The sequence below is a fragment of the Haemorhous mexicanus genome, chromosome 3 (genome assembly GCF_027477595.1).
Source record: "Haemorhous mexicanus isolate bHaeMex1 chromosome 3, bHaeMex1.pri, whole genome shotgun sequence".
Classification (NCBI taxonomy): Eukaryota; Metazoa; Chordata; class Aves; order Passeriformes; family Fringillidae; genus Haemorhous; species Haemorhous mexicanus.
In genome coordinates, this window is record NC_082343.1 from 27,178,384 (window position 1) to 27,321,999 (window position 143,616).

A 143,616-nucleotide genomic window follows, 5' to 3' on the forward strand; every position below is an offset into this window, starting at 1 on the left:
AAAACACTCTGCCATTGAAAAGAAAAGTTGTGAGATCTCTTCACCAACAATAACTGGCCTGTGCCTCATATTCTGCAAGTGAGATAGTGAGTTTTTCATTCTCACTGTGCTCTCCAAAGGGGGAACTTGATGCTGTGTACACAGCAGTATCTTCCAAAGTCAGGTAATTCAAACTGCTAGGGCAGGTGTTTTGACTAATCTTCAAGGAAAGCACAGCAAATGGCAGTGCAGAGTGGAATAATAGCTCAAAGGCTGAGCCACTCCCTGGAAACTGATACTAAGAAAGGTCTAGGAGGAGAACACTGTTTCCTGGCTTATGAGTAGGGGAGAATGAAGTTCAATAGAAAAAATATTGTGAGGAAATGCACTCAAATTAAAAGAATGTGTCTGGTCTCTTGCTCTCATCTTTAGTTAATTGCAATTGTTCTTAAAGGGTAAATGTATCATAAAGGATTTTTTTGTCTCATTTCTACCTTGCTTTGCAGGAATTCCAACTTTATGCCCTCTTAACTTTGGGCTGCTGCCAGCAGAGCAGCTTAATTAGAGTAATATGCCTGTCTCCAATCATCAGCAGTGCAATTCTCTGCCTTCTACTGCCGGCTTTGTAAAGGTCACCAAACAACACCTACAGCAGTCCCTCCAGTTCCTGCTCAGCAGGAATCCTTCTCACCTCTGAAACAAGGATTTTCAGGTCATTCTTTGGACTCCTTTGGCTGTCTCTGTGGCATAAAGATGAAGGGTATTAAAATTAGAATTGAATGCCCCCTGACACTGACTGAATAAAGGCTAATTTCAACAGTGACTTTGGCTGATACAGATAATCTCAAACCATACTATAAGGATATTTATGGTACTGAAAGAGGTGGACTTTACAGGAAGAACAAAAAATTACTGTGCTTCAGCAAGCATTCAGATTGCAACATTACCTAAGAGTGTTTTTTTTCCCCTTGGTCGACAAAACTAGAGGTAATCAACTTCAATCTGAGACAGAATCTCATGGTAAAAAGTAACCATGAATGACATTGACCAATGTGATGGTTTTGCTGGTGAAATTACTATTAAAGCTGACAATTTAGTTCTGGCATGTGGAAAATATTTTGCTGTAATCTTGGGCACAGGCCACATGGGGAAATGAAAGTCTCCATCTCTCTGAAAGTGTAATTGTGTGGTGTATACATGGGCTATGGGTTCACATCAGCTTTGGTTTTAAATTCAGATGCACAGGTAAATATTCCCAATTGTGAAGGACTTTCTTCCAGATAAATATTTTTAAATGCTAAAGTGATCAGAAGTAAAATTGAGATCCAAGCTGAAATTAACATTTTTTGGTAAAATATGTTTTCAAAATTAGGTGCAAGTTCACATTCAACTAGAGCTAAAGGCCGTCCCTTCCTGAAAGGAGGAAAAGAGTGAATTATGTAATTAAAGAATTAATAGAGTTTAACAGAGTCAGCCACTGACTGTAACTCCCTTAGAAGTTCTGGCTGTTTTCACACAAGGTGCCTGAATGCTCTGGTCACTGTCAAACTCAGTGCTTTATCCTGAGCTGCCCATTTCACCTCCCTTTCCCTGAACGTGCCCGTCACTGAGACCTGGTCAGTACCCAGAAAGCCCAGGCATTGCACTGATAGACATCAGCAGACTTAAGACATCAGTTTCTCAGACAACTCTGGGCTTAGTTTTGTCCTTTTGGACTCAGCAATTCCTTGCTTCTCTAGCTGCATCTTCCACTGGATGCCTTTCATTGCAAACTTTCTGTGTCTTCTGGCTATGAGTGAACACTTCAGTCTTCTGGTGCAAATTCAGTCCTTCTCAACCCCAAGGCACTCACTTGGGAGTGCTGCCCTGTGGAGTGCTGCACACTCTCAGCTGGGGCCTGATGCAGGGGAGATGCTGTGCATGGGAGCTACCAATGGGAACCCCGGTTTTGTAGCATCTTGTCAAAATTCCCCTTCCTTCTGCTGCTGTGGAGTGAGTTCAGCACCAGACAATTGCTATGCTTTTCCTTAGGGATCTCATGCAGTATTTCAGACAGTGTTTCCTGTAGATCTATATTTATGTACACATTGATAAATATATATTTATATACGTAGTTATGGATTTATAGACATCTGTATGTATATGTAGAATTATATGATCCAGCTTGTTAAAGTTCTTTTGGAGTGGATGCTGCTAGCATACTGTTTTCTAAGCTTCAAATGTGGCTATTTGCCATATGCAAGGAAAATGTTATGACTTTGTTTAATAAAACAAGGAAGAATTTCCAAGCTGGTCCAAAATAATCTAGGATCTGACCCTGGCCAATATCAGATGCTTCAGAGAAAAATTTAAAGGATGCTACAGTATGTATTTCTGGAACAAACTCGTTAATTATATAGAATAAACCAAACTTAGCTGCCACAGTTACTGAGTGAATATTAACCATCCATTGTAAGAAGACAAAACATGAGTGGAGTCAGCTGTTACCACCCCGAGTGATGTATGGAGTGTGAGGAGGTCAACACAGTCTCCAGCTCACTCCAAACTTTCTGCTTCTCACACAAACACATAATTTTCTTCAGTATGGCAGCAGGGACTGCACATCCCTGACACTAATTAAACTGTGGGCTTGTTTGTCTCAGCTGTTTACAACTGAATTGTTCATAAATATTCTCATAAATCTTGTTCAACTGGTTGCTTACCCAATTCTTCTCTGCGGTGTTTCTCAAACACACCAGTTATAGCCTTTGCTTTCAGTTTCTGAAGCTCTGCAGTAGGGGAGTTTCTAAACACTGACAATCAGGTTCCAATATTTACCCTGTAAAATGATCTTCAAAACATCCATGAGCTTACCCTCTGTTGGACAACTTTCTTTCAATGTCTTTTAAAGACAAATCACTGGTGTGGGATTCAGCTAAGAAAATGGGATTTCCTTCCTAGAGGCTCAGAAATGCCTTGGAGTCATATCCTTTCCCTGGTGTTCCTTGTGAGTCTTTTGGACTTTCTGTGAGCCTACAGTTTCCCATCAGTGAGTGGGTTGTGCCAATCAAGTTTCAACCTCTGCTTGTCAGATGTGTCACTGGACCTGATTGCCACCTAAAAGGGAATTGGCACATTTCTGCCAGGGATCCACTCCTCAGGGCTGACTTGCCCACAGTTATAGCTCAGCACATAACACAAAACACAACCATAACACAAAACACAACCATAACACAGCCATACCATCAACTACTCAGAAAGGCAGCTCAAACATCCAGTGTGGAGTCACTGAAAAGGATGGTGAGACCTGACTGCAAGCCTGCTTTGCTGGGCTCTTCCTACTTCCCACACATCCTTCACCTTGAGGGAGGGAAGGATAGAGAGAAGATCACCCAGATGGGTGCCTTTGATTTCCCTCTGGTCTGAAGTCCCTTTCCTAATGAGCAGCTCTGGATGTGTGCCCTGAAGAGACAATACCTGCACAGCCATTGTGTTTGGGGTTATAGAATGCTGAGCTGCACACTTTTTGCTGTGCATGTTTCTGCTGGGGGCTGCCAGAACCAGTGGCTCTGCATGTTGTTCCTGCACCCAGGCACTGAAACATCTACATTGCTGAATGCACACCATGCTAGGAAAGTATTATTTAGAATTATTTGTTTTGCATGAGTAACTATGAATATTAATTCAATTTTACTGAAGGACTTTAAAAAGCCAAATTAAACCATGCGCCTGATTTAAAAGACAAAACCCCACAAAACCTGAAAAGCATCTTTGTGAGGTCTATTTAAATGTTTGGAGACAATTCTGAGACAAGCATCTAAATATAGTCGAGTGATTCAGGAGTTACATTAGCCTACATGATACCAGCACTAACTTGTTTGGCAGACAGCCAAAGCTGCAGGGCCAGACTGAGAGCTGCTGGAAAGAGGACTTGCTTGTCTTAAGGAAAGCAATGCCAGTTAATTTTATTCTTTTACATGTATATTACATGACTAAAATACATAGAGAAAGAACCCAGGATATAACTAACATCAAATGGTCTTCACTTCTGACTCACTGACATCCAAGTGTTTTAAATGCTCTGCAAAACCAAATGTGTTTAGCTGAAAATTTTGCATAAAGCAAGTAGGATGCTTGTACAAATAAGTACTCTATAGCACAGCAAAATTTCTCAATATAGGAGGGCCTCTCCTATGAAGGCAGGCTGAGAGAGCTGGGGTTGTACAGCCTGGAGAAGAGAAGACCTTGTAGCACCTTCCAGTACCTAAGGGAGGCTACAAGAGATGTGGAGAGGAGCTTATTACATGGGCAGGTAGTGATAGGACAATACAAAATGGCTTTAAACTGACAGAGGGAAGGTTTAGATAAGATATTCCATATTTAGGGAGAAATGTTTTACTGTGAGGATGGTAAGGCACTGGAACAACCTGTACAGAGAAGCTGTGGATGCCCTGTCCCTGGAAGTGTTTAAGGTTAGAGGGGACTTTGAACAGCCTGGTGTAATAGGTGTCCCTCCCATGGCAGAGGCATGGGAAAAGGTGATCTTTAAGGTCCCTTCCAACCCAAACCATTCTGTGCTTCTCTTACACAATAAATAAGTAAATGCACATTTCATGAAATAGTGCAAGGGTATTCCAAGAGCTTCAGTTTATCAGAAGCAAAGATCTCTCCAGAAATGTTTATTGACAAAAGAAACTTCCTGAGTGACAATTTGTTTATGCCTTCCTTATAACCTGTTTTTCCTTCTTATAAGTTACTATCCTTTATGGAATTGTGGATGGCTGAAGTAGCTCTTTCTGATCAACAAAACATTCCTGATATCTGCAAGGCTATTCAAAATCTTTTCCCATTTCACCTCAGCTGTAATCAGATTTTTCAGCCTGAGACACTGGGAGTCTCAGCTCAAATGTTAGATCTAGTCTTGAATCACTAAATCCTGCCAACAGCAGCAGATTTCCCTCATTGCAACCCTACTCTTCTTGGTGAGCTACATCACTGGGAAATGGCTGCAGCAGTCCTACTTCTGGCACTTCTGTAAAAGTGTTGGCAGTGCTGGGAAGACCTGGGCACGAGCTAGAGCTGGCTCCCAGGCTCTGGAGTGACTCAAGTGAGGGTGGGCTTTGTGGCAGGCTACTGTACCCACTGGTATACCCAGCCAGTTATATGTAAGAGAAGCCCTTAACATTTCTAATCCTGGGACCTTTGGATTATATCCAAACCCTAGGTACCTTGCCTTGTTATGTTCTTAACTCCTGTCCCAGCTTTGGATACTTTCACACACCAGAGACTACATTGTCTTGTAGTTGCTTTAATAAAAGTGCAGGTGAAAATCAGTTAGGGCTGCACTACTGGCAGTAAATGAATTTCTCTTAGAAGCTATTACAGCTACCAATCCCAAATTATCCTCATCCCTGCTGGAGTGGTGCCCCAGTCAGCAATTCACCTTTTAAGATGTTTTTTGTGTGAATAAGAGAAGAAAGAACTTAATTGTCCTTCGCTGTAATTTTTATTGGTGCATTTCCAGTGGATCTTTTTGCTTAACATTGCAACAGAGCAACTCAGCAGCTTTGTGTGAATCCAAGTAACCATCTGGATTAACATCTTTGCCACGGAAAATAGAGGCAAATCCTCATGGTGGAGATTCAGATTGGCTCATGCAGAATCTGACACAAGCACCAAGAAAAGGTGATGTCTTTGCTAAATTTTTGACAGGTTTTCAGCCTGAACTAGGTCAGTTGAGGCCACATCTCTGGTGTGGGATTCTGGATGCTGTGGTCCAGAAAAGCCCTGGCAAGTACTGTGAGATCCCCCAAGCAGGTGAACAGCAATCCCAGAAGCATTTCATGTTCCTCACTGACTGAACATTTTCCCCACTGCTGCACAATCCCCGTTCTGAGCTGGTCATGGAAGCTTTTGGTACAGGGAAAGCAATTTGGGTCTGAGGAAGCTCAGCAATGCCTTCCCCAGCCACCAGCAATGCAGAAGGCAGTTCCATTCCTCCCTCTTCCCCATGGGCACAGTGAGGCATGGATCCTGGTTCCCTATGGTGCTCACAGGTGCTGGCTGTAGAAATGCAGAGGGGCTTCCATTTCCAGTGAGTGCTCAGGATATTCAGCACCTGAGGAGCTGTTAGAAACTTGAAGATTTGTTTGCTAACACAGGACTTTTCAGGCACGTGTCCTTCTTCTGCTTGTAAGGGTGAGAATCATTTGAAGAGCAAGAAGTGCAAGAGGGAGGAGGTTGGAGGTTGAGACTCAGGGGCACCAACACCAGACTGAAAGGCTTCAGAGGTGCCTGGGGGCTGCAGGGTCTGTGTCTCACTGTGGCAGGGAATAGGAACAGGAAACAAGACTTTGCTTTTTGGTAGCTGCATGACTTCAGTGCAAAACACCTCATTCACAGAACAGGACAGTTGTTTGAGGATGGGTAAAAATGGGGGTGAAAAGGCCCGCTAGGTTGCACTTAACTAAGGAACCAACGAATAAGTTTGCTTTCTTTGGAATGAACTGTGTAATCCATTCCTGCAAGTCTTTCCACACTCAGGGTGAATGAAGCAGGCCATCAGCAGCTCTGCCCTGTGTAGCAGAGACAGAAGAAGGGCTAGCAATGTGGAAGTTCAACTATCTTAAATGTCCAGGAAAAATCAGGGAGATTTAGTTTATGAGAGTGAACAAAGAGAGTCTGGGAGCAGATTTTAATTTCCACGGAATGTGGTCATTTCAATATAATTTTATTTCTTAAATCTGTTATGCTCTATTCAGCAGTTCCTTGGTTTTTTTAGTTCAGATCAGCTCTTTCAATGAGGTTATTCTCAAAATGATGGTGTTATGTGACCCATGGCTACTAATTTCCATATCTAATTATTCAGTTTGCAATTAAATAAATAGGCTTTCTGTTACCCTGCCTAAATATGGATATTAGGAGAAAGATTGATGATATTAGGAAAAATAATTAAGGAAGTGCATCCTACCTGCACTGACTCAGTCCATCTCTTGTGACTAACCCTGTGCAGACTTCAGGGTTACTGCTTACCCTTCTGATCAATTCAGATATTTGCCTACATCCAGGTGAGATGAATTGAGACCTAAGACATTATTCAGTTATGAAACATCCAAATTCAGCCCAGATTTCAAACTCAAGATCTTTTCAACCCTCGTCCTGACAGTGACAACAGGAACTCTGTCAATTGGCTGTGCCTGTGTAAGGGTGGTTATGGTCTTGGTGAGATTCCACAGAGTCTAGTGGCTAATTTAGTTTTTAGAAGCATAACTCACTCTGTCTATCTATCTATCTATCTATCTATCTATCTATCTATCTATCTATCTATCTATCTATCTAATGTAATGCATAATATAGGTAATAGGTACATAATAGTAATCCCCTTAGTGATATTTGAGACAAAGCAGAACCCAATTAATTTCTCTTCTATTCATGGCAGTTTTGCAGTGGTGCTTTAAAAAGCAACAAGTGGTATTTTCTGCAATGAAGTTACATGTTTGTGATACAGAATACACAAATGAGTAGGTCTGTTTCCAATAGTGATCTCAGTCTTAAAAACAGTTTCATAAAAGGGTTGCTCTTTGTTAGTCCGGTAGAAAAGTTGTTTTTCAACTCACTCTTCGTCTTAGGTTTCTGAGGCCAGCTGAGTTGCATGGTCCTTGCCATTACCTAAAAGAAGATGCACACAATTAAATGGCATGGAATGAAAATAAAATTTGTTGTGTTTCCTTCTGATGTGCTAATATTTGTTTGAAAGTCTCCTAGTTCAGTGCTTAGTATATTTCCACAATCTGTACATCTGTATTTGCAAGAATAACCAGAATGATGACATCCTGTTGTACCTAAAATAGACAAGACTAGCAAGAGGAGGGACCATGAAATGACATTTGGTAAAAATTATTCACTCTCCCACAATCCTGTTTCCTGCTGTGTCCTTCATGTCCGTTATTGATCAGGTCTCCAGGCGCTGCAGAAAGTCTCTCTTTGAGCCCCTGCAATGGTAAAGTAGGTCATTGATTAACTGGAGTATGACAGGCAGCTCCTCCAGTCAGGTCGTGACGTACTGTAAGCCTTGAGGGAGGAGAGCAAGCGATGAATCAGTAATGTGAAAAGAAAGAAAGCCCACAGGTTTTAGTCTTTTGGGAGGACTCCTCTCGGCAGCATAGTTAGTAGCATTGCCCTCAGCAAGTTGACGGCTATGCAAATTCACCAGAGAAGCTTTTCAGGTTTCCAAAAAAAGAAAAAGAAGAAACAAACAACTAAGATGAAATTCTCTTACCCAACTACAGTACCTAGGGAATTTTTTACTTTGCAGGCAACCAACTCATATGGGCTACTCCTACTCATTGTTCTCTACTTTTAGGTATAATATATATAATTAAGCACTGTATAATTAAGCAGTTTTACATGCATTGGTTTCCACTGCACTGTCTTTTGGCAGCAATTCCATAAGAGTCCTTGTCCCCAGCTCTGCCCCATGGCTGCCCACCCTTTCCTGGCTTCCAAGCCCTCAGTGGGAGATCCTCTGCATTGGCACACTCGGGGGAAGTCTCAGGGCTGCTCAACTCCAGCAGCACAGTGCAGCACAGTCCTAATTGCAAGCAATTCTGCCACCCTATGCACCTCATTGTCACAAGCCCCACAGACACCTTCTTCCTCTTCTTTCCTGTGCCCTTGCACTTTCCAAGCAAAAATTGCAGCACACACTGGTCTTTCATTAGCTGGCTTGCACCATTAGTAACATCTAAGGAAGGATGGTGCTTGCACCACAGAGAAATTCCCTGTCAGACTCTCCTTGTAGAGGAACAGAATTGAGTCTTTGAGCCAGAGCCTTATCCTGACCATGCTGAGTAGCCAGTATTCCCTCTTCCCCTGCCCCCTCTGGATTTTTTTTGTTCCACAGTTGCTCACTATGTTCCATGGCTGGCATTGCTAGATCAAATCTGCTCATCAATCACTTCAGAAACAGAACAGTGTTGCCTCAGCACTATGCACTGTGTCACCCAGCAGCTTTCACACACACATTTGATGTGATTTTTCCCAAAGCGTGGAAAATCCACAATTTCTACTGTTGCCTCCTCGCTGCCTCCCACTTTCCTGCCCAATAAAAGCTAGCTCAGCCACTTGCAAGCACTTTTTTTTTTCAGATAGTAGCACTGCCCACAGTCAGTCTATATATTGTGTGCAGAAAGAGAAAATGAAACAACTGGCATTTATCTAGCTATTTTTGGCTTGCAGAGCTGTGGGACTCATCATCTCCCACGCACTTCTGTCTCACGTCCAAATGAATCTCTGGACAGCTCCAGCCCTCCACACTCTCTGCCTGTAGCTGCAGCAGCCTGAGTTAAGCAGTGGTTCCTTCCATGGGTTCAAGGGGGAATAGTATACATACAAATGAACTCAAGTAGCATTGACTAGTTTGAATTCAAATCTATTTTATTTGTTTTCCTCACAATTACATAAATAAGTAAGAGATGAATAGAAATAAACATTACATAAACATGCCTATAGTTAACAAATTATATAGAGAGCTATGGGAGAGTCAGATTCTCAATATATTTGTGCAAAGAACTGGAAGCAGCATTGAGCATTGCCAGAGTATGTGGGTCACTGTCAATGAACAAACATAATTTGATTCTGTCATACTTCAGCTTTATTTTTAGAAATTTTATTTGATTTTTCATCAACAAAGTAGGAAAATTAAAGAATGCTGAAAAATATTTTCATATATTTCTGTGTTTGTTAAAAGCCATTATACGTAACAAATTGATGAATGAAACATTTTAGTCCAATCATTTTCCCTGGTGCTCGCTTTCTTCTTTCCTTTCTTTCCTTCTTCCATTTGTTCCCTCTTTCCTTCTTTTTTATTTGAAATACCAGCATTTGTGCCTGATCTTGACATCCAATTTATCAAACGTATCAGTAGGTCTGCACGGCACAGCTCACAGTGTTTGATGCTATTAGTAACTCTCAGCTAATGATTACCTAAATGCTACAGCCATGAAAAAGATGTCCTAAATTATATTAAAAGAAGCAGCATGTACTGGGAAATTACCAAGATTACTCAGCAGTTTCCTTTTAGGAAGTCTGCCTGTTGCTGCCTTTACTAGTCCCTTTCCAGCAAGAACACAGAATACAAGAATACAGAACAAGCACTCATTTCCTTCACTGAATTCATCCACTGTCTATTTAGACAAAGAGTGACATCAGAAGTGCATTTAGGAGTTAATCAGAAAAACACTACACAGGCTATAAAGAATTTTAAGAAAACGCATCCCAGCCGCTTGGATTAGGCCTTCTTGAACACTTCCACTGTCATGCTGCTAGTCAGTCTTGGCAGCTGGAGTTTCCCTGTTCAGACTCCTGCGTGTGGTCTCAAGGGGACTGAGATGCTTTTCCAGGCCAGATACGTTCCATGGCAGTGGAGCTGAAGTGAGGAGCAGCTCTTAGCCCAAGACATACCAAAAACCTGGACATGAAGCCATCCCACCCTTCCAGGCAGGCACTCAATGGGAGTGAGCAGAGACTGTCAGAGCACTTGGGGGTCTCCTCTGCCCAGGCAGGTGAGATGCTGAGCTGGGACAGTGGCTGTTCCACGTGGCCCAGGGATTGGCTCTTAAATGCACCAGAAGGGCAGAAAGGAGACAAATAAACTTGTGGTTTTCCCTCTTGTAGGCCTACTCACTGGATTACTCACTCACAAGGGCTCTATCTCTGGAGGTGTGACTGGAAGCTTTTAGGTGTGAGTCTGTGAACTCCAGTTCTGATGTTTCTCCTGGATAGCTTGTGGTCAAAGAAAAGGAAATTCCATGAGCCTCCTCTAGGTTCTGGTGTCCTGTGCTGGCAGAGAGATCCTTTTTCAAAGGTAACTCAAGAATTATTGTTTGTTATGTCATCTCCTCCAGTTAAATATTAAATAATCTTTGAAAAATCCTTTGTTCTGAATCTGTTGTATGGGCACCAAAGTGGATTTCTCCTACTCGTAGCAAGTGTGGAAATAAACTCCCCCAAAATTACAGAATATGTTAATTGTAATTGCTGATATAAAGCATAATGAAATGAGGATTTTTACCTCATTTTTGATAATTTAATCTAGTGTTCATCAACCCACTTTAACTGTAAGGAAAACTGAAGAAAGAGCAATCTATCAGAAGACTGAGTGTTGCTTCCAGCAACATTTGATAATGAGTTTACTAAAATAGACACTACTTTACACTCTTGTATAAAACACAGCTTGAAATATATGAAGCATATTGAATGTTTATTCTCTGTGGAAAGACTACATGCTGAGAACATATTCCAAAAAAGATACATATATGCATGTGCATAAAGGCATATTGCATATATATATATATATATATATATATATATATATATATACACACATCTGTGTATATGTACAATAATGAGTTTTATGGGAGAAAATGTTTTCCACTCTCCCCTGTTTACAGTCAAAAAGCAAAAAGCAGCAATGTCCTGCAAGATCAGATTTTGAGTAAATTGTTTGTAGTAAATCTATTACGAAATAGTCTTATTGACTGACCATGCTTGAAGAAAAGTATTTCTGATATTCTTTGTGAGCTTTTTTTGTGACATGCTAGACATTAACAGATATGTTGCTAACTGATCTCATTTACAGCCTGGGTTAAGTGCTGAAATCTCTGGGCTGTGCGTGGGGATTTGACAACCCTGCCTGCCAAGTGAGTAAACAGCAGTGATGTTTGGTAAATGGGACTCTGAGTTTGTCCTTGTGGCTGTACTGACAGCCTGGAAGGCCAAGTCCAACATTATGGTGCCTTTGACACTCAAAAGCCACTCTGCCCTCAGAGCTTCTTGCAAAACCTTCAAGGGGGCTGTGCTCTTTTGCAAGGTGTGCCTAAAGCTTACCTGTTCCAATGACACTAATGTTCATTCCTCCGTTCAGCAGGGCCCAAGGCCCTAGCAGAAAAGTTCCAGCTGTGGCTGAAGCCTTATAAAAACAGGCAGAGTCAGCAGCACTGCCAAAGGTACCCTCCTTTATGCAGAGTATGGAGTTAATATGTAATTCACAGAATTAAAAAAAAGCCCAAACAAACTCAAGTTTTCACTAAGCCTACTAGAACACAGCAATGGCAAATGAAGAGCAGCGCTAATTGCCTGAAATAGTAAGTACATGATGGAGAGAAAGGAGTTAGTTGGTGAACCAAAACATAACAGGAATAAATCCAGGAAATGTCCTTCACTTCAGAATAATGAAAGAACAAATTCAGAATGCATTTGCCACGCTGTTAGGAGAGCAAGAAACAAGGGTCTGCAGCCTAAACTAAGAAGTTAAGCCATTTCTACTTACACAGATTTTAACATATCTGGTAGAACCAGGGCCTCTGTTTTGTAACTAGATTAGCTGATGTGAATCTGGCTGCATCTGTGTGGCGTCACTGCAGTAAGTGGGATCCAAGTGGATGACTAATCGTGGCAGGGAATTGGGTTTCCAGCCTGGGCTGTGAGGTGGTCAGGCAGTCAAATAGCTGTGTAGAGATATGCCCATGAGCAATTCTAGTCCACTACATCCTAAGTGCAGACATAGGACTGGTGAAATTTCCCTAATCTTTGGCAAAATTAAAGACAATCTATATATTAAAGCTCCAAAAATTCCTATGAGAAGGAGTGAAATGTGCTTTTCCTGTATCGCTGTACAAGTTGGGGTATTTTGGGTAATTAGGTATCTTATATGAAATGACAGGCTGGAAGAAAATAAAATCTGTTTCAGAGGAAAATGAAATATAGACTGTACAATTTAACTTTCCCCTGGAAAATAAGAAAAGTAGAAGACAAGAAAACAGCAATAGCTTCAGCTTTACAAATGCTTATCTAGTTTGTATTCAGAGTCTTTCAGTAAATGCCACAATTAAAAACTCCAGAACAAAATTGACACTATTTTGCTTATTACACAGATGGTGATGTCAGCTACATAACTTATTTGTTATAGCATCTTATTACCCACTTGAAATTCTGAGTGATGGGAACAAGTACGATTGGAAGAGCAAAAAAACCTCCTCATGTTTCAATCAAGTGATGAGAAATCCACCTGATAAGCAGATGTTGCTCAGTTGTTTGTCAGTGTAATGCAACTACCTAAATGATTTTATTTACAACCTGAGGCTTTCCTACCAGCTTATCATATCTGTGTTAGCTTTGCTTAATGAAAATAGCAAAACAGAGGGACTTTTTTTTCTAACCCCACATGTTGAGCTGAGAACTCCTACAATATTTTAGGAAAGTCGGGGCTGTCATTGTTGTCATCTAGACAAAAAGCAGGAGGATGGTGTTATTTTGTTACTGTGACATGTTTCTAAATGTACCTTGTGGATTCATATAACCATAGGATGGTATGTCTGCTGATGACTCATGCTGACTCACCCACTGAGCCAGAATTTACTGAGCCTTCTTCTGTGCCCACACACAGTGATATGATTTTCAGTCTGAGTGAATTCTTTAAAATTTAATTTAGTAGGCTTTAACTACAGAGACAGATACGCTTCTTCAATAGTTGCCTTAATTTGTTTTTATGTCTTATTAAATGTGTGTTCAGATTATGTTTTGCAGAATCCTTTGAAATCAATTTTGAAAATAATGTGGATAAGTGCAACTGTGCTTTCCAGAGATGAAGGTTTGTCTGAAAGCACTGGAGGTAGAAGCATTGATAATCTACTGATGCCATGGACCTAAAGGCCTAGTACATAATCACTGTCTCTCTGCTGTGCTTTAGCAGCAGTGCTTTAGCAGCTATGGTAAGTTCCTAGGCAAAGGCAGTGAATAATTCATTTTAAAAAGACAAATTGGCCTGATTCTGTTTTTATTTCTAAGACTGAACAACGTATATTGCTCCACTGCAATCAACAAAATTAAATGGTATAGAACTAGGTGTGAAAGCAATTCTTTAAATGCTACTACAGATGTCTTCAGAGTGATTTTACTTTTTCTGAAATAGTAGAAATTATATGGAAGATTTTAATGGGAACGTGATCAGTCCCATTATTTGTCTCTCTCCAAATTCTGGTCAAAATCTGCTATGGTGTAGCAGCCTGAAAAGTAATTCCTGTTGTTACAGTATAGGCTGTAGTGACTGAGGAGACAACTACCCCAGTGAGATTCTTTTTTGGAACCAAATAAAAGCTTCTCTTCAATCTCATACCCTTTGATGAAGGCTCCTCTGTTTTGTTAAATCAGGATTTATGATAGTCTCATTCTGACTCTAGGATTCTTTACCCACCACACAAGATAAGGGAGATGAAAAAAATATTTTTGCCTGGACCACTTCTGCATAATTTGCTTTTTAAACTCTTCTGAAAAATGACAAATGAATGTTCAAGCAACAGAAAACAAGATGCACATATCCTCCCCCAAAATAAAAGTTATCAAATGCTTCAGTAAGTTGATCGAGGTCTCTAGACTTTTCTCCACCTTTCCAGTATTCTGAAAGATCAGTTGATTCCCCCAAGCCACATGCCCTTCCCTCTTTCTCTGGGATTTTATGTCACTTCTCAAAAGTATGTCAGCTTTGACAGTGTTTTGGGGCGTTGTGTTTTACTTCTCTTTCTCCTGCAGTCAGTCAGGCATGATTCCTAATCTGCAAGAATTCATCTAGGATTCTGTCTTCTCATCTCTGGGGTTTACTAAATTGCCCTGTCCTCTAAATCTGAAAATGCTGGGTGAGTGGACACTTCATCCCCAGTGGTGTTAGCTTTGCTGTCTTCCTTGTACTTTGAATGTGCAGTCCTTTGTTCTGCTTTTGGAGAACAAAACCCCCAGACTTTATCTTTAGTCATACCTTCTTCCTGCCTGCATCATTGTTCACACAGGGCTTTCTTGTAATTCTGTCACTAGCATTCAGAAGCAGTTGGGTTTGCCCTTTGAGATAAATGTGTTTGAAAATAGAATATAACTTTTTCTTAATTCAAACTTCAGTGATTAAGATTCCGTATGTAATGGAGCATGATACAAGGAGAAGCACACAGCTGTATGACAAGGTTTGAATAGAAGTTGAAATATGTGTTTCTCCCTGAGTCCCCACATGTTCTGGTCATTAGCATTCCTTCTCTTGCTGTTGCACTGCCACTCACAGTCTCATCTGGTCTGAGACACTCCACAATTTCTACCAAACAAGCACAAAGGACTCAGCTCTGCTGTACCCCTGTGAGAGGGATGCTCTGTAGTAGAGCTGCCCATTTTTGACATACTACAATGTTCTCAAAAGAAGGGAGAGGCCCACATACTGCACTCCATCCTTCCTGAAAGTGCCATAATTACTGAATATATCCAACAGGTTGCTTGCAGCAAGTTCCCCATGTTGAAGAGATGAGTGCCTAAGAAATATAGAGCTGAAAGTAGATTAGCGTCTCCAAGTAATTCAGACATCTCACTGCTGGTCTCCTGCTTTCCAAGCAGTGCTACAGACCTGTGAGGAAAAAAGAGTGACTACTGGATTAATTGTTCTGACAGTAGCTCATTTCTAAAAGCCCTCTTTCTCAAGGGGCTCTGGTCCTTCCTGTATTTTATTACTGGGAGGGAGAGGGCTTCTAGAAAGAGTGGTGTAAGAAATAAGCTACTGCCAGTACCAGAGCAAGTCATCCTGCCTACAGCCTGTTCCAGAGAGCCACAGACTGAATAAATAAACCTAGAGGTCATAGCCACTGGATGCTCCAGCTCTATTTGATGTCTCTGCAAATACTCCTGATTTGTGAAAAATGTAATGACAATGTGAAAGTGATGTGCTGATAATTGAAAAAAACCGACATTTCTTTCAAGGAATGAAAATTCCCAAGCCCCCTCTAGAAATGCAAATAAGCAGTTTATGGTGTTTACTAATACTGGCCTGTCTTAGGTAAACATACATGATTGCAAAGCCTGGATCCAAAGGTCCCTCTCTAGCTGAATAAATGAGCGCTGAGATTTAGTGTACCTCTGTAGCTTATTCAGTGCTAGCATCCAGTTCTCAGTGCCATACTGTGATATGGAAGTGCCAGCAGTGTGTTTGGCAGTGTCCACTATGTACTTACCTCTGTGCTTATTTCGACTCAGCTGTGGAGCCTCTCTTAATTATTTTTATTTCAAACACTTTATGAAAAAGCTGACCTTATTAACATGTCAGAGCTTTGTGAAGTAGTGCTCTCTGGTTATTATATTGTTATTCTTTCTTTTCCAGCTTTCAGAATTTTGCTGTTATTAGACCCTTTTGGAAAGGACTGTAATGTTTACATTTCTTGAATCTATTTAGACATGTAAGATTCTCACTTGGCTTCTCCTGGCAGTTGTACACTCTGTGGTTCCCTGTGGCACTCTCATTTGACTGTCTTGGAGTTCCACCTGTTCTTCTGCCTCGCCCCTCCTTCCCTGGGATTTGTTGCATCCATGTCAGAGCTACAGCACTGTGTAACTTCCAAAAGATTTAATCTCAGTTGAGCACCTGCAATTGTGCAATCTCATGTGTTCAATAAATGCCCCACTGGAAAGACTTCTCCCATAGTGTAACACTGACTTGCTACTTGTTAAGAAACACCTTGATTTTTCAAATGTCTCCCAGGTTTTGGGTATCCTAAAGGTTTGTGAGCCAAGTCATTTATTTGGACATGATGCTTCTTTAGAAATAACATTCCTTGTGCTTGCCACTCTTACTTGAAATCACTGTTATAACAAAGTAAAGCTAAATAAGGGGGGGAAAGCTATACTAGTAAAGCAAGGGTTAATGTTCTGATTAAAACATGGAAACAAACACACAAACAAAAAGCATAGAAACAAGAAAATCCAATTTCAATACCTACATTGTTCTGGCAGTCACTCACAGCTTGCCTCTGGGAATCAAGGAGCCAGTACAGGATCGGGATCAGGATCTACTTCTCTGCTGGGTTTTTCCTGCCCCCGCCCAAAGCATGAGGGAATTCCCAACTGCAAGAGAGGCTAAACCTCAGAGCTCTTTTTTGGACCATTGCCCTTCACTTGCTTCCTTCAATTTAGAGGCAATTCCAATATATAGTATTGCAGTTTTCACCAACCAGAATTTTTGAGGTGAATGCAAATGAAATCTGTTTTCTGTTGCCTCAAATGGAATAATCTCTGAGATGCAGTGATCCTCTGACACGTGATTTCCAAATGTAGATTTACCTTCCTGCTTGGAAAGTTAGCTGAATTATAAATTATTTGGGTCTCCATTTCCCAGGCAGTGCAACTTCTTTCATGAACTTTTTTTTTCATGCCTTTTTAAGATCTCCTAAATTACATAGAATAAACCTATCAACTGTACCTCAGACCCTAACCTCATAGCTTGTGAATAATGGATTGCTTTACTCATAGGGTTCAGACATGAGATGCCACTAATAATGATAATCAGTTAGAGTCTGGAGCATTTTCTCAAATAATTTCATTCCTCTTCCTTCTTCACTTTATTATATCAGAAACTTTGCAACTATCACAGTAACTTCTAACTCTAATTCCCTTAGCCGTAGATAATTATAGATACCCTGGCAGTTGCAGAGTTATTTATTCCAGAGCTTCTTGATCATGAGCTGGCTAATCAGAGGTCTTCTGGGGGCCCTTTCACTTTCAGAAATACTGCTTTTAAAATGTCAAGTCCTATCATCAAGGCTTTGTTGGTTCTGTTTCATTTTTGTACTGCAGAGTATAAAATTAATGAAACTGCTCATTTCTGCAAAGTGGAACATTCACATTTAAATTCTGATGTCCCCTTGTCACTAGCTTTTGATAATCTTCAAAATTAGAAAATATTAGAAAATAGTCCAATAATTTGAAATACGCTTATTTAGTTGGAGGATCAGTAGCCTGTTAAAAAGGTGTGCTTTACACATTTCTCTGACTCAGTAGCTCTCTAGCTGGCAAAAAGGGCTTTCCCAACATGCTTATAGTAATAACAGTCCTTCGGTGGAGTGTGGGAACAGAGTTTGTAACCTCCATTGTGCAGAGAGTCAGCAAGACTGTTTTTATTTTAAATTTTCTCTCATATAACTGTAACTACTATTTTATTTTTGTGTTTCAAAAACATAATGAGTTTTGTTTGTTTGTTTTTTTTTTCCTTTGAGAGGAACCAGTCCTCTACTTCTTACCTGGCTGGTATTCCTGCCAAGACTGGTGGCCCTCTGGCCTGAGCAGAGCTGACCCCCAAGGCTGTGATCATGATGCTGGTTTGTCTCTGCTGTAACAGGAGGGACTCAGAGTGCTCGGTACCTCAAAGGAAAAATAAACAGCACACTTCATGTTGACACTGTTATTATGGCTGGCATATTTTGATCATCTCATTTTCTCTTTGATACTGATGTACAGTAAAGTGTGAACATTATCTTTGAGCTGCAATCTGATCTTACTGAGCTTTAAGTGCAGCGAAGGGCAGTGGATTTTCTCTCCGGCAGCAACACGAACAGCAGGAGCTCTGGAAATTGTAGTGGCAACAGCAGCTTCTGTTGTGACAGTTCTCTCGTGGGTCACCATGGTGAGAATGCATCTGAGTGTTGGGTTTTTTTCCCTGTCCAGACACTAATATAATTTCTAGAATCCAGAATAGCTTCTATAAATTATTACCCTTGTCATGAATTATATTCATGCAGATATGCTAGCAAGAAATACACACATTTTCTTTTTTAGGAGGGATTTAATACCTAGACAAAGGATTTGATGATACATTTAAAATCTTAAAACAGTTGTTTTGTTGGTGTATAGTTGGAAAAAAAACCAAACACCGTTAACTGAAAAAAAAAAGGATAATAAGCAACAACATGGAACCTGGCCTACATTGTTTTGCTTTTCTTTTTGAAGATTCATTATATGCTTACATGTTTTAAAATTAGAACTGTTAAAGAACTGTGCAAGACAACATGGGACATACATGGATTTTGCATGTGGAAAGCAAAGCTTTTTGCTCAGAGCTTAAAATTGAAATAGCTGTAACGTGACAGCATCTGACATAGTCAGCTTTGATGCTCAGGGACAGCGCCCATCAAACTACCCTACAAAAATGCAGAAAAGGAACAATTAACTCTTTTTTTCCTTGAATGAGGGGCTCCATTTGGGGCCAGTGTTATCCTTCTTGTCAATCCCACTGATTACCTTTACCTCCCAAGCTGGTGTGCAGCCTGTTGATCTCACTGGAAGAGGTAGCTGTTGGCAGTTCTTTAACTGAGTCACCCCCGAGCGTTTCCATTAGCAAGTTCACAACAATCCCATCTGCAGCTCTGGCCTGCTGGGCCACTTCTTCTGGGGTCGTGCACCACTGGCATGGATACCAACAGCACTGCTTAGCTGTTACGAGATTTAAGAGAAAAGGGCCCTTCCCTTGCCACAAGCTGAATTTCCTTAGTTTGATTGATTTCTGGCCACTTTTCCTTTCTACTTAAACTGGTATTCATCAGTTGCATGCATGTATAAATTACTCAACAGCCCCTGCTGTAGGAAAAGGTTCAGTGCCCTACTGGAGATGCATGAAGTTTCTGTCAGAAGACCTTTTCCCCCCTATGTCTTGGAAAAAAAAAACCTCCTCAGGACCTGCTTTGTTCATTGCTAATGTTTCAAATGTGTATTAGGGCTGCCCTTCACACTGCACAGTTGGTTGCTGGTGTTTTTCCCCTCAGAAGGATGGTGAGTCACATCTATTCCAGTTTAACAGCTCCTCTGATCTTAACAGAATGCCCTCAGCAGAAACATCCTTGAATAATACAGACCACTCACATAGATCAGATTGCTCCTGCCTGATGTGCTGCCCCATTCCAGGCAGCTTCTCTTACCCATGAGAACAGTGTGTGCTACAAGCCCCCGCTCTCACTGGGGTCCTCAAGCTGTTATTCTCCCTCAGCAATGGGGATAAAGGGAGATGACAGTGAATGGAAATGTGGGAAGGTATTTTTAAAGTGCCACTGATTTTATGTGGGAAGGTATTTTTAAAATGTCAGTGATTTTATGAAGCAACCTTTGCCACTCTCCCAGGTAATTACTATCATAGTCACTCTAAGGAAAGGTAAAATATAAACAGTAATGAATTAATTGAATTAACAGTAATGATAATTCCAAATGAATTAGGAAATATCACAAAGATTAAATGGGAAGCTGTTAACTTGTCATTAGATTACTATTAGAGATTATGGTTAGGAAAGAAGTGTAAGTGGGGAGCAAAAATAGCAATGGAATTGCATTGACAGTAAGAGATCTCAGTTAATATCTACATATTTCAATGATAAACTCTTCAGGCTTATTTTTATTTTTACTCTTATGCCTACTTTTAAATTTTCATTAGAATGGTCTGAGCTATAAAACTATGCATCTATGCAGCATTTGAAAGATGTTTGAAAATTGAGAGGATATTGTTACCAGAATTCATCTATTTTATGGAGCTTAAAAGCAAGCTTGTTAGGGAAACTCGACTGACTTCTTCAATAACATAAGCTGAAAAGATGATAAGAACATAAATATTTTACAATTGACATGCTTAAGCTTTTGGACTATCTTAAAACATACTAAGTTCTCTTAAAAGACTTCAGTCAAAGGTAGAAAAGATTAATCTAAAGTCCAGATAGTGAAGAGCAAACTAAGGCAGTACTAAAGATGAAGACACATTAGGGATGGTGGATGAGAGTAGTCTAAGCAAAAGGTGGTATTCTAACACTAAAGCAAAATGTTTAGCAATATTTTAGACTGGGACAGGAGACGTCCCAGCAAGAAGTTAACAAAACTTACACTTCTGGTCTGTGTCCTGCACTACCTACAGTACTGCACTGAGTTCTGAGCTTCTCAGTGGCAGAGAGGAAGTGTGAACCCAAGTTACTGAGTTAGCCAGGCAAATTATTCCTTATCAGCTAGGATGCTATGGCAGCCTGTCATAGCTGAAATGAACACGTTTTCCTTTGGCAGCTGGGTGAGCTGGGAGCACACATAGAGGCAGCTATTACAGCTTGTCTGTGGTGTAGTAACTTATTAAGCCATGCTAAGTCATGGCTTAATTACAAACTGGCTTGACAGCTTGTGGCTGTCTGTCCCTACCCAATTTAACAACATGAACAAAGCTGAGATGAAGACAACAGAAATAATCATGGCACAACAACCCCTTCAGTTTGTTACATCTCAAAGCCAGCTCATGGCTGCTTGTGTGCATCTCTGAATAAGTACTTCCACACTGCCAATTAAGTGCCTGTGTGAAGGCACTTAACCTGTTGCCCAGCCACGCTTAAGACTGCATTTGTCATTCTAATGCTGAAGCCGAATGACATTTCATATCATGCTGTGATAAACTACCATATTCTGTCCTTCTTTGTCATCATTTTGAACTGATGAGCTCCCAGCAGCAAGCAAAATTTCTTCTACTAAGGTCTTGCTTTTATACTCTTCATACGGTGAAGATTATAAAAGTTAACTGCATTCAAGTTAACTGCATTTCTATTTCTCCATCAGTTTAAATGTATGTGGTTTCCTAGTTTTCATTATTGCTGGTACCCCTAAGCACTGGGTCATTTACAAATTTATCCCCCACCACTTTCTTGTATTAAAGAAAATATCTAATAGGTTTAAGTCCAAAACTTATCCTGGGCACTGGGGGAGTGTGGGAGGTTGTGATGGTAGGAAGAAAAGAGAACCACGTTTACTCAGATGCTTAATTTCTGATCATTAGATTTTGCTTTATCCTCTATGGATACTCCATCACCTCCATTATTCTCTGGTACTGCTCTGCTAATTCCTGTCATCTCCTCCTTTATCTAGAAGTTGAAAGAGATTATTAAAGGAAGACCTTAGGTTAACCTGGTAAGGCCCACCTATAGTAAACAAACATTACACTTTCTCATTTCCTGATATACTTACTTTAAAAAGCTTACTACCAGACAAGTGATTTCATCTGACAGGATTTTTGATTTCTGGAATGGGCATTATCTGTTCTTTCTGCCCAGAAGCTGTAGACTGTGTTTTACTTTCATCTTATATACAATACTAGCAATTTCCTTTTCCTCCTAGCTATTAGCCATCCTGCACTCCAACCCCATGTTCAAGATCACCACCTTTACTGAAAATTTAGGCAAAAATACACATTTAGTTTTAGAATCAGATGTAGACTATTTCTAAACCCTACTTCTTCCTCAACAGAAAGCAACATCACTTCCTTCTTACACTATTATGTCACAGCTGGATAACATCTTACTGTTTTTTCAGATGCTGTTTTTTTTTCATAAATCAACCTGATTTACCAGTTAAATTCTCCCACTTATTGATGTTTGAGATCCTTCCTGAACAAGACCTTTTTTCTGCTTAATGCTCTCTGCTTATAATTCTTACCCCTCTCTTGATGCATCTTCTTTTCTACTTATGCCTTGAGGCTTCTACCTCAAAACCATTTTGCCTTCTGTGAGATACAGGATCATAGTCATTTGGTTTCAAGGTACCTAAGGTTTCTTCCACGTTCAAGTTTTCATTATACAAGATGATTTTGTTGCTGGGTCCCTTCACTTATCACAGTTTCCCTTTCTGAAGCTGAGAATGTTCTATTTTCTTTCAGCCCTACCTTTCATCACACAAGTTGTAATCACTGACTCCAGGGTTATTACTTACCATCAGGCCTTTGAACCACCCAAAAGCAATACTATTTACAGGCTCAGTGACAGAGAATTTAATTTACTACCACAGTCCAGAATGTATGGCCCCAACTATGAGTAGCATGTATTCCCCAAATTATTAAATGGGAATTTGAAATCTCACTGGCTATTTCTTTGAACCAAGCAGTACCATCTCTTCAACAATATGGAGTTTTCTAACTACCTCCAAACTTTCCACCTGGAGTCTGGAATGATCCTAGGGCCCTCTTCTCTCAGTAAAATCTGCAACCATCTTTTCCAAAAATATATCAGAACTGAATTTTGAGTTGCTTTATTATTTACCTTTTATTTGCAAAACATTGCTTCTTTGACATAGAATTATTACTACGCACTTTTATTTTTACTTCTGCGTTTGCTCAACCACAAATTCCCTCTAATCCAAACATGTTCTCGTTAGGAACTGAGTGTTCTTTTATCACAAGGAGGGTGTCCTGAACTGTTTTCTAAAATACCTCAATGTTTGTTTTTTTTTTCCAAAGTACTGGAAATATCACATCCACTTTTAAATTATTTCATTTTGACACAGTAACATTACTTTTTTGCCTTTGTCTGTATGTCCTTTTTCATTTGCTACCCATCCCACATTCTTTCTATTCCCCATTGTTGTATTAATATTTGGTCTTCCTCTTGTTGAGCAAAGCCAAGGCAAAATATTACATGAAACTTTCAAAATTTTCCCTGTTCATTTCTTAATGTGAAGATGACCTTATTATCTGTGGTGATTTCCTTCCTTTCTTCACAGATGGTGTAATCTAGAAGGGGTACCCAGGCAAGTGGTGAAGAACTAACTACTGTTGTTTAGTGAATTAGTTTCCATGGGAAGTTTACTCAGCTGAAAATGAAAGAGTTTGTTTGCTTTGCAGATAAAAAAGTAACCATGTACCATAAATATTGTCAGTGTCTGAGAATGCCCTTCTTGTGAAACCAGAGCAGCCACCATTTGTCAAACTAGTATGAAGGCCAGCTAAAACTAGATGTATACTAGATGTATACACGCTTCAGACAAGCAGCTAACTTTTAAAAAACAGAGGTAAAAGGTGAGAAAATTACATGAGAACACTGTCAGATCAAGTAGCTTCCCAAAGGTACTGATTTTTGCCAGGACCTGATTTACAGCTCATTAATTTGAGCATTAAACAAATGTAAGTATTGAGATTTGTCAACAGCTACTGCTTAAAGGACAAATCGCCTCACCAATATTAATAGAACATTCCAAAATGGGAATTTTAAAAATCCAGTAGAAGAACTCACCTTCATTCCTCTTTAGTGCAGTATCAAAGCTGTTTGCAAATTACCTTCATCCCATACTACCTATTTCCCATTTATTTCCATTTCTGTAGTGCATAGTTATTTTCATCACCCCTAAGAATAAAATGGGCATTGCATGTATTAAAAAATGCCAACTCTTTCAGGCATGCACACACCACCGTTGATCCAACACACAAGTATTCCCACAAATATCCTGCCTTGGTAATCTTAAACAAAGCTTAACTGGAGCCAGCCATGAAATGGCACAAAATCCCTGGATTAGCCATTAACTCCACATTGCCACATAGAAACCATTATTTCACCTACTTATTACTTCACTGCCCGCCCCTGCTGCCTGCACTGCTGCTTGCTTCTTGCCACACACACCTCTTGAGCAATGCCAGCGTTGAGTTTTAGCCCACAGAAACCAGCCAGATATGCACATTTTCTACTGATTAGGAATGTGCTGTTTACACTGGGCTATGGACTCGTGTGCACACTGTAGGTTTTCAGTTAATCTCTAACATTTAAGCAGGTCATGTTTGAAAAGCAGTAGGGGATATCACTTATTACTTTAGAGAAAATGTGGGGTAATATTTATTATTTTAGGAAGTCCATTCTTCCCAAAGAATTGTAAAGGTTGTACAGCTAGTGAGATGATATGGAAAGCAAGTATTTTACTTTTTCTTAATTTGTTATAAAACCATAAATGAAATTAGAGCTGTGGGTAAAAGGAAGGGGATCAGAACCCCTGTAAAACCTAGAAGCAAGGAGAAAGGCAGGGTCAGAAGGTTTGAATGATAACTAAAAGCCTAAATTGTGGTTTCTTGCAGTATTTCTGTAGATTTTTGTTTTAGCTGTCACTGGGGGAAGAGTGCTACAGTAAATTAGAGGGAAGAGTCAGTAGTAGCTGAGTATACAATGTACATACTGAGCAAAATTATCTAATGCTACCCGGGGTATCTTTCTGGCAGATACCCAAGAAGAAAAGTAGAGGATGCAAACAGGGACCTGATGAAATTACAGCCCAGTTCCATACCTGCTGAAATCTGTGCAGGTTATACCATTACTGTAAAAAGCGTCAAGATCTCGAAAAATTCCTGGTGAATCTCTTGAAATAAAAACAGTTTCAAAAATTCAAGAAATATCTAGGCTAAATAAATTTTGCATTAATCAGCCCTGAGATATAGCAATTTTTAGGCAGATTTGTCATTGCTTTAATAATACATGAATTATATTTAAATGACTATGAGATATAAGCCTGAGGAAAGGAAAAAAAAAAAAGAAGAAAGATCCCTAGCTATATAAAAGTATCTTGAGTCCCAGATCATGTGGACACTGCAAAGTTAACTAGGTTGATTGGCAGCTGGGTCTGGGCACTCAAATTAGCTTGTCTGTGAGCAAGTTTTCTATGACAGAAGGGGAACCGCAGTCTCAGCATTCTGGCTCTTTCTGAACTCGCTCACGAGTGCCTGCGCTGAGGCAATCCAGGTTTCATTCTCATTCAGCTCTATCAACTGGTAGGGAGCTCGGGAAGCAGCACTGGCACACAGGGGTGGACTATCCTATCTTCTCGCTGTGGAGTAGATGCATTTGAATCCACAGAGAGCAAAGCATCGGCTCTCAGAGCCGCGGCTGCATCAGTCACCTGAGCGAAAGAGCACTTTCAGAGCTCTGGGCAAGGATTTTCTACCTTGAGTGGTGGTGCCCATGACTTTGGGGGAAAAGCTGCATAGTTTTTCTGCACTGTGGACATAACTCCGGAGGCCCTGGGAAAATAATCCCATCATGTGCCTATGGGGAAAACTGAATTTCAACTCTAGATAGAAAAGCCCTCATCTTTTTCAGGGTCAGTTCCTTTTGTAAACACTCCAGAGAATGAATAGAAGAATAAATAAAAATGCTTTACAAACAGTGTTTTGAGCCGTGGTCTCAAGTCCTGCGTGTGACGGGTGCTCACTCACGCCGGTGCATCCAGTGTGTGGGGATGAAACACCTCAGAGTAAGGAAAGGGACAAAGGCTTCAGGGAATTAGGGTGTGGGAATTATTATGCCGTTTCTGCAGACAGCACATTAAAGTTTGGGTTCTCGGGAGCGCAAGGCAAGGATATCCCTTCCAGCTTTCCAGGAAAGCCTATAGAGTATGACTGCAGCGGCTGAACCGCCACACAGAGCTGTAGGGGCAAGAGTGGGTCCCTCTCCAGCGAGGTGAACCGCAGCTGGCTTTAGGCAGCCATTGACTGAGAAAGGTGGGAATAGCACGGGATTACGAGGGATCAGACAGATTTTCATGTTCTTTCCCGAATAAACAGTTTTGCTTTGGGGCAAGAGAGAAGCCGAAGGGCAGGCGAGCCCACGCAGGGTGTTCATTACGGCCTCCCGCGGCGCGGCTCTCGCTGCAGCCGGAGCGGCCGGCGGCGGGGGCGGCTGCCCATTCCTGCACTGCCCACCTGCCGTGACTCAGGGCGACGAGGAGATTTAGGGGTGACCTTATCACCTTCTACAAGCACCGAAAGGAGGTCGTGGGGGTCGGCCTCCTCTCCCAGGCAAGTAGTGAGTGACAGGACGAGAGGAATTAGCCGCAAGCTTTGCCAGGGGAGGTTTAGGCTGGGTACCAGGAAGAAGGGAGATTAGACATTGGAATGGGCTACCCAGGGAGGTGGTGGAGTCACCATGCCTGGAGGTGTTAAAGGAAACACTGGATGTGGCACTCGACGCCACGGTCTAGTTGCATGGTGGTGATCGGTCACGGGTTGGACTCGATGATCTCAGGAGTCTTTTCCAACCCGATCGATTCTGTGATTCAGTGAGTCTACTCTTCAGGCGGCCACGGTGTTAGAAGGGCTCGGTACCAAGGGCGACCCCGAGATGCCTCATTCGGGTACCCGAGCGGGCCCGCGGCCCCTCTGTCCCCTGAGCCGGGACACGGCACTCGATCCCCGCGGGCAGATGAAAATGCAGAGGACCGAGACACCTCCAGCCTCGCTCTTTGGTGCAGTAACACCAGCAGCCCCAACACTTCCGACCGCCGCCGGCAGCCCCAGCCCCAGCCCCAGCCCCTGCCCCTGCCCCTGCCCCTGCCCCTGCCCCTGCCCCTGCCCCTGCCCCTGCCCCTGCCCCTGCCCCTGCCCCCGCCCCCCCAGCTGTGCGAGGTGCAGCGGGTCCCACCTGGGGCACCAGACCCCGCCCCCCTCGGACGGGACACCTGCCCCCGCGCGCCCTGATTGGCTGGTGGTGATGTAATCGCGCGCACATACGGGTACTCCCCACTGCCCCCCGTGGGGCACGGGGGAGGTCGCGCGCCTCTCGCCTGCCCCGCGACCAATCGCCGTGCGGAGCGGCTCGGCGCGCGGGCCGGACTGCGCTCCGCTGCCCCGCCGGCCGCGCTTGATTGGCAGGAGCAGCGGCCAATCAGAAAAAGGCACCCGCGGGGCGGTTCACGCCCCCTTGGCGAAGCGGCGGCCGGGGCGAGAGAGGCTGCGGGAGTGGCGGCGCTGGGAGCCAATGGCCTGCAGGCAAACCTCGCCGCCGGGAGGGAGGGGATGTGGCGGCGGGAGGGAGGCTGGGAGGGGCGAGGGCTCTCGCTGACAGCCGCTTCTGTCAGTCCTGCCCGAGGCTGCGAGGCCGGAAAAAAAAAAGTGCGGAGAAAGACGGAGTCCGTGCGCTGTCGTCTTGACTGACGAGAGCCGCAGCCAATAGTTACCAAAGCAGGCGGGGGAGACCCAATCAGAGAAAAGCTTTTGGGCGGGGCCTGGGTGTGAGCGGCGAACGCATCTACGAATGACAGAGATGAAGGGCTGTGCCGACGGAGCCGATGGCCAATGGGCGGCGAGAGGGGGCGGGCGGGGTGAGTCTGGCCCCGCCCAGCTCTCCCGAGCGCGGTGACGCGGGCGGGGGGACGGCGGCTCCAACATGTCCGCGCTGCTGGCGGCGCTCCGAGTGCGCGACCGGGCGGCGGCGGCGGCCGGCGGCGGCCAGCGCGGGGCGGCGCGCACCTGAGCCCGAGCCAGCACCGCCCGCACCCGCGCCGGGCCCCGCAGCGCCGCCGGGCGCCGGGGGACGCGGGGCACACAGGTAGAGAGGGCGGCCGGGGCTGAGCGGGCGGGCCGGGGCCGGGGCTGCGGCGCCGGGGGAGGCAGCGAACACGGCATGCGGCGGGTGCGCCCCTGGGGAGCGAGCGGGCGCCGCGAGGCCCGGCCGCCGCCTTCCTCCCGCCGCGGGAGGAGAGGGCCGGGGCCGCGCTGACACGGCCCAGGCCCCGCACGGCCCTGGGGCCGGGAAGCCGGCAGGCCCGGCCTCGCGTGGGTGGCACCGGGGAAGGCGCCGGAGGGGTCCGGCGTGTGCCGGCGGCTGCGGCCGGAGCCGGGCCGGTGGGCGGCTGGTGGGCCGGGCCCGCGCACGTGCATGGGCCGGGCCCTGGGGAGTGCCGGGCCGGGCCCGTGTTACCGACGGGCCAGGCGGGGGTGGGGGGGGGAAGGGGGCGAGCGGCGGGCACGGCCCCGGTGTCGGGGGAAAAACTGCCGTGAGGCCTGGGTGCTCGTGATGAGCTGGGGATGAAATCACAGGCAGATGGGCAGTGCCTGGGAGCCTTTAGGCGAAAGGAGTTGAAGGCAGTTCTTCTCGTAGTTTGGAGCTTGCTGGCTCTGCGAACCCAGTGGATATACTTTTACTATGATTTACAATAATACTTCTCTCGGAAGGAGGGCTTCATTTTGATGAATTTAGTTGGAGGCAGCTAGTAAAATCTGTACCTTTCTCGTTTTTTGTGCTGCGGTAGGTTGAGGGATGTGTTTATACCGTGGGGATGCAGGTGGTGGGTGAAACCACACGTGTTTGGGAGTAGTGGTACAGGAAGGCCTGTGAATTTAGCAGTAATAGGTAAACAGCCTTCTGTGTGTTGTGAGAAATAAGGTGGTAAGTTGGCAAGCGTCTAAAGGCTATGGAGGAGGGAGGCTTTGGCTGGTAGGAAAGCCTGTATACAAGTTACAGGCACAGTGGTAACAGGTTGCTACAAGGTTCTGGACTTGTTTTGTTTCGTGGTTAGACTTAATGTGAGAGACCTTCGTGTGTAATATGAGCTGGTATGTGGACAGCAAGTCATGCGTGTTCCTGCTGCTGTGCTTTGGTTTGTCTGCTGCTCACACTGGGAGCTGAGGGAGATGCCCGGCTGTCACCAGCTCGGGGAGTTCTCTGTCTGGTGTGTGGAAATGGACTAGAGCAGAAAGCAACGTGGTCTCTGTCCCGGAAACTTGAGAGGAAGTGTGAGTTGATGTTTTACCTGTAACCAAATGGAAAGGCTAGATATTTGTTGTTTGGTTCATGGAATACAAATGGGAAAACATGTAGCAAATGCCCGGTGTTGGGATCGTGATAGTACTTTTTGGAGAAAAGTCTGTGCGTGTGCTGGGGAGCTGTAGAACTGTAGTTATGTATGTTTTTGACAGGCATCAGGCACTCTAAATTTCTGTCTATTAGGTCGTCAATGCTGTCTTCTTCTAGGTAAATTTTCAAGGATGACTGTGGACTATAGGAAAGTAAGGGGGCTTGATTGGATGTTTGGGTATGGTTGAAAACGGGGGGAAGGATGAATTTGTACACAGGGTGAAGATTATGTTAGGATATGTATACATGTGTGTATCAGGGGAATGGTATTTGTGCAAAAGGGAAACTGGAGTTTTCGTATTGCTGAGTTAGTTAGTCTGTGTATAGAGAGAGGAGGCAGGCGTTTTTGGCTGAGGCTGTGAAAAGTTGAAATGGTGTGGGGGAGGGATGATGAACTGGCTCCAGGGTCCTGTACAGGTTGGAGGCTGTGGGGATTCTTTGCTGCTCATATATGGAGAGATGTATTTTATAGTTATGACACCTGCTGAAAATGAAAAAAGTGAATAAAGATGATGAGGCAGTTTAGTACTGTTATGAATATTACTGGATTAAAGGAGCTTACAGGACAGTCAAGGGGTTTCTGGTAAAGTGCTTTTTTGTTGGTTTATTTTGTTCTGTTTGTTTCACTGGATAAATTGACCATTAACTTTAAAGGTAAACTTTTGCTGAAACTAGCTCTCATCATGATGTTGACAAGTCAGCAGCTAACTAAAAGCACTTAATGTGGTGTAGACAAGCTCCCGTGTGTATGTGTGGGCTCGGGCTCCAGTACATCCATTATATGTATTTATTACATGCATTTTCTATAACTTAACACTTAACTATGAGTTTGCATATCTAGAGTATATAAAATCTTCTATACTGGACTTGTGTTTGAGAGAGTGCATCAACACTTGAGGGTCAGAGATTTGTGAAGAGACGATCCATTTAGAATGGAATGGATCAGTTGGAAATGAGGACTAATTACATGTATATCCCCATGTTCTGAAGTTTGGGATAGCATGTTCTATTTATTTGCATAGGCCCTCATCTGTTGTTCTGCAGATCTTTAGAGGAGGCTCTTACATAGGGCAGTGATTTAATTAAGGCACACAACAGCAGGATGAGGGAAATGTAATTAATGTAGTATGGAGAGGGCTGCGTAGAGGGTGCTGAGAACCCATTTTTCTTTTATAGTGGTAGCCATGAGGTGATCAGTTAGTGATGTAAGGAACAAGAGAAAGAAATGAGTAGTCTTGTAGTTATCCTGGACAATCCAGTTCTCCTCTTGTCTATGGTGTGCATTGCTCTCTTAAACTTTTCCAATGATCATCACTTATGTGTGCTTCTGACTTAGTAAACTTGTCTCAAGAAATAAAAACATATTACAATTGAAATTCAAGCCTGTGAAATGTGTGTGTTAAACAATCGTTTCATGTGCTCACTGTCAAAAACTACTGCTCTCAGGGGTCCAATGGAGAGTAGAGAGTATTTCCTACATTAATGTGTTGCTTCCATATTACAAAAGGGAAAGACACTAAAATCTGCTCTTAGTAGTGGATGTAAAAATCTGTGTTTATGAAGTATTTGTATTGCTCTTTGGAGCAGGGCTTATTTAGACTGCCGCAAGGGATGGGGATGTGCACAGAACAGTGTTCAGTGAGTATTGAATGTCCTCCTTAAATGAAGCAGGCTGCAGCACACCTTGCTGAATGCTGCCACAGTCTTCAGCAGGGCAGGAGTGGGCTTGGCTTGTCAGTGTGCTTTCTGTTGCTTGGTTTGATCTTGGGTTGTTTCTTTTCAAAAAAACCACTGAAAGTGAAAATTGATCATTTGGTAATGCTTTGCATCATCACCCAGTAGGAATGCTTAAATCTGCCATGTAGGTTTACTGCTGTAGCTTAGGAAGCAGGAAATGGCTGTTTTTTTCCAGTCAGCACTGGAAGATAATTAGCTAACCATTGGTTTTTACAAACACGGTCTCTTCCAAGGGAATGGGAAAGCCTTGGTGAAAGAATCCAAGCTCCAGACTCTGTTTCAACTGTGGAGAGTGTTTACTGTGACAGGCCATGCATATCTTTGTGTCCATGGATGTTTGTTTTTCTTCCTGGTATTGATTCTTTCTGCCCACTACCTTAATCAAATATGCTCTATTTTGTTTGGGGTTTGTTTTCTTAGTTCTTGTCACTTCCCCACTGATCTCTCTGAATTCAGTGCTGCACTTCCCTGCCCTGTAAAAAAGAAGTGCTCTTCAGATCTTGGGCCTTTTAGCAACTGAAGTGATTCTATCTGAGTATTGTTCTTCTCAGTAAATTGGAGGAGAGCAGTGGTAATTTCTTTGAAAAACAGTTGAAATCAAAACTTCTTCTGTCTTGGTTCCTTCCCTATGTATTTTTTAATTCTGTGCTTCAGTTTATGCTTGATGGTCTTCATGGTTTGACTTACACCTGTACAGGGTGTGAATTGTAACTTCTTTCTCACTGTATGTTAGCAGTGTGAATGCAGCATAAATGTTTTATGTGTCTTACAGGAGTCAGGTTTAGCCCCAACCTCCAGCATATCAGGTATACATAAAATGTTCAGGGAATTTAATGTCAAAATCTGAACCAGTAATTGCAGCTTCTTAATAAAAAACAAGCTACCCAAATAGAATGACCTCTGACTAGAGAAGCTGAGAAAGGAGAAATTGAAAGATGATCCCTGACGCAAGGATGCAGAGTTTCCAGAAAGATTATCAGTACTGCTTTTACTTAACAGACAACTTTGCAAACTCCTTAGCTGTTTGGATGTTTTTCAGCCTTAGACAGATGTCTAGTGTGGGAAACTTTGTTCAAACTGCTTATAATTTGCTCAAGCCTTGTACAAATTTATATTTGTATCATATGATTAAGTCAGATAAATATTTGGAAGAATTTGAGTATCACTTCAGAAGAAAACTGGTCTGAAAATCTTCATGAGATGGTAAGAAATTACTGAGCTGGGGTAGCTCATCTCTAGTTTCTAGAGATGAGCAGTTCAGCTCATCTCAGTTTCTTGAGTCATAATTGGCATGTTGAAACATAAGGGTTGCCAGTGAGTGTAGGTTAAATTAGTCCTCTGGCTCTTGGAAAACCCTATGTTGGGAGGGAAAGCACGAAGATGTTTTAATGTAGAGAATGATGGCAGAAGCGAAAATTCAGTGTCTCAGCAGACAGCAGCCTTTCTTATAATTTTGAAGGAAATTATTCCAGTTATTCCAGGCCCAGGTATTTTTGTTCTGCTATGAAAATGTTATCCACAATTCTTTTTTTCCCTGTGCGCCGTTAGTTTCCCTGTGCACCGGTAGTTAACATTACTTCAGTGTGTCATTTTATGATGTCACTATGTTACTATCTCCTGGCATACCGTCTATTCACCTTTGATGGGAAATAACTTTATTCATTGAGGTTTCTTTCAAACAAATAGTACAACTAGGTGCTTAAGTCTCTGTTTTCACAAGAGTTAACATGAAACAGATCAGAAAAACATAGCTTAAGGATGTTTCACTCTGGGCTGCTGGAGAATTTAAAATGGCTTTTTAGTGAGTATGGTAATGACATGTCAAGAACTACAAACTTCCAGTTAAATCACAAAGGAAAGTGTCATTAGTTCTTTCAGTTTTCATGGGATTAGTGTGTTAACAGAAAATGTCATCTTCAATAATCCTACTTTTGTGTCTGCACCCCAGTATAGGAACTTGACCTTTACTGAATGTAGAGCAAACATGGCTCTGCATTGTTAGCATATGAATTAATTGTTTTTATCAAGGAGGTAATGAAGTAAGATGATAAGGATTTGTTGAGCAGAGGAGGTAGCATGTTATTGGAAGTTTTTCCTGCAGTACTGCTTCAGTCTGTTCTCACCAGCTTGTTGGTCCTGCTAAAGGCAGGTATATGTTTGAAACTCATGATCTTCTATTTAAAATTTTATAGAAAAAGAAAAATTGGTAACAGGAGAGAACATCTCAGTGATGGAACTATTTGTAAAGAACTGATGTTTTGATTCAAGTGGAATAATGAATACTATGTTGGTCAGCTTATTCAAAAAGAAAAAAATAAACCTCTGTTCTGGGTGGCTTTGTTGGTTAAGCTGATATGCAAGTCATAAAAAGCATTATTGAGTACATGCTGCTCTTCGTGTCCTATCACCACCTCCAATGGAACCATTGATTGAGTTGTTTTTTCAATGTTACTTAAAGTTTTGTAAAACAGTAATTGTAGCTGATGCATGAAGTATGTAGATCTTTGGTGGGCTATTTTTTTCTTTATTCAGAAAACTTTTCTAGAGTATCCCACTAGCTTTTGAAACTCCTGACCTGTAAAGGGGTGGTAACAAAAGTGGATGAGTGATGGTACTCTGCTGCTATCATTACTCTAGAAAAAGGAGCACCCTGTGCAGGCCTCCTTTCTAGGGCTTTTAAGGTGCATGTTGGCAGCTTAAGTCTGTGGGTTTACTTCCTGCTGCTTGAGGCTCTCATAAATGAATGGACAGTACCTGCCACATTAGTTATATTTACATTAGCAAGCAGTATGCTGCAGCTGAAGAAGCTTGTGAAGCTGTAAGTTAGGTAGACTCAATGTCCCCAGTGTGTGTTTAAACCCCCACTTCTTGGGGTTTATTTCAGACTAATTGTAGTCTGGTTCTGTGGACTGAGTATGTTCCGAGCTTTCCCAGAGTTTTGACGTAGATCAGTCTTGGAGATGTTCAAATCATTTGTTCAGAAACTTATATGAGATGTGAACTAAAATACAGGAAATGGGTGACAGATTTGCTTCAAAAGTGTGCTCCTAATTCAAACCGACATGTCAGTACAGCTGTGCCCACTAGAAAGCACGTTAGAGCACTCAGAGGGTGCTGAGCTATGCAGGGGGAGTGGGTTCTACTCTCTGCTGCTTCCTAAGTGTTGCCAGGCCTGCAGAAATTGTCCTGCTGCTCTCTAAGGATTGCTTGTTTATTGTGACTGGTAACTAAATATCTATTCCCAAATTATTGTCCCTAATTTTAAAATTTTGTGTGAAAAAGACTGGTGTTAAAACTACAACAAATTCTGGAGAGTAGTTGTTTAATGGTTTTACTTCATTTAATCAAGAATGAAACTGTCTGTGTGAGCAGCAAGTTATGAAGCCTGACTTCCTGTGGCTTTGTGTCTTGTGGCTGGGTGTAGGGTACTGTGAGTTCTGTAAGTGTTCTCGTTTGCTTGGGGCACATTTGTTTGTCCTGTATGGGATGATGGTTTTGGTTACACAGCTGAGCTTCTGCTGCACTGTCCTCAAGGGGCACTAGTTTGGATGTCTCTCCTTGATGTGACTGTTTATTTCCACAAGACTCACAGGACCTGATTATTTGTGAAATATTTACCCTTGTGTAAACTTTTGAGTTGTGTTTCAATGAAACTGTGGGGACACAGACAACACACACTGTAGCTGGGCTTGCTGGGGTTTTACTTTATTTTCCACTAATGTTATGTGTGTGGTTGGTTGTATTTTTTTTTTTATTTTTAATAATTACCACTGTTTGAAGCTTCTTTGGAAAGAGTTAAAAGTACATTCCCCTCAACATTTTGGGGAACATATCTAGAAGTAAGAAATTGTGTTCTTCATGGCAGCTTCTTAAGGGCTGCTGAAAATCTTTTCTTCATGAGTTAGATAAAATTCTTCAGAGTATTCAACATGCTTGTTAAACCACATCCAAATAAATATCAACAAGTGTAAAGTTGCCTTTGTATGTTGCAGCTGTATGTATGGTGCCACATACAATAGTTTTGGACCGTGATTCTAGGAGAGAAGTGAATGAGGGTTTTCACATTGCATAAGTCTCTGGAGTACAGCTAGACTGGATTTAGACAGTGGTGGATTAGCAGTTGGAGGGGGCAGGGACTGGTGTTTGTGATTGCCCTTGTGACCTTGAAAAACTGCTGAAACTGTCATGTGCTTTGAAACTTTTCAGATGAGAAGTACTGTACTGAAACATGTGGTACTGCGGGCTGTTTTGAGAGTTCTGTCTTAGTGTATAAAGCTGAAGAAATTGTTCCTTTTCCTTCTGTTGAAGTGGGTCTATACTCAAATCACTGTCTTTAGAGAGCTGTAAAGGTATGAAAGGTGAATGTAGCAAGGATATTACTCAGGGTTTTTTCTGTGTCCTTTCTTCTCCTGCTCTCTTTACCTAGTATAGTAGTAAAATATGTCTGTACTACTTGTTCTGGTTCCCAGCAGGAAGATCTTATCCTGGTCAAAAGGTACTCTGCATACCAGCTTGTGCATAAGACCTCTCTTCAGATATGGTACTAGTTGCAGGCACTGGTTTCTCCTGTCTGACATGAAACTTGGTTCTCTTGAACATTTGATAAAAATTGCTCATAGCTGGCTTTTTAAAAGGGTTGGGGGGTTTTTTTGAGTGTTCGTGTTCAAAGGAAACATGAAGTTCTTTTTTTATTTCAGCTGTTGTAGAACTTGAATTCAGACCTAGCAGAGGTAGTCCATTGACTCCCCCAGCTAGTGTTCAGTCCCTCATCTTGCAAAGTAAAGCAGCTCCATCTAGCTCAAGAGAGCCCCAGTGCACAGTACAGGCTGTTGAGGCTCACAAATGCCTCACTTTGGGTGTTGTCAGTAAGAGCTGGAGTGACGCCTCTAAGGAGGTTATTAACAATGTCTAATTACAGGTGGGATTTACGCTCCATGAGTGTTATTCAGTAATTGTGGGACTACTGCCTATCCGTGTATCAAATGGACTCCTCAGATGGGATGTTTATCCATTTGCTGGCTTGTCGTGTTTTCTGGGCCTTTTTCACTTTTCCAGGAGACATATTACAGCAAGAGCTTTTTGTTTCACTTTTGCTTTTCTCTGAGATAATGTCTTTCCTGCTCTTTTCTTTGCTGATTGCTTACACTGATGGATGAACTTATTGGACTCAGCCGAAGTCTAGGTTGTGTCTGATTATGTTACTTGGAGGAGTAGTTATCTAAACAAGTAGAAGGTTGTGCACAAGACTACAAATAATAGATGTTTTATACATAAACAAGGTGAAAACAATGTTGTGAAAACAATAGCTAGAGCTGGGAGGAAGAGGAGAGTGTGAAACCTGTTCTGTAAATCCTCCGTAAGTGCACTGCAATTCAAACTGCTGTTCAAAAGATAACCTCCAGTTCATAAACATTCAGTCATTTTAAAAAATGCATTAATAATAGGAGTTGTTTGCTTTGTGTGAGGTTTTCCAACCAGCCTTCTTTTAGATTCTGTGCATTTCTTGCAGTGTGAAGAAACTGGAAGCAGTTCAGTGTGTCTCTCTCTTACAAGCAATTTGTGTGATCAGGGAAAAGACAAACATACCACTTTTGTGGATGATTACATTGGAAAGAGATGTTTCACAGTGTTTGTTAGAGTCAAATAACTGCTAGAGTCAAATAGTCTCCTCTGCAGTCAGGCCTTAAGAGGTCAACTGTTTTTCCATAAGTGGTAGAAGTGATAGTTTAGCATTTTCCTGTTTTAAAATTGAAAAATTAATTAGGCTTGTGATGTGGAAGGAAAAGATAGATAGGACTCTGCTGTAGTGTCGACAGTGTTTCATATCCTGCTTTTATATCATAGTAAACAATAAACTTATTTTGCTGTTGTTTGGCCTTTGGTTTGTCTTATGCTGAACCATGTCTGCACTATTATGTCTTCTTACAGTATTTGAATGTGAAAATAATGGAGGCTAAGAGTTGAAGATCGATAACTAGTTTGTAACATTAACTCAAATTGGATGACATCTCAATTTCTTAACTAGAGCATACCAAACACAAGGATTTCTAGGCCAGAGACGTTCTCTAAAATATTTAATGAACTCAAGTAGTTGCAGCTGTTGTTAAACAAAACAGCTTATTTTGTGATTTTGTCTACTGTTACAGTGTTATTTTAATTTAAAGAAAAAAGGGAATGCTGTCAACTTAGCATATCTGACTTATGGAGGGAAGGGGATAAGGTTACAAACAGTTGAAACAGTTTCTCATGATTTTTAAGGTGAAGTGAAACATGAAGTGCTGTCCTTCTGGAGTCAGAGGGGAAGAAATAGAATTCCAGTATAGTTCAGGATTCTTGAAATTAGCTTATGTGCTGCTGTTGCCAATGGCAGAAAACAGAATTTAACATGGTTAGAAAAATGTCACTATGGAAGGTACTCTGCAATTGTACTTTATTAATTCATCCTTGGAGAAAACAATTCCTTGAAAAATACCATTTATTCACAGATGTATTTAACAACCACACTATTTTCAGTCTGAAGTTTTCTTAATTTCTGCATATGTAGAGAGGAAATGTAGGGCTCAGTTACTGCTGTAATTCATCTTTTTTCGCTGTTCTGTTTTGTTCAGGTTTATAGCAAATTCAGATGTGTTTTGTATAAAAAAGAACTTGGGGTAGTAATGTCATTAACTGAAGTAACTAATTTTTTGGAAAGGTGTCTTAAGGTTTGTTAACACTTGAAGCGTGATTGTGTTGTCAAGTTTGACAAAGAACAGGAAGCTAATGTGGAAAACTTGTTAGTTGTCCTATTGTCCCTTCTTCCAAAGGTCTTGTTTATTTGCTTATGGAAGCACTGATTAAAACAAGCTCTTGCATACAGACCACATGTGACAGCTTAGATCGGTCATGAGTTTTCAGATTTGTGCTTAAAGCCTTTTCCAAAAGTCAAGTAATGGTCCTAGAACACTGTATTGGAAACTCCATCATTCCTTTTCTTTCTATTTAATTTGTTTTTAGTAGTTGGCATCTTAAGCTACTATTAGTACAATAAGTGGTGAACCAGGTCTACCTGAGTTCAGCCTTTCTTCTGCACAGTTCATTTGTTCAAGTTGTTTTTTTTCCAGTCAGTGTTTATCCTCTCCTTTCCCTGAGTTGAAGACTGATGCTGTTACTGCAAGGGAGAAACTGAAGTAAGTGAGGAGAAGAAATGAAAAGTAGTGTTCTTAGTATGGAAGAAAACTGCAGTGCTTTCTGAAGAACTTATTGCATAAATTCACTGATACCTTCAGCTAATCCAGAGAATACTTGAGTAGGCAGAACACAATTCATCGAGGACTATTCCTTCTTGCTCTCATCATGGGGATCTGTTTTTTGTTCATTTGTCTGTATCTCATTTTAAAGATTTTTATCAGCACATACACTGCACTGCCTTTTATTACCAAGTTCTGCTGCCTGCCACTACCTCTGCTTGCCTTTCAGCGGTATCCTGACTCTTTTTGATACTGGCATGAGTGAAACCCAACGAGTAAAAATTCACCACTGGCATTGTTGGGTGAGATGGGGATTTGCTATTAGTCTTCTTTCTCTGATCTTATTTTTGTTTGTGTTTGGTTTCTTTGGGCTCATTTTCTTCTGTTGAATCCACTCTTGAGAAGGACTGGGTGTAATGAGAGAAGATTTAGTCTCTAGTGCTTTTTCCTGAACTGTGCAAGTTACTTGGTTTATTGGCTCTGAGTTATTGGAAAACTTAGTGCTTGAGGGATTTAAGGTGTCATGGAATTGGTAGACTTGTGTCACTGTTGCTGAAGAAGCAAAAATTCTTTTAAGGTCTTTGGATGACTGAGAAGATGTATTTTGAACTGCTTTGTTCAGAGAAGGAAAGTGGGAGTGAGCTGATATGACCCCAGATTAATTTTTACATTAAGAGGGGAAAAAAGCAATAAAGTTTATTATGTCCAAAAGCTAGTGTCTTCAAAATTCTATAGACAGGAGAGTTCTTGTAGCTAGCATGTAATTCAGTTGAAGCTTAGCTTCTTCTGTGTTGGTGTCTAGTTGTTAAATTTTATGTTACCTTGGTGAGAGTGCTGGGCACTAGATGCATCAACTTCTTTGTCAGCCAGGCACTGCTGTTACATTTTTGTAGCTGTTTAAAAACAATGGGTATAGCACCTTCTTGGAAGCTGAGTCACTTACTGTACATAATGTAGCTTTGGTTTTGTCTCCCAATATGGGAAGTTTGTACCCTCTACCCAAACAGATTTTTGCTGCATGCTGCCCAGTTCGTGAGTATCTGGTATTCTTCTTTTTAAAGGTGAAAGGTCCTTAGAACAGTTTGGTTTTTTCACCACTTTTCAGTGTTTATACAGTACAGAAAAGAGTTTTTGCTAGGTCTTTGCACACACTCAGGCACTTGCTTCTGGAACCGACTCATAATCCTGACTTTCATTAAGGAAGAAGTTCTTGTATAGTTACCTAAGTATGTTAGTGCAGTTTTCTGCTTCTGACCATGTGCAGGATCCTCTTCCTTCTCATGTTGATACTTGGCTGTGTCTCATCTCGGGGTAAGAGTTGGGTAGCGTGCGTGTGTTGGGTACATATTGCTGAGATGAATTTTTTTCTAGTTTATCTTCTTGAATGAGCTTGTTGCATGAGGATGTGAGAGCAACTGCTGGTGCTAAAGCTGGGTTTGAAACTACCCATGACAGGAGGTGGGCTTACAGCAGTTACCAGTTCAGCATAGCCTCACTTACTGCAAGACTCCATGCTGAAGTGTTTCAAATGAGGTTCTTGTGTTACGAACACTGGTTCTTGACACTGGTGGTTTTGATGCCTGATGACCTATCTTGTGAATGGAAGTTCTGTATTGGAATGTTACTGCTGATGAAGACCATAGAGAAGTCACCGTGACAGTGTTAGCAGTGTCACCAGTTGTGTTGCAGTCCTAAAGAAAAAGAGCATGGAATTAAATGTTGACATTAAAGCATCTATTATAACTAAATTAAAAAGTTCCATCCCCTCTTTTGGATTTTCCCCAAATGCATAGCCTGCAACAGATGTTTATATGACTCCCTTCATAGTAGTCATTCCAGTTTAATTAAATACCAGCACTTGCTGACAAGAATATCTGTAGGTACATGAGAAAGCAGCAGAAACCAAAACTTTGCATAGCAAAGGTCATGGTAAGGAGTTTGTCAGAAAGTTTCTGAGCAAGTCAAGCTGTTTTTCTGTGCTTTTTGTCACATCTGCAGATTTCCTTAGGGGTAGGAGGACTGCCTCAGCTCATCCACTGTGGTGTTTGTCATCACTTAATGTGTGGTTAGAGTATCTTACCCACTGCCTGTTTCAAGCCTAGGTTTTGATGAACTGCAGAGGGACTGAACTATTTTGGGTGAAACATGAGTAATGTCATCACTAGTAAAGAATAGAGTTTGCAGTTGTTTGTCAGGCACTGACTGATTCTGTGTCCAGGAGTTTGTGTATTCGTTCTGTTTTGGAGGTCTCTTGCAATAAGGTTGGGAAGAAGTTCAAGCTGTCTGAAAAGATGGAAGCAATCTGAATTCTAGAAATTCTTTACAATGTTCATAATGAAACATGTTTGAATTTTCTTGGTCATTTGCTGTTCTCTTCCACTTCTTTCTCTTCTCATTCTCAGCCATCTGTTTCTATAATAAACTTTACATACTGTTACAAGGACCAAGTTTTCCCTTTTATAACCTCTGCTGTTTACTGTCTTGCAGCCAGACACCTTGAAAACTAGCCAGAAACTGAATTGTTTGATGTCTGTGTTTCATGTGTTGAGACCTGGGTTGGGGTTTCTTTGGGTGTTTTTTTTGGTTTTTTTTTTTTTTTTTTTTTTTTTTTTTAGTGCACAGAGTTCTTGTATCTAGGCTTTGGAACATTTGAATTCTGCAAATTGTTGAAGCATAGAGATGGTTCCTGTTCACTGTTTCAGGCATCCTTGCTATGTTATATAATAAAGAAAGCTTTCCATTTCGCTTAATAAAAATGTTAAATACTGCTTTATTTGGATAGCACGATCAATAAGTAATTTATATAAGTATGTAGAAAAACATTTTTGAAAAAGGTGACTCTTTTCAGTCTGCTTGATTTTACCAGGGTCAAGCTTGACCCCTGACTGACTTGACTGACCTGACTGCCTTCTGTTATATTAACAGGTCTTCAGCTGAGGATAGAACTTTAGAGATTTATTTTTTTTTACCGTAGCAAGATGTTTTGGTGTCACTCAGCATACTCCTATTTACAGTCCCAATGGGAGGATGACTAGACAAATGAAAACTGGTTGAGGAGTAATTGTAAATGGTGGCTAGTCAATGATTCATGCTCTTTCTGAACAGCAGTTTCAAGTAGAGCTCCTCAAGGGTCTACTGGCTAAAATAAAATAGTTTAAACATAATCACTCTTGTTGACTGTTTTTGGTATTAAGCAGTAGTTAATTAAAATCTGCCTATTGAGTGGCCTTGGAATAAGCAAGGTATGTTCACTGAATAAACATTTAATCTAAGAAAGGAAAAACACTCTTTTTTAGTGCTAAAAATGAAGGTTTAGAACATTATAGTTATCAATATGTCTTGTCTCTCATTTGCCTTTGGTATCGAGATATTGAGCCTTGAGGTAAAACAAAGCGATTTGTAGAGCATTTGAAGTTACTGGGAAGGGAGGGGTAAGCAGGATGCTGGGTAGTGAAAATAAATCTCAGCTTTTCTGAGACTGCTTTCTTTTCACAAGCCTGGATAAAGAGGGAAGTGAGCTGTCATCTTAGACGCTAGATGTAGACATCTCCAGAACAGGCAATGCTTGAGGCAGATTCTTTCTGCAGAAACAGTATTCTGGTCTGTGAAGGTGTGGTGGGTTTGGGGGAAATGCAACTTTGTTTCTTGTAACCAAGACCGCTCAGGTGCGTTTCTGCTTGTGTTTTTAAAGAAATCTGTAGTGGCCAGTAACAGACTTCTTTGTCATGGTTTCTCTACTTTAAGATTAGTCAGAATCTCAGCTTTTAGTATTTCTTTTCCTTTGCATCCAGGATGTGGATGTATGACTGTGAACAATTGCATTGGTATGCCAGACTTCTCCCTTCTCTCCGCACTGAAACGTGCGTACACACACATGATTGTATGCAGCTTCTCCTGTCATAGGGTTTACATATTCCTGGCTTGGAAATGGATTGGCTTACATGACATCTGTAAAGGTGGTACATAATGAAAGTGGTAGTTTTTTGGGAAGTAATGGCCATCAAATGGTTGGTATCTTAGATCACTTCATACGTTCATCTTTAACAAGTAAAAAGCAGTCACTTGGTGTTTGACAGTATTACCATGGATGAGTAGGAACTTCTTGTCTAGCTTGGCCTCTTCCAGTGGTTCACAGAGTTTATTAGTTTCAGTTTAGCTGTTACAGCTGTTATTAAGTGTTTGAGTTAGAGATTTTATTGAATATTGTGGTGAACTAGGTAAGAAGTTGGTAAATTCTTCCATCTTACTACTTTCAGACTCACAGACTCTTTTGCTTTATTCACCCCAATATATGAGGAAGGGTCTCTAAAGTGAATCTTAATCAGAAAGACAAAGATCTGGAAGAAGTTTTATTTTTGTGCTGCGTTGAAGGTAAGACTTTGAAAATTGTCCATGATCAGATGACACAAAGCATGAATACTGAGGCTTGGCAAAATGGTACTGTTTCTTGGCTTGCATACTATACTATTCCTACTTCTGCATATTTCTGTTGAAATGCACTAATGATCAGAGGTATATAAGCTGGCTCTCTGTGTTCCTTAACTAAAATAGTTTAGTTGCTACTTGTAGCATTAGCAAGTTTATTGCACCTCTGTCTTCTGAGCAGTATAGGTGTAGCTAATTATCAAACTGATAGACTTAAGTTGCATGATATGGAATGTTGTACTAAATTGGTAGTGTCTTAGTAACTCTTTTGTTTACTTTGTAGTCCTGTGCTGAGCTTATTGTTGTAATTATTTGTGAATGCAGAGTGAACACGCTTTTGAGTAATATTTCAGTCGCTTTCAAAATATCAGGAAATAGGGCATGTTTGCTGCATTTTGGTGGAAATGGCAGATGCATTTCTTTTAGTAAAGCCATAGCTTTGAGCGCCTGCACCGTTGTCACCTTTCTGCCAGTTAGAGCACAATCAAGTAGTAGGAGCCATTAGCACTGTTGAGCAGTGATGCCATTGCTTTCAGCTTACATGCATGGTTTAACAAAATGTTAGTAATGTTTGTTGTTTCATTCCCACACCACTCCCAGGGAAAAGTGGAGTATATATATAAACATTTATATATATATATGGGGCTGTGAAGCTGATTAGAGGGCTGGAGCACCTGTCCTGTATGGAAAAGCTGATAGAGTTGAGGTTGTTCAGGCTGAGAAAGAGAAGGTTCTGTTGAGACCTTAGAGCAACCTTCCAGTACCTACAGGGTGCCTACAACAAAACTGGAGTGGGACTTCTGACAAGGGTGTTCTTTAATGGGACAAGGGGTAATGGCTTTAAACTGCAGGAGGGTAGGTTTAGATTGAATATTAGGAAGAAATTCTTACTGTGGGGATAGTGAGGCACTGGAATCAGTTGCCCAGAGAAATTGTCCATGTCCTGTCCCTTGCAGTGTCCAAGGCCAGGCTGGATGGAGCTTTGAGCAACCTGGTCCAGTAAGAGGTGTCCCTGCTTGTGGCAGGTGGGTTGGAACATGGTTTTCTTTAATGTCATTTTCAGCCCAAACCACTCTTTGAAGATTTGAGAAGCACATAGCTATTGCTTTACAGAGCAGATATTTGCATAGAAGAGAGAATACAAGGCCATGGTCTCAAGTCATAGAAGTGATGTTGGAGGCACTGAGAAGGATGTGGGAGATGTTTTGGGGACTAATGGGTAAGTAGCACTTTATATAGGCAGCTGGCTGCCTAATGCCAGCTCTTCAGTTTCAGAGGCGTGGAAACCTACTGAAATTGGCACTTGTTGTGCTGCGTTCAGCATCTGTTTGAAAGCTCAGATCAGCAGTCTTCTATTCACATACCTATTTCTGATTTTTTTGTGGCTGGGGGTCTGCTTTTTATGTAGTAGGTTTTACTGAATTATTTGTGTAATCCCCAAGCTAATTGTCTGCTTTTCTTTTAAACTGCTAAATTCATCTGATTCTTTCAGTTGTCATTCTGCAAATGCCAGAATATTTAAGAGTATTCCTTTGTGTGCCATGATTATTTTATGGATTCCTAGTTTGATCCAGATAGTTTGTTATTAGTATAGAATACATGCAGGTTACGCTTTATGGTACTAAAGTGGTAAGGCTGATATGTGAGCTTTGGAATATAGAAATAATTTTAAAATATCTTGGCAAGTTGTCATATAAATGGGATGCCAGAATATGTCATTTGCCCCCTTGCTACAATTAATGTGTATTTTTAAGCGTGTCTTTGTGCTAAGATGTTTCCATCACTATTCAGTCCAGCAAGGGCATATCTTGCAGCCAGCAGTGCATAGGAGCAGTAGTAACCTTTGGTGGAGCTGGAGATGGTGTCTTAATCTGTGTTATCCAAATTTACCTGCAGCTGATGTCTGAAATGATGAGTAGCATAAAGTCAATGTTGAATTATTAACATGCTAACTTTCCTGGAATAATTTGGCTGTCCTGTCAGTCATTATGGCACTGACTGCCTGGCCTGCCCTTAAGCACCTTCTCTAATAATTGATTTCTTGAAAATTGACATGATCTGCTTATATGTTAGTTTTAACATTCTTACTGACAGAATTCCCTTTGAATTTTTGCAGTATTGTGATACTGGTACAGTGAAAAAATTAAAACAGTTTTTACTCAGTAGAGATATCTTAAACTTCAGCATTGAAATATATATTGCAAATTGAGAACTTAAACTATTGATTAAAAGTGAGTCTAAGTGATTTATTGTGGAATTGAAGTTGCAGAATGAGTTGGACATACCAACTTTGAGCTTTTATGCTTACAAGTTGCCGAGTGGCTGCTTCTTGCCAAGTAGTCTTGTGTAGATGACAAGTGAAACAGTTCAGATAGCCCCAATGCAGACACCTGAAAAAGATTCCATGTGTCCAGGCAACGATATTGGAGCCTGCTGAAAAAAGAGGTAATGGAAGTTTGCTTCACTCTACACTTCCTAGAGATAGCAATTCTTTTAACTAGACTTCTTCTTAAAAAGTTTCTCTAGCCTGATGGAGAGCATCCTGTAAAAGGAGAGTAGTGTGTTTTCTGAAATAGTCTAGACAAGTCATCTGTGTTCTGAAACATGACTTTCCATACCATAATATGGATTGAATATCATTTGACTGCAGGTATATTGATTCTGTTACAGTATGGGAGTACATAATTATATATTGTGTAGGATCAGCTGCTTCTCTTCCACGTTGGTTATAACTGCCTTAAAAATGCTTTGAGATATGCCTTATCTGAAATGAATCAAATCAGGCTGATTTAGGAAGGTGATAAATCTCTGTTAGCAATAAGGAAATGACTTTCTAAACAAATGGACCCTCTTAAAAATTTTAATAGCCTTTACATTTCTACCTGCTGATTGTGTTAATAGTAATACAGTGTTGTTACTGAAGTAACTTTGCTAGTAATTAGGAGAAGCATCTTAATCTGGAAGAGACAAAAGGAAAGAATGTCTAAAACTGTAATTGAGATATAATAATAACTGTGTGTTTTAACAATTCCTATTTGGAGCCTTCAGTTCCTGTATTACTTAAATTACTTCTTTTGAAAGACTGTGTGTGTAGGCTGTGAGTTGACATAACAGATGCCTGAATTCTCTCTTTCCAAGCTGCATGCTTTGCAGTAAACATTAAGCTGCCTATAGCATCGTAACTCTTAATATTTGGCAGCTCATACTACTGGTTTTCTTATGCTACCAATTTAAACTTGCTGGTGATTTTATTGTGGTGTTGAATGACCTTTTTTGCATTTAATTTAACTCCTGATGTATATAAATTTAGCAAGTGATAACATGGCTAAAAAAAGCTACAAATAGATCCAAGTGTCTAAGTAGTGTGGCAGAGAATTTATGCCTTCTGTAACTGTCTGCACATCAGTAGTGGCCAAGTTGGTTTTTTTTTTTTAATCTGCTGTGATGGCTCAGTTTTACTGCATTTATATCTGAAGACTTACATTAGAAATTGGAGAGGAGCCTTATTCAAAAGAGGGGAAGTCCTTCCTCTGGTCATTGGTTTCATATATAAAGCAATAAAACCCCATTCTTACTTTGACTTTTAAATTTGATACGTCTTGATTTCTGTCCTTGTCAAACATACCAGCATTAGTGAATTCTTGCTGTATTTTTTGTAACTGGTCCTAACTGAAGTACTGTTATTTTGATACTTTTTGTTTTTCACCCCACTTTGTGGAGTTTAAGTTCCTTCTAAGTTTTGGATATACTCGTGGTCACGCTTAGGATTGTGTTGTACTTGTAGGGAAAAACGTGATTAGTTGGCATGCGTGTATTGCAATGGCTTCATTCCCCTAATAGACAAAATGTGATGCTGTTGTGCCTTTGAGAATCCTTCGTGGGATATTAGTCCTAAATATAGGATCTGTGCAGAAATACATGTGTAAACTAGGTTTAAGGTTTTTTTCTGGGTTTTTTTTGGTTTTTCTTTTTGGTTTTTTTCTTTTTAGTGTCAGAAACAGCAGAAATTTAAGATACAGTATTGAGGATAAAAAATTCCTAATTGGCTTCAGTGATAGTAGCAAGACTTGATTCAAAAGCTGACCTGTTCTAAATGCTTTGATAGCCAGTAGGAGCTAGGGTAAAGTTACCCTAAAGCTACCCAGATAAATATTAATTTTTGAGGACTCTGGCTTAAAAATCACTGAATACGGTCACAGAGGAATTTGTCAAGGTAGCCATCTATAAATAATCTGTTCTTTCTTCTGAACATTTTATATGAGACACTCAGAAGAATATTAATCTTTTGAAAAGTATCAGACTTGGACTGTAACCTACAGCTAAAGCATCTTAAAATTTTGTAGCTCAGTCACCTTTTCTTAGTAATGAAATTATACAATTCTGTCCATTTTCTTAACTCTGTATCCTGCAGTGCAGTGAAGATTATAACAATGGACTTTATTATTCAAAAGCATGTACTTGTTACTGAATTAACTGATCTGAACTGTGTTGCTTTCTCTGATTTTGCTGACAGTATTGCTGCAGGAGTTTTTTATGGTTTTATGCTTAAGATGCTTTCTTTGAACGGCTTAACTAGAAAGGGCTAAGCTTTTTGTATTGCATAATCAACAGAGGGTTTTTATTTTCAAGATTTCTTCTGAGCTTGAATAATATTATAGTTTACTAATACTTTTTCTAGGCCAAGGAGTGACAGACTCTGGATGCTCATTAATAGTGCTGTGGTAGATAGAATGGATGAGGCTGTCAAGTGATGTGTGGTTGAGGGACATGCTGTTTTCTCCCAGAGAACTTAAGAAAAATTAGTATTAATTATAATATTATTAGGTGACAGGTGTGGTGGATGCTTTCTCAGAACATCTGACCAGTACTCAGGCTGGTTTTGTGGACATTTACAAAATCTAAGTAATCTACCAGCAGTCTTTCAAACATCACTTTGAAGGCCAGATGTTAACAAAGACAACAAAGGACAGATACTTTCAAACTGACACATTTGGTACTGCTGCCCAGGTACACCAGCTAGTTATGTGATATTAAATTTGCCTAATGGAGAAGCAGTGTGAGAACGTGCTCAGATGATAGGCACTGCAGTAATAGTAAATATGATCTTAGGTTGCCCATGGATATCACTTCTGTGTGTCTGAGCTGGAATTTTGAGTTTCCATCAGGGAGATGAATGACTGTAGACTCTGCCCTTTGCATCAAGGAAAACCACAAACCCACACAGAATACAAACACACCTTTCTCAATTTGTGACTCCTGGATTCCTGTGGAAGGTGTAACTTCCACTACAGCTGTTGTCTAAAAGCTAGTTAGAAACTTTTGCAAGCTTTTCTCTAGAAAGTCCTAGCAGCCCCAATAAACGTGTTTGTTCAGAGTAAAAGTTTTGTTTTCAATGCTTTGTTGTATCAGTTGAGGTTTTTTTTTTTAAAGAAAATTAACATATACGTGGAATATATTTTAACTGATGAAGGTACTTCCTTTTCCTTAGTTCAGCTAAAGATCAAATAACTGAAAAGAGTTTTGTACTTAGGTGTTTTTATTAAATCATGTTAGATGGCTGTGCTCTTCAGTCTCCTCTCTTCCTAAAGCTGGCTGTTTGCAAAGCTGCCCAGCATAACTGATGGAGAGATGATTCCACATTTCTCTGCTTGACTTGTGCTGAGCATAACTCTGATCTGTTAAGGAAGAATAGAGAAGTAAGTGCTTGCCAGGGATCTCCCAGTAGGCAAATGCAGATTGCATACGCACATTCTGAATTCCAGTAAGGCTGGCTTTTGGTCTTCCTTCATCTTCTGCTTGTATAATTCAACAAAGTTTGATTTCCTCATCAGCCAGATGAGCAGTCTCTGCTTCAGGCATTTGCTTGTACCAGTGTAGCTGTCTGTATGTCTGCTCAGCCACAGAGCATGAAACAGGAGCAGGCTGCTGAGAGCAAATAGCACTTAGGCTACCATTGCTGCCAAGATACCCACACAGCCATAATGTGAATTTACTGATCTAAAGCTTACCTGAAGGTGAGTCACAGAGAATTTAGGAATTACAAAAGTGCAAATATGTATTAAAGACAGGTCTACAGGATGAAGGTTTAGAATATCTTTTGTAAGATGTATCAAAAAGCAGCTTTCTGATGCTGTAACTTATTTCCATCATTTGTGAGGTGATTTTTAAAAGTATGGACCTAATTAGAATGCTAAACCCATGGTATTTTCAAGCCTTTAGGTGAGAGGGAAATACTGGTCTAATAGCATACTCCTGTTGGAAATTCATCATTTAATAGTTTAAATTTCTAATTGGCTATAGAGCTTTTAGCTGCAAACTTCAGCTTGCTTAACTCAACTTCGACTGGAACCCCAAGCAAATTTATTTCAAGGCATTTAGCTTGTCAGGGAGTTCTGGGTTTTACTTCTAAAACACAGTGGAAGGATACTTTCGCAGATTTTTCAAAACCATCATATAATATTAAGTGCTTCAAAAAGGACAAGGCGCTATATTGCTTCATAGAGTTCTTAGTTTTGAACTTTAGTTAGTTCTCCTTACTTTCACTGATTAATGTAAATGTGTTAGTGCAACTTCTATGTTTGAAAAGGGGGAAGAAGAATTCACCAAAAACCCCCACACCTGCAAATCCACAAATCAAGACTTTGTTCAGTCTTGGTTGATTCACAATAGAATCACAAATCAAGACTTTGTTCAGTCTTGGTTCTGTATAGAATGAAGAGCCACTTAGCAAATGTAGAGAGAATCTTTTGTTACAATGAATGAACAGCTCTCTCTGTAGAATGGAAGTTGTGCATTGTATCAAGTAAGAAGCAGAAAATAACTCCTTGTTTAGTTTTGGCTTTGTCATATAGGTACAATAAGAAGGAGCTACTGCAGGAATTTGTAGCCCTAGTGCATTTCCCTGTGCTCTCAGTTTCCCCAAAAAGTCAAGTATCCCAGTGAATGCCTCTTTCAAGAAAGGGATGTTACCTTAGGTTTACTGTATGTTGGAAACCTGTCCTTGGTAGGTTGCAGTTTACTAGCTAACCTGTGGCATACACTGCTGCTCTTTTCTTTCCCCCTCCTGCTGTCTCTTACTTCTGCAAAATTTTCCTGTGTGTGGGACCCAGTTTACAGTCCTGGGGGACAATATTGGCAGTTGGTGGTATTGTGCTCTCATAGGGTGGACCAGGGCACATCAGATTATAGCTCTTTCTGTTGATGCTCAGTCAATGAGTTGATTTGTTTGTTTGCTTATTTTAAAGCAGCTATGATTTGATTATCAGTGAAAGGTCAGAGTCCAGGTCTAGCTGGTTGTGAGGCAGAATAAAGACCATTTTTTTCTGGTACTTCTCGGGCCAGAGTTTGGAAACTTGTAAAGGACTGGGTGTTGTAGTGGCTTTGTTTGTTTCAAACATTAGGATTCAGCTTGAGGAACATTAGCACTTTATGACCAGCATTATTAAGTATGTATTTAATCATCAGGAAAACCAGCATTTGGTCCCTTCACTCTGTAAAATAACATGATAGGGTGCTTCAAATTTCTCTGCACTGCATAATTTCTTTTTCTTAATGATCTTATTTTCAAGTAGTGAGTTTAGTTCTTTAGCAGTGAATTACTTAGGATGGCTTTGTTTGTTTGGTCTTACCCTCTGAAGAAAATCCTGTAAACATGGTCAAATTCAAATGCTTTATTAGCCCAGGAATATTTAAGTTTTTCTCAGTAAAAAACTATACTACTGTAGGGTGCAGGTGTCTTAGTAGCAAAAAGTTTACTGAATTAACTTAGTCCTACTAAAATATTACACATTTACATAGTACGAAGCATTAAGTAGCTCATATAAAATGTTTAATACATCTTGTAATTTTGTCAAGCCTTTAATAGGAAGGATTCAGCTTTATTCTTGTGGTGTAATTTATGATGAGCAATCTGGACAAGACATTTACATCTGTGTGTTGTGAGCATTTTTGGCATTCAAATTATTAGGAGCTGGATATAATGGTTTGTTATCCCCAAGCTGTATCATGAATCTAAATGTCTTCATACTGAGAGGAAACAACCCATGCAGCTTACTTGGAGAGACAAGAGTCACTACTGTGCAAATTAGGTAGTAGTGGTGTCCCTTCTTTGTTGTGCATTATTCAGTGGTGGAGGCTATATCTTAAGGTGCTTTTGTGTTTTGGGACACTGAATACTGTATTCCTCACTTCTGAGAAGTGAGATAGTGTACATAGAATTTGTGTAAATGCAGTCATACTCTGAGGTAAAATGCTCTTAGCCCAAAATACCTAGTTTGGAATCTGCTGGTATTGTAAGCAGCCTTCTGGCTTAAAGTGATCCTGGTCTAAGGAATGCTCTCACATCCTCTGTAGAGTTGAACCTGGGAGGGCTCAAGGCTCTTGTTTCTGAAAAGCAGAATGCTCATCTTCAAGGGCTGCTTTTGTGAGTTTGCCACTTTTAAAGGCCACTGGCCCCAGAAGCACTGAGGCTCCTGAGCACTTGGTGCAAGCACCTTATAATGCTCCTGGCTGGGGTGGTGTTCTGAAGGTGGGAGACAGTGCATGGAGGGAGCTGTGTCCTGGCCATCTGTTTTGTGTCTGTGCCCTAAAACCTTGTGTGTTGAAGAAGAGCTGTTTGACACAAATTTATGAATTTCCACCAGGTGTGTTTCATTTTACTTCCTGAAGTTCCTTGATGTGGAACCGACTTTTTTACTGAAGCTTTTTTACCTTCTTGGGAGGACTTTTGACTTGTAGTTCAATACAGTGATTTAGGATACTTTTTCAGAGTTCATTAATGATTTGGTGGATGCTGCTTAAGGTGTAGTTACGCAATACTTGGAACAAATATGAATTGGCAGCAGCTCCCAGTTCCGCATTTCTGTTGCTGGCACTTGTCTGATCTGGCATTTCCTAAGCTGGTTTGGAGACCTCAAGTGACAGGAAATAATTGACTTTTTCTGGATTAGTTTGGTTCCTTGAACATTCTATCCTACTGTGGTGCATAAGAAGAGAGAATTCTGGGGAAAACTCAGGGCTTGCAACTCAGGGCTTGTAGAGCTACGGGCATGGAACTTGCTGAACTTCGGCAATTCTTCAAAAGGTGGTAAAGTAGTCCTTTTGAGCAATTTTGTGCCTATGACACTTTTTAGTAGTTGAAAAGCACTGCTGAGTGTTTGGAAGAGGTGAGCCATAATGAAATGTTGTCGTAGCTCCATTCCTCCATCAGTGGGCTTAAAGTCAAGGTCAGCAGTAAGTCTCCGTTATCACTTAGCTCATCCAGAGTGCTGTTATCAGTTTAAAATCTTAACTGTCACAATACAACTTCTATTTCCCTCCTGTCCCAGAGAAAGCTGGCTGTTATCCAGAATTTTTTCCTGTGATAGTTCCTTCTACCAGTGTATTCTTAAAACAAGTTCTGTAAGATGCAGTGATTTATAAGATTAAACATGTAGTTCCTGATCCATGAAGGGTTTTGGGTGTTTGCATCCGTTCAAAATAATGGGTAGATGCTGTTGTTGATCCACATATCTGAATTGTTGGTTATTCACTAGTTTTACATTTTAAGGTGAATTTCTAGTTAATTTTATAGAAATTATTTTTAAAGAAATGTAATGATTCGTATTACAGAGGATCTGAAATACTTTTGCAGTTCAAGCTTATTGCTTTAAACTCTTGTGCATTTTTATATCTAAGGGAGCAGAATAAAGAGCTCATAAATTACACATGCTGCACATGGTGGGTTTAAGTCATGTCAAACATTCAAGGAGTATACTCTGTCTTCTGAGTAGGTGAATAAAATTAAGACAGCACAGTGATGCTAGCAGGCATGCAAAAGCTATCCCTTCTGTTACTCAATTTAGGGACTAGACTGGCAGGTAATAGGCTGATGACTTTTTAAGTGCTTGTCAGTGTTGGCAAGGGAAATAGAGAAAAATATTTATCTGATTCTTTGTTAGCATAAATCTTGAATATGGTGTTTAGAGAGTTTACTGAAAGGTCTTTGCACATTCAGGCACAGCATTAGTTGGAACACTTCTATTTAGGAAAAAGTTGTATTCATGAAAAAATTAATGTACAAATCTGTTGTACGCCATCTGGAGTAGCTAACTACTTCCTTTGTTTCTTTCTAGGAAATACCAAAATAAAGCAGATGTTGTGTCCTGTACTGTTATCTCAAGGTTTTGCAAGTCATTCTGTTATGTGCTTCTTGGCAGCAGGAATGTAAACTAATTCTTTCAGCACTGAACTAGAACCTTGACAAGGTTAAAATTACAGGTAAGAACAAATTCTGCCACTTGGAAATTTATGGGAATATGGTATTCCTTTGACTGTGTTTTTAATTTGCAATTTGTAATTGACCATGGATTCAATGGAAGTTTTCTGAGATTGGGTAAAATGATGTTTTTTCTTCTTTAAATGTATTTGAATTTTGCTTATTGTTATTTTTTAATAGGGAGGAAATATAATTTCAAGTACAGCTTCTTTCTGTTACAATGCATAGCACTGTTAATAATACAGGGAAATGTAATTTTTTACCACCTAAAATGTCTGCTGGCCAGATTTTGGAGAAATGATGCTCTCACACTGAAGACTGTACAGTGTCAGTAAAAGTCATGAAGTGTTTTGCCCACTATATGTTGAGATCAGTTTACTGTCTGCATGTGGCTTTTTTCCCTACAAGGTCTGTATTTCCTTAAATGCACTAACAGCAGCAGTGCTGCTACTTAAAATACCTGTTTTAATCAGTTACAGAAAATCTCTAAATTTCCCTTACAAGGTTCCCTGAAACTTCAGCTTTTGAACCACCTTTTCAAGGGTAAAGGTTGATGGCTTTTTCCAGGTCAATGAAAATGCTTTGGCTGCTGGTTTTCTGTCATTAACTTTATCTAACAATGACTGAGAACTCTTGTCACACTCTGTCACCTTCTTCTGAACTCATGTATAGGGAACTAAGAGTCAATGTTCTTTGAATCCTTTTGAAGAAGAGGAAAAATGCAATGCTGTAAGACCACTGTAATGGAAAAGAATCCCATATCACCACAAATACCTGTGATAGAGATTGTGTATTTTGGGTTGTATGTTTTTGAAAGGTTTAAACTGGGACTGTTTGTTTTGAAGACTGTCCTTGAAATGGGTTTATTGCATGCATCTGTCTTCAGAATTATGATCAAATGAAGGGTTTTGAGGTTCTTGATTAGACACTAAAATGTCTTTGACAGGAAGAGTTGCCTCTTTTCAGTAGTGGCAGGCAGGAGTCTGGTGTGTTGGTCTGAAGCAGTCCTGTCTGTCTTATTCTGAAGTTCAGTAATGGATAGATTGTAAATCAGCAACAGGTTTGTGCCAAGGAGGTGGTCTTGGTTTTTCTGCTGCTTAAATGAAAGAAGGGTTCCAATGTGGTTTGTTTTGAGGGTTTTTGTTAGTGTTGTGTTGACTGAATGTTTGTACTTATTTTGCAGTGATGCAACATGTTGAAAAAAGGCACAACCTTTTATACTGACTGTGCAGGTCACACTTTATTTGAATGGACCTTTAGCACTCACCCAGCCCAACCCTTGTGTCTGGCTTCGTCAGTTTTTTGTGTGAATTAAGAAAGCAGCCCTCAATTATGTAAATAAAGGTGTATTGCTTTACTGTGGTTTTGCAGACCTGCTGCAGAACACTTATTCTGGTGTTTCAGACCTGTTTAGGAATAATTCACAGATGATATGAATAAGTGATTCATTGCTCCCCTGTTCTCACAAAAGCGTATCTGAAACTTTTTGTAAACAGACTTTGCAAAAGGTAAGAAAAGTTGTCTTAAATGCCTAAATTTAGAGCAGAGGAGGGAGAACTCACTCTCAGTGACATAATGGGTCATGCTAATGATGCATTTACACATGTAAAATTCTTCAGTTTTAATACCAGTAGTGTAGTAGATAAATTTTGGGTTTTTTTTTTCAAAATCTGAGGTGCTGTTTCTGTAGTAAAAACCTGGCTGCTGTTTGTTAGATTGATGATTGATTGAAAAGAAGCAAACTAAATATAACTCAAAGTGCTTGGTTCTTTATTGAATTTAGAGAACCAAAACAGCAGTTCTGCATAGAAATAATTAAGAACTTTATTTGTGAAGGATCACTATTATGCTAATTTAATGCTTTGTAGTATCCAAGTGCCACCTGTGCATCTGTTTTGAACAGCCCAGTAAAGAAGTGAGAACCTGCTTATTGGCTACAGGAAATATGAGCAGATACGGACAAGGAATTTCACCAAATATCATAGGATATGAGTCTTGTCATAGTATGGTCAGTAGGGATGGGCAGCAGTACAGTGCACACTTCCGCGTGGTATAATAAAGGCACACTGAGTTGCAGGGGTTGAGTTAAGGACAAAATGTGATTTCAAGGAAAATAAACCTGCACAGGCAATGTTGGAATTAACCAGGTAGGCCTATTTCACTGCAGTGCCAGTGCACCAAATTTCTGTTCCAAGAAAATGGTACAAGAGCATGAGTGCTGACTTAGGCTGAGCTGTCTTTACTTCTAAAGACTTTAGCTTCCATTCTGTTCCTGGGCAGGTGCTGGCAGCAGTGTCTGCTTTGCACTGTCTGGGCCCAGCCTTGTTGTGTTTGCTGAACCAGCCTGGCTATTTGCCTATTGTTATGTATTACTTTTTGTGTAGTTACTCTGTACCTCAGATAAACCATTTGCAGGTAACAAACGGGATTGAATTTCCCAGTCTTTGTAGTGTTTGGAGGAAGTCTTGGTAAAGAAAAGCTGAATATGTAATCTGAAAACCTAAGATGAGTGACATTAAGACATTGACAAGAGTAGTCTCTTTCTTACTGAGAATGACACTGCATACTTCTTCAGTTAAGTCCCTAGCAGTGGTGCTAATCTGAGCTAAGGGCTGTTGATAATCAGAAGTCACACTGGCTAACATGGAATTCTGTGTAGCTAAGAAAAGCACTGCATGTTTTTTAAAGTTTTCATTTGGCCACAGAACTGCATGAAATTGACTTCTGCAACTTGAATAAAAAGGAAGCTGCAATATAAAGGTTCTGTGACTGAAAAATACAGCAACCTGGGCACTGATGACCTTGTACTAAGTGCAGTAATTAGAAAGCTAGATGCAGAGTCCAGTTTCAAGGTTTCTGTGAAGTTCATCTTGAATATCTGAGGTATGATCTCTAACTTTGTAGCTGTTGAGCTGCATTCCAGAGAAATAAGAAGCCTCAGCATACAGTATGCAATTTGCCCATGGGAGACAGATGGTTGCCACATAAGCTGAGCTGAAAAATCTGTAGTTAAGTAGCATCATCCATATTTTAGCAAAGTGCAAGAAAACAGACTATAAAACTAGTCTCTGAAAGGACCACAAGCATGTTTTTCTTGGGTTAACGTAGCCAGAAAGGTTATAGCCCTTAACCTAGCTCGTGGTGCTCCTTCCTATTTCTTTGTCTTTTCTGTTGAAGGTTACAGCCCCCTTGGATCTGCTGTCTAAGCTGCTGGCTTCCAAACCCACTGCAGTCAAAGTCGCAAAGTTTCAAAATACTAAAGCTAACTTTGCACTTCTTCAGTGAAATAGTTCAAAGAGTAAGGGCAAAAACATCTCAGCCAGCAGTTCTGAAAGAAAAGAAATTGCTGGCACAATGTAGTGATGAGTAGCTGAGGCAGAGCAGGAGCATTTGTGTTTTCAGGTACTGCTACCGACATTGAAAATAGGTGTGAATATAGAGCATTAAATTATGCCTGTGATTGTTTTGTGCCTCCAGACCAATTTGAAATAGCTGAAGTTCATTCTGAGATCTTCATCTCCTTTGTAACTTGCTGGTTTAAAAGTAGTGTGGTGGGGGAACCTTGTGTTTTGTTTATCTTTGTTATTTGTTCTTTTCCCTAACTGTTGTAACAATGTTGTGCTGAATTTAATTAAGAAATTACAGTTGTAGCTCCTAGGCCTGTATGCTACCTGGTAGTAGGGATGGCTTGCAAAATTTTTTTGAATTCCTGATTTAGAAGTCTCTGGCTTCTTTCTCAACATCCTGGCAGGAAAAGTTTTTGGTAGGAGGCTCTCTGTATTTGTATTTCGTGTTGATACTTATTTTCTTGTCAGTATCTTTGGTCAGCTGACATCCTTCCTAAAGCTAACACCCATGGCCACAGATCACTTAAAACCAAACCCAAATCCTCCAAATAAAACCCAGGAATGGTAGTAACTGTTCTTCTGTGTAGCTGATTTTTAAGTGAAAATAAAATATTCAGATCTTATTCTTGCAGTAATTTGCTTGGCAGTATTTGTGGCTACATGGTTAGAGTAGCTGTTACAGCCAGTCTCCAATAACTATTGGTCTAATGTAAATTCATGTAGTGCCAGTATTTTTAAGGTCAGTAAGTTAGAAGCAAGACCAAGTCTATATGTGCACATAACACATACTAGAGATAGACTGCAGGGTGGATACAGAGGAGCTTTCTACCAAGACTTAACTTTGATTTTTTAATTTATTTTTTTTTTTGCTTAAATCGGAGAAGTTATTTCCTGCACTTTGCATAAGTTTTGAAATTGTTTGTCATGGATACTTTGATTATTTGTTTGTCGGTTACATCTTTAATATCTAGTGCAGCATTTTTTCTTTTGAAATGTCATTCTTTTTTTATAGTGGAGCACATGTGCTTTGTAACAGGAAACTCTGGCACTGTTTCTTTTCCACAGCACTGACTTATTAGAAATGACTAGCCTGTTGAGTGAATCCTTCTGAGGAAGAGACACTTTACAGTACACTTTTATGACCTAAGCCCAAAAGATTTATGTTGGACCATTCTCATATTATGAAAAGATATAGTATTGCCTTTGGGACTGTTAGCCATCAAGGTGGTATTAGTTTAGTTCTGATGTTTTTTATGAAACTGACATGTGATGTGAAAATTATTTTATAGTATCTACAAAACCTTTGATTATGGCTTTTAGACCTTTGTAATCTAATTATGTGTTGGTTGCTGTCATGGTTTAACCCTAGCCAGCAACTAAGCACTGCACAGCTGCTTGTTCACTCCACCTCCTCCCTCCCCAGTGGAGATGGGAAAGAGAATCATAAAAATCAGCAAATTTGTGGTTGAGACACAGGCTTTTTAATGGGACAGGGAAGGAAGAAAAAGAATTAAAATATGCAAAACAAGTGATTCACAATGCAGTTGCTTACCACTTGCCAAGCAATGTGAGCAGTAGCCCCTGGCCAGCTTTCTCCCCAGTTTATACATTGAGCATGATGTCATAGATTTTGGAGTGTCTCTGGCCCGTTTGGGCCAGCTGTCCTGGCTGTGTCTCCTCCCAACTGCTTGTGCCACTCCGGCCTTCTCCATTGGCAGGATATAAGAAGCAAGAAAGTCCTCAGCTTAGTAAACACTACATAACACAGTAATATTTTTAATAGTTGCTATCAGCTTTATTCTCATACTGTATCCAAACCACAACTCTATACCAGCTATGAGGAAGACAATTAATTAACTCTGTCCCACCTGAAAGCAGGGCTATATCCATTTGCATCATACCAGGTCCCACACTTTCCAGTACACCCAAGTAATCACTGTCACCTTTCCTGATTTTGATATGTACACAGAGATACCACTCCCATACTATGTGGGCCATCCCTTCAAAATGTTTGAGTTTTAGTCCATGACTTTTGGCTTCATCTGTTGTAGTAGTCCTTCAGGGCAGGAGAGAATGTGTGTAGTGTTGGATTGTTCTATGCTGAAGCCAGCACTAGTTCCATCACTGCTGTGCATGTCTGGTTCTGTCATCAAAATTCCATTCTTCATTAGGCTGGGTAATGCTATTACAATACCCTTGATATGGCATTCAACAACTGTGGAAGTGATGACCTGCAATATTTTATAGCAAACAGCATAATACAGTTCAAATCATTCGCTGTTCTTACCCAGAATCAAATCCCCTTGAGGTATACATCAGACTTTCCCATCCTTCTGTGTTACCCACCAAGTGTACCCAGTTCCTTGAGCAAATGCAATCCTGTGGATGATTGCTTGGTCTCCTGTTCAGGTTCTTTACCTTTTTTATTCTACAGCAAAAACAGTTTTCAGAAGACTTTGAACTACTTTTCTCTATCTCAAAACTTCTGTTATTGTATTGCCTCACACAATATTGCCATCAAAGTGTTCTAGAGCTTTGCTTTGTTTCAGTACTGTTAATATCAGTCCATGGCTAATAGTAGGACTGTGTTTCTACCCCTGGAATTCCACGTGTCCTGGATGGGCCTGCACTCTATTGCCAGTGGCTTGAGAGAACTGCACTAGCAGTATCAATTGTGGCATACTGCTTGGCAGCCTCTGACTCAGTTCAAACTGAAATTCCAGCAGGTCTGGCACAGCTGGACTCAGAAGTGGCATGGCTTTGTTCAGACCATGACAGTGTACTGTTAGTGTGCACTGGCCATAGGGGATTGTTAGAGGGTGACTGGTTCTTGCTGATCGCTCCTTGGCTCCCCATATGGCAAATCAGCTTATGGGTGATGTCAGGGTATCTTGGTTGGTGTGATTCCATGGCCAGTGCACCGTTGTGATGGCACCTGTTGTTCTTGGACCACACCAGAAGTGTCCTCCAGGAGATGGGGTGAGGTATACAGCTGTTTTGTTTCTACTGTCTCCAAGGCAGCTGTAGCCAAAGCCCAGCAGTACTTTTTTGAGTCCTTGGAAGCACACCTTCGGGAGGCAGTCCAGGCAAAGGATGCACTGGAGTCTCAGGGCCAGTCACAATGGAGTGCTTTTGCCACTCATTTCCTGTCAGGCTCACTTTTGCCTCCAACAGAGTTAGCTGTTGGGATTGCCCTGCCATTCCAGAAACAGAGATGGTGCCTGCCCCTGTTCAGCAGTGTTTGCTGGAGCCTTTGACTCCTATGCCTCTTCTGTGCAAAGTCATCCAATCCACACAGTCCACTAAATGCAGCTGTTTCTTTTCTCCACCTGGCTGGAGGCAGGGCCCCTCTAGTCCTGGCTGTAGAATTCAGTTCTGGGCCCCTCAGTTTGGGAAGGACGTTGAGATGCTTGAGCGTGTCCAGAGGAGGGCAACAGGTCTGGTGAGGGCCTTGGAACACAAGCCCTGTGAGTAACAGCTGAGGGAGCTGGGCTTGTTTAACCTGGAGAAAAGGAGACTCAGAGCTGACCTTATCACTCCCTACAACTTCCTGAAAGGTGGTTGTAGCCAGGTGGGGGTTGGTCTCTTTCACCAGGCAGCAACTCAGAATGAGAAGACACAACCTTAAGCTGCACCAAGTAAAATATAGATTGGATATAAGGAAAAAGTTTTTCACAGAAAGGATGATTAAGTACTGGAATGGTCTGCCTGGGAAGGTGGTAGGGTCACCATCCCTGGATGTGTTTAAAAAAAGACTGGATGTGGCACTTGGTGCCGTGGTCTAGTTGAGGTGTTAGGGTCTGGGGTAGACTTGATGATCTGTAAAGTCTCTTCCAACCTAGTGATTCGGTGTGCACTATTTATTCACTTCTTGTAAATGTGAATCAGAGTCCCTTGAAGATCAGGAGTAAGAGTAGCCCCTCTACCCTGTCTGGAGAACTGCCCGCTAGAGACTGGAGCGGCAATGTGCTGCAGTAACCCTCTCTTGTGATTTTCCTTGCTGTTTCCCTACTCATGCCTCTAAGGTCAAGGTAGATTTTTCCATCCCACTTCCTCATGTCCTCTCTGTGGTCACACAGGGTGGCCTGTGCTGTTTATGCTTACTTCTAATAGTTGGGACACTGGTCCATACTGGTGGGGAATAGGATGCATAAGCCCTCCTTGTCCACAGCCAAGATACGGGCCTGTAGTGAGGAAGAGGCATTTTGTTTGAATAGGGGAGTTGGCCAATTTGTCCACCATTTGTCCCTCTCAATTTTTTCAGGACATTACTGCCAATGAGTTGGTGTATGACAGTGGTGCATCCCATCCCACCACATGGGTTGTGTACACTTGTCTTCATCTGGATCTTTGGATAACTGCTTGTTGTTATCATCCACATCACCATAAATCTCCTCCAGTGTGGCTAACTGCCTCAGATACTGGATGCCTCTATCCATGACAGTCCACTTGCCTGGGTGGCATAACATGTTCCTTGAAGGAGTAGCTTTCCTTCATACCTGGAGTCACTTCCATAGGCTGAGGGCTTGTGCTCCTTTTCCAGTTCCTTGGTTAATGCCCACCTCTGTAGAATGGGATACCAGCTGTTTGACTTCTCTGTCTTCTAATTCCAGGTTACTGGGCCTGTTTATTCCAGCATTGGAGCAACCAGGTGATGCCCTTGCCTGGATGATGACTGGAATTTTTTTGCATATGTCACAGCTCACTCAAGGATAGGGATCAGATGATTAACTGTTTATTTTTTTTTGTTCTGCCTCTTCCCCCACCTCTTCTCATTATAGCTCTGCCACTTCATCCTTCACTAAATGACTTCACCTCTGCATATCTCTCTCCTTATGTATAGCAGGGGCTGATACAGGCATGAATTGGTGCTTTGGTTCAACCACAGTGCCTGTCACTGGGATTGGAGTAACCCCTGTGCCCATCATTTTCCCATCACATCCAGAGGCCTTTTTTTTCCACTCAAGGGTACTGTACAGTCCTGAGCATGGCTCAGTAGGCCTGGGCCAGGCTGCAGCACATTGCCGTGGGTTTTGCCTCTCTGGAATTTCCAGAGTGGCAGCGTAGTTTCTCCAAAAATTTAACTAGTCTTTCCAGATTTTGCACTTGTTCAGGGCTGAAGATCCAAAGCAGTGGAGGTGCCTACTGTCCTAGGCACTTCCCAAACTATCTCCCGTACCCTTCCACTTATCACTATCTAGCCTCAGGGCAGATCCCTGTGGGTGGAATTCTGGAATAATTGTTGATCCTAAAACAAGACCTTGAACACATTCAGAAGACACAGCAGTAGGAATGCTGGTTTGAACATCCCAAGGATATTAAAAATTCCCAAGTGCTGTTTTAGTTGGCCAAGGAGGAGAAAGATATCAGTATCCCTCATGGATTTGGTCTCTGAGTAGAGGTAAAAGTTGTAGTTATTAGTAGTTTCCTATAGATGGCTCCCAAAGTATGGAGATGTGGGCAGTGCTGAGTACAAATACCAGATCAGTTTCACGAGCAGCAGTTCTGTCATATTATGAGACAGTGTTACAGAGTACAACAACATAACCTTAGCCCCCTTCCTGTAGGTGACAAATACATAATATATTGCTCAGAGGTCAATATATACAAATAAATTATTTAATAATGCAACTTTATGAACAGGGACACTACACCAACTTGGGGAACAAATATATCACCACTGTGACCAGTGACTAATATAATGAGTATTTATAAGAAATTTCTTCTGATATGTTCTAGTCAGATTTGTCATTATCTCAACCTGTCATGTCCTGTAATGGGCAGCAAAAATGTCTCTCATGGTTTAACCCTATCCAGCAACTGTGTGCCATACAGCTGCTCCCTCACTACACTGACCCAGTCAGGTGGAGGAATCAGAAGAATAAAAGTGAGAAAACTTGTGGGTTGTGATAAAGACAGTTTAAAGGGACAGAAAAGGAAGAAAATCATAATAACGGAAGAATTAAAAACAAATGAGACGCAATGCAGTTGCTCATCATGACCAGTGCCCAGCCAGCTCCCAAGTGATAGCCCTGGCCAGCTTTCCTCCCAGTTTATATATTAAGCATGATGTCATGTAGTATGGAATATCCCTTTGGCTAGTTTGGGCCAGCTGTCCTGGCCGTGTCCCTCACGACTTCTTGTGCCACTCTCACCTCCTGGCAGGGTATGAGAGCTGTCAAATCCTTGACTTAGTATAGCTAACAGTACTTAGCAACAGCTAAAAACCGCAGTGAGTTATCAACATTACTCTCATACTGTATCCAAACCACAACTCTGAACCAGCTACTAGGGAGACAATTAACTCTGTCCCATCTCAAGTCAGGACAGCTCTGGCCTTTATGACAGTCATTAAGTAAATATTTCTGCCTGTTAAATATTAATCTGAATTGAGAGGAGCATGCTTTTCACTTAAAGTAGCTGCCTATTTCCTCTTTATAATATAGTACAAAAGAATGAATATCTCTATCTAGAACTATTTGTCAGTTTTTAAGTAGATCTTTGGAGAAAATCCACAGTTGGGGTTGTTTGTCTTTGAAATGCAAACAGAAGCTTGTGCACAGCTAATTTTAATGCTCTTTCCTATATGGCTGATCTAATACTGGAGAGTCTTCACTGCATAGCTGGGGCAGAAAGGATATTAATCATGAATTTTTCTTGCATGCCAGAGGACATGACTTTTGCCTTCACTTCTCTATACCTCAAAAGGCGAGATGTTTTTGGTTTCCTGAGTCGGAATTGTTGCCTGTGTTGCCTGTATATGAGATAAAGACCTCAGGTAGGATTTCACTCTGGTCAAAAACATTAGAAAAAATATAGGTTGTTGGAACTTCAGAGAAATAAGCTTTGGGTTAGATTTTTGCTCTGGGATGTCAGATTTTTTTGGAGACTTGTTGCCCTGAACTCTTTTGGAAATGACTCAGCTATTGATATAAGACTAGAGATTAACAATGTGCACTAGAAGGATAGTTGGAGTCTCTGCTTTGGTACTGTATTGCTCAGATTCAACTTCTTCATTGTCAGAGAGGGGCAAAGGCCAGTAATTTCTTCCTATAAAGTAATTTCTCCTCTGTCAAGGTATTCCAAAAGCCTTTGAGCCTTGGTGATTATTGATCCTGTCAGGCAGTAGATTTAAAAAATAAAAAATACTATTATTGTTTTCTTTTTTTTCCAACCTTTTCCAGGGTTGGAAAGACTTCCAGGGTTGGTCTGAGTAATAGATGTTGTTTTAAAGAATGGTCTGTGGAGCATGGGCAAGAACTAAGGCTTTCTCCATTTTCAAGAAAATTTTGGGAATTACAATAGAAATTTGGGAAATACAATACAATTAATAATTTTATGTGGGGTAAATATTTTCACCGCAAGGAAATTATTGTTTTCTCAAATTAATCTGTTATTCAATTAAATTTCATACAAGAATGAGATCTTTGGAAAAGAAATCTCAAGACTGAAGGGTAGTGAACTTCTGAGTTTATGCTGATTAAAGCCATGAGTGAATTACTGGTTTGCAGGTGGATGCTTCAACTCTTCTTCTGCTCACTGTGTTTTATCTTGAGACTAAACCTTTCTCTACAGAGATGTTTGGGGCTTAATGCCTTAACTCCCTCAAGAAATGTTGAGATGGTTTGACTAAGGAAGTACAATGAAATCTTAGTTAAAAACTTGAACAGTGGAAGGATGTACATGCTTAAAATATGTGATAGGAGTGAGTGTTCAGGCCTCAGCAGTAGCTAGATCCTGGTAGGCTGGACCAGTGTTCTGATGGTAACCACAGGAGGTATAATCCAGTGCCCAGAATAAAGTCACCTTGTCCCTCTATACAGCCCAGCCAATGACTGTTGAGGAATGAGCTTTGCCAAAGAGACCCCTGGGGTGGGTCCTGGTGGAGAACCAGGACAAATGTGTTGAACATTAGAGAGCAGTGTGTCTGAAGGGGGGAAAGTTTGACATCTATCTGAAAAGGTGTATCCAGCATTTTGGGAGAAGTGGTGGTTCTCTATTTGGAGCTCATGAGGCTGCATCAGGAATGTAGTGTGGACTGCTCACCTTGCAGTACAAGAAAGGCACAGACATGGAGAAGCACACTGTTACTGAGGGGCCAGAGCCTGTGATGTGTGAGGAGGGGGAGACAGGAGTTTCTTCAATGTGGAGGAGGAAGGGCCAAGCTGCCATCCAGCACTGTCATGGGAGGGACAGAGAAGGTAACGCTGTGTTCCTCCAGATGTGTGGTGAAAGCCTGTGAGGCAAAGGACACAAGTTGATTCTCAGACTTAGTGGCAGCAAGTCAGTCTCTGCATCCTTTATTTGCAGTGGGATATTTAGAATATTAAGATCATAGTCTTGAGTAGTGTGGTTTTTTTATTTTCTGGTTTATTTTAATTTGTAAAAAAGTGAACCTGCTTATGAAGCAAGTAAAACTAAGGTGTGACACATGCTTTTGGTGTTTTTTTTTTTTTTAATCGGGTTTTGGTTTTTTTAATTGTGTTTTGTTTTATGGATATAAAACACAACACAATACTGAGCTCACAGGCCTTTGCAATTACATAGGTTTTGATCTTTTTCCTCACTCAGTCTCACATTGTCTTCCACATTTTTGATTTTAAGAATGTAATGACATACTTAACACAATTAAAGGAATTTCATAGAAAGTGTGAAGTATTGGAGAGTATCTGGCATTTTGGCAGCATTTCAGTCCTGTATGACAGTTTTATGGGTAAGAATGTTTTGTGTGCTTTTAAAATAGTTTTATATTGTGTGTAATTTGTGAATAAGTGGTTGTGAGATACAAGAATCCTTTCACAAGTCTCTTTTACTGTTGTTAGTTGCACTATTAAACTATGTGGAACTTGTTCAGCTCTTAACTGAGAACATTGCTTGCTGAGAACTCTGTTTTGTTATGGTATGTTGCACTGTCTTCCTTACCCTCTGACACAGATTGATTTGTTTTCAAAGCAAAATCAGATGTTTTGAGAGAAGGGGTTGTGCAAAGTTTTAACTAGGTGTTGCAGTGATGGATACACTTTGTGTGTCCTTTCCATGGATTCAGTGTTTAAAAAACTGCTGAGCAAGCTGTTGGGATCTTCAACACAGAATGGCAGAGAGGTAGTGTGAAGTTTGGTTTATCTGTGTGTAGTCTGCTGTATACTTGTTTAGGTGAGGGGAATGGCGGGAGTAAGGATTAATTATTCTCTTCTTGGCCTGGCAACAAATTCTTAAACTAGAATTAGATTATCATGACACTGTAGATTCTGTAGGTGGGTACTACTGTGTCAGAGACAAGTGATTGCTCAGGATCAGTCATGACAGAGTTCTTGCCAATTCTTTTTAGATGAAATTAGCTGTAATTTTCACCTTTAAGGATTTTATAGGGTGTTGACTTCTAGCATGGGCTGAAGTTGTGATATGTGAGTTTCTGAGATTTGTGGATTAAAGAATGTATTCTCTTCCGACTTTGTAAAGGGCAAGGTAATTTTTCAGGTCTGTGTAGGACACTTGAGTCTGGTACAGGAGAGGAAATCAGAAGTCTTCTAAAACTTCAATGTAGATTATTCACATTTTACCTGTGAGCTTGCATTCTGGAGATAGTCTCCAAATACTGAAGAACTTCTAACTTTCTGCAGGTTATTTACTTCCCTTAACTCATATCTCTCGTAATTGAATAAATTTTGTCGTTTATAAAATTTGCGAGTAGAAGTTTATTGGAATAATTTCTGAATTTAAAATCCCATGTAAGCACATGAAAGTCCTTCAGGGATGGCTGAGAGTTGAGGTTGTTCAGCCTGGAGAAGGCTGGGGAGATCTTATAAAGGCCTTTAAGTACCTAAAGATAGCATGCAAGAAGGGTGGAGAGGGACTGTTGGCCAAGTACAGTGATAGGACAAGGGAAAGGGCTTCAAACAGTAAGAGGGTAGGTTTGGATTTGAGAGAAGAAATAAATCCTTTACTGTGAGGGTGAGACATTGGAAGATGTTGCCCAGAGAAGCTGTGGATGCCCCATCCCCAGAAGTGTTCAGGGCCAGGTTGGAGGGAGCTTTGTGCAGTCTGGTCTAGTGGAAGGTGCCCCTGCCCATGGCGAGAGGGGTTGGAACAAGATGATCTTTAAAGTTTTTTCCAGTCCAAACCATTCTATGATTCTGTAGTAAGTATTGAAATGTTGTTTGTTGTTAATTTGTTAAAAGATTCCTGTGAAGTTTTCTTGTATTTAAGTGGGAATTACTGCCTTGGTTCCTTTGGCAGATGATCACTTTTGCCGTGCCTTACAAGAATACAGAAGTAGCATAGTAGATGCACAGCTAGTGAGACCAGTCCGTTCTGATTTATGAACATGAATTGATTTTTTTAAGCCACAGTAAAACTGGAAAGAAAGTAGGAGTGATATAGTTGTTGTTTTTTCATCATAAATTTTGTCTCTGCAGAGGATGACAAAATCAGCAGGGCTGCAAAGGTATGTGAACTACTCTGCCCTCATATAGAGATAGTTTAATTTTTATGAAGTAGCTCTTCAAAAAAGACAGCACCTCAACAAAAAAATACTAAAAAATGAGTACAGAGGTTTGTAAATTCACACTTCATTCGTGTCATTACTGATTTTTTTTTTTCCTCCAGTATAGTTGTTGACTTTTGCATGCATGCATGCTTTATCACTTTTTATGAAGAAGAAACACAGGAAGCAGACAACAAAGCTCATGTGGAATGGTGGTTTTATAAATAAGACTTGTTCTCTCTGTTTTCCAGATTCAATATTGCATAAACATGGGTGCATTTTTGGATAAACCAAAAACTGAAAAACATAATGCTCATGGTGCAGGGAATGGCTTGCGTTACGGCCTCAGCAGTATGCAGGGATGGAGAGTGGAAATGGAAGATGCTCACACAGCTGTTGTAGGTATTCCCCATGGCTTAGAGGACTGGTCCTTTTTTGCTGTCTACGATGGTCACGCAGGATCTCGTGTTGCAAATTACTGCTCCACGCACTTACTAGAACACATCACTAACAATGAAGACTTTAGGGCGACAGAAAAACCTGGATCTGCTCTTGAACCTTCAGTGGAAAATGTCAAGAGTGGAATCAGAACTGGCTTTTTGAAAATTGATGAGTATATGCGCAATTTCGCAGACCTTAGAAACGGCATGGACAGAAGTGGCTCAACAGCAGTGGGAGTTATGATTTCACCTGAGCATGTATACTTTATCAACTGTGGTGATTCACGTGCTGTTCTCTATAGGAATGGACAAGTCTGTTTTTCAACACAGGATCACAAACCTTGCAACCCGAGGGAGAAAGAGCGAATCCAGAATGCAGGCGGCAGTGTAATGATTCAGCGTGTTAATGGTTCATTGGCAGTTTCTCGAGCTCTGGGGGACTATGACTACAAATGTGTTGATGGTAAAGGCCCTACAGAACAACTTGTTTCTCCAGAGCCTGAGGTGTGTGAAATTTTAAGGGCAGAAGAAGATGAGTTTATCATCCTGGCTTGTGATGGCATCTGGGATGTAATGAGCAATGAAGAGCTCTGTGAATATGTAAAGTCTAGACTTGAAGTATCAGATGACCTGGAAACAGTGTGCAATTGGGTAGTGGACACTTGTTTACATAAGGTATGTAAGTGTTTTCTCCAAACAGCTGTCTAAAATTATCTTCTGGTTAGATGGATACAGTGTTAACAGCTGTTCCTAGCCTTCTGTTCCCCTTCTTCAACTTCTTTTCCTCAAAGTTCTGTACCCATTTGACTGTATAGAAGAATATACAGCCTCACCCTATGTGCTTAGAAAGGCGATAGCAATTGCCAAAATAAAGGCTGGTTTTTTTCCCCAGGTAATGCTTGCATATAGTTCTAGCTCTAAAAGTTGATTCTAAATACAAAATTTGTAAAATTAATCTATTCTGAGCAAGATACTTTGTGGGTTTTTTGTTCTTTGAAGATGGGTAGTGTTTGTATCCTTTGCATAAAACCAGTGTTGGCACCATCTCCTTCTTCACGGTGTTGTCTGTCACCTGTGCCCTCAGCTCATTGTAGCTTAGATGAAGTAACACCACCTTTGCATCTGAGCTTGCTTCCACTCTTCAAATTTAGTTTGTTTGGAGCAATTACTGGTTGGTCTACATATGTTAAATAGGTACTCCATTGCCAACATTCCGTGAAAAGTGCAACTCCTGCTAGTACAAACAGAGTTCCTTTGTTAGGCCACAGACTAAACATGCAATTTTGAGGAATATACTGAAATTCACAATTGTAACTCTAAAGGATAAGTTGTGTGTTTTTTCCAGAAATAGGGTTGTATTCCAGCATATACCATACATGAATGATTGGTTTAAATGCCGTTTAAATTGGTTTAAATTGCTTTTCTGACCAAGAACTCAACTAGCCTTGTTAAAGGATGGTCACTCTCAGATTCTTTTAGTAAAACTGAGTGCTCTCCACATGCCACTGATGGCACTCAGTATTCTACACAAAAAAAAGTGAAGATTTGATTTTGAGACCAGTGGCTTAAATTATGATTCTGCTGGATCCCCTTGTAAGAGACTTAGAATTGTGTTTTTAAATTTGGCTGTGAAATACAATTTTGAAAATTAAATATGAGCAGGAAAATGGTATCAGTGTGATAGTAAAGAACTGGCATTAAAATTAGTATCTAAAAAAGCCATCGGGTGGCATTTCTGAGCAAATAATAGTCTGTGAGGCCAGCTTGGCCATATGAAACATTTATGTTTTATACTTACCTCAAGGTGCTGTGTGACACAGGTGCATTCTAATAAACAGACTTGTAATGCATGTAATGGCTTAGATGAATACCCTGCAACTAAAAATTAGTTGCTTGAGCTAAGCTATTCTAATAGTATAGGAGAGTATTCTGCATTTCATTTTGCAGCAGGAGTTGTTTTACAATTTGGCTTAAGGTAACATTACACAAGTATTTAATTTCAGACCTGTTTTATTAATACTATTTTTAAATGGTTGACATGTGGATAAGTCCATTAATTATTTAGACTTCAATACTAAGAATAAACCGTCAAAATCAGTCAAATTAATTCTAGTGAGAGGTGTAGTTGGGACGCTGAGAAGTTCTTATTGATGAAAATACAGGATTTTTCAGGGTTTCTTTTTTTTTTTTTCCAGGTTTGTCTGTAGCACTGTATTTGCAAAAAGTACAAATGTGATTAGAGTAGAAAGATGAAGAATTAGACTAAAGATACTAACTTCTCTTTCTTTTTTGTCACATAGGGGAGTCGTGATAACATGAGTATTGTATTAGTTTGTTTTTCAAATGCTCCTAAGGTCTCAGAGGAGGCAGTGAAAAAAGATGCCGAGTTGGATAAGTACTTGGAATCACGGGTTGAAGGTAAGAAATCTGCTTAGCTCACTAGATAGTGAACAAATCACAGTTTGATTGTGATAGTGAGCATAGTAGTGTCATAACTATCTTGAGCATGGAAACAAAAGCTATGAAAGACAATATGCCACTTTTATGTTAGGTTAAATTCAGGCCTGGTTATAACTTTGATCTTTTGTATGTCAGGAAGAATGTTTTAGGCCATGTGCTTATTTTATCCTGATATTCTGCAAACATTTTCTTAATGTGAACTCTTAAGTTTTTAGTGCTGTCTTCATAGGCTAAAATGCAACTACTGACCTTGAAGAGTGTGATCTTGCTATTGTCCTGCTTATGAAATATTAAAAGGAATGTACTGTTTGTACTATTTCTTCCCTTTTTCTGTGCAAGTTTTTGACAGAAAGAAAAAGCTGTACTTGGTTTTTGTGTCCATGTCCCAGTAATCCAGATCGTTGGTGTAGCTACCCTAAATAGTAATATATATTTATGACAGTCCTGATTTTTTAAGTTTTTCTAAGCCTTCTGATGTTTACATTCCTGTAACGAATTTTCTCACATACTTTATGTAAATAACTTATTGGTTTGCATTCTTTTATAGCAGAGGAGAAGTTTGATAGACTGTTGGTTTATCCAGTGTCATTGGAGAGTGGTATTTTCACCCTCCAATCCACTGTCACTTTTAGAAATCTATAAATGTTAGAGTCAGAAAACAAAAAGTCCCTTTTTACCTTGGAAAGAGCAGCAAGTCTGCATTGTGTTGTTTCGTGTCCTCTAGTGACATTCAGGTACGAGTTATCTCTGGGCACACACCTGTTGTGTGCGGTGTCTTTTCCTCTTGTTTAAATGGGATCTAAATTGAACTGGGTTGTATATTTGTAATTTCTGTTGAGATTAGAGAGCCCTAATGGTCACTTCAAATGCTAACTCCAGGCCTGTTTCTTGGAATTTGGCTTACATCCCAGGTTTCCTAGATGACACTAGTTAAGATAAATACCTGTTATCTTCTGTGTCAGAGTAGACTACATGAGCTGTTAATAGGCTCTGGGAGAGAGCCAGGAGCATTTGCCTTCACTGGCAGCAGTCAGGTGTGCACAGTGGTTACAGGTTAGTATTCCCAGCTTCTTGGTGGCTGCTCTCTGTTAGCAAATAGGTGAAAAATATATGGAACTGCAGTGAATTTTATTGCTTTTTAAGATTAATAGAAAAGCTGTCAAATAACTTGTGATCAGAGTGTCTGGATTAACTAATCTATTAACTGATTATTTTTAGCTTTGTTATCACATTTAGCTAAATAGTACATATACCAAAAAAAATTAGTTGAAAGTTTGTAGTCCAAACTGATGTGGAGTCATTTCAAATATAACTCAAAATGATTGTTTAGCTTAAGTGCTTCAGAGAAATTAATTGCTTCAAAGCTTGAACTTCTGTTGCTTCAGCTCTTGATTTTTTTTTTTCCCCTGCTTGAATTCCCTGTGTCATTTTGTGTTTTGCTAATTGGACAGAGTTCAAGGCCTTTAAAAGGCAAGTATTTAGCAAGAAATGACAGCATATTTGAGAAATTCTGACAAGGAGTGGAGAAAGTAAATGAGACAAACTTCAGAAGAACTTGAAATATCTATCTGATTTTTAACAAATTTTTTACATTCATACATTCTATGAAATTGTAGTTTTGATACAGTCTCCTTAATTAAAAGGAAAAAAAAAAGTTGTGGGGCTGCAGTTTACCTTACACACATGCCTTGAATATTATTAGTTCAGAAAGGATAAAGGCCTTAGCAAAATATTTCAAACCACTAAGCAGCATGAGGAAAATTGTTTAGAAATATGTTGGAATTTTTAAAAACAGTATCTGATTTAAAGGTTTAAGTAGTGAGCAGGAATCTATCATCTCAAGTGTTGGAGTTGGTAAAAATTTTGGAAGGTGAAGGTTTTTTTTGGTTAAGACAATTGCCTTTTGGTTTCATCTTTTAACTTTGTGTAGAAAACAGTGCATAAAGGAGTTGTGCCTGAAAGGTTTAAACTTTCTGCCGCTCTAAAAACATAAAGCTGATATGTTGTGACACTGTTAATATGGATTTGTTTAAAATGCCTTTAGAGGCTGACTGTTCCTTTCAAAAAGCAAATAATGGTGTTGGAACACAAATTATCAATAACAACATTTAAAAAAAATTATTAATGAGGTAGTAGCTCACAAGTTATATGCAGTTGGCTGATAGCCAGTAACAATTATATTTATACCCGTAGTAAAAACATTCTGAAAAATATAAGGTTGTCTTGGAACTACCAAGCTGCAAAGATAGATGTCAAAAATGTAAACTATTAGTTCTCTTGGATATCCTCCACTTTTACTAAGTGACTAATATAAGTCAGGGCAACATTAGAACTTAGTATAAAGTCCTCTGGGACTTTCTGAAGCAATTTTAGTTTGATCACTGGTGTTTGTTCTTAATGAATACACACTGTTCTGTTTCTGTTCTCTTGTGGGCCTTAAATTTCAAGCTGACTCTACAAACCCATCCAACCTTTTAGGCAACAGAGTTTTTTCACTACTATACTTGGGCATTTTAAGCTCTGGATCAGGGAGAATAGTGTTTAAGGCATGCTTTTATTGGATTTAAAAAAGTAAAAAAAAAATAATAATTGAAAAGCAGTTTAATACTTGCATGTGTAGCATTTGTGCTCTGTACATTCATAAGTGGAATCCTGAAATTTTGTATATTTGTATAATGAGTTAATAGTTCCCCAAGATCTTTCCAGAGTTCTTAAAAGAGAATTATTGTCTTAATACCTAGAGGTACTTTTTTATTTTAACGGATTGATTCAAAATAAACTCAGCAAGTCATTGTTTATAGAGATTTCCAGTGAAGAAATATGTACCCATGCTCTGTTGCTAGTTGGGGTTTTGAGGTTGACGGAATGTGAATAACTGCTTTCCAGAGCTGCCACTTGTAGAGTATACTGAAATACTTAATGAGGTTTAGCTTGTGCCTGAGTCATTTATGACTCTGAGCACAGCCCTGCTTCTCATTTGAGTCATTTAATTGATCCATCTCCAAAGACTGGTTTGGGTTGGAAGGGGCCTTAAAGATCATCTAGTTCCACTGCCACTGCCATGGATGGGGCACCTTCCACAGGTGTTTTGGGCAGTAGTTAGGTTATACTAGGTCACTTTTTTCTTACTTCCCCTTGCAAATACTGTCTGCTCTCTTTTTCAGAGATCTAAAGTTTGGTCCCAGAGAGTGAAAACTATAGAAGTTCAGTACAGTTCTCTAATATGTTTCAAATTTGAAAGGGTGTAACAGAATTGCAGTTAATAACAGGCAAACCACAGAACTCCACAAAACCCAAAAAACCACTAACCCCAGAATCATAAGTGATCACATGATCTGTGTAGGCTTAAAGAGTCTTGCTGATATACTCAGTTAATCCCCTAAGTTGGATGATGCATTTTACATATGTGGAATATATATAAAACTCATTGTCATAATCTGATAGCTGGGCATGAAAGGAGGAGCTGGAACATGGAGAACTTGTAATGCTGTCTGGCTGGGGACCTGCGTTATATGAAATAAAAGTAAAATGTTACCTGAATCTTCAAAATGCCTACCCATGAGTGATGTGTTGGGCTTTTAGTGAAAAGTGTTTCAGAGATAAAGTAGTAGCTTTGACATGGACTTTCATGAATATACATATATAATAATATCAGGAATTATTCTTTAAGTGTCTGAATTATATTAGCAGTGCAAATCTAACTGTAGCATTATTCTTAACATCACAGAGATTAAGCTGAAAACTTTGTAAATGCCCACAAATCTGTTTCTAAAAAAGTTTGGTTTCCTTCTCTGGTGGCCTTTGTCAAGCGCATCCACAGTGTGTATCTGCTAACTGATCTCTAATGACAGTGGGTCATGCGTGCTCCTTTGCTTTATTCTCATTTTTCTGTCAGAAAGCTTTTTTTTTTTTAAGAGAGGAAACAAGTTCTAGATAAAATTACCCACTCTAATACCAGGAAAATAAAAAGATAATGATTAGTTCATCCAGAATTCTTGGTTTGCCACCTTCTAGAAATGGAGAGAAGATGCTTATGGTTCAGTTCAGCACTCCCTGAGAAGTTATACAGTACAAATGTATATGTTTCTAGTACCAAGAAACATACAGCAATCTTTAGCTGTGATTGCTTTAATTCCTTCTTAAGAAGATCTAAAGCCCTTATGCTTGCAATAAATATTTTGAAATTTCTTGCATTTGTAAACTTTTTCTTACTGCTATTTCTTGCTACTTGTCTACTTTTCCTGTGTATAGAACCAGATGTGCTTTTGGTATAAGAAGTATAATTTCATAAGAAATTGTTCCTGTCAAATTTATCTCAGCAAAATTATATTATAGCAGTACAATTACTTCTAACTAAGTAGAACTGAACAAAAGGATGCAATTTATAAGAGGAGTTGTGGCTAATTTGTGTGAGCATGTGTGGAAGAAGTGATCAAAATCCTAAGATTTAGGCATACTTACTCAGCTATCGCTTCCTTTGCTTGCCGTGATTTATCCTTAATGGATGGATGGATGATAATACACATCCAAGTTTCGTTGAACAGTCTTTTACTTTAATCACTTCTAGTAGTAGTGCACGTATCTGATTCTTTGCAAAGATTGTATGGTGCTGGCTTAAAATTGGGACTTAGAAGCGTAATTTGTTACAAGGTAATGTAATTATCCTACAAGTGATTGCTTTGAGGGGTTACAGATGTGCCCCATACAAAGTGGGTGAGTACCTTGCCAAGCACTTTGTTCATCTTGGTAGTCATAACAGAAGCCTGAGTGGCACTTGCTTCTTGGATAAGTGATAGACATCAAGAAGGATTTAAATACTAGGAAACTTGGGATGAAGGGTTTGAGGTAGGTAGGTGGTGTGCTTTTCTGCTAACTTAAGAAACTCATAACTTGCAGGCTCCAAGTCAGTCACCCAGAATATAATCAATTGTAAGAAAATTAAATTATTTGTTTCTTATGTTTGGAGAGTAGCCAAGATGCAGAATGACTGAAGTTTTTTTTAGGATGATACTTGAGAGGGTTCATTCTTAATTCTTCTTAAAGAGAATTTTATCTAGAACAATATCTACAGGAATTAGCACTCCATTCCTTAATTTAGTTGATTTTCAGAAAAAAAATTCTCTTTCAAAAATAGAAGACTCGTGCATGCAACTCTAAACCTTTTAATGCCATGGTTGAATGAGTAGAGGCTGTTGACTGGAAGCTGGTAGCATTACACCTGTGTGAGTGTATACACAGATATTATACCTTCATCTTAATAGCAACCCTGATGAAAGAGAATATGTGAACATTTACTTCAGTTCAGGCAGTTCTTTTCCAAACTAGAAGAACTTAGAGGCTGAAAGCACTGGGCTTGACTTGAGTTGTATGTCAGCTTTGAAAATGGAGTATAATTTTAAATTATTATTAAAATAAGTATTTTTAATTATTCCTCATCAGTTCCATATTCTGTTTTGGCCACTTGAGTGCTAATATTACCTCTCCATTATGTATCCTCGTGATTGCTTGGTGGTCCAAGTGTTTGTGCACTGGAGATTCAGTGCACAGTGAATATATAATAATATCAGGAATTATTCTTTAAGTGTCTGAATTATATTAGCAATGCAAATCTAACTGTAGCATTATATCTTCACCTTTGAAGATACAAGATGTTACTGACAAGGAGACATGCCAGAATCCTGGGAAGCATTGGCTTTATGGCATATAACATGTTGCACTGCAAGGGGAACCTAACTGAAACAGACTGCCAGCTGCTGTCTTTTTCAGAGAGAACAGGCTGCTATCTCCAGGGTATTTCATTCAGTTCACAGTCTGCTTCTAAATTTCTCTTAGAGAGTAAGGCTTCATGCATACTGGAATGACAGACTATGAATTTAAGCTCTGTTCTATCCTGCAAATATTGTTAACCTAAAATGCAAACCGTGTTTTCCTGTTTACATGTAACTTTTTCATAATGCCTCTGTTAAAAAGTGATAATGTCTTATATTTCAGTGTCTTAGCCAATGGGTGGTATTAATTCAGGATTTCTTGTGTTTTCAAATTAGAAATTATGGAAAAAGCAGGTGAAGAAGGAATGCCTGATCTTGCTCATGTTATTCGTATTTTAACTGCAGAGAATATCCCTAATTTACCACCAGGAGGTGGTTTAGCTGGCAAGTGAGTACAGTACTAGAATTTCTTGAACTGTTACATTCACTGACACTCATTCATTTACTGTTTTAAAGTTTTCTTGTTGTAATAGCTATACTCAAATCAAGTTTTTTATGTTTGTACTTAGTTTACCTTTTGCAGTATATAGACATTTGTGTCATTGTTCCCATTCCAGAATGGTAAAGAGCAAACACCTAATCATATTCTACATAACATATTAATTTATACATAACATATTAATTTATTATTTCCATGTGGCCATTAAAAAATATAGTCTTGGCTTTTTACTGCTTTACTACATTTGTTAAGAGCTATCAAACATATCAAAATGAATATCAAAAAAGCCAGGAGATGAGTTTTCCTGATGTCATGTTTTCCCAACCACTTAATGTCCATTATAAGCTTGAAACAGTACTTATTTGCTCAGCAAACATTCTCATGAGAAAATTTTTTTTATTTGTTTAGTCTGAAACTGAATGGTAGATAACTAAGAATATTGAAATAGAATATGCATCTTAAAACTTAACAGGAATAAACCTTCAGAAATTACATTGGCTTTCTGGGGAGCCCAATGGTAATGTTCTAAGAACCTATAACTTAAAGATTTTAATGAAAAGAATTCAGGATCGCATAAACAATTGTTAATCTGGAATTCCCCAGACAGTAGGACTGATTATTGTTCCCTTCCATAGAGCATGTTTTTTCTGGAATACTCGTATCTAACAGAATATGAAGTCCTGTCCTGTGAGCATTTGTGTATGTGTACATCTATTTTCATTGCATGTACTTGTTAATGAGCACTGTTTGCCATGATGATATCTCTCTGGCCTTGGAAGTATCTGTATATTCTGGACCTTTTTCTCCACTTGTATGCATTCCAGGCATTCAGGGAAGTTTTAGTGTGCCTGTTCTTCTTGGTGCCTCCCAACTACTGTGTTTTGTTGTTTTGCTCATTAATAACTACATCATGTACTGCTGCACTATTCTGGACCCCTGACATATAAATTCTGTTTTAATTTGTTGTGAATCAAGTTGCATTTTTCATGGACTTGGTTCAGAATTTGCATTTTGGTGCCTTTCTCTTCATCTTGGCTTTTAAAGTCCCCTGACTTCAGGGATGTACCTGCAGTTTCTTTCAAGAGAATGTTATTAAGTAACTTCATGTTATTAAGTATTAAGTAACTTGTTCTTGGTCTCTGAACTTGGGACAAAGACAGGCAGTGACATATGTAAGTTCATTTTACTTGCAGGTAATTAATGGAAGTATCGGAAAAAAATACTACAACCCAAATCAATGTACTGTGTAACTTAAAACTTTTGTCCTAACAAGAGGATATTATTTTTCTTGAGGTCCTTATCCTGTGATGTTACCAAGTCACAAAGAAGTTACACTTTGTCCTTGTGTTTGAACTCCAAGACCTTGCTCAAACAGGTGGCAAAAAGATCTTGTCTGTGGCTGTAATCCATGGTTTTAGCACCAGTTAAAGTTGCTCCCAATTTTTAGTATGTCTGAGCTGGAGAATTGCAATTCACTGTTACTCTGACTAGAGTATGTTTGCAAACCTTAGGAACCCCTTAAGTGGCTCCATTTCTATTGACACTGTGTAATTCCTTCCTTCAAGCTTCACTTATGTGGCAGCCCCTGCTGGCCCCCTCTTTGAGACATGAGACGTATGGGTCAGCTGACGGTGCTGTTTCATCCTAGAAAATCTTACTCTCCAAAACTGCTTTCTGGCTTGACTCCAGTCCCCTTGTGATTTCAAATGCTGCCTCAAGAATGGAGGTTTGTTGCTGAAGTAAACAAAAGTCCTGAGCTACTCTGGCACCTGGACCTTAGTAGTTCCACTCAAAATCTTGCTCCTGAGTTTTCCCATCAAAGAAGAGCACAGAGAAATACACTGTTGAAAGAAAGAAAAGTGAATTAAAAAGATTGGATAATTCCCAAGTAGCTTATTTTCATGTCTTTTTAAATCCACTGCAGTGGCTGCCTCCTGCTTCTGTAGCAGGCTTGCTTGGACTGTCCAGGCATTTTCTGTTACATTGGAGGTGCCTTTGCTTTACATAGTACAGACATTTAGAGGAATGGCATAATTCTGACTATCACTAAATGTGGCACTAAGTGGAGAGAACCCTTTCCTGTAGCATTGGCAAAAAGATTTAGTTTCTTTTCTCTAGGAAGATCTTCCATCATTTCCAGTGGATCCCATACTGCCTCAAATATGGAGCCTTACCAGATTTCTTAATATGTTCAGAAGGAGCCTCATCAAACTTGTAGCATCCTCAGTATTCTGGGGCAGAAAGTTGTGTTGCACTGAGAGTCATGTGTATTTGAGACATTTGCTGCTGTTTTGACATCTGATGCCTTTATGTTCTTTAGAAGAGTCAACAGCTGGTGCCCCTCATTCTGTAAGACACAATTTTTAGAGATCTTGGTCATTTCCAGACTAAAAAGTCTTAGTCTGCCTAGCAGTTCTTTTTTGTTGAAGCTGTCAGTAACTTTGATCATATTTATTATAACTGTCTGAATGTTTGCCAGTTTTAACTTTTAATTTGAAATGTGAGTACATAACCTTTTTTGCATCAGAAGTCCATTTATATGATTGGTTTTATTTTTTATGAAGTACTTTTTATGAAGTACTTATTTTGACTGCCTGTGAAGGTGTGGCCTTAAATGGCGCTGCTACAAAAAAAAGTCTAGCTAGTGGCTTTGGTGTTTTAGTTTCTACAGTGTGAATAGACAATAGAAAACACATCTCAGGGATTATATACTCTGCATATCACACTTCAAAACTTTGTAGATGGGTCGTAACCTGCATATATGTAATAAAGGTGGGGAAAAACTGAACTGTCTTGAAGTTCCACATCCAGAAATAAGGAAAGAAAACTAGCAAACTTGAAGAATTTATTCATAACAAGCAAAATATAGATTTAAATGTTACTCTTGACAAAATCTGAGTATGCAGCTCTAAAAAGAGGTGGATCATGGAGAGGGTAAGGTAAGAAAATGGTTTTGTTTTGCTCTGTCTTTACAAATCTTAGCCAGTTGCTAGATCCCCAGATTCTTATTGAAAGTGAGTAAAGACACGGAGTGGGTTTCATCTTTTTAGAAGGGAGATTAAAAGAAAAATACCTTAAGCACTTCAAAATGCATACTCTGATCAAACTTTTCTCAATGTTTTGAAATCCTTTGTTTTGCTTAATTTTTTTAAAAATTTCTCTTTTTAGGCGTAATATTATTGAAAATGTGTATACTAGGCTGAATCCACACAGAGACAATGAGGGGGTAAGTTCCCATTTTGCTTGATCTTTATTAATGTGAACATCAAAGTTGTCATGCATTAAACAAAAGTGTTTGTCACTGGGACTAAAACAAGGTACATATTGTAACATACCTCTATTTTTTACCATGCTTTGGATGCATTTGATGTAGAAGTTCTTCCTCTAAAAGACAGAAAACTGACACCCAATTCTGAAAGATTTTTTCAACATCTAAATGACTACCACTTTCTCAGTCAAACCTGTGAGGCAACAGTGCAGGGTTTTTCTAAGCTATGGTTTATAATTGTAAAAAATTAGTAGTCAGCAAATCCATTGCCTAACTAGCCGTTCTCTCTACTGTCCAGAAATGTAGTACAAGAGGGGCAAACACACTTCCTGTTGTCTTCTGTAAAGAAGGCCTAGGTACACTGAATATAAAAGACTACAAAACTAATATTGACTATTTTCATAGCATTTACACTGTCTTTTCATGTCCCATCTCTACTGGTCTAAGAAAAAGTAATTTTAGATTACTTCAGTTATGAGTTCTAAAATGGCTTACATTCTTCTTACCATTTCCTACGAAGCTGAATTTTAAATAATATGTTGGAATCTGGTTTATTGTACCTCTAAACCTGATTATTAGGTAGCTCTTAATATTAGTGTAAGTAATACCTGGTGTTTCTATCAATTGTGGTTAAATTTGTTTAAAAACTGTGGAAAACTGAAGAACTGATGAATAACATCAGTACTGATACACGTTGTCATTTCCTGTGCAGTTTACATGAACTGTTTTGTGGAAGTACCATTCCTATTCTAGTCAATCCTTAGTAATATTTTTTTCTTCTGAGAAGGCTACAAGGCTCTCAGTCAGGTAGTTATTACAGTGAATGGTGTTGCACTTGAAATACCTTGAAATTATCAATTGCACACCTTGAGATAGTAAATATGCAGTCTCACAATTGTTACTGTGTCTTTCCCATTGTCCTCTTTTCTTACCTGTCTAGATTTGGTTTATTATCTTCAGTCAGAAAGCTTGTGTGGGTGGAAGGGGCCACTATTCTGTTAGGGTACAAATGGAGAAGAAATCTTTTAACTTGTTAATTTTTTAGGATTTGTTCCTTTGTCTAGTTTGAAAGTCATAGGATGTACTTTTTTCATTTCACTTCCAAGAAATTGTGCAACAGTACTCCAAACCAAGATACGCAAAATTTTCCTCTTTTCAGCTTCTTTAGTCCTTCAGGAAACTATGCACTTCTGTCAGCCTGCTACTACTTTTTGTATTTAGCCAGAACTTCCCCTGCTTTTTGGGGAAGAGTTTCTGGTAGATGTAGCTTCTTTAAAAATTAAATAAAAAATAAAACAGCATAGGTTTTACAAATTAATTTGTATTTTGAGAAAAAGTCCTGAATGTTTGTCTAATGGTTACATTTTAGAAATGTTATATGCCATAGTTGCATTTATGATACACCTGGTTTCAGTCTAGATTTACTTTCAAATAGCTGTGCAAGTTTGCTGTAAGTCCTAATATGTAGTACAGCATCTGTTTGTCTATTGGCTCCTTTCCGGAAATGTTTGTGCATCATCCATTTTAATTTAATAAAATGAGATAGCTAACCTAAATATGCATTTTGCTCATAAGAGAATATATCATTAACAGCTTTGACCTTTCTTGCCATTAAAATCCCCAAGTAGCTGGTTTAGCTTTTAATTTGGTCTCTTTAAAAAGAGATTTGAGCAATAGACTGCAGTCTGCTTCCTAAATTTTTCTTACGTTGATATAGAAGTGCAAATCTCAGATATGTGTTTTAAATAGAGTGGTTTAAATTCTAGTTTGAGCTTGTGATAGCATGTCATTTGCCACCTTTGTTCTTTTCACCCTAAGTGGTACTGGCCCAGAGCAGTTTGAGAGGATAAACTCCCCCTTGGTGAAGGATACAATTCCTGTTTGCATCTCCCCAGCAAGTTATCTTAATGTCCTTGAAGTGGATGAATTTGGTGTGCCTCATCTGAGACAATGAAAACATGACTTCCTTGCTGGTCTTACTCAGTTTCAGGTGTATGTGTGGTGATCTTGTAGCCTTCTGAATACTGTAGTGTCCAGAGATGTAAAGGGAAGGAAGCTGTTCAGTTATTCAACATCAGACTCTTCAGAATGTCTACTCACAGTGATAATGTTGCTACACATCTCACATTTAAGCAGGAAGCAAAGGCAGGAAGGAAACATTCGGTATATCCCAATGATGACATTGCCAGGTGAGATTGAAATCTGGCCAGTGATGCCCCTGTTTAAACTAATATGAGGCAAGAGCAGATGTTCATATGAAAAATTAGGTGCTAGAGACATGGATGCTGAGTCTGCAGAGCACAAAGGCACACTTGCACCTGAGCATCCTTCCCTGTGTGTGGTTAGCAGTGCACCCTTGTCTGCTGAGAGTGGGTGTTGTGCAGAACACTTCAGTTCCTGACTGGAAGCTCTGCCTGTGGCAGTCATCTTCTGACTTATGGTTGTATATAAGACTAGAGCAATTTCAGTCATGGCAACATAGTAATGTTGTTAGTTGCTAAAATATTAATGCAAATGACTAAAAAAAAGCTCTCCAAACCACACAAACAACAACCCAAACAGTCAGATGAACTTTTGCAATTGAGAATGTGGCTTCCTTCTAAAGACTATACATTTTAGTGTCTAACAATTTTAAAATAGTTACTGTGAGTTCATGTGAACTGGATCATAATAGCTTTGCAAGTTTGTTCTTAGTATATAATTAAAACATTGTTTTTATCTGTTTCTAGGTTAGCTTTGTTTTACTCAACACTGTAGATGTTTCAGGTAGTGTTGCACTTGGATTTTGTTTTTTGGTTATCCAAACTAGTGATAGTAGATTTTTATTCTTCACACATGTGTTTTCTGAGGAACCTTAACATAGAGCCTAAGTAAGGAGATGTCATGCAAAGCAAGAGTCTGAGAAAGAAAAGAATCCTTACTTACAGCAGTATCCAGAGATCATTAGTCTGGCTTGAGGGTGTAGCACTCCTAAGTTTTTTCTGCTAGGAATCTCAGCAGATTACAAGTATTTTATAAATCCAGGGCTAGAGAGAGCCCTGCACTGTGATCGCAATGAACAGCTTTACCATTGTTTGAGCAGAGACTTCTGCTATAAATGTGGTGCCTTGTGCCTTTACAAATATGAGTGAAAGCACAGAAATCTATTATGTATTGGGGCCTGATGCTTTCAGATCTTTAAAGGGAATTTAAAAGAATGTTTTCATAGCTAAATAATTGTTAGCACTGCGATGTTACAGTACCACTAAAGAGTTGTTCTAAAGTACTCCTCTTGCTCTCTGCTAAAGTACTACTGTTTCTCTGTGACTCTGCTCTGACCATTTTAATTTTTTGGTGTGTTCCTAAGACTAGGAGACTACTATCCAATTAGACTACTTCACTGTATGTATATATCCTTAAACACAAGAAAGATTGTTAAAATTGCAGTGGCTGTATTAATAGTTTCAGTGGCATTTGCTTAAAGCTGCCTTTGAGCATCTTAGTTGAACTCAATCATATTTCTCTCTTGTTTTTGCTAATAATACACTCTGGCAGTTGGCTGAACCCAATCATGTGCCATTAAGGGCTGCTACACATAAAAAAATGTAAATGGACACAACTCTTATATCATCCTCACAACATTACAAATCCAGTCTTTTAATGCATAGCAGCCCTTTTCATACACATAATTTAATAGCACAAAACTTGTGTAAAAATTGTGAATACTCATGTTGAATATAGCTAGCACAAATTTATTCCTGACTTTATGGTCAGTAGCAGTTCGGTTGAATTGAAATGTGAAGGAAGGCAAATGCTACCTTGCACAATAACCATAGTTTTCAGGGACCTGTTCCAACCACACATCATTAGAGAGAAATCTCTGTCTACATAGCGTATAGTATATAAAAGCGGCAATTTCTGTCCTACTGTCTGTGCGGTTTCTTGTCTGTTAGCACTGAGGGACACAAGGGAAGCACGAAATAGCCTGCTGTAAAATAGGGTGCAAAGCCATGCAGGATGTGGGTTTGAATATCAAACGCTAACAGCATTGCTAATTCAACTCCTACCAGCATTTCAATTGCTTAGGAGCCTCAGGGCTGCTATTATATTGCTTATTGCTTTTACTCTTCAGTGTTGCATGGAGCAAAATTATTCACTTCAGTCTGCCAAAGGAATTTTTAAAGATCTCGGTATTGTGAAATGTGGAAATTTCAGGGTGTATGTGTGCTAATGTCAACCTCAGAGCAAAACTGCTACAGTAGACAAAATAGGGAATTTAAATGTTCCCTGAATTTTAAAAAACTGGAAGTCTTCAGCTGTGTTACCCTGTTTAATATTAGCCAGGTATATACATAACTCAGGTTTTTTTCTTTGTCAAAGCAAGAAACAGGATACATCTGTAGCCTCTTCTTAGTGCCCTGGGTTTTTGCTGACATTGTGCTTGTAAGGTATTAAAGCAGTTCCATTTCATACACTAAAACTATCTCCTTTATCTTGCTTCTCCTCTCTGTGCTCTTGAAGACAAGAGTATTGAATTATTGAATATTCTCTTGAATATTTTCATATTTAAATGTGAAAATGCTAGTACATGGGAGCCAAAACCTCTCAAACTAAGACCAGCAAACAGACTGTGAAAGTCTGTCTCTCATTTCCTGAACAAATTAAACTTAGAGGGATGCCATTATATGCAGTAATACTCTTTTTTGTGATAAAATTGTCCCCATTTTAACTTGGACTGTGCTAATCAGTCTTGGGGCCTTTATTCCAGCAGCATTACATAGAGCATGCAGAATCTTACTGATCCCAAGGTATTTTCTCAATACTGCTATTAAGCTTGTAAATGAATGACAGCAGTACTTGTAGTTAGGAAGCTTTTGGATTACATGACAATAAAATTAGGTCAGCATGAAAACAAGGCAGACTGAATTGTCCTTCTAATGTCTTGAAAATCTGCCAGCTTCCACAGATAGTTTCATTTGTCTAGATTGATAAGTTGCTAGTTATTAATAATTTACAATGTACTGTTCCCTTAAAGCAACAGTACTGCTTTAGCACTTGAAAGTGAAAAGACCTAGTATCAATGTCAAAGCAATGTAAGTCTGTCACCAAAAAGCACAATATTTTTTTCAACTGAAGGCTCGTAACCAAGCAGGTCATTTGCTGAGGAGACTTCCATTCCTTAATCAGCACTCAATGATCAGATTTTGTACTGAAGGTTCTTAGGTTTGACATTAAATAACTGTTCTACCTGCTCATTTTTCCAGGCAATACACAATCTGCCCAAAGGTGTGTCTTACGCTGTTCAAATACCAGCATTCCCCACGCTCACGGGTAGCTGCTTGCTTTTCTGGCGGCATCATGCATGCAAAAATCAGAGAGTGTTCACTAAAACACTGAGCATTTATTTTGATGTGATGCTTCAACTAAACTACTGTCAGTAGAGTTAGCTATTCTCAGAGTTTTTCACAGAACTGTGCTGCTACTCTCTGTGCAGAAGTTCACAATTAAATATATTGACCTGGTGGCTAAAGAAGCTTAAATTTTCAAAATTTTACACTGATAAATGTCCAAAGTTTGGGGGGGGGGGTATCATCTGTATTTATTAAGGACATTTGAAATAAAGATGGAGTTAATTGGGAGGAGGTACTTTGACTGGCTCAAAATGAATTGAAATTATTAAAAATGCTGGTTCCATAGTTATCATTTCTTAAATTATGTTGTTTAAAAGGATGAACATGAAATACATTGTTCTATGTTGCTAATAAGGTATTTTACATTCAAATAGAGAGTTGCTTTCTCAGTTTGTAAAAAAGATTGGGGTTTGGGTTTGCTTTTTTTTTTTTTTTTTTTTTTTTTTTTTTTTGTTAATGTGGTTAGAAGAACTTTTAGTTTAACTGCTGATCTTTTTGGGGTGTTGAATCTCAACCGAAGGAGCCCGGCGCGGCCGAGGAAGGCGGAACGCAGGGGAGGTTGGTGGAGGCGCTGAGGCAGATGCGGATTAATCATAGGGGCAACTACCGCCACCTGCTGGAGGAGATGCTGGCCGGGTACCGCCTGGCGCAGCTGCAGGGCCCGGGCCCGCCCGAGGACTCCGCGGCCAACGAGCCGCGCCCGCCCCGCGCCGGCCCCGCCCCGGCCCCGGCCCCGCGCCCCGCCGCGGGCAGCGACCAGAGCGGCGAGCAGCACTCGTGACACCCGCAGCGAGCTAGCGCTGCGCTTCACCGCCGCGGCTTCCTCTGCTCAGATCGCTACCTGGGGCGCTGCTGGCCTGGAAGACTGTTTGGCTTTACTGTAGTTACGTGTACAGATAGTTTATACAGAGCTCTTACTTCCTTACGAGTTCAACTACTGTGGGATATTGCAGTTATTGCATTCTAAGTTGTGTAGCGAGATTTAACTTCCCGTTTGAGATTTTGATCTTTTTTTTTCAAATCCTGTGTCACCAACAACAGGAGTCTAACATGATATGCAAAAAGGCATTTTAAAACTTTTTCTTTTTGAGAACATTATTAGATAATAGTTTTGATGGTATGTGTTTGCTCATTGTAATTTACATCTTAGTTGTATCTTTTGTGCAATTTAATTGAATTGTACAAATTATTCTTTTTTTTTTTTTTTTTTCCCCACCATCATTTACTGCATGTTTCTGTTTGGTTTGTATATAGTTTCTATTACAGCTAAATTACAAAAGCTGTTTTATTTTAGGTTGTCACTTATGAAATGTTTAATTTTTTTTTCTTTTTAGTTTAGATTGTATCCAGTGTTCATCATAAATACTGATTTTCTAGACAATGATATTATTACTTCTCAGGTTGTTGCATAGCATATATCCAGAAATGAAAATGTACTTCAATTTAGTACCTAGTGTCAAGTTACAATAATTTGTGAACAAGTGAAAATAAAGAATATGCTGTGGAATAATATCTGTATGCATATTGACTCTTTTAAGTGAGTAATAAACTTACTTTGAAGTGTTATCACTCTGACATTACTTGAAACTTTTCATAGCTTCTGATGTGAACTCACGGTGTTCATTAGTTTCTACAAAGCTTTGGGTGATTTTGGGTTTGGAGCATTTGTATTGCCCACTGTATTTGGGCAACGTTTCTCAGGTTCAAGCTAAATATCAGCCATATAAATTAATAAACTGTTCTTCTAAAGCTTGCCTTCTGCCAAATCTTTTCTTGCCTCTTGGGGTACAGCACACACAGATACATCCATTTGGGTAGGTCGATGATAATCCTGGGACTGTGCAGTAGTGGTAGCTCATTTGCTAATAAGTGAAATCTGGAAGTCTTGTGTCAGTTGTCAGTTCATAACATAACACGTGCACAAAAATATAATTGTTCAAAATAGGTACAAATTTCACTGCCTGAATGAAAATGACCTTGCAGGAATTTCTTTTGGACCAGGAATACCTGAGAAGCTGATTTCCATAGTATTTCATAGAGCTTTTTTGGGGGTTTGTAGTCCACAGATATAGTATGTATTGATAGTAGTGATTTAGTAAGGTAAATCTTGGTTTTGAGTCATTTTGCTATAAGAGCTTTACTGGATTCATGTTAAATTCCTTCATGATGTTGACAAACAGGAAATATTTGTGTGTGGAAGTGGGCAGGTATGGAAAACAAGGAAAATGTTTTCTGTCTTACACTAGTATTCTTCTTAATTATGCCACTGAAATCCAAAGTGCAACAAAATGTTTTCATTTGTATTGGTGAGTAGTAATGTTTCTCCTCTTCTTTTCCTGTAGGGTTCTGGAGATCTAGAAGATCCGTGGTAGCCTTACAAATCTGCTAAAATGCTTTTGATTCTGAAAGGGGGAAAAAACTTTTAAATCTGATTTCTTCAATACAAGGGAAAATTTCTGGTGGATTTCCAACATTTTGTGAAATGGGCAGAAAGATAATAGAATTTTCCATCATTTGTTCATTTTTGTGTTTTCTGATATTGCCACTCTTAGCATTGCCTGTACTACAGTATTTTTACCAGCCTCAGGCATACTGATTACATCTGTAATGAACTTTGGCCCTAAAAAAGAAGGAAGGAAGGAATATTCTCTCAGCAGATCGGTGTGTGTACCTGAGGTGCACGGGATTGTAGGCGTACTCTGAAGATACACTGTGGCTAAATGAAACATGCAACACACAAGCTTGAGAGAGAGTACAAGTAATTGTTTGAGACGTTTCTTATTTCACTTTACCAAGTTGGAAGGCTTTGCAGCTCTGTGGCTTGGAAGTAATTTCAATTGGGCAATACGCTATCAGATGTGTATTTTTTTGTTTGTTTTTAAATTTTCCAGTTTTACCTGTATTACCAGACCGTTAGGTTTCCCTGCGGTGTCCAAATTGTGATACGTTGCCTACTGCTTGCTTGAAGATAAGTGTATTATTTGGCAATAATATATGAAGATTCTAGGCATCTAAAACCAGTAAGAATTTTACGCATGTGTACAACACACCCTTCAACACTTGCTAGAGAAAATCTTTTTGAAAAAAAAAACAAACTGGTGAATTTATAGTTAGTAGTGACTTGCTTTGACATCTCTCACAGCTGCAGGTTTTTTTAAAAATGCTGAAAATTTGCCTTTATTATAATGTAAATTGTGATTATTTTTTTGTTCTATATGTGGTTTTCTATAGGTTTTTGATTTTTTTCAGCTTAAGATACAGACAGAAGTCTTGTGTAATATGGGTATAATTTTTAATTGTTTGCATTATTTTCGAAGTTCAAATTATCACTTTGAGATTACTATAAATACACTTAAAATTATCTATTTTAAATTAAGAAAATATTAGAGATATTTTCATGGGTTCAATGACCTTTCATTTTATAAGCAATGGGCATGGTACAGAGTGGCTGTCATGTAAGGTACTTGAAGATTCTTAGTTTAATTCTATTTTTGCAATAACCTTGACTTTTTTTCTGACTTCTTTGAGTTGTGCATGTAATGAGTCCAGTAAATGCTGAAAATGGGGAAGAGTAAAGTATTTATCTAAAATAAAAGCTATTGGGGAGGGGAAACAATGAATGTATCCATCTGTACATGATTTACATGCTGTGGATGCCTTGTAAACATTTTCCTATTTGTTTAAACTGTGTTTCAGCGAGGATGTAATTGCCCTTGTGTGTAGTTTTAAGCTAATGACAGTCATCAACTGGTTTTGTGTGAAATTAAATTCATGGTATTTTTCTGTAACTTTATCCCCATGGTGAGTCTGTAAAAACCACACGCTCTTTCATACTGATGCCGAAGGCCAGCTTTTCCAGTCATTTTGATTCACTGTGTATCAGATTTTTTTTTTTTAATTTTTTTTTTTTTTGGTCTAGAGAGGATTATTGCCACAGTATATTTTATTTATTCATTAGATTTTAGCCTTGTAAGTTAAAGTGTTTTAAATGATGATGTTAACAGGTATTTGTCCCTTTACTGGTTTTTTTGGGGTTGTTAAAAGATAGGGAATGAAGAATGCAAAATGGTTTATTGTTCAGACTGTCCGCTCTGGTCCAACCCTGTACTGATAGTACCTTCCCAGTATGATATTGTGATGTTTCATACAATACAGTGAACATAACCAACTTGTTATCTTCAATAAAGGATTGCTAAAACAGTGTGACATGTTTTCTATTTTCTTGGGAAGGACTTACTAAGAGGATGCAAGTGTTCCATATGAAAAGATAACCCAGTAAGATTTATGAGATCTCTTAGTTGATGGATTTCTGATTTGTTCTGTAGCAGATGTGCCCCTTTGTCCCAGAAAAGCACAAATCTCAAAGTGGGCTTCTCTGTGGGAGTAAGGAAAGGGCAAACAACATTTAGTGTGCTAGGGCAAATCCCCATCCCAAGTTTAGCTGGAGTCTTAGTCCAGCTATGGGAGAGTATTCATTTAAAGACTAAAAATTCAGATTAAACTAGACTTTTTGGTCAACGCCTTTCTTGAAGTTTCTTAAAGATCTGAGCTTAAACCTATGGCATTTCACTGTTGCACAGTTTTGAAAAGAAATTTCTCAGATGTTAATGCTTTAATGTTAGAACTTTTACAGATTTTAACTTCTGCAGATTTTCTTTTCCAACTTACTATTATAGTTTTTTAGCTGAAAAGGCGAATGGAATCCTCCATTGATGTTGATACTGCAGGGTAATAACCTGCCTGAATAGTTAGTGTTACTGTAGAATCGACATCTTTACAAACAACCTGAAGATTTTTGAGTCTACACATCTGTAACTTCTTTCAACTTTCTTGTTGGATTTGCTTGTTGGATTTGCTTTGCAGCATAACCCCTGTATGCTTTCTTCATGAGCTACAGTTTTTAATGCCTTGTTCCACTGGTAAGACTTCTGGTATTCCATGGGCTCCAGTCCCATGAACACTTCTTTGTGTAAATTTTTTACATTGAGTGGATAATCTCCCTCAAGTACAAGGGTTTATGCTTCCTTGTATCAAAGTGCAGCATACACACAGGTTTTTCAGAGAGAAGGGTAATGGCTTGCACAGCTACATCAAAATGTAAATCAAGACAGCTTTTTTCCCCCCTAAATTATCACTGCTTGCCATTCATGCATCCACTTGGTTATGAATTCTAGTCGTGTTTTTAGTTTAATCTAAATACTGTGTAGATTTCAGCAGCTTGGGATAACCTTTGCTTGTTGACTTTGTATTCTTAGTGTGAGAAATCTGAATGAATGATGAAATTCGTTCATGTATTTGCCATAGCTTGTCAACATATTAAAACTACATTGTCTTAATTTTGTTGCCACCTGGTAACTAACACAAAGATAGTTATGTAGAATACTGAGTGTGGGAAGTACCTCTTCACCCTTTGTGTTGTGTCAAATTCAGCTTGATTTCATTTTTATGACCTCCTGTAACAGAGGTAAAGTAGTCCATGTCAGTTCTCAAATCTGCTCTCTGAGCAGAATAAAGATCTGTTTTAACTGCTCCTAATTCACATCTTAAAAGGAATAAGGGGTAATGAAGTAGATGCAAATATAAATGCTATCACTCTGACCTCAGAAGTCTCGTATTAGGGGTTAACTACTCTGACAATCTCCTCTTAATAGGTTGGATCTTCATGTGATTATTCGAGCCTGCATGCAAACCTTTGCAAGACTTGGCCAAAATACCATATTTTTCATGGCCCTGAATGCGAATCTGATGCTGGTTTTGCTATTTGGGTGGTTTAAAACAAAACAAACCAAAACACAAAAGCAACAACAAAAAAAATCCAAAATCACAAAACCAAATAATTGTTGATTCTTTTATCACATCAGAGGCTGGCTATTAGTGGTCAAATACTTTCTTGGTATCATGTGTAAAGTGGAGTTCAGTCAGCCACTTCATCTCTGAACTTTTGTGTCAGCCATAATCACTAGCTTAAATCTTAAATAGCAAAATTAGCCCCAGAAAACCAGTCATTTTTCTTTGGCACTTTGAGTGGAAATAAAAAACAATAGGAGCTCCAGATTAGTTACAGCATTGAACCAAACTGTAGTAGGCAACTTTTACCTCTGGAAGATGAAGAAGCTCAAAGCAATGCTGCCTATCATTAGGTATAGGCCTATAATGGCAAAAAGAAAAAAAAAAAGGCCACAATGCTAAGCAGTTTTTAATTATCAGCTACTTTGCAGTTTGTTGGCTTGAGGATTGTCTGAAGGCTTGTTGTTTTTGGCTCTTTATAGTTCTTTTTTAGCTCTTAAATGGAAATGAAGTTGGAGGGAGCTGCACTGGTACAGGTAAGCAACTCCATGGGATACTCCCAGAAATGGAGGCAATTTGACAAACCCACAAGAAAGGACCCAAAGTCACTGAATTTTTGCAGTCTAATCCAGGTAAGTATGCAATTTATGCAGCTGAGGCTCCACCTCTCATATCTTTGTAACCTGTTTTCTCTGTGTGCCAATCTGAACTTGTCCTGTCTATGTTTGTTTGGGCTGTTGCTGTCCAGACCTGACTTAGCTCTGCTTGCTTTGTGCTGTTTCATGTTGGTACCTGGCTGCTTCTCTGTTGATCAAAACATTAGCAACTTTTGCATTTTAGCATGCCTGTGCCTCCTGTTTGTGTTCAGCTCACTGTTGGTGCTCATCTCTCATTTCCATCATTCACTCTGTCACTTCACCAGCGTTGCTGTGCTTAGCTCTTTGTATGTCTCAAAGGTCATGTTCTCCCAAAGACTTCACATTTCTGTCTTCAAAAATCTTAGAAGTTCTCCTTTGCTGTGATGTCTGGATTTAAAGACAGACTGGGATTACTGAAATCTTCTGATTCTTGGCTTTCCTTATTTCCTTATTTGTCTATGTGCAGCTTGACTGGGAATTTTCAGAGAAAAATCCTTGCTGTGCTGATCAGTGGTTGCCTTGCTTAATGGCTGAATCTTCAACTAATGATTGCATCAGCACCTGCTTTTAAACCTATCAAAGACTGATAAGGGTTCAGGTCGTGGGGATGGGCTGATAGGAGAAAAAAATGGACATTTTCCATCAGTTGGGTAATCTTTCTCTGAAAGCAGTTATCCTTCCCAGTAAGGGATGAAAAACACTCTAGTAGGAATGAATGCACATGCTAAAGACTTGTGGCAACTTTCAAGCAGTCTAGTTGGATATAATTTTTCCTGTTATGTCAAGTCTGCTTCAGAAATAACTCTGACTCTGGTTTTCTGCTTTCTCAGACTTGTGAAATGGAAGGTGAGTTTTGGTCAAGTTGGGTCTATGGTGCAGTAGAGTTTAGTGTTGTAAGGACCTTGCCCTTGACCTTTAAAAAGCTGGAATGAAATTCATGAGACCCCTAATGGGGGGGGGAGTCTTATGAATGACGATGTTGGAAGTTTCTCTGATCTTTAAATGCAGAAATACTGATTTTTCTGGCCTTTTTCAGGTGGCTTTTGGAATATGTTTGGTAGATATGGGATATTTTGGAACAAATATTGTTCAGAGAGCTTACATGCAAGGTTCTGTCAGAAAATGACCAAATGTGTTCCTCCTTTATCATTTTGAAAGAGCTACAAAGCTTAAGTGAAAGAAATTAGGCAGAAATTCATAGAAGGAAAATTCTCTCTTGTGAGATAAAACCCTACTCTTGGAAGTTAGCATCCAGGACTTTCAAAGAGAACCTAAAAATATTTGTGTATGTTACATTCCATGCAAGACTTACATTTTCTCAAAAAATCCCTGAACTGTCTTTTTTAAAAATGTGCAAAAAGAGAAACTGTGGTGAAAATGCACCATTCTATATTGATATATTTTAGCTGCTTCTTTGGGGAGTGAACATGTAGATTAGTAAATATTGTACATTTAGAAGTTAGTTGGAAACTTTGAAGTAAATGCATTTTAACTTCAAAGTAAAATGCATATTTAAAATGCATTAATGAAGAGATATTTCCCATTATTTTTGTAAGGAAGCTTCTTAGCACCATTCCCATCAAATTAATTCTGTGAATATTGGTTTTATTTTGTTTGGCAGGTTACTCAGATGCAGAATGGTGGATGCCTGCCTAATCTTCAAATCATTTACATCATTTTACTTGTTATTAGGGGAAACTGGATGATGTGAGGGGTTTTTTTTCATCCTCTATCCAATGGCCATCTTCATAAATGTATCTAATTTTAATGGTACAGGAAGGATTTTGGCCTGGGTATGTAAAGCAGATATGTTTTCCTAGTGTATTTTAAATAATAATATTTCAACACTGTGAGCAGAAAATGTATGAAATGAAACCAAAATTTTTTTTCCAGCTCTAATAAATCTGCATTTACTTTGGAAGGAGATAGTTTTTGGAAATACACTGCCAACCCAAACAGTGTCAAGGTGTTTGGAAGTGTAGTGCTTTACAAGAATTCTCGGTCTTTTAGTACTTTTTACATTATGCTGGCTGTGCAGTTTTAAAATGGAGAAATATATTTTACATTAATCACTTCATTCTTACTTGTCCTTACCTTAAAATATGTAGGAAGTTCCATGCTGCTGCTTCAGAGATTACAGTTACTGCATTAAATTTCACATTCAATAATTATAAAACCCAGAGGTCCAAGCATGGGAGTAATTGATTGCAGCAACTTCTTTACATGCTGTTACCATATTTCAAGTGCTATTCCTGTGAACTTAAAAAAAAAAAAAAACCACCCAGCAAAACCCAACAAAGTTATAGCTTTAAGATGTGACTTCTCATATGATCTTAGTAGCCCCTATGCTTTGAACTGCATTAAATAAAAGGATTTTGTATTAAATGAAGGGAAAGGAGAAAACTATGTACCAAATGGGTGTTGTGTTATCACTGACTTGAAGAAGTTGTACAGCTGTCTTCCAGATCAGCCTGTAGTATTCAAACATTTGAAAGATCTGTCTTTGAAATGCAAGCAGGGCATCCACTCAGAATAAAACCAGTTTGCCCTGCTCCCCTGTGGCTGGTACAACAGACTCCCAAAGAGCAGAGCAGAGCTAGCAGCATGAGAGCTGTGAGAGACTGCCTCATATATATGTGGAATGAAGAGCAGAAATGTACTTCAATTATTCTTGGAGGGGGGATTGGGTGTGTGTGGTACCGGATTGCTTCTCTGTTAGAGTGGAGAGAATGAAGTGGGCATTTAAATGCACAGTGTGAGTGCTTGCAGCATGTGGGATTGTTTGTCTCTGGTTCTCCATCATGATCAAGTGAGGTGCCAGAGCTATTTTGTGCAGATAAGCAGTGTGAGATCTGGCACTGAAGAGCCCACCCAGTTCCATGGACTCATGGAGTTCAAAATGGAAAGGCTGGTATTCACTGCAGGTGATACTTTCTTCACCTTGCACCAAGCAGTGCTTTCACCCATGTGGCTGGATCCTTGAATGCCAGACAGTTCCAAAACTTTGTTTTAGGCAATTTATGAGGGTAGTGCTTGGAGTTTTAGCAGTTCTTGTAACTTACAGGAAGTAAAGATTGTCTTCATTCAGTTGTTGTACATTCAGGTGAATATGAAATTAAGGGGAAGTTCTGCTACCTGTGTCCACACTGAATAGTGTATCTGGAAAATACTTCTTGCAATTGTGGAATGTTTTCTTGATACAGAGGTCTGGTCTGTGCTGGTCAGAGAGCCCCTTCCCTGAGTCTAGACCCTTGCATGTGCCAGCTGTTGCTGCACAGCCTGCTAGGTCCTGAATGGAAGAATAGGATTTTTGTTGGTTTGGGGCTTTTTTACAGAATGTGTGCTTTCAGTTCTTTGGTTTCACTTCCAGTGCTCACACTGATTTTGACACCCATTACTGCTGCTGGGCTGTGAACGCTCTGATGTGGAGTCCATGAACTGTTGGTCAGAAGCAGCCATTGTAAGAACCTTGGGGTGCAATTCAGTACTGGAGAGTGAAGCTTTCTGTACAGACTGGAGATTTTTGATATGAACTGAGCTGTTCCAGGAGGAAATTATTTCACAGGAGCACAACCTGAGTACGTTTCATCATGGAATACCTGCCACTGATTTGATACTTGTGAAAAAGCAAATTGTTTTTGGAAGGCTTGTCTTAATGCACTGAGAGACAAGGGAAAAGGAGTAAATTTATATGGAGTACCACATATATCTGTGATACTGTGTGTGTAATTCCTGCAGGTAGGGAAGCAGAGGCACTGTGAAAAGCTGCACATCTTGAATAGTATGGCAGTAGGTGACGGCTGTGCCTGACAGCCCCTTCCAATAAATCCTTTATTCTTCCACAAGAAGTGCTCTGTGCTCACCAGACCAAAAGCTACTCCTCAGATTCCTGTTCAGTGGATTTAAATTGTTCTCAGAGATAGGCCCTGGCAAAGGCAGGTGCAGCTTGTGGGTGCTATCTTTTTGGTAACCCAAAGGATGGATGTGGTGGTGAAGTAGTGCAATGCCATTTTATTTTTTTGAGCTTCTCCTTGGCTTCCTGTTGGGCTGCCTGGCTGTGCTGTCTGTATTGCAGATCTCCCACTTCAGGGATGTTTCAGTAACACAAGGTCACTCTTGAGTTACAGCCATCCAAACTTCAACAGTCTGCCATGATTTAATACCATGCTGAACCTCTCCAGCTTGTGCAAGGGGAAGAGCAAGGTCTGGGTCTCTTGCTGTGAGAGGTTTTGAGGAATAGGTTAGGAAAGAAAGTCCTTTGGAAGTTGTCATCCTCTAGAACAGAAGTGGGGCAGATGAATGCCAAAAAGGGAAGAGTGTAAATTGAAATGAGCACAGTTAATATGAGTAAACTTCCTTCAGGAGAGGCAACAAACCTCGAGTTTGTTTTTCTGTGGGTTGTATGTAGTGTTTGAACCTCTGGGGAAGAAGCATCCAGGAGTCAGTGCTGCATGCTCTTGTTCTTGCAGCTATGATAACAGCAGGAATTAGTGGATAATTGTTTTCATTAAAAATAGTGGGAGAGACCAGCCTTGCAGATCAGCCATGGGGGGCAGGGGCTGGGTGCCTCCTTCCCCTAAACCTACCCCTGAAATGTCCCATGAGCCAAGCAGTAGCTAATTACAGCTTTAATCACATTGTCCATTGACTAAGAGCATTAAAAAAGCAACAAAACCCCCACCAAACCCTGTCACCGGTGTCCTGTAAAATTATGTTTTGCCACTCCCAGGACTTCAGGCTGATGGCAGAAACTTCAGACATGCTCATGGTGAAAGATACTGTGTCAGCAACTTATTCCCCTAGACCTTCTCTCTCTTGACAGCTGCCCTCCAGGTCAAGGGAGGATTTTCTTAGTGAAAGGTAGCTTTAAAGGTCAGATTATCCATCAGTCTTGTGGGAGCTGCTGAGGTAAAGCTGCTGCTGAGGTGTCTGCCTTTTTTACATACCTGTAAATCTGGCCCTGATTCTGTAAATAATGTGGTTATATTTAAAGTGCATTATGTCAGAAGAGTTCCAGTGGCAACAAACCTTTTAATGAAAAAGCATAAAGCAAGAGAACTTTTTAACAATAAATGTCTTCCTACACTTAGCACATTAGGGTGCATAATCACCCCTCTGCATGATTTTCGGCGTAATATGTGTGGTATTGAGGAACTGGCAAGCTACTTGGCATTTGTAGAGCATCAAACAGTAGATGACTAAGTCAGTCAGTGCATCTAAATAATTATATATAAGAAATACTTGTGAAAATTAACCCCTCCATCTTACAGAAATAACCATGGCAATCTGTGTGGAGATAGCAGCTATTACTGCCCACATACAGATTGGTTTTGTTTCCCTACCTAACCCCGAGGTAAACAGAGTAACTGGCACAGAATATGAAGTGTTTTCTTTACTACTTAATGCTTTTCAGTGGATTCTGCTAACACAGTTACACTGGCTAGTTACTCCTGCTAAACTGTAAAATAGCTCAGGAGGGAACCATTTCAGAATTGCTTGAGAGCAAGCCAGATGCATAATGCCTGCATACATAAAATATGTTTTAAAAGGAAAAAGTTAAAGCTCAGTGGGAATTGTTGGTGATCTGCCTTTCTAAGATGAAGTTTACGCTATTCCTTTATCAAATAATTTTAAGGCAAGCAACTCCTCAGGATGAGGAGAGGGGAAAAAAAATAGGTCTGTAATAACAACAAAATACCTGTGTGGTTTTATTTTTAGTCTGTGAGGAAAATCATACAGGAGACAGTACCAGATTCTTGTGTTCGTTCTCCTGGGTCTGTGGTAGCTGATCATCCAGACCTATTTTAAGCTCCTCGGCTGTATATTTTCTCCAAGCTTTCAAGAGGAATTGTTAGGATTTAAGGCCCAGGTGTCTCCCCTAAGTGTACCTGTGTTCCGCTGGTACCTGCTTGCGCTTCAGCGTCTCTCGGAGCAGGGCGGAGCTGGTGTGAGACGCGGCTGTGAGCCCGCTCAGCCCGGCTCTGCAGACCGTGCTCACCAGCACTGCCACTCGGTCATCCCAGCGTGGCTCATGCTCTGCTTCACCCTCGCAGTCATTGTGTCGCTGGAGCTTTGCGGGCCCTGCAGCCAGCGGAGATGGCGCAGATGGATTCATCTGGATTCATCTATCCATGGCCTCCGCCTCCTGCCTGCTGCATTCATCTACCAGAGCACTATAATCCTTCTCTTTTCAGCCAGACGCTTGGCAATTAAGACACGATCTGCCCTACTTAAGGTATAAATAAGCCTTTAATGTTACTTGGGGATTACATTAGGACATGAGGGGCTCTTTTGAAGGCCCGGCTTTGGCACAGCAGGATTCCCAAAGCAGGCTGCTCCCGCAAGATGCTCGAATAAGGGGAAAGGAAAGGATTCCCAACCACGCATACAGAGAGCAGTGGCAGCTTGTGACTAGGGAGATGCTACATTGGCCTTTAGCAGTTGTAAAAGTATGTGTGTCAAGGGTAAGCCAGCTGTGTCCTTAGATCAAATAAACTTGTCCATGCAGGCAATAATCATCAGAGAGTTTACTGGCTTAAAGAAAAGAGATGGGAGGGAGCTGAAATACTTGAAGCTAGTTTCTTCTTTTTGTTTCCAGCAGTACTGATGGGTGTAATACTCTACACCTGACTGTCCTGAGTCTCTTTGGCTCATGAGACCCATGCATGTGTGGCAGATGACTGTGTTTTGCCCGTCATTTGCTCTTGCCTCTGACTTGCTTTGCTGTGCTTGGGTGACTGAGGGAGATTTGTATATGCAGGAAGATACTTATGCTTTTAAACTCTGAGGTTGGGGGGTGGGGAAGAAGGCTGGGGAGTACCAGGTCTTGAGGTGTATTTCATGCAGTCTAAAAAAATTTCTGTATTTGCACATTTTCTACTTTCATTACAAGTTAAGACATTGAAATGAAACAATTGAAATATAGTGAGGAGTCGCTAGCATTGTGTTGAATACACGTGTACGCCCTGAGTGCACAGTGCCTGCCTGGAAACTTCCACAGCTTACTGATATGATGATGTTAAGACTGTAGAGTCATTAAATGGGAGTGAACCAGTGTCAAGTAATTTCCCACTTCTGGATCTCCTGGCCCTACTGAATTACAGGCACTGGCACTACAGCTGTTATCTCAGATGCTCCCCCCAGCTGCCTGACCCTGCACAGGTGAGGCACTGCTGCTAGGAAGAGGAAGGATGAAGTCAGTCAGCATCAAATACCTGTTCTTAGCTCAGCTACTGAAGAAATAACACTTTTTTGAGTAATCTGAATATTGCATGCTGGACTTTTTACAGTCTATAGTTTATAGACTTTTTACAGTCTGTAGTTTATAAACTTCTTTCATGGCTTGAGGCAAAGATAATAAACACTTCCTTTGAGTCACAACCCAACCTTGTTTCCACTGCACTGTCCAAGAGTTTCCTTAGGACCCTGACCCTATGGTCAGAGGTAGGAGTTAACTTTTACTGGTGATAAGGCAGCTCCTCGGCAAATCTGTATTGCTTTGTGTGTCCTTTGGTATGCTGGGCAGGGGTACTGGTGGAAAGGGATATCTTGATGCTGATTTTAGGCACTTGGGGCCTAGGGCACACAGATGTGTACAGATGTGCATGTCTGTGCAGACTTTGGGCAGTGCTTTTTCTTACCTAGAGTAGTAGAAAAGGGGGAAAAGAGAGAGAAGGGAAAGGTTCTTATATGCATTTATTCCCCCCCCCCCTTTTTTTTTTAAATTTTTTTTTTATTTTATTGGGGTATGCATTTTAATAGTGGAGAGTGGGCTTTTCTCTTGAGTTTGGCTTGTGCCTGTGCAGAGCTATCCTGTCCTGCCCCCGGGCTGGCTCTGGGTGTAGCAGTCCACCGGAGTACCGGAGTACCGGGCTGTGAGTCGCAGGATCGGTATGTACCACTGCAGTTGTCGGTGCTCAGGCTTGGGGCTGGGCTGGGGCAGGTGGGTCAAACTGTGAAAAAGATGCACAACCAGCCTTTGACTCTTTTCTTCTTAGTTTATGTTGTTGCATTCGGGCCAGTGGTTGCCCACTCTTCATTCTCTTGGTGTCTGTGTTTAAACCATCCATATTCAGATTGCTTCAGGCAGGAGAGACTGTGACCAGTCTGGAAAGCTGCATATTTACTAGATCTGATACTGGTAAAACCTGAATTTCCCCCTGCTGTCAAAGGGAAGAGAAGTGTGGTGTACTGGAGAGAGCAAGAGTAAACATACCAACAATAGGCTCTACTTCCCAGGAGGACTGCCCTTTCTGGAGCATTTTGTTATCTGGCTGAAGATGCCGAATATGCAGAACATTGTGAGCACTTTGCCCTTTTTGTCCCTTTTTGAACTTCGACCAGTTGGTCAGGATTGATTATCAACCCAGAATAGCTAATTGCACTGTTTCTCATTTCACTGAACAAAGGTGCTGTGGCCAGAGTCTCCAGGACAAGAACTGTCAAGTGAAACAGCTGTGGTGGAAGCTAGGAGCTTACCTATGGAGCTGAGTGAGAAGGGAGGCGTGCAGAACAATGGATTTGTTCAAAATGAGGATTTTGAGGACAAGGAAACGGCCACTAGTAGCCAAGAAGAAATGCCAAAAACGTGCAGCGTTGATGTGGACCCGGTGGATGTGGAGGAGACTGTGCTGAAGCCTTATGCTGGGATGCCAAAGGAGGTCTTGCTGCAGTTCTCCAGCCAGGCCTGCTACAGAGTCACCAGGGAGATCCTCTTCTGGCTGGTGATTGCTGGTTCTGTTGCGCTCGTGTGTGCTACAATTGCCATCATTGCTCTCTCTCCAAAGTGCCTTGACTGGTGGCAGGCTAGTCCTATTTATCAGATCTATCCTCGCTCCTTCAAGGACAGCAACATGGATGGGAATGGGGATCTGAAAGGTGGGTCAGTTTTCATTCTTGCTGTGTAACAGTTGTGTGTGTATGAGTGTATATGAAAAGGAAAACCAGTGGAAAAGTACAGTCCAACAGACAAAGCCACCTGAATGGAGAGAAGTAAGAGAAGTTGTCAGGCAACGTTAATAGCGACTCACATTGCTGTGAATAAATCCAGGAGCTGTTTGCTCAAGTCAAGTCTAAGTGTAGAATTAGAAAGGAAGTTGAGAGATGGTGCTGAGAGCAAGCAGCAGCACAGCTGCTACCACAGTCAGATACCTCCACAAAACTGAGTCCAGTCAGGAAGATGAGTGGTGCTGAACACCTGGTCATGTTTGCTGGCTGCTCTTCCTAAGGAAAACTAAAACTGACAAGGAGGGGAGAAAGGTGTGTTACTTCTTGTTTTCTTCATGCTCTAGGTGTTATCAGCTGGTAAAAATGCATGGAGATGGGGCACCTGGTAGCAAGGAAGCAATGCCGCTTATCAGTAGCTGAGCTGAGACTGCCCTGCAGAAAGGGAAGGCTCAACACCAAAAGGGACAATGCATTTCTAAACAAGAAGTGATAGCCACACTGTGCAGTACTGGCAGGTGAAGGGCAGAAATTGTTCCTGTAGTTGCATGCCATAGTAACATGTCAGGAAGATAAAGGGACCCCTGTACAAACAAAAAATCTTTTGTCTTTCTGAACAGATGATATCCTTTTCCTTTTTAAATAGGTATCCAAGAAAAACTGGACCATATTACATATTTGAATATAAAAACCATCTGGATCACCTCTTTCTTTAAGTCCCCCTTAAAAGACCTTGGATATGGAGCTGAAGACTTCTATGACATTGATCCCATTTTTGGATCAATGACAGATTTTGAGAATCTGATTGCAGCCATACATGACAAAGGTAAGCTGCACCTCCTAGCAAAGTGACTCTGTCAAAAAGATGGACCTTATAGGGACTTCAGGTTGTGCACCTGGCAGTCCCCCCATGGTGGCATTAATCAGGAGCAGATAGAGGTGCTAGCAAAGGGTACAAGGCAGCTCCACAGCAGCCTGAGCTCCGTGATTGCCCTTTGGCTCTGGGGCAGAGCTGAAAGCAGGACAGAGGGCACAGGGAGCTACAGCAGCAGCAGCAGCACAGGGGGCTGCATGTCCTCTGCAAGGAGGATGCCTGTAGGTGGTGGGCTGGCAGAAATCCATGCTCCCTGAGGCCTGTCTTACGGGCATTGGAAGGCTGGGATCAAGCTGAGGTGCAGTTCTGTCTGACTGAACACGAGGGAACACACGCTTCTTTCCTGCCCTCGCATCCTTGCTTTGGTGCTTTTGTGCCTCAGACCAAATGTTTGCTCAGGTTACAGCTGCTGAGCTGAACAGAAAATGGTTTGTGAGTCTGAAAGTATTTGAGGTTTCAATAAAATGTCTGTTCTTTAAAAGGGTGCTGAAGAATGTGTGATCACTGATGCTAGGCTGGTGAAGTGCCTTTTTCACCTGGGAGGTGCGAGACAGATGTTGAAGTCAGAGTTAGTGAAAGTGGTTCATAACAGCAGAAATCTGTTTTGATTGTTCTCTTCACTCTTCTTCCCCTCCCAAGCTGTGTTCCAGCTCCTTGCAGAAGCCAGTCAGGTCTAACTGTTTTGGTAGTCTGGTACTTTTTATGGGGTTATTTTGCCCCTCTCCTTCACCAGACCTCTGGCATGGAAGAAGCCCAAATACCTCTGATACCGCATTTGAAAAAAAGATGAATGTTGTCTTAAAAGGCTAAATGTAATGTTGTAGTGCAGGGGGAGGGTTGATGGGGTTTTTAATGTTTTTGTTTTTATTTTTAAGGGCTAAAGGTGATAATGGATTTAATACCAAACCACACGAGTGACAAGCACCGGTGGTTTCAGCTGAGCCGCAATCGGACTGGGAAGTACACGGACTACTACATCTGGCAGGACTGCAGGCAGGCTGCTGGCTCAGTCATCCCTCCCAACAACTGGGTGAGCACAGAAGGGACACTCACACATCCCAGGCTGCATGCCACAGAGCAAAATCAGCTGTAACATGATTGTCCCGGTGTACACAGGGTTATAAATGGCCGGTGAGAGGTACAAACTGACGGTACTCCCTGAGTTAGTGCAGATTAAGATTTAAACCAGGTTGGGGGATCACTTGAAAAGTTCTTACTTAAAGGGGAATTTTAAAAATTCCTTTTGTTTCTTCACCTCAGGGTTAAATCTTCGTTCGTTAAACAAAGACACACACAGAAACAAAAAGGTTGGGCACAAGTTGTTCACACATGCCCCTTCTGTGAAAGGGTATTCTGTTCTAGAAACTGCCTGTCAGGTACTCTGAAGTCACAGTTGGTGGGGAAAGAAACAACAATGTGATCTTGGCTTTTGTCCTTTTTTCTGGAAAGTGCTCAGGCCAGAAAGTGCGTGTCCTATTTCAAATAGATTTATTTTAGATTAGAACCAGTGGGTGCATGATTAGGAACTTGTATGTTCTAAAAACTCCAGGTGGAATTAATACTTTGTACCAGTTTGTATAATTTCTCTTTAAACTTAAGAGTCTTTAAAACTATCTTAGCTTTTGGAATCTTTTATTAGAGAGATAGTGATAAAGTTAAACATTTTTTAACTTGCAGACTGTTGTTGGCCCTTCAAAGGGATAATACTAAATTGCAGAAAGCTCTAAGTTAACTAAGGCTACTTAAAATAAGTTTTAGGAGAAGTAATTCCAAAAGAAGTGTTCCCACACACGTTTTCCCCTCTATTCCAGATAATTCCCAATGAAAGTTAACTTAATAAAAAAATCTTCAAAATCTACAACACTGAACAAGAAATAAGTGTGGTAAAGCACAACTAAAGGGAGAACAGCTGGTGGCAAAAAGAAATGAAAATCATAAGTACCAAAATCTGTTCAAAATGAGGTCCACTGGTTAGGCATTTTGTGCTTTATTTTATGCTTGTAATGCCCCACATTTTCATGTATGCACAGGAGGAAATGTTTGTTAAGCTAGTCGTTCTGATTGTCTCTCTCCCTCGGCTGAGCAGGTGAGTGTCTTTGGGAATTCCAGCTGGCAGTTTGACGACGTGAGAAAACAATGTTATTTCCATCAGTTTGGGAAGGAACAGCCAGACTTGAATTTTCGCAGCCCTGCTGTCCAGCAGGAAATGAGTGTAAGTTTGGAACCCACTGGTGCTGAGCCGACACAAAGCAGGGCTTGCACTCAAGTGCAGAGAAGTTTTTTATCTCTGTCGATACCAAGAGTTGTTTAAGTAGCCAGTCAAATGGAGAGATGGCACCTTGTTTAGCAGAGAGTTGTTTTCGTTTTTGGAGAGCAGAGGCAATGGTGATTTGAATTACAAGGAATGCCTGGGCTTGTTGATAAGGAAGAGATAGTGAGTTTCGATCTGTCCACTGTCTGATGACTTTCCAAGGGAAAATGAGTGTTTTCCCAGTGAGAGTGGTGGTGGTGGTGCTGCTCCCATGGAATCTCATTCCTGTCTGCACTGTTTCCTAGCTGACAATGTGGAATTCATTAAAATATGGGGATGTAGGCCTGAGTATGGGGAGCCTGACAGTTGCTGCTTCTTTTCCCCTTTCTCTAAGTTATCCCTCAGCAGGTACTTCATGTGTTTAATCGAATCTGTAAGCGTTTGCCACTTTGTTCTGTTGAATTGTGGTGCATTCCTTGGGCACTGGTCTTCAGAGCTGCCCAGTCCTCCTGGGATGGTCTCTGCAGGGCCTCTCCCCTCACCACGTGGGTACTGCATGAGCTTGGAGAAACAAAAACCCTTCTGGCCACACCTTTTAACTCAAGCACGCAGTGAGATTTATTGAAACTCCAGTACCAAAGAGGTGCTGCATTTCCTATGCAAAAAAAAAAAGAAAAAAAGAAAAAGAATACATGAAAGCTGGGAAGTTTGTCCTGGTAACACCAACCTTTGGTAAATGTGTATGAACATCATGTTAAAGAATAATGTTTGTCTAGTGTTTTAATTCTAAATCCTGTTCCAGAAGGTTAGGAGGATGAGCAGGAAGCAAATGGACTTCTGCAGAGAAGCTCAAGTCTTTGGTTCAGCAGCACAAGGGCACCCAAAACAGCCAAACTCAGCAGCCAGCACGTTGTGGCTTTCATGTGTAAATAGATTAGATTGGTGCCAGTGAGGACCAGTCAGTGCTTGCTGATTGCAGTGCTGATACCGGTTTGCTTTTGTGCTGAGCACAGGTGTAAGCATGGACATTTTGGGGTAGATTCACTGTTGGACACACACAGGATTGAGAGCTGCTGCTTTCAGAATGGTGCTACCAGGCAGTGCAGCTCAGTGAGGCAGTCTTTGTTTGCCAAACAAAAATCTGTACAGCTTGAGTGTGCGCTAATTCTACTCCAGCCTGTTCAGACAAGTGTACTTCATATGTTTTAAGAAGGCAAGTCAATAAACTTATAAAAAAAATGTATTAAAAAATGTTTTTTTCCTCAGATAAAGACAAGTGTCACTGAAAGGGCATTTGCAGAAACTGCTCAAGAGGGGCTGAAATTTGGAGTTTTTTGTTAAAACTGGGGCCATTGAAACTGTAGTAATATAGTTAGTGAAGTAGGATATAATTTTGCTAATAGAGACCAACATTGGAATTTGATAGTGAAATTTCAAATCAATGGCATTTGTAATTGTTGGATAATAATTTCTTATATTCCTGCAAATCAACAAATAAGTCTGAAAAAAAATGTTAATAAATTACATCGGTCAAGTAAGAGAGAACAAATGTTTTAAGAGCTCTATTGTGTAAAAGAAAATTGGTGGCACGAGGTTTGTGCAGAACAACATATTCCTGCATATTTGAATCAATGTGTTCTAACTGTGTGCAGCCATGACATGAGTGTTCATCAACAACATCACTTAGCATGAGCCCAGTTGTGTTGATGGATGAGATTAGAAACTGCTTTTAGTGAGTCATGCCCTGGCTTTGGTCTCCTGAATTATGGGAGAAGTTAGAGACCAGTCTTTTTTTTTTTTTTTTAAATGAATGAAATAGTAAGACATAATTTATTTAGCTATTAATTTGACCTTAGGCCAACATGATTCACTTTAGCTTCTAGAAAAATTCAAAGTACAAATCAAAAAATGAATTGTTATGTATTAACACCTCTTTACAAGTTCAGTTTTCTTTTTAAGAGTATACTATTTTAAATGGAGTGGGCTCACTCAGACTTTTCCATTTTTGCTTTTATCTAGAATATTATCAAATTTTGGCTTGGCAAAGGAGTTGATGGATTTAGTTTTGGCACTGTTAAATTTCTCTTAGAAGCTACACATCTCCGGGATGAGCCTCCAGTGAACAAGTCTCAGAATGAAGTAATGTTTATGTTCTGTCTTTGCTTTCTTTCCTGCTTTTCCTATGGAGACAAGAGTGCCAAGAGTGCTTTGACTCTTTTGGGTCTTAATGGTGGCTGTAGGAAAATCAGGTCAGCCTTGGAAGGCGGGTGGGTCCCGGGCACTCTGCGCAAAGAGCACTCACCACCAAGAAGCCCCAGTAAGAACAGGAGAACAACTAAAAAACACTGCTATAGGCCATGAGTCACAATGAGAGGTGACCAGACCCTTCACTGTGGTTTATGTTACTTGCTTGTGCTCTGATAGTGACCTTGGTGTTGTTGCCAGGCAGTGCCAGCACCATGAGACTGTCCTCCTGTGGAGCTGGGGGTCACAGACAGCTGGCCAGCTCCAGCGTGGTGGTGGTGTTGTGTTTCTGTATCAAGGCACTGTCCATCTTTCCAGCCTGGTCTGAGGCCACAGCACCTGCTGTGCTCGCTGCTCCAGATGGGCTCTCTTGGTTGGTGCTCTGGGTAGGCTTTTCCTGCTGAAGGGTGGGATCCAGGATTATCAGTCCTCTGCTGCTCCAGAGCTCCTCAAGTGCAGTTCAGCTCTGTGCTGTTACTGTTAGCATGCTGAACTCATTTCGGTAAAAATACATGAACTGAATTTTTTTCAGTAAAAATTCATTCACCAGTTCATGTCCTGAGACATTCTTTCTGTCTCAGGAAAGAATGGGGAGAATTTGGAGAATTCTGAAACCTAGAGCATTGGTGAACTAACGTGAAGTACTATACCCTGCTTTAAGGAGAATATCACAGCCTATTCCCAGCTCTACCATGACTACACCACCACACAAGTTGGTTTGCACGACATCCTCCGCAGCTTCCGTCACACCATGAATGAGTTCAGCAGAGAGCCTGGCAGATACAGGTAACCAGCACAGCTGGCCAGTCTTTTCTAATATTCATCTCCCTCTTGCTAGCAAGAAAATGGGTTTTTACTATCATTCTATGCCACAGAAATGCAAATCCTCCAGTGCAGAAAGCAGTGCAGAGGCTGTACTGTCTCTTCCCCTGTGTATGCAGAAAGGAATGGGCCCTGTTAGCTCTGCTCCATCTGTGGACTCTATAAAGGTAGAGCAGAAAAGGAAAACATTCTAATCACAGAGGTACTAATTTATCAACCCTGTGACTGATTTATTCTTTGGTTTTAATAGTGCAGTTCAAGTGAGACACACAGTCAGGGTGTGTTAAAATCACAGGTTGAATTTGGAAAGGACCTTCTGAAGTTCTCTGGTCCAAACCCTGCTTTTTAGGGCCACTTGGAGCCAGTTGCCCAGGAACTTGTCCAGATGGCTTTTGAACATTTCCAGAAATGGAGACTCTACAGCCTCCCTGAAAAACCAGTGCCAGGGCTCAGTCACCCTGACTGGTGGGAGTTTCCTGATGTTCATAGGGAAGCACCTGTCCTGTGTTTCAGTTTGTGCCCATTGCCTCTGGCCCTGGCTCTGGGCACCAGTGAAAAGAGCCTGGCTCTGTCACCTTTGCACCCTCCCTTCAGGACATGGATGAGATCCCCCTGAGGCTTCCCTTCCCCAGGCTAAACAGCCCCACCTCGCAGCCTTTCCTCCTGGGAGTGATGTTTCAGTCCCTAGTGGCCCTAGAGGCAGACTAGGGGTAGGATTACTGCCCTCACTTGTGGCAGCACTCCTAATGCAGCCCGGGATGCACCCTGCAGGGGCACACTGATGGCTCATGGTCAGCTTGAGGGACCCCCAGGTCCTCCTCTGTGAAGGAAAGCATGGAAATTGCTGGAATGGAATGTGTGGACATGGACTCAGAAAGATGAAACCTCAGTCAGATACTTTAGCCTTCTGTTGACTCCTGTAGATTTTTCTCCAGCAATTTCCAAGAGGTACTGCTCCTTGATTCCTTGTCTGCCTTACCATTTCTCTGTAGGGGGAAGTGACCATAATTCTTAATGCTCTGTGTCCGGCCATTTCTAGCTTTATTGTGTTCTGTGTAACCAAAAATGAGCCAAAAAAGCTGTTTGTGTGCTTCTTTGTAGATTTATGGGTTCTGATGATGATGAAAAGGAAGATATTGAAGCAACAATGATGTATTATGGAACGACTTTTATCCAAGAAGCAGATTTTCCCTTCAATTTCAACCTCATTAACATGAAAAATCTATCAGGCAACAGTATTTTTGAAGCTGTCAACACGTGGATGAAAAACATGCCTGCAGGAAAATGGCCAAACTGGGCAGTAAGAGTTCTAGACCAACTCTCATAGGAAGGGCTTGTTCCTATAGGGGACAGAAACCACACACACACTCTGATTTCAGTGGGATCAGCAGCAGCCTGGGCCTGTGGCTGAGCTTGTGAAAACTCTCAGTTGCTGTAGTTGGAGTCCTTGGCACTGTCCGGCTCTCCTGCCCTCCAGTAACAGTTCCACTCCACTCCCCTTGCAAGGATGACAGAAGGGAATTTATGATCATGCCTCTCCCTCAGTGTCTCCAATGGCTAAACAACCAGTGAGAATGGAATTGGGGTAATTATCTTTTACCATAAACTGACTCACTGCAATGGATTCTGGAACTCGCCTGGGGCCAGGGCAGAGAAGAGCAGGCAGTGGAGTGCAGTTAAAACATTGCTCTTCTTTTTCCTAGGAAGCATGTTTGGAATGTGCAAAGGATCTTTTCAAAGCAAGCAGAGCAGTCCTCACACAGCAGAGAAAATAGCAGAGAACTGTAAGCAGGGAGAGTTGTTATGTGTCATCTCTTCCTCACTTCTGCCTCATGCGCTGCTGGCAGGACTTCTGTGTATTAAATTTTTTGGGACACAAGTTTGTCATGGCATCAAGGTACCTCACAGTCCTGGAAGGGAAAGAAAAAAACCCAAAACATTTACTACCTTGTTAAATTAGTTAATCAATTTCACATATGCATGACATTTTATAATGTGTGTTTAACAGAATGATGTTTTCTTCAGGTTGGAAGCCCTAATGCCGCTCGGATTTCAACTCGGATTGGGAAGGAGTACATCAATGTCATGAACATGCTGCTTTTAACCCTCCCTGGCACTCCTGTGACTTACTATGGTGAAGAAATAGGCATGGAGAACATTGCATCAGAAAATGTAAGTGAAGAGCATGTAAACTCTGGTCCTGTTCTTGTTTAGTTCCAAGTAACAGAACTTTCAAAACCACAACGTTTGTTTTGCTAACCAAACACAGTCATTCTCACTGCTTAAATGGTTTGCTGTGTTCCTCATGGCAAACCTCTGTACAGCTGCTGGAAATGGCCAGGCCAGAGGCCAGAACCAAGGCCTTGATGTGTGTCTGAACTGGTAGACTTCAGTTATGGATGCTGATTTCTGTCTTTCTCCGGATCAGTCTTGCATGGTTTCCAGCAGTGGTGCTTCAGCAGAAGGGACAGCAAGTGCCAGCACTGGGCCTGGCCAGGGCTTAGGAGAGGTGTGCTGCAGGCACATGAGGGAAGATAACTGAGCTGTCTCCTCCCTCCCTCCCTGGAAGTGCCCTCATCATTATGCTAGAGTCCATCATTTCCTGGCTGTAATTTAAAGGAAATCACAGTTCTGATTCTGTCCAAGCCATGGCTGTCGTGAGTGTGCCCAGGCTCAGAAAAAGGGATCTGCACAAAGGGGAGGCTGCCTGGTGGCAAGCAGAAGGGACTTTTGGTCATCATGCATAGTCTGTCCCAAAAGGGAACAGCTCATCTCTGCCTCTCCTGACCGTATTTGAGCACCATAAGAACATGGTCCTATGGCAGATGCTGCTTTTCCTGTGGAAAGCCTCTGCTAGGGAATGAGGCAGCTGCTGGCAATGTTAGAAATGGCATTGGCTAGCTTTGTAAGGGAAAGAGGTACTTAAAGCACAGGATCATCTCCAGATTTGTCTGATTCAGATGTGGGGAAATGATTCTCTGATTTAAAAGGAAATCCCATTTCCTCTGAGAAAACCCTAGGTCAAAGTATCTCCTGCATTTTCTTGCTGCTGCTGATTACTGCTGACAGAGTGATTCTCTTAAGAAAAGTGGCTCACCCTGAGCTCCTCAGGGTTCACTCTCTTTTAGTGGCTACCCTGTGGCTCAGGGCTTTGGAACAAATGCAAACCCACCCTTCACTCAGGCTGGAGAGGAAGGCTCCCTGATTAATGGGTGTCTTAGGAAAATGGAGAGTATTTGCTCAGGATTATGTAGGCTTTAGTCCCAGCATTTCAAACACTTCAGGAGACACTGAAAGAGGTGAAGATGAGAGGCAGTGTTACCAGTGTTGAAAACTTAGGATTTTTTTCCCTGCTTTTCAGAATATGCTAAAAAGGAGAAACCCATTATTTATAATGTCACAAAGCAAAGTGACAATTTCTTTTGTTAGGCTGCTGTTCTGACAGATTGTATTGAAAAGTGTCCTTTATATGAAAAACAGTTTTCATGGAAAACAAACACTCAAAGTATGTGCAAAATATTTTATGCCCTCTTATATCATTAAATTTAAGTGTCAGATCTTTTGGCAGCTCTTCAGTAACAATGAGGAAGCTTTTTCGGAATTTTTCTGAATTCTTCAAAATGAGAACTTCAGACTTTTTTTACATCGACACTTTTTAATCAGCTAAAAGCCAGTTTTCAATAGTTTTGCATTTGGAAATAATAATTTTACCTTTCTAACACAAACAGTCCTGTCAAAATTGTACCCCTTGCACATGTAAGCTTGAAGAGTTCTGGGGTGAAAAGTGCAATACTTAGAAAATAACAGACACTGAACAGCAATTACTTGTTGTTTACTGTTATTTTAATGACATCTCTTCTAAGGACTCATTACCTCACGTATTCACTCTCTGCATGTCTAGATATTTATCAGAATGTCTTGGCTGTCATCAATAAACTTTTATCCAACCATCTGTTGCAGAGGATGACAACTCTAGTAAGAGTCATTTGGGAATTCCACGTTTTACCCAGCAATGCTGTATCTGAGATGATCCCCTCCCCTCCATTTCAGGAACTGTCTTGGTTCTCATTTTCTCCTTAGATTTGGACCACAATTACATCCTCATTATTTTTAACTTAAACCAAAGAAAGCAAGACTGAAAGGGAGATAATCTGGGAGAGGTGAGAACATGCTATTCAAAGAATAATTTTTAATATGCTAATCACCACTTCTATTTTCTAGGCAACCCTCCCAGAGAAATCCCCCATGCAGTGGGATGGAAAAGTTAATGCCGGTTTTACTGAAGGCAACAGCAGCTGGTTACCTGTTAACTCTGACTACCAAAGTGTAAATGTGGAAGTAGGTATCTATATGTGTAACAAACTAAGGGTCTCAAAATATTTTAATGTATCTCTTTTGCTCTGGCTTCCCTTTAGTAGTGAGCATTGGTAGAATGAACAAACTCAAGGGGAAAAAAAGGCACTGAATGCTCACAAGGTTTATTAGAAAAGGAAATCCTTGTACAACAAGGAGCCTACTTCATCTATATTCATTTAAGCAGACGAACTACAATTATGATGTTGATGTTGCAATTTGGCTCTTTAACATCCTTTTAATCCTTCTGATATTAAATTGAAAACTGGTCTCTTTTCCCCCATTTCTATTGCTATAGAAAGCACTGGTTTTGTAACAAGAACTTGACATAGACCAACTCTAACATAAGTAGAGCAGCGAATCAAACAGATTTTGCTGACCTACAGTGCTACCCAAAATTGAAGGCAGGAAAAAAAATCCAAGATAGCAGAAATATAAAGCATGAAATAAACCCAGCGACTGCAGTAGACTGGACTCAATGAAAAAGATTCAGTGTCAAGCTTTGAATGGCTGTGGCTTTCTCCTGAATCAACAGTACTGAAAGGAAGCTGGGGGAGGAAGCAACGGCTTTAGTGCTGGGGAACTGTTATGCTTAATAAACTCTGTGTCTGCCACTCCAGACGTGCCAAGAAGGTGCAGGAGAAAAAGCAGATTTTCAGTGAAATCTGCAGGCAGATTTGAAGAGGGATAATTGTCAGCAGGGAATTCCGATAGGTGCGTTCTCAGCAGCCTGGGTGGGTGTGAGAAGGGAGCTGTATTTCCTCCCTGCAGAGCCAGGAACTGACCCTGCTGGTGCTGTCTCTTGCAGATACAGAGTGCCTGGTCCAACTCAACCCTGGGTCTGTACAGAGCGCTGACGTTGCTGCGGAAGGATGAGCTCCCCATCACCCGAGGGTGGATGTGCCACGTCTGGAATGACAGTAACGTGTTTGTGTACGTGAGGGAGCTGGATGGGTTAGACAGAGTCTTCATGATGGTGCTCAACTTTGGCCAGGAGTCAACAACAGACCTGCAGGCCATAGTTCCTAACCTTCCCTCTGAAGCTGTAATAAGGCTCAGTACTCATTTTAGCAATGCTGGTGAAGTGGTCAATACCAAACTAATTAAAACTGAAATGGGAGAAGGCCTGGTCCTAGAATATACAACAGCAAAGCCTGTTCATACTATGGAAGCTTTTCAAGGGAAGTGTTTTGTGGCAGAAAAAGCTTGTTATTCCAAGGCCCTCAATTTACTCTACATGAACTGTTAAGTAGAGGAGTAGAATACCCATGCTTTCATGTTAATTTAGAAGATATTAGCTTCAGGGAAATGCTAAAAATACGCCGTTTTCTTTGGCTTTTAAAATGTTATTTGTATACTAAATAAATGTCCTGAAAAATCATCTACATAATTGTCTTGTATCTGTATTTGTGATGAAAAGGAAAAAGAATGGTATGGACTCCCCCTTTGGATCTGTGGAGAAGATAAGTAAACCTATTCTAAAAACTGTCCTGTTTGGGCATGTATTTTTGGGAGGAGAGAGAACAGTTGCTTTCTGGGTGCTGACCCTGGAGGTTGCTGGTCTGTAAGTGCTCCTGTGGAATCCCAAGCCTATGGCAGTTCACTGTAACTTTTTAGAAGTCTGCAGATTTGTAAAAATTATTCCAAAGGGGCGGCCCTATATTTGCTAAAACAGGTGAACACAAGCAGGAATAGCATATATTGTTGTGATGTTTCACCTCTTCTCTCAAATCTAATAACTCTGATTATCCTCAAAGTTAGTAAGAAAAAGAACAAAATGTAGCTAATATCTAATCCCACACTCATAATTGCATTTCCAGTTGATTCTCCCCCTCCCTGCTGAGTGAGAATACGTTTGCATTTTCTTATTTCTTTTCCTGTCCCAAGGCTGAGGTGAGGGGTGTGTACTTTGGTCCAGAGGAAGCAGCAGAACCAACCCTACTGAATGTCACACTTGTACACGTGCTCTGACTTGTACCTGCTGCACCTGCAGCAGTTGATGTGGCCCTGGGTGTGCACCACACATCTCTTTTAACAAGCAAGGCACAGCAGATAGCTGCCCTCTGAGACAAGGCACTCAAAGCTATGAATCAGGCTGCTTTAGTGGGGGCATTCTTTTTGATTTACCCTCTGGAGAGACTCTGGCATCTTCTGACACATTGATCTTGTCCTCCCAAGGGATTTGGCACCTCCTTCTTAAGATTACCATGCAAGGTAAGGTAACTGAAAGATTTTTAATGTGTTCAGAGCAGAGTTCTGCTAAAATTCCCGTTCTTGAGAGTGCTTTTCTTTGCAGTTTGGTCAGTCCCACCCTATGATCAGTACACCATGGCTGCTGTGCAGATAGAGAGGGCAGCAATCCCCATCAACTATGTATGGGAATTAGTCCTGGAAGTAGTGAGACTTGAATGTCAGATGCTTTGGAGGAGTTCTGCTGCCTTGTGTAAGATGTGCCTTGCAAGAGATGCCTTGGACAGGAAGGCTGCCTGTGCCAAGTGCCCGTGGCTCTCCTGTGGGGCTCTGTGTGCTCTGGCTCTGCTCATGTAGCACTGCTCTGCTGGCTCATGTGAACAGAGTTGCTGGACAAACTCAGTTCTGCTGGCAGCTGCTGCTGCACAGCCTGGCAGGGCAGAAATCCAGTTCTTGGTCTGTATTTTTGTAAGGCAGTGCCACACCCAGCAGGGATCTGAGAGGAGAGATCCTCTGGAGAAGGTGTTTGCTTTCCATACAAATCCAAATCTGATCCAAAGTTTCTCAGGTGGTCAGTGTGTTTGGGAGTTATTTGCAGGATTTGCTGTGATGTTGGGGATGGGACACTTCCTCAAGTTCTCTGTTCAGAAAAGCAAGGTGTCTTGCAACCTAAAATAATGAAAATATTTTATTACAGAGTAAAGTTCTTAGCACTCTAAATGTCCAGGCTCTTGTGCAGTTATTCTAGTAATCTTCCTTTCCTACACTAATGCTTAGAAATACCTTGTCCTAAGACAGCATGGAGCTTTTCCTGAAATAATTCATCTTAGGAATAACTGCCACCACCACCAAATTAACATTTTCTAGGATTTGTTAAAATTAACAGTAATAAAATTTGTATCCAACTGTGACAGTCTGAGACATCAGTAAAAATATGTTAGGTCCTGGCAGAATTTTGCTTTTAACAAGCATGCTTGTAAAAAGTGCAAATTCTTGAAAGCTAACTGTAATAGCTTTGCTAGCACAGATCATGCATTTCAAAGTGTAAAGATCCAGCCCATCATGTATGTTTAACAAAATGAGGAAGATTGGAGTAAATAGTGTGACAGTTTTAAGCACTTAATACTCTACAGAGCAGGACTCTTCCTGCTGGAACGATGTTTTGCACAACTTGGAACCCTTCATTCAAAGCTCCTAGCACATTGCAGTGGGAATTGAACACTATTTTAAGGCAATTTCAATCATCTGACACTGTCACTCTCTTCTGTATCTGCACAAGTATATATATGTATAAAAATAGATATAATTATATATAAAGATTGCTGGGTTTTAAAATTATATATATATATATGTAAACTCCGCAGTTGCTCTAGCAGTTTTTCTTTATAGTTTAAACATACATTCAATGACTGCCCAACTACTGAGGCTGAAGTATTCCTTGAGGGGGGACACATCCCTGCAACAAGTTATGGAGCTGTGCAGTAAAGGGACCCTACCTCATTCAGTGAGTGCTCCCAGGATGAATCACAATGACTGCCATTTGCCTGGACATCTAGGATGATATTAGGAATCCAATTTCCTGGAACAATTAGACTGGTGATCACTTTACATTAAATGAACAAGGAGAAAATTAGGTGGGTATGTGAATTGTTTAAGGATAGCTAATTCTGCCTTCTTATCCTGACAGAATTTCTATTATTCCTTAAGAAAAAGAGAATTGTAGAGGGGCTTTCTGAATGGATTATTTGTATTTCTAATAACTGCATATTTGGAAAATGCTCATCTATTTAGTTTGTTCTGAGTCTTTTTGGAAAGATATGCTCTTTTCTTCCTGCATAAAGAGCACAACAGCAACCCCAGCACCAGCTGCAATTTCTCAACCACTGCAGTTATGCTGCTCAGAGACAGGGCATCATGAAATGCAGAAAAGGTTATTCAAGGTCTTTTTTGGTAATGATGGTAAAAGCCTCTCCCCAGACTGGATGGTACAAGAAAATTGTCAAGCTTGAATGTATCTTTCGCTGGAGACTCCCAAAGGTCTAACTAGGGTTAGGGTTAGGTCTTAACTAGGGTTGAGTTTCAGGTATAAAAGCACCTGTGCCTTGGCCTTTTTGTCACTCTAGCTTGGACTAAGGACCTGCAGTTTTACCAAAGTGAGAAAAATAGGTTTTTGTACAGCAGCAAAAATAAGATTTTTCTCCAAGGGTTGCTGAGAACTGCAGCCTGGCCCCGTCAGCAGCTGGAGTGACAGCGTGGGTTCACCTTGCCCTGTCCAGCTGCCCTATGTGGAGGCCTACGAAAGAGTGAGCCCCTCACAGGCTTCCAGTCTTTGGTTTTGCATCTCAGAGAGTGTTCTGAGTCTGCTGTGGAGCTGGTTTTGGGGTTGTGTTTGAATTCATTTAAGGAGGAGTCAATCTCTGTGGTCTTTAATTCACATGACTATAAAGATTTTGGTTCAGTTAACTCCATTTATCTGTGATAGCCTTATTCTTACCTTTCTTACTTGTTCTGCTGGCATGATCTAGTGCAGCCTTCCTGAGTTTCTGAACATACTGTAAAATTCCTGTTAGTGGCACCCGTTCATCATTTTCATACGCCGTGATAAAAACTGATGGATAGCACTGAGATTAAAAACCAAAACCAGTTAAACACTTGACAACTGGTCTTTCTCAAAGAGTAACACGTTTTTCTCTTACTATACAACCTGTTAGGGTTTATTTAAGAGCTCATCTATTACATAATTAGTGTTTTCTAAGAGTTTTATCACTCTAACTGCAAAAAGTATTTTGGTCTGAAAAATGACTTCACAGTTGGGCATAATCTACTTGTAAAAGGTCATAAAAACATCCTCTTCCCACTGGTAAAGGCCTGATGCCTGTCTGCTTGCTGATGATTGCAAAAAAAGAAAAAAGGGAGTAATAACCATGGAATGGTTTACCTTAGAACAATAGTTGAAGTTTATTTTTGCAATCTTTCTGCAGAGAAGTTGGTTTTTAAGTAGTAAGAATTTTACTTAACGAAGCTGTGCAACACAGCTAACACACTGTCAAATAAAGAGAGATTTCCCTTGAGATGACAATGTTAAAGCTATAGGTCCTCTTCCCTTTCAGTGTTTGTTTTTTTAATACCTCTAGAAAGGTATTACATCAGTGGAAAGTACCTCCACTTCCACTGGAAAACACCTCAGGTGGAGGTATTTTCCATCAGTGGAAAACACCTTCAGTGGAAACCTCCTTCCTCCTGTATCCGCAAAAAAGACAGTAAAACACAGTAGAATGTCAAAACTCCCCCACAAAAGAAAGCATTTTGCATGTTGAGATTTGCTATACAATAATCTATTACTTCCTGAAAGTCCTAAAACAAAAGCAAGTTTAAAAATTCATATCATTTAGGAGAAGGCATTGGGTTAATTTCAGTAGTCACTTGTGAGTCCAACTATTGCTAAGATTATTACTGAAATAATTTATATTGGAGGTTTTTTAAAAATTTCAGTGATCTACTTCTGGTTTTCTTATAAACCACTACACTTTATGCCTGAAGTATTCTGCACAGAAAGCATAGTTTTACCTGTGGCTTAATATTCTGGTATGGGCAATAGCTTTTGATATACTTCATACATTTTTCATCTTCTAATGGATTTCCCCATTCTTCTTGTTCCTCAATTGTCAGTGGGAGATGAGTTTTCATCATTGTATTTAGAACATCTACAAAAGGAGCCTTAGAAGTCATTAAAAAAAAAAAGTTGGCAAATAGTCCAGAGGACCTTGAATATCTGAGTCAAGGTGTTCTCAAACAAATGAGGAGAGTGAGCTTTGAACTGGAATGTTTCCAGTTCTGACAGTGGCACAGTAACACAGATAACACAGTATAGTGGTATAATCTGTACAAGGTCTGCAGCAGCTCACCTGTAAAACCATGGCTCTGATCAGGGCTGGGTCAGTGTTGCACAGGGCTCCTGCAAGAACTCCCCCAGCACTGGCAGCTGCCAGTGCTGTGTGTTTGGGCTGAGAAAATCCCACTTGGTGCAGCAGCGTGATGCAAGCCCTGAGGTCATGGAGACCTTTGAGTTTATTATGCTGACATCCATCTCTGTGCCAGCTAAGGCCCTGCTCTCCTCCACCCCTGAAATTTAATACAATTCAAGTTGGAGTCTCTTCAGAAAACATTACATGGCATAGCTTCAGATAACCAAAGAACAGCAGCAGCCACAGAGTGGCACATCATAGTTTGCTTTCCCAATTAACTCTTTTCTACTTTTGCCTTTACTCTTCTTTATGGCTAAAAGAGAAAACATGAAGGCAAAATAAATCCATTCATGATGATTGGTGAAAAGACTAACTGTAGAAGGGCACATGTGCTTGTGTCCTGGAATCCACAGGAAAAGCCACACTTTAGGAAATGACATTTTCATTGTAGGCAATACACAGTCAGATATTATATTTTTATACAGGAAACTATAAAAATATTGAAAACATTTCCAATACTTCCATTACTAACACTATTACTTATTAAACACAGTAAAATAGTATTTCTGAGCTCCAAAGCAGACTCTCAGGATTTGTCTTCTGCTTAGCTTAAATTTTGAGACTGTTAGAAAGTTGGGTTTGGGTTTTTCCCCCCCTAATTTGTGAATTTCAAATGCTACTTGAAATGTTACGTTTTGTAGTACAGAATTATAAAAATAATTTATACTTCTTTCTATGCAATCACAATTTTGGTTCTAAGCCAACTGAAGCTTCCTCTTCTGGTTTCAAGTTTCAAATGGACTATTTGATTAGCTTGCCATCTTTGGATGACAAATCCATCTTCATCTAGGACTGACCTGCATCTTAAGATTCCCAGTGGGGTGTGAGGAAGAACAGCACAATGCTTGCCACTGAGTGCAGCAGACTGAATATATTTGCTGAATTTGTTTTGGGACTGGTATTTCCAACAATTACTCATTCCTCCCCTTCCCTCCCCTCCCTAAAGTGATTCTTTTGTTATCTTCCTTAGCTACTGAGAAAAATTTGAAGCCCATTGTACAGTTTTATAAAACTGGTAGATTTGTAGCTAAACTAGAGACAGATGATTTAGCCAATAAAAGAATAAGGGCTGCAGGTTAAATGCTAAGTTGTTGCTGTGGAATGTAAATGGCTTTCAGAAGACACAGACTGAGCATTAGCACACAAAGCTCTCAGAAGAAGAGGGAGATAACATGTCATGGAAATCTGAGCATCTCACCAAATTTTTTCTTGAGCAAAGATGAGACAAGAAGTAATGAGAATTGAAAAGATTAAAATTTACATACAGCCATCATGCAGATTTAAGAAACCTAAAATGTAGTGTGCTTTTGTGGTTTTATTCCCTGAGGTAAATTTAAAAACTACCTAAATAAAAAAATCTAAGAAGATATGAATAATTAGGTACAGGTACACAAAAAGAAAAATTATTTTGGTGCATCTTCAGTTGTATATGAACAAGTACCTGTGTATCCTGCAAAATAAAATCTTATTTCCATTTTATATTTGACTTACCTAACATGGCAATATGCTAATATCCAACCCTCTTCAATTAACATCAGCTTCTCTTCTTTAAAGCTCATGTTCAAATCTATGCCATAAGCTCCATATACATGAACTAGAAGTGGTCTCCTGTGTAGTTCTTTAGAATTCTTATTATGAAAAACTGTAATTGGCACCAAAGTTTCATCCTGGAAAAGAAGGAGTAGTTTTACAATAAGGGACATTGCAGAAATCTCAATGACACATGGCAATGAAAACTTCAATTATTTATTTTAAAATGTGTTTTTTTGATTACAGTAATTTTTTTTCACTTAGAGTGTACAAAGCACTCTTGAAAAATAAAGCCTGAGACTGAACCTCTGCTGTGTGGGCTTACAGATGCAGAGTATAAATTCATTTAAGTGCAACACCTGAGGAGTTTTTAAACTATCAAAGCACCCAAGTCTTCCTTCCCCCTTTAACACCAAGAATATATGTTATTAACAGTCGAGTTTACCACTTACCACAGTACAAACTCTTTATTAACTTCTCCAAATTTTTAAACTCAGGCTGTTAAAACTTTCCTTTCTTGATCTGCACTGTGCAGCTGGTTGTGGGGTGTTCTTTTCAACAGCTGGCACCTTTTTCATTTATCATGTGGAGTACAATACCATTACATCAACTAGCAATTCTCACTTATACTAAGCTTCTTGACTCATCGTGTGCTGTTATCTCCTGTGGAATACCCAGGTTAATGGAAAAAAAAAAATCACGACTCTTTCTTGTTCTTCTCTGTAGCACTGAAGAAAACACCCACTGTTTAATAACTACAGCACCAACTGCTCTTTACATTTTTTAATCTCTGTTCCCTGCCAAATGCACTTTCTTTAAATGGGTGGGGAGGAAGGAAAGAATAAAAGGAATGGGAAAAAGACTAAAAAATCTTACCTCGCTTTTAGCTAGTAAACGTGTAGTGTGACAATTCGTAATAATTGGTACCTCTTGCACAGCTTGCTCAATGAGATTATTTTCTTTAAATGAATATGCAAAACGCTTAGGGGGGTGTACTGGGGAGGAGAGCTGAAAATAGCAGGTGCTGGTGGTATATTCAGGATGAGATTCCAATTCAAATTCACAGGCCCACGTAGGCAGCTGAGAAAACATGGCATTTCAAGTGAGACCCTTACACTGCTTCTGTAAATTTTGCTTAATATGTCCTCCAGAGTAAAAGACTTTGGATATTAACTAATTATCTTAGTTTGTATTTAGCACAATCCATATTTCATTTAAATCCAGTAACAAAACAGTCATGAAGTGATAGACTGGTGAACTTTTCCCCGTAAAGTTGGACAATGAATTAAAACAAAAAATAAATTCAAATTCAGTTTAAAATTGGTATTAGTGCAGACTTTTTAAAAGAAAACATTTGAAATTATTCTGCATCAGTTTTATTTTTTAGGTCTTATTTTTCCATGCATTTCCAGTTCTACTTCAACACGTTATACAGCCAAGTCCATGTCAGCTATTATGCTTTTACTGTGAGTTAGCTCAGTAATGCTAAGCCACTGAAAACCCCTGCCTCTTAACTTTGTTCCTAGTGCCAGCCATTGTGAAGAACAAAACCTTTTCCTGGCACATTCACCCTCAGATACTTACTGTTATTATATTTAAGGTTTTTAACTCTGCTAAGAATGAAAGAAATCAAGATTCATTCTTTGAGAGCAGCAGGGACATAGCCAAACCCTCTGCCAGACCATTACTTACTTGGGTTAGGTTCCTAGAGGCTTCTGAAAAGGCAGCAGAAGTCCAAGTTCTCCTGAGTAACTGCAGGCCCTTTCTGAATAAATAAACTACGGCCATTTAAAAAAATTGAAGATTTTGGAGACCATACAGTGTACTTTGTCAAAAAGCTTTTTTTGTAGCAGTTTTATAGAGTGCAGCATTGGCAGCTTGTTGCAATAAACTTGTGATTTGTTCAGACTGTTATTTTTCAGGAAAATAAATCAATTAAATATTTCACCTGAATGGTCTTCAGAAATTGGATTTGGCTTAAGTCACTTTGTTTTTAATCCACAGGTATTTAATAACTAGAGAATGGAAGCAAATCCTTTGCACCAATTGTACTGCAATATCAACTCTTCCCATTTATTATGGGACAGTGTCCATACTTGTTTTCTGAACAAGTATGATTTCTGATTTCTTTTTCCTGTGGGAGGGGCCTTGCTTACACCAATGAGTGTAGGGAAAAAAAGGCTCAGTAAAACTAAGTAGAGCATTTAGAGAACTAAGTTCTGTTTTACATTAGAAATCAGCTGTATTGTGAAGAGCTTGACTGTAATCCATTGAAGAAAGAACTGGCTCACAGGATAGCTGCTCTTTAACTTTCTAAATGCTGCAATAAGCCACCACATCAAATCCTGAAGAACAGCCACAGGTAATACAATTAGTCATAAGGATGAAATTGCCAGTATTAATAGTTTCTAAACCGCTTTTTGCTTTCGGAGTTTATCTTTGCTTTCATTATGCAATGCCAAAAAATAAAAAAAAAAGAAGCTGGAAAAATATGATGCTGCTTAAACCAAGCTAAAACATACCTTTATTGACTGAACTGAGTGTGAAACAAAAGAAATCACTTTTAAGTAAAGACGACCAGCATTCTTCAGGAACATAATACAGTCATCACTGAACATCTCAAAGTCTACTAGCTTGGTTTTCCTTTCTGGTGCATAAACTAACTGCCAATTCTCCTTGCCACTGGAAGCTACTGGTGCCTTCATCAACTATAAAATAAAAAAGCCAAACAACCTTGTATTACTAAAATGTACTAAGAGTTACAAATGTAAGGTACAGACTTATAGGTGATTTCATACATTTTTCTTGCAAAAAAAAAAACTTATTTGTATTTGGGGTGTTTGCCTGTCTAAAACTGGAGATTTTTAAATTCCCTTTACTTAGGCAAAATGGAAGTATAATGCAATAACATTAGGAGAAGACAAAGTCTCAAAGAGTACTCTACAGGAGACTGTAATACAGTAAGTGCTTTCAGTATGGCCAGCACAGTTGTAGGTGGGTTTGATTACACAAACTGAGATGACCAACTCAAGTTTTGATACAGGGGAAAAGACTGTTGAACCATAGTAATTTCTTGATGCTGTCAAAGGAGTTATGATCAAACTGGTCTACAGGTGAGACTCCATGCAGCACGATCAGTCTTTTTAATCCATGCAGCTCTCTCTCTTAATTTATTTCAGTAAGCTGTGATGAACAGAATTAAAAGCCAACCTTACTATTTCCATATGACCTGCAATAGGCATCTAAATTAATCCTATGAATGTATTTATCAGTCAAAATTGCCTTATATTCTGCAGGTTCTCCATATGTAGTAAGAATGTACAACAGGTCCTTCCTGTGCTCAATGTGGTAAATGAGCCCCGTGGTTCGTGCTTGTACAAGAGCAGGCGACTCAAAGGGATGTCTGCAGTCAACCAGCCAAACTTCTGAGGTTGTCTTGCTGTTGCTGTTGATAGTGAGAAAACACCTGTCTTTTGTGCAATAAAGGTCTACAAAGAATCTGTAGGGAATCATTAAAAAAAAAAAAAGGAAAAGAAAAACTTAAATTTTATCAGTATTTTAAAATACATTAGTTTTTTCAGAATCATGGGCTTCCATCTGCAAGGTAAGAAACAACATTTCTGTAAGCAGACTGGAGAAATTTAAGGCTACTTGGCTCCCAGACCCACTTCTGCTGCATTTACCCTGGTATTTAAAACCCTTCAATCTTGTGTGTGAAACCTGAAATCTGCAAGGAAAGCAATTTAGTTGTTGCCCAACTAAATCCAGGTTTTTGTATCATTGAGCTAGACTGGAAGCTTGTTTATGCATACAGGCTTTAAAATTTAGGCAGAATGTAGAACTTTTTATTGAGCTTGTAACCCTATTTAAAATAAAAAAAGTAGTAATGGATAGTTAAAATAAGAAATGACATCATGTGGGAACAGCAATAACAAAAGTAAGAGCTATTAAAAAAATAAATTGATAAAATGTCTATGTACTACTGACCTAACTGTCTGAAGCAAATAAGACAAAAAGTTCTACTTAAAAAGAAAAAAAGCACAGAGGCTTGTATGAGGCAAGATGGAGAGTGTTGGAGTGATAAAACTGGAAACTAGGCACTAGTTTTGGAACTAAGAAACTAGGAACTACACACTGGATTTAAATCCGTCTAAAATCTAGAAACAGAAAGCAGAATGATAACCACTGCCTGGATGCTAATAGTAGAAAAGTTCAGGCTGAAATTCAGATTCAAATTTCTGTGAGTCATCTGAATTTACTGGAATGTCACATCTTGGATCAGAACAGTCTCTCTGCCATTTTGAACCCTTAAGACTGGATGCTTTTAATAGCAAAACTGTCCAACACAAAGATCCAGATTCCATCAAGAAAATGTAGGGTTGAGTACCATAATCTGCATCACACAGATCAGATACATGACTGCAATGATGATCTCTCTAGGATTCAGAGAATTTGACTGGTGAAGAAAAGGATGCTTTAGATAGTATTTTCAGTGCCTTTAATTATTTGCAGGTGGAAGATCTCAAATTTTTTTGGTACTATTGTTTTTTCTAATTGCACTCTCTTGACATCTTTAGGACAGGCACAGAGGGGGAGAGCTAAAGTCTGCAAGAAAAATCAGCCTCCTGCCTGTCTAATACCCATGAATTTGGCAAGAATGTGGCACTGCATTCAGTAGAGATTCCAAGAGTTCAGCTCTGCTGATCCTGCCTCTAAGAGGGTTAAGCTGAAATGCATATTATACTTCTCCCCAAGGATTATGACCTTGGTATTACAATTTTTTTAATCTTTGTAGCTTTTAAAACAAAGTCAAGAAATTTTCAGCTTCTAAAAAAAGATTTGATTGCAACTAGAAGAGCTGGTGAGATGCAGAACAGAACTGCTCAATGGCAATACAAAAGAACGTCTTGCCATCTCCGATGAAGGAGTTCAGCTATGAGCTGCAATAGCACATGAACCTTTAGAGTAAGTTTCTAGTAGATCTACTGTAATGACTGTGACCTTCAGAATTATGCCAACAGTTTCCCTGTGGGGAAGTGCCAGGTCAGTGCAACTTGATTTTCCAAAACGATGCATCAAATGCAGCTGGAAAAAAAAGATCTTATTTATTCCATCTCCATTGCAGATTCTTTTATTTGTTTTCATTTTTTTTTCCAATGAAAGTATAATTGGCATTTCTTTACTGAATATGTAACTTGAATTAAGAATAATCACAAATATTTATGCAATGCTGTATAAATATACCATGTGCTACAATGCTGAAAAGCTAGTTCTGTGCTCAACTTAGCAAAGAGCCTTCTTGTCTTCCTAAACCACTGCTTAAAGAAAGGTTATTGAGAGGGTATTCAGTCAACAATAGTTCTGTCTCTTGGAATGTTGTAATGATTTTGCTCATCCATTACCCAGAGCAAGGATTAGCCTGAACTTCAGTATTTTTTTAAAAAGATGTATCAGACATCAATAGCAGAGAAAACAAAATGAAATCCACAGTCTGATTTACCCTGTATGAAACTGTCACACATTCATTAAAGGACACCCTGACCTGAGAGTGACCTTGACATTTATAAACTCAGCTGAACTCATGAGGTAAGAGAGGAAAGTTAAATCTCTGTTGATCACATATCAAAAGGAGAACTGAGCACATTCTTAGGCTGTATAAGGCACTACTGACTGCAGAACACAAAAATGCATTTTACTATTTGAAATAGGATATGGAACACTTTGTTTTCCAAACCAGTTGTATTTTACATATAAAATACTCTAAAATATGTAAAGGACTTCTTATATTTTAGGTATGTATTACCTTGCATCTTGTTCTGTATAAACTAACTTAGTATGTTCCTGGTAAGTGAAAGTGGTCATGAATACATTCTGGCATTTAAGGTTCTTCTGAACTGTGTAATACAGAACATCATGTGCAGCCCATTCTGGAAAAAAAGACAAATGCATATCACATTCAGAGAGGAGATGATATTACCAAGAGAAGATGGGACTACAATGGACATGACCCAGGGCTGAAAAAGGTGGGTTGCAGGTGGCATGGAACTGAGGACAGCACTTCTGCATCCTGTGGGGACTAAGGTAAGAGCCAAAAGGTTTTTCCATGTTTTCTCTGAATACCACAGAACAAGAATCTCATAATGCATTGAAAAAAAAGCAAAAAAAAAGCTGAGGTCAATGTTGCAGGGCCCAGCAATAGGAAGCTGTTGACCCTGTGTGGGTTCTGGAGGTAACAAGAAAATAAGAGATGTGTCTGTTTAAAACAGCAGAGAAAAAGAGGTTTACATGGAGTCAGCAAGATAATAAAGACATAAGCTCTGCACTGCTGCATGTGACTGCACACAAGCCATTTAGAGAAAAGAGATGATGCATGTGCCCCATGGGTACTGAGATAAAAATTCTCCAGTTTTCTATGCTTGTGTATGCGTTCACCAACATAGAAAGGCATAAATACAGGAACCTTATTATTCTGAAGTTATTCTGACTGATTCAGCCACATTCCTGCCATCTCTGCTGCTCCTACAGCCAACAGAATGATGTTTAACACATGTGCTTTTAAAAGCTGCTTATGTGTCTTATGCACAAATTCTGATTTTCAGTACAAAACCTGAGGAATTCCTAACACCAAAATAACACAAACACTTCGCTTTCTGAACAGCAATGTGGCTCCAAAGTGCACAGGTGGCTGAGGATTCACTATGAAGACAAGCCGTTGGAGGGCAAATCTAGACTTTTCTATAGCCTGGCCTATAGAAAAATCAAGGTGTAAATTTTCAGGAACTTTTGTCTGTCTCCCTACTCTTTTATATCATTCAATACAAGCCCATCAATTTTGCAAAGGGTTTTAAGACCTAATTCTTTTCTCATAATTGAGGCACCTCTGTGCTTCACTGAACTACTGCTGTACCTCACTAACACCTGACTTACCTTCACAGGTTACTTTTACACACCTTGCCTTAGCTTTACCTTTTACAGAATTTACTATTCTGATCTTTTATTATCTGTCACACCTATCTAGGCAATAGGATGTTGGTCTCTTAACTGTACTGATTCTTCTGGATCAACCTAGATAGATGTTCAAAAATCAAGTGTGTTGTAAAATGTCACTGGCAAATCTGCATGTTCATTTTTCAATAGGTATCATAATCTTCAGTGTGGAAACACAACACTAAATTCTTGCTACTCCTCATTTTTTTAACAAGGAATTTTTACATAGATTTTTATTTCTTTGCTCTGCCCAGGCAAATTGCTTACTGCACTAGATATACTTGATGACATCTAGCAATATAATCCAAAGTACAAGATGTGGAACACTGTATACATACTCTTATACTCTTTTTGCTATATTCTTTAACAGACTATAAAAAAATAATGTTTTCCCATTCACTTCCATTTACCTCTCCTTCTTTTAACAGCTATGTAAAGCTCTGTAATCTATTCTGACAGAATTGATTCAAGGCCTGGCTGACTTCACTGGGCTCTGAAGTGTGACCCGCATTGTGGATTCCAGTCGAAATTCCAGCCACTACTCACCAGTAGGTAGTACTTCCATGCTTTTCAAACAAAGCTAACTGTCTACAGCTACCAGTGACTTCAGTTGTACCTTCAAGGGTTTACCAACTAGAACACCCCTCAAAAAGATCTTTATATGACAAACTGTCACATCACTATATTTTGAATATAGCATATTGGATTCAATGGGAAAAATGATGACTATTGTAATGTGTATAAATGCTTTTGCAATGAAGGACAACTTGTAGTCAGGAAGCAGTCCTTTTCATCCATATCAGATAGCCTGTAATCGTGCAGCATTAAAGTAACCATAAGAAAAAATTCAGCATTTATAAGGATTAAATGTTGCCTTCATTTAAAAAAAAAAATTATTATCTTTAAACTAAAAAAAAAGATGTTACGTTGAAAGCTTGTGTGATCCACAGGATATTTATAAATGACTTACCAAAGCTAAATACACTTGGAATTACTTTTTCCACTACAGGAAGGTTACCAAGTTTCATAATAATGCAGGTTGCCTCTTCAGAATTTTCACTTTTTAAGCTGATGGCCATATATCTCTGATCTGGTGAAATTCTGATCCGTTGAATAAAGGCATCAGAAAAGCCAAGATCTTCAACACTGAATAAAATCTTAGCATTTCTCTCACCTATTACATAGGAAAAGAGATAGCAAAAAATCCTTTAATTAAAACACTGTCAAAATGAATGGTGATTTTTAATGTCTGTATTTAACAAATCTGTCTCCAATATTCACAAACATTCTTCTGGAATTTATCAACAACAAATACCTGTCTGGCAAGATATTTGCAAATGCACTTTGTAAAAACAAACAAAAAATTACAGTTCCAAGGAAAAAAGTCCTGTAGTTATTACTAAAAATATTTCAAAAGTGTAGATCTTGGCTTTTACTAAAAATATTGAATTTTAAAGCTCAGATAGCTAAAGCACGGTTGTTTTTAATAAATTAAATTTAAAATTCTTTCAACCCCCCAGAAATAAAAAAGCATAGATGTTCTTTTCCTTTCTTCAAAATGTTAAGTTAGGGCTCTGCAAAGAAATGTCTTATCTCTTTCCCCTCCAGCAACTTGCCTTAGTAACAATATATACAATTCTCTCTCTTCACCTTCCCTTTTCAGATGCAGGATACTAAAATTATTAGTCTAGTACAGAATTGTATAAAAGTATTTTTAGTTTAGAAACAGACAAGTTAAGCATTAATGCAAGAAAAGAACACTAAGTGATACATGTATACCTTTTAAAGACTCCTACCATATTAGGAAGAGAAATCCCTTACCATCATCTGCTTTTGCAAGAAATATGCAGCCATTCTCTTCAAAGTACACATTCTCTCCAAACCTTATCTGTTCAATGCAAACAAAAATATTTCAAGTCCAGCATACTATTTCCTTTGAATCCCTATATACAGTCATTTTTCTGTATAGCACAAGTGTAACAAATTGTAACAAATGACAGAACATATATTCCATACTGAAGAAGGAATTGTACACAGCAGAAAGGTTTTTTCAGTTAGGGTACTTAAGCACCTCTACCTGCTCTAAATTTCACAGAAGGCTCAGATCACCTGCAACTGCTCTTGCAACTTACAATGCTGTGTATTCTTTGTGCAAAAATCAGGTGATTATTCTATCTTTACTTGCTTTTGCCTATGGAGAAATTAAGGTAAATTCACTGTCATAACAAGTATAAGCTGTTCTAAACACAAACTGTTACTATGCACAGTTATTAAAATATTCAAAATTTTTACTGTAAAAAAAATTAGTAAACCAGCATTTTATAGCAGGAAAGCTTCACTGTCTTTTATTTTAGTCAGTGATGGGAAATGTTTGTATTGTTTGCCACTTACCCTTGGGCTTCTTGAATTGAGTGTATACATGTTGTGCAATTCTTTCAGTTTTTCTTTGATCCTCTTTGTCATAGCTTTGTATGTTGGTGAAATGTTATTCCAGTTTTTTTGCTCTGATTTCAGAAGGTTCTTGTGCAAAAGGTCTGAAGTTACTATGGATGTATTTTGCTTCCTTTTGGAAGGGACTTTTGTTCCTTCCTGCTAAGTAAGGAAAGACAACAATGGCTACAAGCCAGCACACCAATCTGAACACATTGAGGTGATAACCCCTGAGCCACAGGCCCAAAATCACCTTTGTGTTACTACAAAAGCATATGACAGTAAAAAAAACCCCACAGTAGTTGGTATGTGTTTTAACTCTTCCTGATCTTTTGGGAGGCACTGTCAAATGTGTTTTACTTGACACATTGAGGTCTTCTCTTCAAAATTTAGGGTACTATTAATATATGCTCTTCATTGATTATAAGTAAATATATTTGTTCCTGTTCTAAAACTAGGTTTTACTTTTTATGGAATTCTATTATTTTTCCTTCTTCACAGCTTTCTTTCATAATGTCCTGTCTTTAGAGTGTAATTTGTCATTTCCTTTCCTAGACAACAGTGCCCACTCTCTGTCCCTGTACCTCGGAGCACCAGCGGCTCATTCAGGTTTTTGCTCCACCTCCTCAGAAGTGTTAACATAAATGCCCATTAGGTGCAGAATGAAGCGAACTGATATTGGTTCCACAACAATTTTATCAGGAATAAGTTTAAGGATCTGGTTTTCCATGAAATGTGAGATTACTGCTACCTCACTGCCAACAAAGCTATCTTCTATTGTAATAAATGTTAAAAGTGTGTTAAAACTACTAGAACAATGCTACTTCCTCTTGCATGCTGTGAAATCTCACATGATCAAGTAGCAACCTTCACAACTTATGTTACACTACCTTTTTGCACAGATCACACAAAGTAGCATTTCATAACATTCAAGGTATGATTTGAATGTGTCTAAGCTTAAAAAGCAGCCTGTGCTTCATATCCTGCTCCCACTTTCCATTAAGGAATGCTGGTTTGTTCCTAGTTTGTCTTCAGAAACACATAAGAACTAAAATGTGAATGTTTCAAGCAGACTCTGAAAGGGAAACCATCTGCTCCAGTTACCAAACTCCCTATGAACATAAACCACATGACTGCTGAGAGCTGTGAGTGTCTGTCACTGGTTCAGACCAGTCCTCCCTGTCACCTGGCACAAGGCAAAGAAATTGTGAAGGCTCTTAGAGAAGCTCTAGAGCAAGTGAGTGACTGGTCAAGAGAAACAAAGTGCTGGATACCAAAGGTGTACCACCTCACCCAGTCACTGGAAAAACTGTTTGAAGACAACACCATGCCCCAAACACAATGCAACCAAATAAAACCTTACAGTGGCCATAAATGGATACTTAGAAAAGCATAAGAATGGGATAAGACAGATGATTTTCCCCAGCCTTAAGCAATTTTAGCTCAGTAATTTTCTGAACATAGTTTCTGGTTAAAAAGTCTCTCTCATATATGACATATCTATATCTCATATATGTCTCCCCTTATACCTATGTAAAATTCAGGCATCCACAACTTATTTCGACAAGTTCCACACTTTATGAATCTTTTGATGATTGCCCTCCTTTTGTTTTCAGCAATTCCCATTGTATTCATTTGGAAATATTTTATAGAGCTGGTGGTGACAGAGTAGGGATGTATTAAGAGGTACAGTACACCTCCCTGCCTGGGGAAAATCCAGCAATCTTGAAAGATTTTCAGGATAGCAGAAGATCTCAGTGACAACTGATGTGCAAACATTTGCTCCAAAGCAAACAGGCACAGCCTCCTTTCAGGTGAAAGCCATGTTTGCATCCTGGGACCAGTGACAGAGAGCCACATTTGTAACAATGGTGTTAGTGAGTAAACTGAACACACATTCTTGTCCCTCCAGACCTCCTGTGTTCTCCTTGAAACATTTGCTTACATCTGAGACACAGACTCAGGAACTCTTTACTTCATGGTGACAAGAGTTACAACAAGACGACCTTTGTGTCCCCTCTGAAGAAACACTGTCAATTTGAAACAATTTTAGGACAACCACACACCCATCTGAAAACATGTTTAAGGATCAAATAAACCAAAACAAACATCTTTTTAAACAATACTTATGCATATAAATAAGTTTCTAGGCTGTCATACTGCAGTAAACTTTTATAATACCTCTAGCTAAATCTGTATTAGAGACACTGAGACAGAAGACCTAAAATTACTTCAGACTGCTTTCTGACTCTGTGCATGATATACTGCCATCCAATTACACAATACTTATTTACAGAAATCAATGCAAATACTTCTTAAAATATAGTTTAGAACATGCTGTATTATATTTTAATATGATGGAAACCATGACCTTACTGGTCTACACAGAAAAGTCAAGTGTTTTTTGAGACAGCTCACAGTCTGGTATAATCAGTTTGGACACTTTGCCTCTACACTAGCTGATCTCTCCCTGCAGTTTTCTCCTGACACTTTACCTAAGTCTGGAAGATACCAACTTTTTCAAAATTACAATAGCAGGAAAATCAACCGAAATGCAGCTTTATGTCAAAACAGCATAGGAAAGCTGAACAATGGTACATGTCCTTGAATGTAACTGATATCCTGGACTTTATTCCTCTGCTTAAAATCCTCTGGGAAATATGTATTTCTTCAACATGTGAAAAGTATGACTGGATCCCTTAACAGACGTGCCAAGGTGGTTGTTGGAATTAGGTCTATATTTAACACCATACCTTGCAGGAAAAGAATCTGCATGGCAGGATGCTTCCAGGTGGTGCAGTCCTGTGGGTGCATGTACTTTTTGAACAGCCCAGGATGTGGCACATTTTTGGTCCAACTTTACTGAAAGGACACACTGTTTGAGGAGGGTTGTGCTTAGAGTAGTACTTGGTACTGAAGCTCATCCTTTGGAGAAGATTCTGCAGTCCAGCGCAGGACATCCTAACCTTCATTTCGTGAAAAATTCTGTAAAATTAGTGAAATTTCTGAAAATCCCGAACGGCTGATCATTTACACTGTGCGTGTGAAATAAACATAATGTAAACTGCAGGCATAAATATACATACATACAGAGGAAACAGACATAGCGTAAACTTCTTCTTTCAAATAAATGTGATTGATTCACTAGGTAAATCAAATGAGAATAAGTTAAACTTTGTCTGTCTGTTAACAACTGGCACCCACATTTTAACCTGAACATTCCGGGCGGCCTAAAGTTTAACTCCAGTGAAACTGAGGGGAAGGGGAGCTGCAACCGCGCACGTCCAAACGCTGGACAGAACACTGGGAAAGTTTGGAGAAGTCGTCCCCCCTCCGTTCCCCATCATCTAACACCAAACCCACGCTCTCTCCCGAGGCTCCCTGGGCAGCAGCAGCAGCTGAACCCCGTTGGCAGGACCACTGCAGGGGACGGGCCCCACGTGTCCGGCAGGGCCCGGCGCGGCCCCGCTCCCCGCCGGCGCTGCCCGTCCGCCCGCGGCCCGCGCAAGGACTCGCCGTGGCGCTGCCGCCGCTCCTGCCGCTCCCGCTCCCGCTGCGCCGGAGCTGCCCGGGATCGGACGCCGGCCGGCCGGGCGGCAGCGCTCCTAGGGGCGCTGCCAGTAACTAAGATGGCGGCAGGGAGCTTCAGCAGCCGCGACGGCCGAGCGCCGCTGATGTCAGCGCCGGGACGAGGACCCACAGCGGGGCGGGCACCCTCCTTAGAGCGGCTTTCCCGGGTGGCCGCCGAGCCACACCCAGTCCCGTCCCCGAGCGCGGCGGCCACGGGCGACTTGTCTTGAGGTGCACCCACGCGGTGCCGGCCTGAAGAGCACCGCGCCTCCTCGGCCGCCGAGAGTCCCTCGGCGCTGCCCTTAGCAAAGATGGCCGCGCCCCTCCTCCCGCTCCATCCCTAGCCCGGCCGGTCCCGCAGCCGCTGGATGCTCAGCGGCGCGTCCCCGCCGCCCAAGACAGCGCTCCCTCCCTCCCTCCCGGCGCTCCCGCCGCCCCCGCCGCCGCATGGCCGAGGCTGCCGGCTCCCCGCGCCGCCCCGCCGCGGGCAGGTGCGGGGCGAGCGGCGCGGCGGCGGCCCGAGCCCGCTGGCGGCTGCTCGGACAGGTAGGGGGAGCCCGCGGGCGGGGGGCGGCATGGCGGGGCGGGCGGCGGCGCAGCCTGAGGGCAGCGCGGGGGCTCGCCCTGTTCCTCGGGCCGGGCTGTGCCCAGGGCGGCGGTGCGGCGGGTCCCGCGCCCCTCCAGGAGGATTGCGAAGGAGGGTCACGTAGAAGGGTTTGCACCACTCTCCCTGGAAAATGCGATAATAAAAATATGTACGTATATATGTATGCACCTAACCCTCTCTAAAGAGAGGGCAAACGCAGGGGCAAGCGCTGATCCCTTCACTCTCGTGACCGGTGACAGGACTTAAGGGAATGGCCTGAAGTTGAGCAGGCGAGGTTTAGATGTTAGAAAAAGGTTTTTCACCCCGAGGATGGCTGGACACTGGAGCAGGCTCCCCAGGGAAGTGGTGTCAGACAAGAGTTGAAGCCTGACAGAGTCGAAGTATTTGGACAATGCTCTGAGGCAGGCAGTGTGACTCTTGCAGTGTCCTGTGCAGGGCCAGGAGTTGGACTCGATGGTCCTCATGGGTCCCTTCCAACTCAGCTTGTTCTGTGCTTTTATGATTCTAAAGTGTGCCTTCAGTAGATCCCCCAAACTGTCCATGGCCTGTGTTAAAGGAGGAGGACCAGCATCCCGCTGGCACCCCCACTGCCCGAGGGCACCTTGGGTTCCTGCTCTTTGCTTCCTACCCCCCAGACTGCCTTTGTTGGGGAGCTGGGACGAGACCCCGCTCACCTGGCTGTGAAAACTGCATTTTGCTGAGGGGCTGTGCCTGGAGGAAGGGGAGGAGGAAGAAGGAGCAAGTGGTGACATCTGTGCTGTGGTAAACTGCAGCTCCTCAGCTGCAGCCTTCTACACTGTTTTAGACCCTTTTGGAGCAGTGCAAGTTTGGAAAGGATTCCTCTGCAGACGAGCGTAGGCATAAAGGCTTAAATATCCTAGTCTGTTTCATTGACTGTTTTTGTTATGGGATGCGAAATCTACAGCCCTCACTTGAGTGTTTGTTTCTGTGCAGAGGACGTCTGGAGCTGCCTATGGACAGAGGATGGAGGGGTGGCACTGACTCAGTGTTGGCAGCCGGGTTGGAAGGGGCACCTGCCTGCAGCTGGGTCACAGTGGGAGGCCTGGGCACATCAATATTGCACTTCATGTGTGCTTTTGGTTTTGAAATTTGCTGGTCCTGTTCAACAGGACCAACTTCTGTTTTATTATACTCCAAAGCAGGAAATGTCAAAGTTACTGGTAGGAATATCAGGTTTGTCTTTGTAGGTTTCTGTTCTAGCGGCCTATGTAAGCTACACTCTGTGGCTGTACTAGCTGTTATTTCTTCTCAACAAATACTGCCTCTGGCATGTTCCTGTCTCTTAAAATCATAAGGAGCTTTTCATAACAACCCCATAGAGTGGGGTTGTCCAAGAGTGCATGTAGGTATTTGGGGGGAAGGCTTCTCTTTTTTCCTCAAACTGCATGGATCTGTGACCTTTACTTCTGCAGATTCTCTTGATTTTTCCATGTTCTTTAGCTTTTCTGTTGATTTTTATATGGTACAATGAGCAAGGATCAATTTAATCTTACTGGTATATCTGAAGTAAAAATCAGTTCTGTGCTCTTTGCTACAGTGCTGCTCAGATCTATCTATGGATTGGAAGAAGGTATCAACCTCCCTTTAAATTCATTTTTAAAGGAGCACTGTCAAAGTGTTTCTTACAGTGCTTTTAAAAGCACTTTTCATACTGCTTATAATAACGCCTTACGTGAAATCAGTTCTGTGGTGTGTTTATATCTTGAATTTGCTTTCATTCAGTGCACACACAAATTGATTTACTAAGGTAAGGATGCTTGAGTGCATGCTCGCTGATTTAATTAAGAAAAAAAAGCCCTTTTATGAGGTATCCTATGAAGCTAGCATAAAGAACCAGGGGTTTGCATAATTACCTGTGTGCTCTTTATCAATGAAATGTTTTATGTATGTACCAAGTTTGAAGTTTGACAATATTTTTAAACTTAGTCTGTCAGAATCAAGACAAGTATTTTTTGCATTTAAAAAAATGCCGAGGGAAGTTACCCATTTACTGTGCATTTGTAAATGACTGGATCAGTTCTCTAAGGCTATGTTTTGAGCTCTGCCAGTCTCTGTGGCTGAAGGCATTATCCAGTCAGTAGTTTTTAGCAGGGAAGTTAGAGTAATAGGCATGCTTTAGGTTCCTTCCTATATGTACGTTTGCTTCCTAGAGAAATTTTCATGAAATCTGTAAGCTTTTTTTGTTTATCCTGCCTGTTGCCTTCCTCTTGCTCTTCTCACACAAGCCTCGGAATCACAGATTATGCTGAGCAGGAAAGGAGGCACAAGGATCATTAGGTTCAGTTCCTAGCCCTGCACAGGGCCATCCCCAAGAGCCACGCCACATGTCTGAGAGTATGTTGTCACCTGCTAGTGTGCTTTAACTTGCAGAATTGAAAAATAAAAGCTAAAGTAAGGACAGATCAGTGACACTTTTTTTTTCCTGAAGAGAAGCACTTCTGAAACAAATTTTCATCTCTTCCTGCTCTTCTCTCTGTGTAGGGTGCCTGTGCTTCAGATCTTTTTTCCATGTTTTTGTTAGTCTTGAGTTTGTAAATTATTTGTGGTTGGATAAAACACTTGGGTAAATAAATTATTTGTAAAAATAAGTACTATAGTCCTATGGATGATATTTAGAGTACAGTTACAGGTTATGTTGTAGTTGTTTGTGTAGAAACTTTCTTGCATGTACAAAATACCATGTTGCAGTCACTGAGGGAGAACTGGCAGAGGTTTGTAGACCATAAGCTGCTACTGAATTTGGCTCTTAGTGCACCTAGGCCTAACACAAGGCTATACAGCTACAGAGAATTTCAGGTGACTGCCTTTCTCCATGTTGTTTGTGGGAGATTCTTTTTTGGTGAGGTTTTTTCTTTTAAGAGTTATCAATCAGTTTTAGGTTTTATAGGAAGTCCTAAACATGGTACTAATACTGTGATTAAATACCAAGGGCATTGAAATTGAGATCTGTGGTAATATTTTGCCAGAATCTTTGTAGAACATTTTTGGTGATGAGTTGAGATAGGTTTGTCACCTTTTGTTTTTATCAGTGGGTTATTCTATAGCAGAAATTTATCTTTGTACCCTATTTAACACAACTGTGGTCCTTTTAAGAATAGACTTGAGAAAAACTCCCCTTTGATCCATATGTAAAAAATACAGAGATAGATATAAATGATGTAACATATTCTCCATTTGTGCTATTTTCTCAATTATACATAGGGTTTTAAAATATTTGACCTGTTGTTGTAATTTTCAGATATTAGACCACTTGATTTTTGTTTGAGGCTTTGGGAGAAATGTTCTTTTGAGTATTCAAATGCTCATGAGATTTTCTGCTAACCCAGAGAATTAATTTTGCAGAGTGGCTATAAGATGTCTCTGTACAACAAAAACTGAAATTAGAAAAGTGTTGCCACTGTATTTTTTTCCTGTTAGTAATGGCTTGCTATTGCTTTAAAGAAGTCCCCAAACAGCACACTTTTCTGAAAATTAGTTCTTGCTGGTTTTCTTTAGTTGTCAAGATAGTCCATTTTATTTTCAGGCACACAGCTATTACATGAAGGTCTTAATTTTGCTGGTCTTTTAATTTTGTTTCCTGCTTTGATATTTTTGCATTTTTCTTTGTGTGTGTATTTTTCTCACATGTTACCAAGTAGTGTGGACAGCACCTGGACATTTTTAATACTTCATGGAAAATGCCTCTCACATGATGAGACCTGCCAATAAAATAGCTCCAAAAGCAGTAAGCCTGATGTCTCAGACCTGCTATTAAGTACCAAAAGTGTAGCAAATACAATTGTTCTGCTCACAAATGTAGTACTTCCAAATATACTGCAAAACAATAGGTCATGGCCCCAAACTGTAAGGCTTTTAAAGGGGAGTACATTTTCAGTTAAAGCATGTGAACGCAGGTTGGGTACAGCAAAAAAATCACTGACCCTTTTTTTTTTTTTTTTTTTTTTTTTTTTTGTATGCAAAGCTTCTATTTCAAGTTTCATAATTCTGGAGAGCTGTTTCTCATTTGACTTATCTCTAGGTGACAAAAACTTGTAAATTGCAGTGCTGTCCTACTCAATGGAGGTCTTCCTTGTACCCCTATCAATTTATAGGCATGAGTTTATTTTCTGCTCTGGTTTTTTTTGTTTGTTTTTGTTTGGGTGGTTTTTTTTTTTTTTTTTGTGGTTTTTAATCCATTACTGGGGACTGCATATGCACTTTAATTTAAAAAATGCAATGGCAATTATTTATATATTCTCTCCAATGTTAGGAGAAAGAAGTTAAATCTAGGACACCTTTCCTTCCACATCACTGCCCTTAGAAATAAATCTGTTTGTCTGGCAGGGAAATGCTGGCTGTCTTCTGAGCAGTGGCACAGCTCAAGCAGCTGAGTGCTGGGTTCTCCTGCACAGAGGGGTTGATACCTCACTCCCTGAAGATGGCTGAGTGCAGCACACTAGGCACGACAGAGAGCCCACGTTTTTACTTTCCTGAACAAGTGTTTTAATCATTTAAGAAATGCAGATGACATTCTGTCTTTGTCACTGCCTTGAATTCTTCAGTCTCTTAGCACTGAACTTGGTGCTCTCGGAGTGTTTTGGGGCTCCCCTGAAGTCTGGCTCGTGTGTCAGTCCCCTTAGGAGGGCCTGGTTGGGGAATATAGAGTTATGGTGTCTGAAAGTCTGGGGCCTGGGATAGGAAGCAATTTTCTCAACTTAGGGAACTCTGGCAGCATCTCTGCAAGTGTGCAGCAGAAGACTTCTTGGCTAGGAAGGAATCTGTCAGGGGAACCCACAGCACTCTGGCACCTGAAGATCATGTTTTGGGTTTGTCATTTTAATTCTACAACAGATACCTTTGTTGTTGTTGTTGACCATTTCCCCTTTCTATAGGGACATTGAGTGGCACAGAAATTGCTTGGGGAGGGCACTGCTTGGGCTATGAAACTTGGTAAAATGAGAGGAGGGGAAGAACCCAGTTTGGCCCTCTAATTTTTGCATGGGTTTGCTGGAGCTTGTGTTAAAAAAGCAACTTTGTGTGCTTCTGAACACAGTACATTCACTTTAGTTATTGAGACATAATTCATAACTCATTCTCTTGACTCCTACCATCAATACCACTGTATTTTGTTCAGGCTTGACTTTGTTATTCATAACTGCTAGCTGATAGCGTATCCATCATGGTTTCCCTCTTCACTCAAAAAAGCATGGGTTTGTTCTTTTCTTGTTTTATTGCTTTATTGTTAATGTTTAATTTGTTCTTCATTTCAAAGGTTCTGAGGAAAAAGCACTTGAAAGATGTGCATCTCCAACAAGTATCTGTCAGAAGGTTTGCATCATTCAATCTCTTTTCAATAGAAGACCAGAATGCAGAAGAGGAAACTGGGACCTGGGTTCAATACAGAAGCATCTTTTATCCCAAGTACAGTGTCTCCTTAAGGTAACCACAATTTAAATTTCAAGTCAGATCTTGAATGGGCCTCAGATATAAAACTCATTAGTCATTCTTCCAGTGTTTTGTGTAACTAGGGCATAGTTTACAAATAAACTGGTAAATGTTAATCTTAGTTGTTTGGTACAGTAAGCAGCTTGTCTGACTCTTCTTTCTGGTACATTTCACTGAAGTGGCAGAGCTTGCCTGAAAGTACTGATGCTTGTAGCTAAAACAGAATGCAAATATGAGCATGTAACAGCTTTCTGTTTTGAAATTCTTCAGCTATACATAGGATATAAAAAAACCTGAACAAAGTTTTTATGGTCTTAAAAATTTTTATGACATGATGTTATTAATAAGGTTCTCAAAGGTTTTTGGTAATTATCTATATTTTATTCAGTTTTCTTCTTAGTGCTTTTTTAAAAACTTAGTGATAATTTGGCAGCCAAATTCTTACAAAATAATATATACTTAATGAAGCAATTTTATATTAGGGCAGTTCATTTTTATTAAAGAAATTGACAATTAGAAAGTCCACGCACACACAAACAGAGCAACAGAAGGCTTACTTCCCCTCCAAAAAACCCTCTGAAGGAATTTCAGTGAATTCTCAGTAGCTTTGTTTATAACTCTCATTCATTACTGTGTTCATGGGGTTTTGTTTCTGTTTTTCTTTTCTGTTGCTTTGGTCTTCTTTTCCACCTTCAGTTTTGTATCTACCATATTTGGTTTCCCTCAGGAAGTTTTCAACAGTAACTTAAGAATCCCTGCATTGCTACTTGTTCTACAGCATCTAATTAGATCTCTGAAGGTGGAGGATTTTGCATTGTCTCCACAGTGGAACATGTTCTGGAGAGCCCAAATCAAGAAGCGCATTTTTGTTTACCTGAGACTTTAAATTAAAGTCAAGCTTAGGAATTAAGATCTAACACAAAAAAGTGACCATCATTAAACTGCAACATTTTTGCAAGGTTTTGAAATGAACCGATGAGAAAAAACCAGACCAAACTAAAGGAACCCCACAACACTCCAGGCAGATCATTTTAAATTTGCATCTGGATGTAAAGTCAAGAACAAAATTCTTTAGAGATTTATAAAGTCCTAATTTTCCATTTTCCAGGCTTACACTCAGTGGTGTTAAAAGGGCTCAAAGGAAACTTTTCCACTGGAAAACTGCTGTTAGTAATAGAAGTAGGTGCAGTGTTTTTCATGTAAAGACTTCTCCTGTAAACCACCACCAGTGAATGCTGTGGATTAATTCGAACACTGACAGTCTACGTAACGCCTTTTTGCAGTGTCCCTGTTCCTTGTTTCTAGGTTTTCAGAGGCACACTGGGGATAGGAAGCACACGGTGTTTAGGTAGAATTTGGGCTGGACAAGGCTGCAATCCCTTACAATGCAGCCCTGAACTCCTTTAGTTCACCGTCATGGCTTGCAATGCTTGCTGTCACTTGATTTAATTGTTCTGAAGTTTCAAGGTAGGAGATGAGCTAAGGTTCACCTGTGCTGGCACTACAGAAGCCAGGGAATGTCAGACTGATCCTGCTGTGTGCTTCTGTTTCCACCGCTTTCTATGCCATCATTTTATTTGGTATTATTTGCCTAATAAGACACAGCTCAACTATAGACTTTGAACAAGAATGTTTATTTATGTGTTATTTTATTGTGTTTCTTCAATCTTGTTCAGTGGAAATGTATAGATTCTGTGCTGGAGGAGGCTCACACCACGTTTCCAAAACTGAATGTTGAGGAGAATATGGACATTGTCTTCTGATGGGGATTTTTATTTTATGTTTTCCTTGCATTTGTTCCTTTCCAAAAGATATTCAGTGACCTCTAAAAATAGTAATCACTGATTATTTTAGGAATAATGATCAGAACTTGCTTAGTCTTACACACTTCTATATTAAAATGTCTTCTCCACACTGAAGCAGTGACTATACATAGAGTATACTTACTATTTCAGAATATTGCAGGAGGTGAGGAAGGGAAGGAGAAAAATGGTTTTTTCAAGGAACAAGGTATAAATAGATTGCAACAAAATTGACTTCACCATGAGTCAGTGTTAAATAAAGTTTTCTTCCCAGTTTTTGCGAAAGCAGTAATTTAGGGGATCAGCATAACAGTTTAACATACATAACAAAGCAACAGTTCGTCTTGCTGAAACTTACATATCTAAAAGATAAAAAATCTTGGTGTAAGCATTCCTGGATCTTTGGAAACTGATCATGTGTTGGAAACTTAAGCATTCTCTGTATGTCTGACAGTCTTCCCTTGGTTTTTCTCTGTCCACTGGCAAAATTTTATTTATAATAATATTTGACAGCCGAAACAATTTAGCAAGTTAACAAGAGCATAATATTGACAATAACTTCAGTCAGGTAAATCCAGAACAGCATGCTTGAATAGGAAAACCTTTTTATATCTTTTTGTCAGGAAAAAAAAATGTTGCTATGACCTCTCTAAAATCTTGACAAAAGTGCTTTGGAATTTTCATCTACATTTGTTTTCCTTATGCATTAACATCTTCTTGGAAAAGCTCATTGCATATGTTTGATGTTAAAAGGGTTGTCAGCTAATATCTTGACGAGACTAAGTACTTAAGAAAGTTCATAAGGTTGTTAGTGGCTTTTGGCAAAGAGTATAAAGGTCAAGCTGTATCAGTTCAAGGGCTGTCAAAACTGATAAAATTGTATATTCAGATATGCTATGACCTAGCTGGAATTACTGCTCTAGAGGGGCTTGGGACCAGTTTGTCAGGAAAACAGAAGCTTTTGTAGGAACTATCTGTCATGTGTGTGCTTTTCTCAAGTTTGTTGGTTTTGCTGTTTCTCTGACTAAATTCAGGCTGGATTCATATCTCAGAAAGAAAAACTTACGCCATATTTTTCTGTCACTAGTTTATATTTTTTTGCACCATTCTTAATAACAAATCTTCCAAAGCAGAAAGCCAGAAGCCCCAGTATAAGGCAATTTTCAGCTTAAAAAATTTAAGCTGAATTTAGGTGCTGTTTTGACTAGATCCTTGAAGTGAGATATCATTGACTCATTTTAGAAATCTCCATAACTCTTCTGGGTTAACAGTGATCTCCAGTGTGCTTAATGAAATGCTAATTCATAATACGTGGTGGAACGTGGTCTCAAGGTTTGTTTAGGTACTAAGGTGCTTCACAGTAGCTCTGGGATATCAAAAGGAGTGTCTGGTGAGTGTGTTAGCAATGAAAGGTGTGTCAAAATGAAATTACTTTTGTTAGAATCCAAAACCTCATTTTCTAAGTGTACTCTCATCTGGGTTTGTATTGTATTTGATGTTCCTACACACTGCATCCTTGTCTTGATGATGTTGATTGAGCTTTATCTTTCCTGACCTGAACCCTGGATGCTCAGACAATTTCTGTGTATTTCTCACATGCTAATTGACTTTGCTTCCACACTCTGTTGGTTTCTTTTTGGTGTTTGAATTTGTCCAGGAGCATCTTGTTCATCCACATAGGCCTCTTGGTTTTCCTACCTGACTTCCTTTTGTTCAGAATGCACAGTTCCAGAGGTGATCCTTGGATATTAGCCAGCTTTCTTGGGCCCCTCTTCTCTCCAGGTCTTTATCCTATGGTATTCTACCAAACAGTTTCCCGAAGAGGCCAAAGTCTGCAATCCAGAAGTCCAGAGTAGCAAGCTTGTTGTGCAGCCTTCTCACTGCCCTAGGTATCTCAAACTCTACCATTTTATGGTCCTGGCTGCCAAGGCTTCCTGGGAGATTCACATTTCCCATCAGCCCCTCCTTGTTGGAAAGAACAAGGTCCAGCATAGCACTTCTCTTTGTCAGCTCCTCTTGAAAAGAGAAGCAATTCAGGAACCTCCTGGATTTTTTATGCCCTGGTGTGTTGTCCCTCCAACAGCTATGGCGGTGGTTGAAGGTCCCCATGGAGACCAGGGCTTGGGAATGCAAGGCTGCTCCTCTCCCTGTCTGTAGAGGGTTTCATCTGTTGGTGTCCCTGTAGCAAACCCCTGCCCTCCCTTCAATCCTCCCTTCAAACCCATCAGATCTTTCTTGGCTCCTCGTCCATCCCCAGGAGGAGCTACAAGCACTCCAGCTTTGACATGGACAGCACCACTGCCTCCATATCTTCCCTGTGGTTTTATTTATAGAACTTTCAGGTGTGTTTGTTAGCTTTTTCAAGTTCTACTTAACTGTGGCAGTACTTCACTTTGCTGTTAACACATTTTCAGTGCATGCATAATTTTTTTTCTTCAGGATAGGAAGATATATAGTAAGTAAATAGAACTATTAAAATATTTATTTAATACTGCCTTTCTAAATCCTTGTATTCTTCATCAGGAATGTGCATTTAAATTTGAATTTTGTATGAATAGTTCTAGCAATGAAGTGATTATAGATCATAAAGATGCAGTGTCTCACTGTGGAGATGGTGCCTGCCTTTTAGATAGGAAAATTGTCTTTTATTTGAGTTAAAAAAGGAGCAATCAATATCTTCAAGTTTTCTATTTCAGGATATGGATTTGCTTTTAAATTGTAGGCTCATTTTAAGAAAACAGTGCAAAAATAAGTTATTTCTGTGGTAAAATATTTTCCATTGATCAGTCATTTGCTGTTTCAAATACTAAAGTGCAGAACTGAAAGGAACAATGTCAGCAGGTTACAGGAAGGGTTAAATCTTTGTAAAAGGTGTTTAGTGTTCTTTGCAAGATGTCGTGCCTTTATTCTGAATATGAATGAACCTGTAGATAAAAATATGACAGAAACTATTAGATGATTCTAGACCTGTGGTTTAGAAATGAGGGGCATGCAGAGACACCACTTGTTTGTGGCAAGCTGTGTGTTAGACAATAGTATAGGACTGAATTCCATTGGCTGTTTCTCTTGAATATTTCTCCTAATAACATTTTCAGTTTTTATTGGCTTTTTATTTTAGGGGTAGAGATTGAAAAAGTGAAGGGAAACAAATTTCAATGAATATTGCCTACTTATGGACAATTTATGTGGATATGACAAACTTGCTTTCTTCCATTTATTGCATGTTAAGAGACAATGTGTGAATTTAGCAGCATAAAGGATTGGTCCCAGGAGCTGGAAATGGAGGAAAGAGATGAAAAGTGATTTATCAATGTACTTCTTTTATTCACTGATCAAGCAATGACTGTTCCATCATATTGCCCAAGATGTGTGTATTTGTAAAAAAGAATTGTAGTCAAAAAAGCTTTGTTTCAGTTTCTTGCCATATTAAGCAGGGATCTAGAACTGGAGTGAAAGAAGAGTTCACTTTTTTTTTTGCTGTACTCTGGCCCAGAAAGAGCATCTGATAGCAAAGTTTGCAGCTGAGGTTCTTAGTGGGCCACAGTGACAATTGATGGTGGTATACAGCAAGCTTTTTTGTGAAGTACCCTTAACAGTAATTTTTTTATCATTATCCCATCTTTCATTTTTCACAAATATACTTTTAATCTGTACATAGGTTAATAGTTTATGATGATGTGTTTGGTTTTTCTCCCTTTTCATATTATGTGGAAATGTATTCTATCTTAGATTTTGTAGGTTTTTAAAGTTAATAATAGGCACATACTTACTTGTGTTATTTTTCATCACTCAGTTTAAGAATAATATAAAAGGAAAGAAGGAACTTACTTTTGTTTCATTATTGTTGATGAAAAGCATGCTTTAATAGGGACCTACTGAAGGATTTTTTTTTTGTACTATCCATAGCTATTTTTATATACATGGAAAAGTCTGCCACTTGTGTTGCCTGAATTGGAGAGGAAGGAACATTAATATATTTAAAGGTTGATCTCACTCTCTCTGACTTCATCTGAAGTTGATTTATTTGTAGTTCAGAGTAAGGAATTCTGCTTTGCTTTGTATCAGGAGAAACATGAGTTGAATTAGTTTATTGTTCATAGATTTGTCTTCTATTACTCATTGCCTCAGCCATAGAAATTTTTGCCTGTTGTTCCTTGGAGACTTATTATAAGAACACTGTGAATCAGATTAACCATGCCAGCCTGAAATTCACTTTTTCCATGATGCTTACCTGTGCTTCTTTGAAGTACTTTGTTGATCTCAGCAATCAGAGCTTTGAACTTCTTTGAACTGAATGACATCCATGACATGTTCTAAAGCACTGAATACTAATGTTCTTCTGTATTTTGAGATACTTGTGGAAATTTATAGGAATTTTAGGGTTGGGGTTGAATCCCAAGCTTTTGTGATTCTTTTCCTTGACTTTGATAATTCAGTGCACATGACGCTTAAGACTCTGTCAGCTGCACTGTGGAAAGCTGTGAGGGTGACAGGCGCTCATGGAAACAAGATGTGCTGTATCTTGGCAGTTTTCTCTGGCTTTGCTGATGGAGGAGCAGCTGATGGGATGGGACAGGGAGGCAGCAGCTATTACAGAACTGCTGAGGTATGTGCAGGGCAGTGGATCCTAAACTACAGGCTCTGGGTTTTAGGTGCAGGACTGAGTAGCACACTCT

General features: G+C 40.1%; 4 protein-coding genes across 17 annotated transcripts in view; 3 read left to right on the plus strand and 1 right to left on the minus strand.

The window, feature by feature from the left end:
• The first annotated feature begins 27,771 nt into the window (after positions 1–27,771).
• PPM1B (protein phosphatase, Mg2+/Mn2+ dependent 1B) lies at positions 27,772–88,645 on the plus strand. Of its 4 annotated transcripts, none has more exons than XM_059841178.1 (7): positions 27,772–27,893; positions 52,705–52,849; positions 66,929–67,792; positions 69,418–69,535; positions 75,622–75,733; positions 78,953–79,010; positions 84,963–86,008. In XM_059841178.1, the coding sequence occupies exons 3-7, from the start codon at positions 66,947–66,949 to the stop codon at positions 85,221–85,223; spliced, it is 1,395 nt and encodes a 464-aa protein (XP_059697161.1). In that variant the 5' UTR covers positions 27,772–27,893; positions 52,705–52,849; positions 66,929–66,946; the 3' UTR covers positions 85,224–86,008. The 4 variants fall into 4 exon arrangements, with proteins under 4 accessions (XP_059697161.1, XP_059697163.1, XP_059697164.1 ...); XM_059841179.1 differs by lacking the exon at positions 84,963–86,008 and adding an exon at positions 86,785–88,645 and having other exon boundaries at positions 27,774–27,893; XM_059841180.1 differs by lacking the exons at positions 75,622–75,733; positions 84,963–86,008 and adding an exon at positions 86,785–88,645 and having other exon boundaries at positions 27,773–27,893.
• Positions 88,646–97,761: 9,116 nt separating this feature from the next.
• Positions 97,762–111,744, plus strand: SLC3A1 (solute carrier family 3 member 1). Of its 2 annotated transcripts, none has more exons than XM_059841193.1 (11): positions 97,762–98,779; positions 99,276–99,744; positions 100,457–100,636; positions 101,560–101,714; positions 102,771–102,896; positions 104,955–105,074; positions 105,841–105,965; positions 107,103–107,301; positions 108,027–108,173; positions 110,223–110,339; positions 111,163–111,744. In XM_059841193.1, exons 1-11 carry the CDS (start codon positions 98,615–98,617, stop codon positions 111,601–111,603), a joined length of 2,244 nt encoding a protein of 747 aa, XP_059697176.1. In that variant the 5' UTR covers positions 97,762–98,614; the 3' UTR covers positions 111,604–111,744. The 2 variants fall into 2 exon arrangements, with proteins under 2 accessions (XP_059697176.1, XP_059697175.1); XM_059841192.1 differs by lacking the exon at positions 97,762–98,779 and adding an exon at positions 98,971–99,167.
• Positions 109,810–131,461, minus strand: PREPL (prolyl endopeptidase like). 10 transcript variants are annotated; one of them, XM_059841184.1, is made up of 15 exons: positions 130,880–131,457; positions 130,270–130,501; positions 127,478–127,678; positions 126,908–126,974; positions 126,057–126,260; positions 123,903–124,026; positions 121,310–121,598; positions 120,622–120,807; positions 118,976–119,179; positions 118,061–118,236; positions 116,450–116,666; positions 116,112–116,261; positions 115,039–115,165; positions 114,041–114,147; positions 109,810–113,213 (listed from the first exon to the last, which is right to left on the minus strand). In XM_059841184.1, exons 2-15 carry the CDS (start codon positions 130,486–130,488, stop codon positions 113,133–113,135), a joined length of 2,352 nt encoding a protein of 783 aa, XP_059697167.1. In that variant the 5' UTR covers positions 130,489–130,501; positions 130,880–131,457; the 3' UTR covers positions 109,810–113,132. The 10 variants fall into 10 exon arrangements, 9 of the variants coding, with proteins under 9 accessions (XP_059697167.1, XP_059697166.1, XP_059697168.1 ...); XM_059841183.1 differs by having other exon boundaries at positions 130,270–131,456; XM_059841185.1 differs by having other exon boundaries at positions 127,478–127,675; positions 130,270–131,455.
• Positions 131,462–131,533: 72 nt separating this feature from the next.
• CAMKMT (calmodulin-lysine N-methyltransferase) overlaps positions 131,534–143,616 on the plus strand; it is a 211,687-nt gene continuing 199,604 nt past the window's right edge. The window contains exons 1-2 of the mRNA XM_059841194.1: positions 131,534–131,632; positions 136,966–137,132. Coding sequence (XP_059697177.1) covers positions 131,534–131,632; positions 136,966–137,132 — 266 coding nt within the window. The remainder of the gene's footprint in view (positions 131,633–136,965; positions 137,133–143,616) is intronic.

Excerpts from the sequence above, each read along its gene's own strand:
- SLC3A1 (XM_059841193.1), top strand. The coding sequence starts at position 98,615 with ATGCATTTTAATAGTGGAGAGTGGGCTTTTCTCTTGAGTTTGGCTTGT. Across the intron at positions 102,897-104,954 it reads CTGTCCAGCAGGAAATGAGT|AATATTATCAAATTTTGGCT; the intron begins GTAAGTTTGGAA and ends GCTTTTATCTAG. Across the intron at positions 108,174-110,222 it reads AGAACATTGCATCAGAAAAT|GCAACCCTCCCAGAGAAATC; the intron begins GTAAGTGAAGAG and ends TCTATTTTCTAG.
- PPM1B (XM_059841178.1), top strand. The coding sequence starts at position 66,947 with ATGGGTGCATTTTTGGATAAACCAAAAACTGAAAAACATAATGCTCAT. Across the intron at positions 67,793-69,417 it reads TGGACACTTGTTTACATAAG|GGGAGTCGTGATAACATGAG; the intron begins GTATGTAAGTGT and ends TTTGTCACATAG. Across the intron at positions 69,536-75,621 it reads CTTGGAATCACGGGTTGAAG|AAATTATGGAAAAAGCAGGT; the intron begins GTAAGAAATCTG and ends TTTTCAAATTAG.
- PREPL (XM_059841184.1), bottom strand. The coding sequence starts at position 130,488 with ATGAAGGTTAGGATGTCCTGCGCTGGACTGCAGAATCTTCTCCAAAGG. Across the intron at positions 120,808-121,309 it reads GGTCATATGGAAATAGTAAG|TTGATGAAGGCACCAGTAGC; the intron begins GTTGGCTTTTAA and ends TTTATTTTATAG. Across the intron at positions 119,180-120,621 it reads ACTCAGTTCAGTCAATAAAG|CTGCCTACGTGGGCCTGTGA; the intron begins GTATGTTTTAGC and ends ATGTTTTCTCAG.